This window comes from Haemaphysalis longicornis, unplaced genomic scaffold, assembly GCF_048455015.1.
Source record: "Haemaphysalis longicornis isolate Haplotype H1 unplaced genomic scaffold, Haemaphysalis longicornis Haplotype H1 scaffold_7, whole genome shotgun sequence".
NCBI lineage: Eukaryota > Metazoa > Arthropoda > Arachnida > Ixodida > Ixodidae > Haemaphysalis > Haemaphysalis longicornis.
In genome coordinates this window covers 158,680,597-158,812,460 of record NW_027526422.1, presented here as the reverse complement: position 1 = coordinate 158,812,460, position 131,864 = coordinate 158,680,597, and the positions used below count along the sequence as shown (strand labels likewise).

The 131,864-nt window shown below is 46.4% G+C and overlaps 2 protein-coding genes across 2 annotated transcripts; both read left to right on the top strand.

The window, feature by feature from the left end:
• The first annotated feature begins 13,107 nt into the window (after positions 1–13,107).
• Positions 13,108–95,582, top strand: LOC144145389 (sodium-coupled monocarboxylate transporter 1-like). Its single transcript, XM_077676976.1, has 15 exons — positions 13,108–13,441; positions 19,620–19,685; positions 19,745–19,796; positions 25,276–25,343; positions 27,977–28,134; positions 37,217–37,357; positions 41,039–41,168; positions 49,875–49,963; positions 65,863–65,972; positions 66,050–66,117; positions 69,354–69,440; positions 79,091–79,263; positions 81,919–82,022; positions 91,073–91,173; positions 94,628–95,582. The coding sequence occupies exons 1-15, from the start codon at positions 13,109–13,111 to the stop codon at positions 94,715–94,717; spliced, it is 1,770 nt and encodes a 589-aa protein (XP_077533102.1). The 5' UTR covers position 13,108; the 3' UTR covers positions 94,718–95,582.
• Positions 95,583–111,263: 15,681 nt separating this feature from the next.
• Positions 111,264–118,748, top strand: LOC144146625 (sodium/iodide cotransporter-like). The gene is made up of 3 exons (XM_077678562.1): positions 111,264–111,596; positions 114,946–115,017; positions 118,680–118,748. Exons 1-3 carry the CDS (start codon positions 111,264–111,266, stop codon positions 118,746–118,748), a joined length of 474 nt encoding a protein of 157 aa, XP_077534688.1.
• The last annotated feature ends 13,116 nt before the right edge of the window (positions 118,749–131,864 follow it).

The window sequence follows — 131,864 nt, the reverse complement described above, 5'->3', positions numbered from 1 at the left end:
TAGCCTTGTAAACTGTAGAAAGTGTGCGGGGTTCTGGCAGAGGATTGGCCAACATCCCCAGACATTTTTGCTAACGTCACTTGGGTCGCCATGCAGTGAAGTACGTCGGTACTCCATTGGAATTTTACAGAGACAGTAAGCCCTATAGGCGAGCGCAAAGCTCACGAGCTACGTGAAAAAGAGAATAAATTGAGATGCAATGGTCTGTCTATTTTTGCTTGGGCCACAGTATGCACAGTTTTTCTGGCTACCAAATTGTGGTTCGTTATGCAAACGCTGCATTGTTCCGGGGTGAATACAGAACGACTTCACCGCGGGATCGCTGTATGTGTATGGGTTCCACTGGGGAGAGGACCAGTAGAATGGATTTCTTTTGACGAATCCCCGATGGCGGTTTAGCGCTGACACAACTGTTTGTAGGAAAACTAGTTAATCGGTTTTCTGTTTTGCTTGGCGTTCAAGGCCGCCGTCTGCGAACAGCAGTTCAATGGCGGCTAATGCGGGCTTTGCCCGAATTTGTAGTTTCTACGAGCAGTACGACGGCGGCCGTCATCCCGTTCTTTTTTCTGATTTGCGATGCACTATTTGGGCAATGTTACGGGGGAAAATTATACACGGAAGCATGCGATGTACTCTTCCCTGTACGAGCGTACAGAGTTTTATACTGTTCCAGAAACTATACTGCACAAGATTTTCTAAAAAAAGGTCAACCGAATGCAAGTATCACCAGGACAGAAGTCTTTCTTCTTTAAACTACATACGGGCACGCCTTCCGTTGCGACACGGGTGAAGGATACGGGGCTTTCTATGTCATGAGGAACTGACTGTTTTATTTGCTAACAATTGGAAACTGCGGAGCATGTCTTTCTCCGATGTTTGGTAGCCATGTTTCTATGGGATGCTCTCCAAAGGACACTTCGAAAGGACTCTCCACTGAATACCATGGCATACTCCTTTTGTGTAAAGAGAGAGAGGATGGCGCGCCGTATGATCTCGTCACGTTGTTCGGAATGCACCGTACTTGGTGGTCGCGCGTGGCATGGCTTAATTGTCACGTAGATGCGCGGCCGACGCCGCCATATTTCCGCGGAAGTGTGCCCAGTTTATGGAAGTACAGAGCACAAAGTCTTCTGTTCCTGCGTGGCTGCCCAGGGTTGAACTCCTCGCCACGCTTAGGGAAGTTTAGAAGACAACACCAGCCCACCATGGCTTGGCGGCAATATCGTTGATTGCGTGTTTTGCCTGTGTGCATTTGTGTTGTGCTATACTGTCGAAGACAGGAAATAAAGAAAACAAGTGGATTGCTTCTTCGTCATAACCGAGACACATTCACGGTGAGTGATAGAGTTGGCTAAAATTCAAAATGATGCCGCCATAGCGTGAGGGGTATGAAATTGAACGACCCCATGATGGAAATCACGCTTGACAAATAAAAAACTTCTCGGTTATAATTGTGACCAAAACATAGTGAGTCATAGATTGAGTTGAAATTCAAGATGATGCCACTACGGTGGGGCGGTGTCAAATGGAAGTTCTCGGTGATGGAATCACATGTGGAAAAAAAGTAAAAAATTGCGTCCTGGTTATAACGGTGACACAGTCAGGGTGAGTCACAGATTGGTTTAACATTCATAGTGATAGCGCTTGGCTGCGTGGGTATCAAATTGAAGAACTCTAAGAGGGGAGTCACGTTTGTCAAATTAAGAATTGGTCACTCCATATTCACCATATGAACTCCCTAGGATCGTCTTTAGATCCACGGACACGCTCGCCCGCGAGATTCGCGCAAGGAAAAAGGTTCGCGGAAAAAAAGGAAAGATTCGCGGAAAGATAAAGGCTGTGTCGGTTCACCATCGATTGCATTAACAACAGAAAGGACATTACTTGACAGTGCGTAGGTACCGCATGCGCAATGACGAACATTGTATTTATTTTAATTGAGAATGTTTACCCCCTCCTGTCACGTCATCTGAAGGTTTGCTTATAATCTGTCATTGTTCTGACTAAAAAATCAGATGGTAGTGAGCGCTTCACTCGTTTGTGCAATCCTTAGTTCTTCGTTCTTCGTCCAGCTTAGCGCCAGCAATGTTTCGATTCAAAAACCAACTAGCCCCATTCCAAGCTTTGGATATCCATATGCACCCGAAGTATAATAATGAACGGTGAAAGCATCAGACCCGCCTTCTGATTCGAAAATACGGCAACGACTCAACTGCCCTCCACACCTACGTTTCTCCCCACACCCGACAACAAGCTCGCGCTGTGCCTTATTGCTCTCCGACGCCAGCACCCTCGTTGCTTCCACCCTGCAAACAGCGTCAACGAGCACGGCAGAAGAAGCTTTTGTAGCACTCGACATCGCTCACGCTGCGACTCCAACTATGACGGTGCTCACGGACTCTCAATCCGCCTGCCACCGCTACGCTCAAGGCAGAGTTTCCGCCCTGCACTGCACATCATATCCCAACATCTCACCCTTCCATTTAGCCTCGTCGTGTGAACACCCAGCCCCACATCCGTACCTGGGAACGAAGTGGCTCAGTTGGTGGGGGGGCAGTTGAGTGTGAGAGTTTGGATGCAATGGAGGGTGGTATAGAGACCTGTAAGGTTTCCTCGGTGTGTGTCGCTGCCTCAAAAAACCCAGAGCGTTATGTTGTCTGCATAGAGAGTGCTGCGGAGGTGTAGCGCTCCTCCCGAATCCTCCGTCGCCCCCGCTCCTTCACCGGGCACCACAATCTAGCCTCCCTCAATATCAACCCCATTCAAACGCCCTCCCTCCCTGCCTATACCCCCCATACGACGACTACTCCCCATCAAACCCCTTCCTCCCAATATAGACCCTCTCCACCATACAGGCCGCTGCATGGCACGCCCCAAGCGCCACGCCATCTCCCACCCACCCTCCCCGCTACCATCTATGTAGACGCGGCTCAATACCCGAAAAATCAGGCTTACTCCACTTCTACGTACAGCCCTCCCTACCCCACAACCATGTCTGTCATTACCCCTCTCCTACGATGACAGAGGAAGGTTTCCGGGGGGTTTTTTACAAGTCAGAACATATTAGTACGCAATTATATCGTTGCCGAAAATACCGCAGTTAGATTCCTCTCGTGGGTACCTACAAGTGCCTCTTTGGCACCTTAATGAATAGTACAGTACATCTTGATTTAGATAATAATTATAAAATTAGAAATTAAATATTATTACCAAAAAAGTACTGGCCGCCACTGCAATGTACTAAAAACATTATCGGCTAGGTTTTGTTCAAGTAACGCCACTGCTCCTTTTTCAAACATTTTGTGCATCATAGCTCGGACACCCTGCGTATTACCGTATGGGGAACAAAATTCCCAGTTGGCAATTACGAATCGTTCTGTGTTTTTGAATTGTGTGTCACTTCCTTTTCTCCGCAAACTCACATAATTAGCAATCACACCATTTAGCACTTCACGTGCGGATGTGTTCGGCACAGCTCCTAATGTCGGTTGCGCCAATAAATAACTTTCTGTAATATGAGGGGCGCCTACATTACTCACAGAGCATCCCCTATAAGGCGCAGATTGTGTCGTTGATTTTATATTAGGAACTTAACGTTAATCTGCCCTGTATTTCTACTTTCCAGCAGCACCACGTGAAGTATTGAAATGTCTCAGCGCATAGAATATGCACAAGCTGCGGCATAAAAAAGGCGTTAAGAGGAAGAAGCGCGCATATGGGGGTTGAGTATACTCCACGCCTTTCTCTATCACCTGATGTATCGTGTGAATATGGTCCATTCTTGAATAGCCTGTTCGAAACGCAGCGTGTTCATTAGGTTGAATAAATCTAAGGTGGCAGAAATTCTGTTAGCGATTACTTTGGTGAGTACCTTTTCAACCACTCACAATCAGCTGATCGGCCTGTAATTCTTCGTGTCCGAAATGTCCCCTTACTTATGGATTAGGAGGATGTTCGCGTTCTTTCAAGAATCCGGTACAATCGCGGTTATTACGCATCGGGTATACAGGCTTCCCAAGTTTTCTAGTACAATTTGCCCGCCTTCAAAAGGACTGCTGTTATCTGATCAAAGCTAGGTGCTCTGCCACCTTGGATTTCTTTCAAAGCCTTATTTACTTCTTCTGCTGTCATTGGTGGGATGTCTATCTCCTGTGAAGTACTTTCTTGTTCGGTATTATCTTCGGATGTCTCGGCTACTGTACAGATCTCTGTACAACTCGTCGGCTACTGTAACTATTTTGTACCTATATGTGATGACATTCCCTTGCTTGTCTTTGACTGCGTACATCTGATTTTCCCCGTGCCTAGATGCCTATTCACTGCATTCAGGCCGCCTCCGTTATTTACAGCATACTCGATACACTCCGTATTATACTTTCGTATGTCAGCTGTCTTGCGCGTATTGACTAACTTCGAAAGCTCCGTTAGTTCTATTCTGTTAGCTGGAGTGGAGACTGTCATGCTTTGCCGTTTCCTAATTAAATCTTTCGTCTCCTGGGACTTCCACTGCACACTCCTTGATAATGCGTGTAAGATTGCCGCTGGCTTTCTGCGTCGTATACTATGCTTTATCGGTTATAACTGAAGATCGTTCTGCAGCGCGATCCTGAATTCCTCAAGTTTCTGTTTACTGAGAGCTCATTGATCGGATTCTTTCATACTAGTATTTTACGGTCCCTCCTCAAATGTACCCTAATTCAACATCTTACCTTACGGTGGTCACTACACCTCATCACCCTTCTGAGCACTTCCACATCCTGCACGACACCAGGGTTATCGCATAATATTAGGTCAATTTTATTTTTATGCTCACCATTCGGATTCATTCACGTCCACTTCCGGTACTCCAGCTTGCAGAATAAGATATTCATGATGCGTAGATTATTCCGTTCGGCGAACTCGACTAGTAAGACCCCTCTGTTATTTTTACTACCCAGACCATAGTTCCCAAATGCCTTGCCTCCAGCGTGCTTCTTGCCTGCTTTGGCATTTAGGTCTCCCATAACTACAGCAAACTGTGTTGCAAGGCAAAGCTTTCTACCTCTACCAGCGAACGGTTCTTTCACGGCGTGCGGGACAATAAACTCCTAACGGGGCGGAGGGGGCAGTGGCGAAGGGGGGGAGGGGGTAAAGGTTGGAGCAGAGCGTTTTACTCACAGAGCACACTGTAGATGGCGCGATGAATTTACACAGCGTTCCCCGCACGGAGCTACCTGCTCACCGTCGGGCGCGTCGGCAGTACGGCTTTGTTGTCTGTTTTATCTATGGTTGTTTGAGCCTGTTTTGGCGCAGCTTCGCGTCCTTTGCATGCTTCTTTCGCACGGCTGGATTAACTCGTTCGACAGCCCCTCAATGGTAACACGGACCAGACAGAATTCAGTGGCCGTACGGCAAACATAAGTTAAGGATTGGTTCGGAGGGCGGGAAAACAAAATGTAGAGGTCACACACAGACTTCTGGCAGCTAGAAAATTGCTACCTTTTGCGCACTACTTGCCACAAATGGGACTCATTTACTAAATTAATGAATACCAGTTCGGTTGTGTTTTTAGAGGTATTACAAAAGGAGGAAGGAGCAACTGGTTCTGATAAAGTGCGATTATAAACGTTAACTCACCTTTCTTGCTATTCTCAAACGTAATAAAATAACTACTTTTATTAGGCATAAATGGGCATCACTATGCTCACATGCCGAATTGTTTCGGTGTCTACGCTTCTGTCGCGTGGTGGTGTGGCCCCGAGCTAGCCCATCAGGATGGTTAGCTTCCGCTGTCTCACCTTTCGAAAAACACTACTCTCCGTTTTATTTCTGCCGAAGCATTGCCGGGCTACCGCGGCGGCGTCCACCGCTCTAGCCCGGCCGTGGCCGACGCTCTCGCGGTCGTGAATCCGCCTCCGCAAATTCCCGGTAACGGCCGGCAGAATCTCTTGTTTCCCTCTTTGTAGAGCCACGTGTGTGAATTCAAGTGATGTCGCACGCATAGGCAATTGTTGTGGCTTGAACGCCCAGGACAAACGCGAAGCCAACGTGATCGTAGTCTTGGACAGTAAAACGAGGCAGCAAATCGAGGAGGGCGGACAGGCAATGAAGTCGCACCGAAAGAAAGATTTCGAAACGCGCCAACACTCCGGGAGTTGTGTCGAGCGCATGCACCCACGAGATCGCAAGCGTGGAAGCTCTCACAAAAACTTGACTCTTCCCCAGCGAACACGACAAGAACGCACGCCGAGCAGCGTAGCGCGAACTATGAGACGACGGAAAACACCCGTGTTAGAGCCTAGTGGCGACGCAAGCGGCTGAAGGGGGTTGCATGAAACCCTTCGCTGGAGAAACCCAGCGGGGTGCGCCAGCCGAGAGCAACTGCAGGTTGTCTCCTGTTGTCCAGAGTACCCGATCAGCTGTTGAGCAAAAACAGCAGGTTTAATATCGAAGCACTGCCGAAAAATAAATCCGGCCACATCGTAGCAAACGACGTTAACAGGGAAGTACCGCCACCTCGGAGAGCAAAGAAGTACCTTCACGAGATGACGCACTAGCTGAGACTTCCGAGCGAGAGCCGTACCAATCCACTGATCGCTGATCGCGATCATGTGTCGGCCTCGGTTTTGGCGATATCGGCAGAATACACACGGGAGGCCTTGGAGACTGCTTCTAACCGAAGCACGCACAGTGCACGAGATAAAGAGGCTTCGGGGGAGAGGGCGAACAGTGAGGCTAGCCAGACGAAGCCCCACAAGCCACCTGAAACAGAAGGTGTTCCTTCGGGTGCGAGCTCTCACTCGGGCAATGTGGTGGCAGAGCCTGCAAGCGGGAGACGATCGACGAACTAGCAACAAAGACCTAGAGACGGGCGGACCGAAAGCTCTAGCGGTAGCTTAGTCGACCCGCCAACGGCCGAAGCGGGTTAGGTTGTCCACATCGGCGGGGAAGCCCAGCTGGCCGCGCCGTGCAAGGCGAACTCGACATTATCCTCAGACCTTGATAGCTGGCATGGAATCAAAGTAGAGCACATTTCCAACTTTCACACGCATTCCAACCAAGTGAAGTGAATGCGCTCAATGCGACGGGGAAAGTTGAGAGCCCTTTGCTTTTAGCGAAATCGCGATTAAGAGGCATGCGTGCCTACTGCTATAGTCGTTTTGAAGTCAGCTCCACACGATATTATGGGCGTAAGCCCTCCGAAGCTTGTTTATGACCGGGGAAAAGGAACGCGTTTGCAATGACGAAACGAGCCTGGGGCAACGAGCTTGTTCTACGCTGCGTTCGTTTCCCCTTTCGGAACAGTCCGTCCGGTCATGTCGAGCTTCGGTCTCAAAAACGCACCCAATTGCTTCTCAAAACTAATAGATCACGTGTTTCGTGGCTTCCCTGAGTGTGCGCTCCCTTACCTCGACTATGTTGCCATCTTTTCTAACACATGGGACGAGCATGTAGAGCCCCTAGACTCGTGCTGAGTATGCTCAAAGAAGCAGGCGTAACAGTAAAACCGTTAAAGTGTCACATAGGATGCGCCGATGATGGGGTAACTAATGCAGGTGGTGGTAGCGCGGCCGACGAAGACCGTCAGAATTTACAGTAACCGCAGTCGTGAACTCTCGCTGACCAACCACTAAGTCCGAGATAAGGGCTTTTTGGTGGGTGACTGGATAATACCAGACTTATGTGAAGGATTACCCCACACATGCTAGTCTTTTTAACTGACGCCCTTAGAAAGACGGAGCTAGTAAAGGTAGAATGGGACACACAGGAGAAGGGCGCGTTTCAATAGCTTAAACGAGTCTTGAACGAGCAGCCAGTTCTAATTGGCCCGGAGGTTGCTAAGGGTTGGGTGATTTAGTGCGATGCGAGCGATCCTGGCATGGGAGCTGTGCTGTCCCAAGAAAATGCTAAAGACCGGAAACGACCCGTTTTGTACGTAAGCCGCAAGCTAACATTCAGAGAAGATCCGTACTGTACTATTATGAGCAATATGATAGGGAACACGGGAACGCATAGAAAACACCCTCAGACCCAGATATGCGTGATACGCAGCGGCCGCCGTCGGAAACAAAGTGGAAAAGGGGACGCTGTTCTAAAAACTGTTCCCATTCCCGCTGTGTGTCTTATCGACTGTCGGACGATACCATATTATCGGCGAAATGACGTAGGCTGCTGCTTTGTAGAAATCCCAGCGTGGTGGGAGTGTCAACAGTTAGTGGAAGAGCGCCCTCCTTTCCCCCTCTGTTTTTCACAGCGCCATCCGCGTATCGCTCCGAGCCTGTTTCGAGACTGTTTGCCACGCGTTCCTGTGTTCCCTTTCATATTGCTCATAATAGTACATGCGGAAAGGAACGCGGCTGCGGCGTATAGGCAGTGCAGACGTTGGCCCTTGTATGTAGCCGGTTCCCAGTTTGTTGTAGAAAGTGGTCATTGCGCGTTAACCTGGCTAAATAACATGTCGCACAAAAGCTGTCGCTGCTAAGGTAGAGTATTAAACTCCAGCAGCACAATGTTACCGTCCGCTATACAAAAGGAAAGTTGAACGCTAACACACACGCACTTAGCCGTGCGTATTAAGTAATGCCGCCTTCGTCCTCCCCAGGACTTCCCTTTCGTCTCTTCGTGAATAGCTCTTAGGTATCAGGTATATGGGAGCAAAATTATTGCCCTCATTTGATGCCTCACTTGATTATTTCCACACTGCGTGATTGGATAAGTAATCAACCTTAGTTATGATCATTTCATGTCGTGTATTATCTTTGACACATAGTTTGAGTTGTTATTTTGGGAGTCTTGCGTCCTGCATGGGCCTGTTGGTGTGGAGGGTCCAAAGTCGGGATAGACATTTAGCTAGAAGAGTTTATTATGTTTTGGAGTCTGGTGTTCTGACTTAGGACAGAGGATGCTTGCTTGCGCTGGGTGTAACCTGTTGTCGGTCCGTTCTTTCCAAGCTGCAAAACGATAAGCGACTGGTTTCTGAGAAACTACACCGGAAGTGCCGGCGAAGCTGGTCGAGACACCGGGGAAGCAAGGCGATGTACCTGTGATCCGGACCTGGCAGGTGGTACCTGTTCGTGAAAGGAGTGTTGAGCCGCCCTTTTTCTGGAGCACTACCGGTGAATATGGATGAGCCTGGCGAACGAGCGCGCCCGGCATCCTAGCCACGAAGAAGCAGCTCGTCTTCCTTGCGCATTGTCTGGCGGCGGGGGTGCTGTTGTGCGAGATGGCCCAGACAGAATTTGCTGCGTCTGGCGACGCACGACGATGGGGCCTATTCGCGCCTCTGTCAAACCCCACGCGGCAGACATGCCCCAAATTAAAGGCACCGCAGAGTCGCCTCGCCTTTCCCCTTCGCAACGGCTGGGCCGAATCATGCCTCGGACGAACGGTCCGCGGTAGGCGCGCAGCAACACACCTGGAGACGGCGCCGCTGAGTCGTTTCTTCTTTCACCGTCGGGGCGGCTCGGCTGACGCAACCGCTTCGCCTCCATCCGTCGGATTTCAAACTTCGGCCCGCGAGAGTCCTGATTGGAGTGATTCAAACCGCTCGCGGCTGCAACGGACCGCCGAGAATATAAAACTGCCCGGAAGCATCTGCGAGCGCGGCACTTTTCGGAGTCCCCGAGTTGAGACTTTCTGTCGCATTTGTGCAAGCCATGTAACGCTTTTGTTACCAGGCCTCAGGCCGGCTTCAAACTGTTTGACCAACCCATTTTGCGCCTCAGCCAACCGAACTGCGTTGCTTCAACTCTTCCTCGGCTCGAGAAGTTCATCGTTCTGCGCCGCGTCTATAGCGTATGGAGCAAAGTAATGTCGCGACAGTGGTGACTGAGCTCTTAACGCCACTCGCAACAGCCACCGCGGCGAGTCGCAAAACAAAAGTACACCCAAACTCTATAACGGGGACACCTTAATGGTCGACCGGGCTGAAATCGCACATTAAATCAGTGCTTCTCCTTAGTGTTTATTCGTGATGACGGTATCAGCCCACAATTGTTGGCTTTAAACACATGAAGCCGATCAATGAGTGCAGAATTTCTAAGGAAGCTGTGATAGCCCTTTTGTTTTATCGTGAAGCAAAAAAATTACCCGGAGCTGATTGAATTACAAATGCATTTTTTTCCGATACGCCTATCGGTGTTTAATATATTAACCTTACTATTCGAGAAATCCATATCTTGCGTGGAAATCTCAGCCGAATGGGAGTACGCAAAAATCACCCCCGTACCCAAAAACGAAGAACCAGTCTCCCCACGTCATACAGACAAATATATCATTCTTTGCGCATGCGCAAAACCCCCAGAACGAAAAATTTCAAGCGTGTCTCCACCGTCCTAAAAGAGACGCAGTAATGTACGCAAGACAGTATGGCTTCCGGCGAGGCTTTTCGACCGTAACCCAACTCGTGGACACAGTTCAGGACAGAGCAACAGCTCCAGATAGGCAAGGCGAAATTTTTTTTTAATTTATATATTTCGACAAACCGTTCGACCACGTCTTCTATTCCAAATGACTAAAGTCAAACCGATTTTGAAGAACGACAGCTTAATTACATAAATTAAAGCATACTTGTCAGTACGGAAACAATATGTTCAAATCACCGATGCAGCATCGACACCCGCAAACATAGACTCAGGCATTCCGCCAGAATCAGTATTAGGGCCGCTCCTCTTTCTGGTCGTTAAAAGTCATATCGTTGGTGGCATACGCGTCAAGACAAAGCTTCTTGCAGATTACTGCATTTCGTATAACGAAAAATACAACCCAAACGATCACGCGGATCTCACCATCTCGCTATCTATACTACAAACTGGGTGCGGGAAATGGCAGATGACTATTAACCTACAAAAAAGACGTTTGCAATAACGATTACCCGCAAAAATAATCGCTTAGCCTACGTTCATACTACCGACGCAAAAGCGATCTCGTGATCTATGGACGTAAAAAAACTGCGTGTCACGCAGTTGGGTTGGCTGAGACGTGAAATGGGTTGGTCAAACAGTCTCAACCCGGCCTCAGGCCGGCATCAGACTGTTGCCGAAACTGTCGCAATAACTTTAAAGAGTAAAGTCAATTCACGTCTCAGCCAACCGACCTCTGTGACACGCTGCTGTTTTAAGTCCATAGATCACGATCGGTAGTCTGAACACAGTCTTAACCTTCGCTTGTTTAGCCTTCGCTTGCGCCGGAATCTTTTCGCCTCCATCAGAAAAGCTTCTGCCGCTTTCGGCAATTGAATCCCTGCCCTTGGGCTCAGCAGCACAAGCATACACAAATTAAGAACTGTATAACTATTATCACGAGAGACGGCAGCGTTACTCAATATCATTACACTGCCGCACTTGTAACTCGTGGCAACGAAGGCATGTTTTCGCTCATAGTCACAACGGCACACGGGGTCAGAAAATTATTTGTGGCGAATGATGATCTCATTCATCTGGAATAGACAAGGTCAGAAGCGAGTCATGGGGTACTTAATACTCTGATTGACTCATTTAAACTGATGTATTTACTTCTGCTTTAATATAAAATCTTATTTCCGCAAATAGAGTGTATATTCACGCCAGACCAAATTCACTTAGGACCATACCTGCACACATGCCGGCTGAGCTCTCCCAGTCTCACAAGGACTTACCGCCGCACAGCCTCAAGCGGTCTCATGTAGTCTCACATATACTCAGACTCACTCGGGCCGAAACTCACTCGTAATCATGTAGGCACAACCTTATTCGGACTCAGGGGTACTAAACCTCGATCTGGATCACTTGGGCTGAAGCCCACTCGCAATCAGGCGTACTCAAACTCAGTCGGGCAGTTACTTATTCTGGATCACTCGGTCTCAAACTCAACCGGAATCACTTGCACTCAAACTCACACGGAATCACTCGCGCTCAAACTGATTCGGACTCAAACTCATGATGCTCCACTAGTCTCACGCTCACTCAAACTGAAACCTACGCGTCAGTTAGAGCCCAAATGAGTCTAAGCGATGATGAGTGAGTACTGATGAGTGAGTACTGAGTGAGTATTGAGTGAGTACTGAAGTACGGATTACTGAGTCTGCCGACCACTGGCTGCCTCGCTCTCCGAATTGCATGCAGAATACTACCACGTCCTGGTGATCTTGGCCATGCAGTTTTAACATGCAACACTGTATCGGTTGGGACTATTGAAGCATTCGTGAGCATTGGTGCAGACATCAGAATAACTGTGCAGATTGGTGTACTGGATCACGCAGTGTGAAAACACTCATACAAAATCCTTTTATGACAAGGAGACCAAAAAACTCGTTCCCGAATGCATGCGCAGTGTACTCTGCGCGTGTTTATTGAGAGGCTTCGTCACCACAACCGATGTTTCGTGATTACCACGCAGCCAGTGGCAATCAGGCTCCGACCTTTGTGGGAGCAATCAGACGAGTAACACTAGTGCTTTGTATTTATCTATACAGAACCATCACGACATCAGGACTAGCTATCGTTTACAAGCCTCATGATTTGTTGTGGGGACTTTCAGTTGCGGGAGTGTAAAAATACTTCTCCGAATTGAGGCGGGGGGTCACTTAAATTGTGTATACTTTACGATGGGCAAGTTTTTTTTCAACATGAAATACAAACAGACGTCCCACCACAGGCACAAGCCCTGGCAGTAATGAAGGAACAACCAGAGGTAACGGCGTAAACTCCCCACAGATGTTCTTCTCACACAACAGAAGAAAAATAAATCCTGAACGTCGCACATCTGAGCCACAACATGCTAGCCGGGCTTTTGTCACACGGAGCTATTTGCTTGACGTGCGCGTTCATTTTGCGACAACGAACTCTCCGTTTTGTGCTGCGCGGAACAGCTGACGAGGCGAAACGAGCAGGAAACGAAGGTTTTTTTTGTCTTTTTCCGCAACAAGTTATGAAGCAGCAGCTTTTAAATTTCAACATGTGCGCTTTTCGAATGAAAAGCAATTAGTTCCTTTGTTCATCATTTAGCCTTTTGAGATACGTCACAGGCCAACCAGTGTGTCGTCCTTTTATCGGTAGAAGTTGAGCGGAGTGTAATGCAGCGTCCAATCTGTCAGTGAGAAGCACTACAGATAATTGGTAACCACCGCTGCAAAGCGGGGAAAGGCTCAAAAATGACTCAAGTCACAGAGTATGCCGCTTTCTTGCTGTTCACTGGGGCCAGCCTTATCATTGGCTTGTACTTCTCCGTGATAAGAAAGACTCAGCCCCTTTCCGTCATAGATGAAATCTTTCTAGGCAGTAAGTCCCTCAAGACACTTCCCCTCGGACTGTCCATCCTAGCCAGCGTAGCATCGGCGACAGGCGTGATCGGGTATCCTGCGCACCTTTACGCGTACGGGTTTCACACGGGCTGGATTGTTGTATCGAACCTACTGTACATTCCAATAGCCGTCGTCCTTGTGGTTCCAGTTCTATACAAGCTCAAGATCACGTCCATTTTTCAAGTAAGACAACTTTTGCTTTGCTAACAGTTTTTATTCAGTGATTGTGCGCCCTAAACTCTTTTCTACGGATTGTATTGGTGAGCGGAGCTGCTTTAAACACCTGCTCTATGGCGGTATTTTACACAATAGAGTACCGCATACATTCAAAGATGATGATACAAAACTATCAGCAAAACGTGGCGGGAGTGGTTTGTTACCAGCCTGAAGAAATACTTCCGTATTGCCGACTTTTTTTATCTTGGTCGATGATTATATCCACACACCTTTCTCCCGCACGGGGCGCGTGGCATTTTAAGTGCATAGCACTTTAGAGGCTCGCCTTGTCGTCGTTGCTCGTTCGCTGTCACAACGTCTAGCGGCTAAAGGACCCAAGTCACAACGTGTCAGACCCAAGTGGAGCCCCACGCCTTACGGCGTAACGGACCCAGAGGCTGCGAAAAACAAGCGCTTTATATAGTCATAACCGTTCGAAACTCTTGAACCGCTGGCGCTTGCCATGCATTTCCCGTTGTTTAGCATAAAGAAAACTCCAGGTACATTTGAGACAAAATCTGTGTATATAACTGGCGGCCCCCGCGTATTTTTGGTTGGCAACGTCCGTGGGGGTTATTTTTACAATAAAGCGAAAAAAGTGGCCGACAAAAAAAGACGCGTTCCAGAGTTCGCAGTAAGGCGCCGGCACGTGCGGGGTAACAGCAAACCCCATAAAGAACAGAACTTGCCGCTCGCGGTGTATCAAACAAGGGGTGCGCTAGTACTTCGAAGACGAAAAATTTGTACTGCATTGGACAAATCTCAGCTCAATTTATCAAGAGATGAGTGATACAGGGAGGCGAAGAGCATGATTAGTGGTAGCAATGAGCGAATAGCGGCTCCATAGCCCTTTATGGCGAATCACTGCTCTGCCCTTTCCACAGCTTTCACGCTGAGTGGAGCCGCTCTAATTATTTTTTTTGCACATATGCAAACGTGTTATATCGGCGTAAAATTTACCTGCCTGAAATGATGTCTTAATGCGCATCAGTTGCTTATTCACCAGTATCTGATGTTGCTTGCGCTGTAGTTTTAAATTTATTTTAGTCAACATTTGAAGACCAACGAATGCACGCTAAGTTTGGAGTCCTTTACGCGCTTGCTCTGCTTCACCAACCCGGCTTCAATCATTACTATCTGCTTATCATTGCCATTATCATTGGATCATTGGCCTGATTACATGTGTTGGTTCCTCTGTTCCGCGTCAAGTTGGAAGACATGCGTTTACACTTTGCGCCCTTTCATTCGCCTCATGCCATCAGACCTCGGAATAAAATTATACTTTTGCGTGGGGTTCTAAATCCTACCTAATACGATAATATGATTCTGATACATAAAACTGCCGTAAGAACACCCGCGGCCCACAATTACTCCGGAGCTTTCCAAGATGGCCTCTGACCGAATGCGTCCGTAGTGTCGGCCTGTGTTTAAAGCACCCGCTTTAGCACCGCAGCTGGCTTAGCAACCTTACACGAAGAGGTCGTCGTCCGTAAAAATCACCCGCATCTGTTCGGTGGCATGGCGTTTGACATTAGAAAGTAAATTTTTATTTCGTAATTGCGCCCCTCCCGCTTCAAATTGAAACAAATCCGGGTAGTATGAACAACGCCTCTGGTCGTCTGTTGTAACGGTAATGCATCACATAAGAGTTGAACTTTGACGTCATACCAAGTGCCAAAACGAATTCTAAATCCAAACCCAGCTAATGGGTTCGTATTCTTTCCCGCTTGTTTAGAGACTGAATTTCAATAAACCTTGGCGTTGGGAACGTTGCCATAGAGACATTATGAAACGTAGAGCGTTAAACATTACAGGATGACCACATCACAAAAGGACACACGAAACGGTTGATGCGCTACTAGCGACTGTAAAACGTTTCATGAGAAAGAAAACGTATAAGCAACCCAGCCACCACTTATCACATCCCAGTACGCGTGCGTCTCTTATCAAATCCTACATTAGCTTTAGGTACTCTGTCTCTCTTGCCAGCAATGAAACAAACACAGTACTAACGCACTCACCCTCGAGGAACAAAACCATACAGATGGCTTCACAGATTTCCCTTGTCACTCTGTCGAGCGACACCTTCGTTGTCCGGAAATTTGAAGTGCATTTTGCACTACAGGCTGTATCAGCAAATATTGCGCAGCACTGCGCCAAGTGCATTTGCTATGCAATATTGCCCGATACAGCCGCCTGCTGACGGAGCGCACGGTTCTCCTTCAGCCGCTCACTCAGACATCGTCCTGATTGCCCTATGTATGGCCTTTAGCGAGTAAGCGGAACCTTGTACACAATGCCAACATAGTACTTCACAAACTTGCGCATGTGTGCAACACCAAAACGCTCCCAGACCACAATCAATATTGCCGCGAACCATACATTGGGTTTGTTTATTTGTGTTTTGCTTTTACCGCCCGGCTGCGCCGGTCTGTGTTATCTCTGCGCCAAGGGAAGCGCGTGTTTCATTCTTTCTTTCTGTGCCGCATGTGTTATCTGTTGTGATAGGGAGAGCATTCCGATCTAACGTGAACAGCCCAGAATAATCTTCTTGGATCTACTATGTTCTCGATGCGAATCGACGTTTCGAGAACCACGCGCGCCAAAAGATAAAAAGCCTGCAGTGCGGATGCCGGGGCATTCGATTCGACGACACTCGCCTGTGCAAGTCACTTTGTTGACCGCTGCTTCGCCGCCTCTGTATTCTTTTGAGTTGTTAGGGGAGCACAAGTTCGCTACAATAAACGTGTTTCTCATTCAACACAACTGCATCGTCCTTGTCTTCGTGACATCTGGTGGAGGTGCAGGGTACGCACCCTTCATGCCCACTACAACCTCGAAAAGCCGCCAAGCCAGTCCAACAAGAGCCAGCCCCCGCCTGCAAGATTTACCGCCCGAGTTCGGTTTGATGCCAGAAGGGCCCAAGAAAAGGAACGCTGCAACCAACACCATGGTGCAAGAAACAACGTCGCCAATCGTCCTGCAGCAGCCCCGGGAACCGCCTTCGTTCCGAGGAGCCCCCGCAGAAGACCCAGAAGAATGGTTGGAGAAACTGGAGCGCGTCCGGAAATTCAACAGGTGGGACGACGCAGAAACGTTCCGGCGCGTTTTCTTTTACTTGGAAGATTCGGCTCGCACTTGGTTCGAGAACCACGAGAGCTCCTTGACAAACTGGGCACAGTTCAAAAGCGAGTTTACTAAGACCTTCACTACTGTCGTGCGGAAAGAAAGAGCCGCCCTTTTGTTGGAAACGCGCACGCAACACCCCAACGAAGGTGTCGTGATCTCCGTTGAGGAGATGAAGCAGCTATTTCGCCGCGCGGACCCCGAAATGACGGAAGAAAAGAAGTTGCGCTTCTTAATGCGCGGAGTGAAGGAGGAACTGTTTGCTGGACTTGTCTGAAATCCGCCCGAAACCGTCGCCGAATTCGTGACCGAAGCCAGCACCATTGAGAAAGCCCTCGAAATGCGGGCTAAGCAGTATGACCGCAACTTTGTTGGCGCGGCCAATTCGAACGACTTTGGCAGCACACGGATCCCGGCCGACAGCCTACGCGAGATTATCCGCGCAATAGTGAGAGAGGAGCTGCGGAAACTTCTCCCAACGCCGCCGCAGCCCCAAGTCGCTTCCCTCACCGACGTGATTAGAGAAGAAGTGCAACAAGCGTTGGGAACTTCTACGCCATCCGAGGTACCCCGAGAGCCACAAGCTATGACATACTCCGCGGCTTTTCGTCGACCCCGCCCTGCTCCAACACGCCGTCAAGAGGCCCCGCCGTACCACCGCCCACTGTCACCCGCCCGACCCCCGGTAGCCCGAAACCAGACGCCGAGGAAGACGGACGTATGGCAAACTCCCGATAACCGTCCTTTGTGCTACCACTGCGGAGAGGCCGACCACATTTACCGTCGCTGCCCGTACAAGAGACTCGGACTGCGTGGTTTCTCCGTCGACGCACCTCGCCCTCTCCCTGGCCAACGACCACGTGAGATCGACGAGTATCTATCTGAAACCAGCCGTGGCCCAGCGCGTTTCAACCGTTCGCCGTCACCCTACCCCTACCAATCGCCGAACCACCGTAGCAACGCTGAGTTCGCCCGTGGAAGGTCCCCCAGCCCACGCGGGGGAAACTAAAGGCGGCAACTTCTGGAGGTGAAGTTGCTCTACGGCGAAAAACTAGAAACCCTCCAACAACGCAAGGACGCGCTGAAGACAGTGATTCACGACATGCCCTCATCCCGACGACCCGAAATATTCGGCGCCGAAACGTGCGTCTCACTATACTTTTCTTTGCCCCAAAATTATCGTTAGTCATAGACATGCCTGAATAGGCGCCGGCAGCGCTCATGCTGAAACTGTTCGCATCTGAGAAAGCTTTTTGGAGGTCTTTTCTTTTATCTCTGATTAAACTTATGATCACCATAACTTCTTGTTTTTAATTCTGCTTTTCGTTTTACCGTTGAACAGAAATTTTACGACGCAGCAGTCCCATCTACCTAAAACGGAGCGGTTGTAGCACCCGCCAATGTTCAGAACTGGTCGCTTTCCGACGTGCGAAACGCGCACTTCTCCCCGCCACTCCAATCGGGCCTTCAACATCACGAAGTAGCACAGATTTAACACTGACGCAAGAAGGCAAGAAGAAGGAGCCAGGCGGGTCCGTGTCAAGTTAAAAAGTGTACAATGATCAGTGTCAGCTAGTTCAACTGAAGATGTTTTTAGGCTGACTAGGCTGGCATATCCCATAAGCAGTATTGTTTTTCCAGCGGTATGGAGGTCATATTAACTCTGACATATGAGTGTGCCTACATGTGCCACACACAAAAACACCGAGAAGTGCATTTGTTGAAGATTTCTCATGAGAAGTTGGCTTCTAGTTTAAAGACGTAAATCGCACCGGACCGGCGCAACATGAGCAGAACAGCTTTCCTAAGAGGATGCCCCGGAGTGCGACTGCGGCGTAGAACTGCGGGAAGGTGTCTGGTACGCAAACGCAGAGAACGAGCAGGAGGAGGCGAAGGAGGCTGTGGCATGCCTGGACGGGAGCGGGGTGCGCCCTCGGCAGTAAAGCATCGACCCTTGCTGAGTGTAGGTGGTGTGTAGCCGAACAAAATAAATCTCGTTTTGCTTTGTCCCCGACATTATCGAACAATTCCTTTATTTTACAGCATTAAAGCATGAATCCGGGAAATGCAAGTCCGCTAGCTTGAGTAGTGCTCTTGCTAAGCATTTCGACAATACGTTAATATGGCGTGGCTTTATTCATTGTTAATTTCAAGAAAACATGGTCGCCTCAATATTACATTGCCATTTCTTAGTTGTACCGGCCATGTCTCGCTCTACATTCCCGGCAGAAGTGTGCTACAGACCCCCCTCCAACCCAGTAAAGCCCCGGAATACAGCTACAGGGACATTTTTAGTGCTCTGTAGCTACAAAGCTTAAACGATAGTGCTTCATTTTTTTAAGCATGTGGCAGAATACAACTTCGGCTTCAATTTGCCGGATTAAAAAAACAAATAAAAGGCGGCCTTTTTTCTGGCTTTCAAATTAGGCCAAAATACACGACTGACCTACAACTGGGCGAATATTTCGTGTTGAACCATTTTTTCTACAAGAAATAAATTATCACGAAGAATGAGACAGGAGGGATAAAAATTGAACTCCTTAGCTGCCTAGCTACAGGGAGACAGGGCCAGACATTTTGGGAAATTTCAAGACTGTGTCAAGTTAGTAATTGTATTTCAAAATGAAAACTATTTATGTGAACTGATTTGGCAGAATGCAAAGTTTTGACCCCAAACAACCTCCGGCAATAGCTGCACTAGTTTGCGCTTTACAGGAGTAAATGTTTAGAATTTTGCGCGAACTGTCCAACGCGCTTACCACCCAAGCCGGTTTTATAATTTAATTTGGGCAGGCAAAATTTTTCAAGACAGTAATTCGTCTTATATGGCACCGCTGTGAATGGCGTGAGTTATCCAACGTGCCCACCACCCGAGCCGGGTGTGGAGTTGATTTTGGCAGGCAAAATTTGTCAAGACAGTCATTTGTCTTTTAAAGCACCACTGTGGTTTCCTTGAATTTCCAAATGTTGGATCCTGAGTGGTTTATTTTTTCTCACAATGCACCATGATTTTTTGCAGTACGTGCGGATGCGCTACAACACGGCCACCTCTTTACTGGCAGCAGTCACGTACATCTTACTGTCCGTAGGTACAACAGGCGAGTGCAAAACCTCCTCTGTCAATCATAGAAATTTCTCTTTCAGCAAATGACCGGGGCAGTTGCAATCTACGCCTCCTCTGTGGCTATGTCTACAAGTAAGTTCCTAATTGTTCCCTCTGAGTGCTATAGCGCTTAATCTTGCTACAAAAAATGACGGGCCGTCTTGTTTCGCAATGAACATGTGTGCACTCCCGCTATACCGCAGCTACGCAATGCAACCGATTGTAAAAATATCAGACTGCCCAGTTATATTGCAATTGCCCTTGAAATTACAACACTTGAAACAATATTTTTACATTTACGGGAATATTACTTGGGAGACCAAGGAGAATTACGGGGCTTAAACTAGCCATGCTACTTTTCTATGGTATATCACCATAATTTAAGAGGTCTTGTAATCTCTGATTGATGTTGTAATTGAACGAGATGTTGTAATTGAAAGAACAGGGTGTCACAGCCGTGCGCCGCATCACGGTGTGCAAAGATAATAAGGTCATATCCGCTAAACGTATTATACTAACATTCAACCGCTCGTCACTCCAAGATCATGTAAATGCAGGCTTCGTCCGTTGTTCCAAACGCTCTTACATACCGATCCCGCGACGCTGCTTCAAGTGCCAGCGGTTAAAGTGCAGTACTTGCCGTCGCCAAACAACCTGTGTGAACTGTGCTGCACAGGACTACACCACACACAACTACAATGCTTACGTTTTCTAATGCGCTAACGGCCGGGGCCCACATGCGGCCTACTCCACTACCTGTGAAAGGTTCAAGTGGAAAAAAATCCATAAAATCAAGTTCACATAAAACATAAACTTCCACAGGCGCGGAAGAGTTTCGCCTGTTTCCCCCTGGGGAGGTACGCCGACGCAGCTGTCCCGGGGGCGGAGCGGCGCCTGGTATCGCGAAGGACTGAGTACCTCGAGTCGGAATTGGCCCTGCCGCACCTCCTCCGCGCCCCATGGTTGCCTCAGTCACCCCACCCTGTCACCACACCACTTCCCAAGCCCATAGAGGCTGTGGTGGTAACCGTTAACAGCGGGACCGAGGCCGCTCCAACCCACCTTTCTCGAGCCTCGAGTACACTGGAGGCTACCGAGGACATGGGCACCGGGCCCCTGCATCGGCGCCCATCTTCGTCGTACCATCCGTGCCACCTGTGGTGCGCCCAACACCAGTGGCCGTGTTGGCTCAAACAAAGGGCACCTGAACGGGTGCCAAGTCTAGGGGGTCCATTTCGTCGGGCACCCCCATGACATCTGACGACGAGATGGACGACGGGCCTTTCGTGCCTGCAACGCAGCGCAAGGAACAGCCTCCGAGGTCCAAACCAAAAGAAAGGCCCAAAAAGGCTCCTCCGGGAGTACAAGCCCCCAAAGGCAAAACACACGCACACGCATGCACGCATGCACGCACACACACACACACACACACACACACACACACAAACACACACACACACACACACACACACACGCACACACACACACACACACATACACACACACACACACGTACACGCACACACACACACTCGCACACGCACACAGACAAACTTCAGTACTTCTTAACTATTTATGAGAAGAGAAAATGTGCGATGAAAGGGCAGAGGCCTTAAAGATCTTGATGTCTACGAGTTATTTCATCCCAATCAGCCAAGTATGATGTGCCCGAAGGAAACACATCACAATTCCGTACACCCAAATTTCTTGGTGTTCAGCAGGGACATGGATGGGTGCACACTTACATCGGGCGGCGTGGCTATAATCGCCTAGAAATCCTTAGTATCTCGCCCTATCAACTTGAACACTGCCCTTGAGGCTGCAGGAATTCGCACAATAATATGTAATAGGTTGGTTACGGCATGCTCCATTTAGATTCCTCCTGGTTTTGCACTTTTCATCTCTGATTTTGAGGCGCTGGTTGATCAGCTACCCGAAACATACATCCTCACAGACGACCTGAATGCGCACAATTCTTTTTGGCGCTTTGCTCGCACGGATACCCGAGGTCACCTCATTGAGAAATTCTTAACATCATCTGGAGCATACCTTTTCAACACGAAATAGCCTACATGCAATAACACAGGACACAACACACTCATATTTTGACTTGGCTATTGATTCTGCAGTTCACTTTTCTTGTTTTAAGTGGGGCGTGGGATACAGACCCATATGGTAGTGACCACTTCCCCATTACACAAACATATATACGTAAATGCCCAAGCAGTTCATTTTCCCGTATAAGTTGAATGAACAAAGAGCAATCTGGAATACCTTTAAAGAAATACCCAAACTACAATACACATTCATAAAACATCTACATGTGGAAGAGGCTACCTACCTACTCACGACGCACATCCTCAACACCGCCAAAAGTTCATTTCCCACGTACATGGTGCCCCGCGCAACCAAAGGACGCCGCAGTGGAATGAGGACTATATGCAGGTGCGAGAGGTCCAGAAGAAGGCGTGGGGTGCCCTCCTTCGGTAGTACACGTCGGATAACCTTTTTATTGTTAAAAAAGGTAAAGGCATATGAAAAATATGTGCGCCGTCAGGCAAAACGATATAGTTGGCGCTCGTATATAACATAAGTAAACGCATACACAAACACCCGCAAGGTATCCACAGGAATACGTAAACCTAAAGGTCAACTAGCACACAGCGTGCGTCTGGTTAGCACAACAGGGGACACCCTCGAAGGCCAGGCTGACCCACTTGCACGATACTTCCAACATGTCGACTTCAACAATCTACACGAACACTTTCATGAAACACCAAGAATCGGTCAAAAAGAAGTAAGGCTCTACGTCATATAGACAGGTCAACAACTTACAAATCGCGGTTTTCACTTCACGAGCTGAGGGCTGCTCTCGGCATGTGTAAATCCTCAGCTTCAGGCCGAGACAACATGGCGTATACACTAATACAGCACCTACCCGCAGACACTATTTTAACACTCCGCCACCTATATAACAAGATATGGCTTTTGGGACAAATTCCAGAGTTTTTGAAAGAGGCTATAGTCGTCTCTTTCCTGAAAGAGGGGAAGCACGCTTCCGCTCCCGCTAGCTACCGACACATGTCCCTGACCAACTGCCTGTTCAAGCTACTCAAGATGATAAACCACAGGCTAATGTAGTTTCCAGAGTACAATGGGATTTTCGAGAGCTGGCAGGCAAGCTTCCGTTCAGGCCACTCTACGAACGACTATCTTGTGGCCCTTTATTCACATATCACGGATACCTTCGTGCATGTCTGACGGTGTTTCTCGACATCGGAATGGTCTATGACACCGCTTTTCGTCACGGGATCCTCAGTGACCTCAATTCATTTGTTGTTTCGGGAAACATGTTCAACACCCTCGCTAGTTACTTGTCGGAGAGAAACTTTCGCGTAAGAATTGGTTGTGCACTCTCAAAGGTTCATGAGCAAGAAAATAACGTGCCGCAAGGTGAAGTGTTAAGCTGCACTCTATTCGTAGATACGGTGACCTCTTTTGGAAAGGCTTTGCGGCCTACAATTTCTTACTCTATGTATATAGACAACGTCCAGGTATTTTTTTCATCATGTAATATATCAATCTATAAACGTCAACTTCAGCTTGGCGTCAAGAAACTTTCCGGCTGCGCAGACAACAATGGTTTTAAACTCAATCCAAAAAAGAGCTCCTGCGTGGGGTTCTCCAGGAAGCGTGGGACAAATCCGCATCAGATATTACCCTTAATGGCGTTTCAATTCCTGTGAACAACGAGCACAAAATCCTAGGTGTGTTGTTTGATCACGACCTCTCATTCTTTGCTCAAATCAAGCAACTTAAGCATAAAAGTCTGGAAAAATGAATATCTTTAGGCCATCTCACACCAATAGTATGGTGCCGACGAAACACTCCTGCTGCGTCTTCATACAGCCTTGGTTGGGTCTCGGCTAGACTACGGCAGTATCGTGTATGGTTCAGCGACTAAAACAGCATTAGGAATTCTCGACCCAGTGCTACGATTGGGGTTCAACCTTGCGTCGGGTGCTTTCCGCACTACCCAAGCACGAAGTCATATACTGAATGTGACCAGTGGTGCCTTGAGGACCAATGAACGTGCATAAATTTTCTTTATGCTTTTAGGATTGTATCACTGATAGCGGTCTTTTTATACCGGTTTTAAAGGTATATCCACACCTCCGCTGTTTGTAAATCGCCTGTCTTTTCCTCAACCCTGTTCGCGTTAACTGAGAGAAGAAGCTTTGGATCTTAATGCGTCATTTTACGCTGTCTACAGATCATCTTTTTCAGATAGTCTACTGCATGGGAAAAGTTTCCTCTTTGTTTTTGTCTATCTTTTACAAAATTCAAAAAATTGGGTACCAAGAACTCCAATATTGCAGCTGTCTCTGTCTCCGCAATATGAATACCCGTGTGCAGAATTTTACATTCATGCTTTGAAAACCTCTACTATGGTGTCTTGCGCTGTTAATGATTCGAACTTTAATGCTTCCAGAACTATGAGCGTAAACACTAGCATTTTCTCAGCAGAAGCATACGAACTTTTGCTCATTGTACAACACATTTTGAAAAACCAGATTACGAAGGCCATCATCTACACAGATTTGTTAAATTTTGGTGGTGCGCTGTCATCTCACAAGCCCAGCAAAAACCACATAGTTAATCTGGAGTTTAACACTATCATGTTTGTGTGCGCCCAAAAACTTGAAATGGTCCTCTGCTGGGTCCCGAACACGCTGGGGTCACTGTAAATAAGGTGGCAGATGAAGGGGCCACTGCTGCGGCCCTCAGAAACACGGTAAACGTATCAGCATTACCCTCCACCAACCTCAAACCACTCATAAGACAACACCTTAGTAACACATGGCAAACACACTTGAGTAAACAGACAGACAACAACTTGCACGCAATAAACTTACACTTGGGACCATATACCACTGGCACACGACACAGATACACAGAACTCACCTTGCTAGGCTACGGATAGGGCACACACATTTAACGCACTCGTATCTGCTCGCGAGCTCTTCAAGACCCCTGCGTAGCGGGTGCGGAGAGGCCAGTAGCTCACATCTTAATTACATGCTAGGCCCTCCACCCCACACGACACCAGCATTTTCCTGAACTATACTGACAACACATGCCGCTACACCCATCATACGTTTTGGACGCAGCCCAGTGGTTTCTTTAAAGCGAGCTTTTAAGTTTTTACCAACATCAAATTTTTACAGCTCCTTACTTAACATGAATAATTGTCCTCTCCCTATACACCAGCCAGCCTCATTGTATTGTGTTTCATTTAGGTTGCACCTTTTAGAATTTATATTGACACATTTCATTAAATAACTGTATTTGGCGCTGTGTGCCACAGTTGGCCTTGCGCCATTAAACATCAACCATCATCATATCTTCCAAAAGAATGCAGAGTGACAAACGCTTTGTGTTCTTATTATTATCGTTGAAAAAGCTAAATTGCGTAATTTGGAGAGGTATCGAGCCACACTTTCAATGATTTTATAATAAAATTCTTTTAAAAGCCAGCATTTTCTACTGGTTTAAACTTGCCTATTTTCAGTATTCCATGCCCCAGCAATATGGTGCTCCGCTGTAGTCGGACTGGCCGCCACAGTGTACACAGCTCTGGTGAGTATACGAAAGAGGTTCCCTGAAATTATTTGCCCGCAGGTGCAATAATGATGAAGCCGTTCCTTTCTTATAGAAGCATCCATTATATTCTGATTATCAATGACGTTGCTACCTTGAAAAATCAGAAGGTACACTAATGGTAGGGCTTCCTTGATTGACGAACTGGTGAAACAAAAAACAAAGCTGAAAGACAAACTGCACACAGACTTTGTAGCCATTGTTCAGTATGACCCAAACCGATGCTGATGCTTTCCTAGCTGCGGATCTATTACTTGGTTATAGGTGAGGTATGAAACAACCCGTTTAAACAATGTCTCAAAAATGTAGTGCAAGTGAAAAAACTTACTGGGCTAGGATAAAGGCCGCAGCGATCGTCAGCACCTTCAATTAGAAGCACGTTGTGGTATGAAAAAAATAAACAAAAACATACTTTTTCTGTCCTTTCTGTTTTTCATTAGCTTCTTGGACAATTTTTGTGCTCTTCTTTCACTCCCTGTGTTTTTTTCTCTTTCTTTCTCTTTCCCTCTTTATTTCTCTCTCTCTCACTTGCTTTTCTGTTCTTCTGCTTACTAGAATCAAGCCCAATTACCAAACCCGGATCTATACAATTCCTGTCACTGAACTCTCCCAAACAAATTTTAGGTTCTATGTACGTGTCGTCAATTTCTCTGCATATGCACCCAAAGTAAAATTCTCTGGTCAACCAACTTATCCAACAGCGAGCTGCTCCATTCGCACACTTGCATTCTTGATTTTAAGCATCCCCACCAAGGCCGTCGGATACAACACCTCGGCAAAATGTGGCTTTTAACACGAAAGTGTTTCATTCCCGCGTACACCCAAATCTCAATGACGCCATATCCATTACTTAAGTGACGTCACCAGAAAAAGTGTGCTTGACGCTGCGTAGCCGGATTTGAGCCCATGCCCTCTCGAGCTCTCTCGCCGCAGCGGGCGGTACGTGGCGCTCTACCGACTGCGCTACGAGGAGAGACGTGAACAGCTCTACAAACCCGCCTTACGCCCTCCCCTATGACTCAATCAGATTGGGCTGCCGTTTAGGAAAGACGAAGCGACGTAGCACATCATGACGCTAATGAATGCCGACAGTTGGCGTCTCGATGTGTACGTGTAGGGGGACGCGCGTGCGGGGGACGCGCGTGAATGTGAATTGAGCCCCCCCGCTGTGGCGTTGTTCGCATGGACGTTGTTTCAAGCTGGAGTTTCTGTGTTTGTCAGTTTTGGTTTTGTTGTCCCGGAATAAACGTATTCTTTTCGTTTCTTGCGTGTCAGCGCCACTTCGTGTGGCGGAGCTTGGTTCGCGAACCCTTCGCACGTGAAGGAGGTTCCTTTAACATTCAGCTACCCCTGTGAAGGCACCTTTCAGTTTCGCGCTTTAACGATTCATATAAAAGAGAGATCAACCACATTTTTTTTCACTTTGCGGATGCTATGGTTTTAATTCATTCTTCGAATACGGTGAGGGTTTGTGAAATTAGACGAAATGCGTTTTACCCAAATGAAAAAGTTACAGATACACCGCTGGAAAATAGGGAGCTTGCGAATAAAATGCTCCGCCCAACGATATATACACCTTCCCAACCGCACAATGGTGCGTGGTAGATCAGCGACTAGACTGTATGGCTAGGCGGTATGACAGACGTGATTTGGCTGACCAATGAGAGTTGCTTATAGAACCTATCTAATCACTTCTACTGCTCTGCGAACGTTGAAATTCTCCCATCTCAGCTGAAGGATGGATTATAGTGATGTGAGTTACTATTGTAGCTCGGTGGAAAGTAAAATGAGATCCGGTCACCACCATGTCTCTGTGAACCGTTCACGGTGACTCCAAAAAATTTTCTACCGCACTCTGGGTGGCTCCGAGCAAATATTACTTGTTCTTTTATTACAGGTCGAATGCAATGCAACACCGTGGGGACTCGAGTGCGTCCATTTCAGTATTTGTTTTCTTGCTTTCTTTTCATTTGTTCCTATGCAGCTTCTCTCCGTATGCCTTGTTCTTCAATAATTGTATACGTATCTTGAATATCTACGCGTTTTTGGGTTTCCTAAATTCTAAAATGGTCCACAGGAACGACGCTAAGCCAAACAAAAGACACCTCTCTGCCACCCACCTTCACCTGTTTTGTCTTGCCCTTCCGGCAGCCCACAACAAGAGTACCATTATACAGCCACGGAGCGCCCTTTGCAAGTTGCGGTCCCGCCTTCATTCGAGTCTCGTTGTCGTCTTTGGTCAATCGCCACGCTATCCACAACACCCTTTGCCCACATCTCAAAGCCCACTCACATTTTCTCCAAGCAGAGCGTAGTGAATCTGGGAAGGGCAAAGGAACAGATTCAGTTAAAGTGTCAAGGTAGCGTTGCAGATGATCGCCTAGAAAAACACAAAATTCCTTTGGAATCATTGTCATTCGATGCAATTTACGCACAAAAAAAAACACAGTAAAGTCTCTAGTGCCCCGTGCTTAAAGTATCTGAAACGGGACTCACGAATTGCCCTTAATGTCATGATGTCGAATAACATACGCCCATTAACGGGTGCCTCACGATAACTATGCAAGATGTAAAAGACGCGTATCAGTGACTAGCGACATATGTCTACGCAGGGTGGTCTTCGTGGGGTCGTGTGGGCTGACTGCCTGCAAGGATTGCTCACTCTTACCGTGCCCATGCTTGTCATGGTAAAGGTGGCCTCCGACGCCAGCCATGGACACGTCCAGACACGGCGACTAGGTGACTACGACCCCAGCAAGTACTTCTTCGAGTAAGCTTTACCAAGATCTTTTTTGCATATTCGCATGACTTGTAATTAGACCTAGTTTCTTCGTGTCCTACAAAGCCATAATAACTGGTTAAAATTGTCTTGACGCTTAGTTTTAAACGCGGTCGACATTCTTCGACACAAGGGCAGTTGGCACTCCTGATGATCTTCGAAGCGGCCTGAGACCTTATTATAACGGGCAAAATAGATGCGGCGAGTAAGCTAAATGTTCCCGTTCATAGTCATCCTTTTGTAATACAGCAAGCGAAGCACAGAACGAAAATTACTTGGGGAGAGCGCCTGGCCTTCTATAATGGAAAGGGGGACTAGCCTTTCGCTAGCCTTCCCACTAGGTTTGCGGCCTACAGGTAATTTTGCTCTCACCAGCAAGCTGCGTCGACACCGAGTACATTTATGGGTAATTACAATACCCAATTGCACTTGCGAGGCGATACATCAGGCTCCCGTACATTATAACACACCAACGGTTGTAGGCTTCTTGTGCCACTGTGGGGCTAGTGGGGTAACCGCAGGCACCCCCACAGCGAGGAATATTATTAGCGAACTTTACAGTGGTGATTGTCGCAATTGCAGTACCTCATTCTAGCAACGACAAATTCAATAACCCGTTACCACAAAATTGCCACAATCCACAGCGGAACAATGTCTATTTCCTTTAGGGCTTCAGGACACCCTGGGCACTCCGTTTTCACATAGTTGTGATACTACAACAATGTCCAAACTTTACACCAGTCCGTACAAAGCATGCATGTCTCTATAGTCCTACAAGACCGTAAGTATATTGTCACCCTTGTGGACCAACAGCAACCTGTCCGCTTCATCACCAAGCACTATGCCTCGTATGACATCCCAAAAATCGAAAATCTGGTGCTTGAGAGCCTGTGCTTAATCAAGTAATTGCACCCAAATCTGGAAGGATCCTCACCCAGGGGACGCACGGAAATATTCATCACGCTTTATGACTACAATTGTCAAGCGGCCCATACTCTCAGATGCCGCTAAGCTTACCGAAATGTGTAAAGGCGAAAAACCTTGGGTGAAGGTATTCTGTGCTTTTAAAAACTATGACCCACCTAAGAAGAGCTCGCTGAGACTTAAGAACGCTCGTAAATCTCTTCGAGTTATTCAGTTTGTCACAGCGCGTCTGAAGGAGATTGAGTGTACTGAAGTATTATAAAAGGATTGAAGACCTTGCGCATTCTCTGAAAATGCATGGTTTTAACCGACAGTTGTGAATAGTGCTCAGTGATGAGAAATAAAGGGCCCCCTGAAGTGTAAAATAAAGGTCGCAAACCTTGACCGTGTTGCGCTGAATATTGCTGTCTTGTTCAATGAACAAAGTGAACAGGACAAAATGAATGAATTGACGTAAGTATATCTTGGTGGGGAGTGCAAAAATGTAGTTTAATACTCCATCAGTAAATAAATCCAATAAGTTTAAACTGGTGGTCTAAGTTCATTGCTTAAATCCGCTTTAACGCAAATGGAATCAGTATTTCATTAGTCCGGAACAAAAAAATTGGCACTATTGGGCATTCCACTGAAAAAAGGCGTGTTGAGACAGATGATGCCTCGCCACCCTCGTGCCCATCATCATTATCAATAAACATTTTTCATTAAAAGCCCGCATCAGACCGGGTCTTGGCGGCTCTTCTCTTTATCCACAATTTTGGTGCAAGAAACCTGGGACTAAAGGTCCTCCAGATGTGAGCCACGCCGGGCGTATTTATCTTATCCCAAATCCCCTTACCTCCTCTGGGGAGCAAGAATAACATAACGTAACAAAAATGTATCGAAGAAAGTGGACACGTCGATCAGCATGGGGAATAAAGGAAGGTGGGGAGGGAATTTAAAGGTTACATTCGGTGGTCGGCGCCTCAGGAGCGCGCGAACTCCCACAGAGAAAGCAGCGTCTGCCCTGTGGTGGCTGGTTGCAGCGGCGTTTTCCAGTCCACAAGCCGCTGGACGCCAGGGGGGACACACTTTAAACGGAGCGTTGGGAGGCCGGGACACTCCCAAAACTTGTGGTATACCGTGGGCGACGCTCCTGTGGAACAGGAGATGCAGGCAACTGCAGCCACAAGTAGCTGATCCTGGGTGGCATGCTGGTGACGTTGTGTCACATAGGCACGCCATTTGGCCAACACATCATCTGTTAGCGCGGCAGCAGCCCGTGCCTTGTGCAGAAGCACTTGTCCGCCACGGGACATACGAGGCGAGTGCTGTACCTCTGAGCCATCGCTGCGGTTAAAGTTCCTGCGTTCTTGCAGCCGCCCCTTTCCATAGGGGCGATTTCCCGTGCAAGCCGGGTTAACTTACCAAGCATCGCACCAAACTTTTTAGGCAGAGAGCACCGGGAAAATACGGCAATCCCAAACGTAAATAATAATCCCGTAACCCAAAAATACGAAGGCCACTAGAAACGAAAATTTAATTCTGAAGGTATACCAGCTGTAAAGGACAACAGTCTTCATTTTTGCGTCACCAATACCCTGTGCAATACTATGGACAATAACTGCCCGAAAGAAGTAGGACTGATTCTCAGTACAGCGAGAACCGCACTACCAGAAACCACAGTTGACGACTCCGACTGCCATGAACTGACATCACAAATAACTACCCTCTTGACATGTCCTGTGGAAACAACATTACCGAGGACGAAAACAAGCATGAAGTAGAAAGCAGCAGGCTATTTCATGAGCGAGAGGAAAGAACCACCATGTTTCTGTTTCGTCCATTTTTATTTCGGTTCCCTGGTAAAGGGCATCACTTACAATCTCTTAAATGGCCCGAAAAAAGCGCAAAAGAAGCTGCCATACCCGAAGAGAATAAAGAGACTATTTCAACGTACAACACGACTCAATCAAGAACCAAGCGGCACCAGAGGATGCGGGTTGTCAGGATGAATAGAAAACATCCAGTGGTCGACATCACAAGCACAGACGAGAGATCACAACGAAGCAGAAGAAAAGGAGACAGTGCCTTTGATTCCCAAAAAATCTACCGATTGCCAGATCAAACGAAGATAGCGAACGTCTGTGTGGGACAAAAAGGCCGGCTCGCGAAAAAGTGTTTCAAACCCAGAAGCAGTGCTGAAATCATCAGGTCAAGGATTCCCGTCTACGCAAAAGGTTCCGCGGCTGCTCAGCCAGGCAACAGTTCCACCCTTCAACGCCGTAAAAAGCACCGTTATCATCGGCGAAGCAGAAGCGGCGATGTTCCCGACGCTGCTCGGCTCTACTGACATTACCCCGCACGGGGCACCTTGAGTATTCATGGTGGCGGTGTTGGCGACACCGCGGACCCCGAGCCCCCAACATAAACTGTAACCTACCGTGGTGATGTGTTTAAAGGTGAAGGGTAGAAGCCTCAAACGGTGGCCGTCGGAGCCCAGGTCAAGCTCCGGCGGATGGGCTCCCTGTCTGTTTACCAGGCAGGGAGCTCCGGGACCTCTCAGGCTATCAGGGTAAGGTTTGAGAAGAAAGTACCCCCGTCCCCTGCTTTTTTTCTATGCTGTATGGAAAATTAAAACCCCCCTCCAAACGTGATCGGTCCCTGAAAAGGGGCCGCACCGAAGTATCTTTTCCTCCCCTTCCAAGCATGAGCTTCCCAAAGCCAGACAAATACTCTCGTTTCCTTGTTATCGAATCTCTTGACACAGCCCGCCCTCTTGCTTCACAATCAGTATTTTTGATTACAAAATACCTTGATGGAATAATTGGGAAAACCTATAATGCCAAAAAACAACGCACAGGTGAAGTCCTTGTTGAAGTAAAAAACCAGCAGCAGGCAATCACACTTCTTGGTCAGACGAAAATGGTCGATCTGGATATCAAGGTCACACCCCACCGCAGCCTGAATTGCTCGCAGGGTGTGATCTCTGAGGCAGATCTTCTTAACCAGACAGATGCCGACATTCTTGAAGTTTTAAAGGATCAGGGTGTCACAGCCGTGCGCCGCATCACGATGCGTAGAGATGATAAGATAATCCCCACGAAACATATTATCCTGACCTTCAACTGCTGCTCACTTCCTGACCATATCAACGCAGGGTTCATCCGATGCTCCATTCGTCCGTACATTCCGAACCCGCGCCGCTGCTTTAAGTGCCAGCGGTTCGGGCACGGAACCAACTCCTGCCGTGGCCGTCGACCTGCGCAAAGTGCGCTCAGCATGATCATTCATCTGACAATTGTCCATCATCAACCCTCACTTGCGCCAACTGCCAGGGACCCAACGCAGCCTACTCTCGAAAATGCGAGAAGAAATGTGAAGGTTACTGAGAACATCACCTTCCCATGGTATTTAGAAAGGACAGGGTTGGCTGCACACACTCTTCAGGAGGTGTGGCAATTGTCGCCCGGAAATCCTTAGCCTGCCACCCTGTCACTCTGAACACTGTCCTCGAGGCTGTAGCAATCCGCACAATTATATTTGATAGGTTGGTAACGGTATGCTCCATTTACATTCCTCCTGATCATGCACTTTCGAGCTCTGATTTCGAGGCGCTGGTCGACCAGCTGCCCGAACCATACATCCAAACAGGCGACCTTAATGCGCACAACTCTCTTTGGGGCTCCTCTAGAATGGATGCCCGAGGTTGCCTGATAGAGAAATTCCTTACATCTTCAGGAGCATGCCTTTTCAACAAGAAACAGCCTACATACCATAACTTAGGACACAATACATACTCGCATTTTGACTTGGCTATTGGTTCTGCAATTCTCTTTCCATGTCTTGAGTGGGCCGTGGGCACGAACCCATATGGTAGTGACCACTTCCCCATTTTCCTAACTTACATAGGTAAAGGCCCATGCAGTCCATCTTCCCATCACAGGTTTAATGAATCAAAAGCAAACTGGAGTACATTCACAGAAACATCTAAACAACACCACACAACCATAAACCACCTACACGTGGAGGAAGCAGCCCAACTCGTCATGGCACACATACTCGACGCCGCCGAAAAGTCCATGCCCCAGGCCTCCAGTGCGTCCCGCAACCAAAGGAGGCCCCGGTGGAACGAGGACTGTAGGCGGGCGCGAGAGGCCCAGAACAAGGCGTGGGGTGTCCTTCGCCGGTACCCCACGTCAGATAACCTAATTTCTTTTAAACGGGCAAAGGCTTTTGGGAAGCGAGTGCGTCGTGAGGCAAAAAGTGAGAGTTGGCGCACCTTCCTCACTTCCATCAACTCATACACTGACACACACAAAGTCTGGACACGAATACGAAACCTAAAAGGACAACAGACACACAGCCTGCCCCTGGTTAGTACAACAGTGGACGCACTGGAAGACCAGGCCAACACGCTTGCACAACACTTCGAACACGTGTCCAGTTCAGCACACTACACAAACACTTTCATGAAACACAAAACATCTGCGGAGAAGTCACTGCGTGATAGCAACAAGTCGCACACTCCTTACAATTCTCCTTTTTCAATTTATGAGCTGAAGGCTGCTTTGACCACATGTAAACCTTCAGCTCCAGGGGCAGATAAGATTACTTACACAATGATACAATTCTTACACTCAGACACACTTGAAACACTCCTACACCTATACAAGAAAATATGGCTTTCGGGGCACTTTCCACGCTCTTGGAAAGAGGCCAGTGTAGTCGCTTTTCTAAGGGAAGGGAAGGACTCTTCCTCTCCCGCCAGTTATCGTCCCATTGCCCTGACAAGCTGCCTGTGTAAGCTCTTTGAGAAGATGATAAGCAGGAGACTCGTGTACTTCTTAGAGTACCATGGTCTTCTCGAGAGCTGCCAGACAGGCTTCAGGGCGGGGCGATCTACTAACGATCAACTCGTTTCGTTAGAGTCATATATAAAAGATGCCTTCCTCCACAAGCAGTACTGTATAACAGTATTCTTTGATCTTGAAAAGGCGTACGACACTGCTTGGCGGTACGGCATCCTCAGCGATTTGAAGTCCTTTGGTATATCGGGTAACATGTGGAACACGCTTGCCAGTTACCTCTCTGAAAAAACGTTTCGCGTGCGAGTTGGAACTGCACTCTCTAGAGTTCATGTGCAGGAAAACGGTGTTCCGCAAGGTGGAGTTTTGAGTTGCACTTTGTTTATCTTAAACATGAACTCTCTTCGGAAGGCACTGCCACCAACCATTTCCTGCTCAATCTATGTAGACGACGTGCAATTATCCTTTGAGTCTTGTAACCTGACTATCTGCGAGCGCCAAGTCAAGCTTGGTGTTAACAAGCTAGCTGGCTGGGCAGATAGCAACGGTTTTAACTTTAATTCAGTGAAGTGTACTTGTGTTTTGCTTTCGAAAAGGCGTGGCATTCGGCCGGATCCAGACATCAAACTCAATGGTGTCTCAATTCCAGTCAGAAATGAACACAAGTTTTTAGGTGTAGTCTTTGACGAAAAGCTCTCGTTCATATAAAACAACAAACATATAAAACAACACATATAAAACAACAAACATAAATGCTTAAAGGCTATGAATATACTGAAGGTTCTCTCCCACTCTTCATATGGGGGTCACAAACAACTTCTTTTACGTGTTTTTAGTAGCCTGATAGGTTCACGATTAGACTATGGAAGTGTTGTTTATGGGTCAGCAAGTAAGACATCCCTCAAAATGCTGGACCCAGTGCTTCATCTGGGGCTCCGGCTGGCATGTGGCGCTTTCCGGACTAGCCCGGTCGAAAGCCTCTATGTGGAGTCTAATAAGTGGAACCTACAACGTCAGCGAGCATACACAGATCTCCTTTTTGCTTTTAAAATTTCATCTATGCCACACCATCCTTTTAAATCAGCTTTTTATGATACGTCTATGACTGCACTAATCCTAAACCGACCATCGTTCTCTGCGCCCTTCTCTTACAGAGTTAGAGGAAGCGTCAGAGCTTTCTGGGTCCTTTTTAGACACCATACAAAAATCTCAAACAGATTTTATAGCACCATGGCATCTTCGCCCTGTTTAATGCGACATATCTTTCACACATGTAGATACAACCCGAGCTCCCACATGTGCAATTCTGCAGCACTTTTTGTATTTGCAGCAGAAGTATCAATTTTCTGAATTTTATACGGACGCCTCTAAAACTGCCACCTCTGTGTCCTGCGCGGCTCATGGGCCCGGCCTTAATGTCACTAGAACTCTTAATAGTAATACCAGTATCTTTACGGCAGAGGCTTATGGTGTACTTCTTGTTGTTAATCATATCCTTCAAAGTCACTTCCCACAATCCATTATATATACAGACTCCCTCAGTGTCGTGCGGGCGTTGTCGTCAACAATATCTTCAAAAAATGACGTTGTAAATCTAATAGTCAAGGGTATTATGTCTGTGTATGTCCACAAATTTGAACTAGTCCTTTGCTGGGTCCCTGGCCACTGTGGTATAGCCGGGAACGAAGCAGCGGATCGAATGGCTGCTGCTGCTACACTCTTGAATACAGTAGACATAACCACATTACCCTACACCGACGTGAAACCGCACATCAGACAACTTCGCAAAACATGGCAAACACACTGGAGCGAACAAACAGACAACAAGTTACACGTAATAAAACCACACTTGGGACCATACACCACCGACACACGCAATAGATACACTGAAGTCGCCTTGGCTAGATTACGTATAGGGCACAATCATGCAACACACTCGCACCTTCTCACTGGATCTCCAAGACCTCTGTGCAGCAGGTGCGGAGAGGCCCTATCCGTGAGGCACATCCTCATACAATGTAAGGCACTCGACACTACACGACGCAAACACTTCCCTCAACTACACACACGACATATTCCACCACACCCATCATACTTCTTAGGAGATGATGCCATGTTTTCTGTTAAGCGCACCTTTGAGTTCCTATCAGAAGTTCACTTTTTACAACTCATCTCATACCACCCATAGCTTTACCCCTGGTCCTATACCCCAGCCACCTTATTTATCTTTTAACCACTCTTGTTCTTCACTCTGGCCCTTTACACCAGCCGTGCTCATAGTTTTTAACTGATTTTATTTTGTGTTCTCTCCTCATCAAATCACTTTGTGTTTGGCGCCCATGTCGGCCTTGCGCCAAAAAAAAAATCAAACCATCATCTACTGACATTAATCACGTTGCTTATCAGCTGGAATGCTTCCCCGCTATGCACTCTAAACATACCATGAAACATGCAGCCATTTTCGCGCGGGAGGGGATGTTGAAAAAGATGGCGCCTCACCTCCCTCGTGCCTATCATCATTATCATTCAGCATGTTCCTTTAAAATCACGCATCTTAATGGGTCTTGCCGGTTCGTTCCTTTTTCTACAAGGCGTTCACAGATGTCAACGTGGTGTTATGGAACTTTAAAAAAGACAAAAAACCCGCCAACAGTACCTGCCTTGGCTTTCTCCCGTATCTGCCGGAACTTTGGTTGACTGATTGACGAATTTCCATCAATCAGAAGCAGAAATGGCGTATCTGATGCGATGAGAAAATCAGGCAGTGCCGCTTTTTGCGGGCGATAAATAGCTTTAGCAGTGCTTCCCAGCCCAAAGGAAAGACTGAAAGCGTTTATAGGAAGTGTTGTAAGTTCCTTCAACTGTTCCGCCCATTTGACGGGGGGGGGAGAGGGGGTTATCAGACACGTCGAACAGACGGTAGACCACTATCTTGGCTCACGAGTACAGTCACCGATCTCGTAGAGAGGGCCACACGCTTGTCTATAACACAGGTATCATGCTTATAGCTTTATCTTGCCTCGGCCGAAAAGCATTTGAAGAAAAATATTGTGTCATTCTGACGTATTAACCATGTATTTTGATCTCCACGTTTTTTGTGAAACGTGTGATTCCGAAGGTAACTAGTTGAAGTTGAACTGAGTGTTGTAGAAAAGGGTGTTGCGCACTGTACGTTGTAAAGTCAATGGCTTTCTACGATTGTGCTTTCTTGGCGTAAAAAGCCCATAAAGTTGCAGAAAATACCGGAATTCGGAATTAGCCGCAAAATGTCTTATAGAGTTAAACGCCCTACTTTTAATGTGAACTTAAAGGGGAATGGTAGTGTCTAGTACGACAGTCTTTGCGAAAGCTAATTGTGTTTCCAGCGTCACTGTGGATCTCACGACGGACGAAACCGTTTGGGCGGTTTTGGTGGCATCAGCCCCTATGTTCATCAATCGGGTCTGCTTAGACCAAATGACTGTCCAGAGATACCTCGCTTCCAAAACATTAAAAGAAGCTAAACGGTGAGTGATTTTTCGAAAACATGAGACCTTCGCAGTGACGGCGCTTACACGTGTGTGTACACATTCTATATTACTTTCAAAATAAACCGAAGTCGCAAAGGCGGCACAAATTTGCTGAGTAAGAACTAGGACTCTCAAAAACCAACGAGAGGTTTGTTTACAAATTCGTTAGGCAAAAACTGGTAGCAAGCTTTCTGTGACGACACCTCTCGCTCCTTATGCGCGCTTTGTGTGAGCGTGTGCCTGCGTTGCGTGCTTTTCTTCTTCTCGCCTTGAGTTTAATTTTTTCGACTGTTTTTTAAAAAGTAATTTACGTTTTCAATGTTGAGAGAAATGACAAAGCGTGGCAACTTTGCTTTTCCTTATTTTGTTATCCTGAACAGTAACCACTTTTTGTACACAAGCTCGGTTAAAAATTTATTCACTGATACATTTTCTGTTCCTAAATACTTCATTATTTGCGAGCGCCATCCCAACGCTTCAACAGCTTGTGTAATCAGACGTTCGCGTAGACTCGCGCTACTGCCAATGAGCAAACAGATAATAGTGCTTGTCCGTAGCGAGTGCTCCCGCCCCCAAACGTTTTCTCGCTGACCCCTTTTGCCTATGTTATATTGGCAGCAAGATGATGGTGAAGGGTAAGCAACCATATGGGAAATGGGCCAAAACGTTTGCGCGTGATTGATGCCGCACTTACTTTTACCGTGACAAGCACTATTATCATCACCTACCCACCTTAGCATCTACCTACCTTCACAAGCTCTATTATTCGACCAGATTTAGGGGAAATCCCCAAGGTGGAGTAAGTTTCTGTAAAGGAAAGTTTGACATCCACCGAAATGCAGCCATACAGCTACACAGGAAAGCTGTACAGCTTTCTCAGAAACTTCGCAGTTGAAGGAAAATTCGTCCTGGTCCAGGATTCGAACCCGGGACCACTGCTTAACCGGAGCAGTCGCTCTACCAACTGAGCTAACCAGGAGGCTAGTCGTTAGTAGCGCGAAAGCGAATTGATCAACAACTCGAAGTGAAGCTGTATGGCTGCATTTAGGTGGATGTCAAACTTTCCTTTACAGAAACTTACTCCACCTTGGGGATTTCCCCTAAATCTGGTCGATTAACACCTGTCCTTCACTTCGAGTTGTTGATCAATTCGCTTTCGCGCTACTAACGACTAGCCTCCTGGTTAGCTCAGTTGGTAGAGCGACTGTTCCGGTTAAGCAGTGGTCCTGGGTTCGAATCCTGGAACAGGACGAATTTTTCTTCAACTGCGAAGTTTCTGAGAAAGCTGTACAGCTTTCCTGTGTAGCTGTATGGCTGCATTTAGGTGGATGTCAAACTTTCCTTTACAGAAAGCTCTATTATTATCTGAAAATTTGATTTTCTAGTGAGGCCCGTTCCTTGTGCATAGGAATAAGTGAAAATCGCCACGGAGGCGTGACGGGGATATTCAGCAGAAAATAGGTGAGGACCATCCAATAACACTCTTGGGAAAGATGATTATGTTTCTGAACACATCATCGTTTGCAATTCAACGATGTTCGAGCTTTCTGAAAGGAAAGGTACATACAGGATCTACTTAACGCTGTATTGACAGGATAAGCAGAAACGAAGTAAATGGGCTTCGAAAAAACACACCAGGCAGAGCAGCCAAATTGCCAATCACTGGTCACGATGATGCCGGGTACTCTACAATTTTACATCAGGAGGGCTTTGTGCAAAGAATGTAATGTGAATGAGCAAAAAACTTGTGCACGCACTGTCGTTTCTGTATACCGGTGGACAACATTAGCTTTTGAGAAGTGGTTTCGGCATAGGTTATAGTATTATATTCTAGTATTTATGCTGGATGAGATGTAGTGGTCAAATCATTTTTGAACCAAGTGCGTTATGGCTAATCGTGAGGCCTTTTAGCCCCAGTGACCGCATATAATTCAAAACGAGAATTGGGACGATATCAAAAATAAAGCTTCAATAAACACCAGGAAGGGCAAAAAAATGGAATATCTAACCACAAAATGTCGAGAGTTTCCAAAATATCGCAGGTGAAATGTGCGTGAGGACAAAGGTAAAGATCATATAAATGCACTGAATTGTGAGCTATATCGAAAATTTCGAAAAACCTGGAAAAGAATTATGCGTTGGAAATATTTAAAAACTTTTAAACAATTCTCATCTGAAGGCTGAAACTGAGTTATACCAGGTCGGCTGAGTCATAAAACATAAATTAGGCAAGGAAAATGCATCCCTATCAGGACGCATTAACACATTCAAGTAACGTATCGAAGGAAGGAAAGAAGAGCCCTAAAATATTTCTTCCGCGGCACTTAGAAGCAAAAATCCACGTGATATTTCATATGTTTAAGACGTAAAAACACGAGGAAGCAAACAATAAAAGATACCTCGACAAATCCAATGCCGGGAGAACCATGTCATGAGGGCCATGATTCACTATGTTCTTATTGACCTATACTACTTCGAGGTTAGTGACAACTAATGAAACTAATGGGATGAACAAAGGCACTTCTTTTAGATACCAACACTACAGGTCCGGAACCTACTCGACAAGATATCGATTAATCGTGGATACAGCAACACGGCCTCTAACCAGCGATAGGAGGCCGCGTTTTCAGCCCTTTCACTGGACATTTTCGATGGGCTGTAGTGTTTATTGTTAACGTATGTTATAAAACCGAGGCTACTGCGAAAACGTCCTCCATGGGCCGTAAATCGGCGTGAGCGAAACATTACGTCGTATGTTCAGTAGAAAGATATTCTAGGGACCATATCTGTAGTGCGATCTTGCGGCACCCATTAAAACCACCGGAATCGTAAGGCTTTCCCCAACTGACGGCATGCGAACAGCAGTTGCCGCTACGATGGCGTGAGCGCAAGGGTATCGTGCGCCATACGCGAGGTCGCTCTTGGTACACGTGGGGTGAATGGCCGGCCAGATATCTGCGTTGGGCGCGCTACACAGTCATCCTCACCGCCGAGCACGATAACGCCACCGCATTCCACGCTAAAAAGCGAAGCTTAAGGCTCCACCATTTTTTGTATTCTGGGTCACAGCTAAAAGACGGAAGCACAGGGGGTTCAGGGATATGGACGAATATACGCATTCTTGACTAATCCTTGGCATTTGTGAATTTCCCCTAAATCTGGTCAATTTTCATGTGTTGCTGTGCCTAAATTCTTCCCTCCCCCCACCAACCCCGCATCCTTTAGCAACTTCACCTCCGGTTGGACGCTGCGCTTCTTAACTGTTACTCTTGGAGCCGCATGTGAAGTTTCAGGTCAAAGTATACAACAGTTTTCAAAATATTTATGCTAGCATTGTAATTTTTTTACCTTAGTGTTTTCCCATTTTCGCCTACAAGAACATTACTTAGGTCTTGGCCAGCAACACTAAGGTCCATCTCAATATCCTTTGATTAACAAAAAATAAAAATTTGTTGCATGCTCCTGGTGCATATACCATAATCCAGGCATTGCATTTCCGCACCGCGTTAATGGAATAATGGTTCCTGGTTTTCCAAATCACGTTGAAGCAGATTTGCTTGCAAGCGATACTGTAACGGCGTATGTCAAAACGTAATTAATATGCTGGATCATGTGCTCCAAAACAGCCTAATTTTGTTGAGCCATCTCAATAATCTTAAATACTGTTTACATGTGCAGGACAGTCATGATTGGCACAGTCATGACGTGCATCTTCTACGCACTTGCAACCGGCGAAGCCGTGGCTCTGAGCTCCCGTTACAGCGGCTGTGATCCACTGATGTTGGGGAAAATCCAGAGGCTTGATCAGGTACCCGTATCTTGGAAGTTTGGGCAGGCACGAAAATGTGCAGGAGTAGTGGAAAAGCTTGCCGAATTTCAGAGAATTCTCTACTAATGTACAGCATTCCTGCGCCGTTTCTATACATTGTGAGTTATTTACAACCAGAGTTGGCTTTGAGCAAAAAAATAGGCTGGGTTATTTTATTTCTTTCAGTCTTTCTTTTGCATCCTCTCTCAGATTGTATAAATTTACATCAATATAACAACTAGGTTAATTTAATTTTTATCGTTAATTTGATATTTTTTTCCGCAGAAGCACAGCAGAGTAGCGAGTTGGCCCGTACTGGTTATTTTTGCCATTTGAATTGCTAGCATTCATTTATAGAAATTTTAGATTAGTCTTCGTTATGTGGAGGAAACGTATAAGACGCTCGCTTTGGTCAGTTCATTTTTGTAAAATTTTACCGTATTTTTTATTTTCTGATTTTTTTTTCAATCTCCTCTTCCACGACTACTTTTCGGTTACGCCATTATAACGAGTGAATGTGTTACCTCTGCCAAATGTGCATTGTTCTGCAAATGCATGACGTTACGCGGCTTGCTCATTTTTACTACGTTTAATTTCTATGGTCATAGAATTTTTTTTCGGGTGTTTAGTTTAGTCCTAGCTTTTCGAAGATGTGTAAGGCTCATATTTTTATTTCCTGTGTTCCTGTTTCTGAAATAAGTAGTTTTTTTTTGTTTTTGTCTTTTATGTTTAGTTAGTTCTCTTCAGTCAATTATATCCTTTACGCTACTAAAACGATTAAATGTGTCTCTTTGTACGATTAAATATATGCCCCATGAATTATGCATTTTCGCAGAAACGCAGGACGTTACTCGGTTTCCTCATTTTAGCTATTTTCATTCATATTTCCAAATTTCTTTCACGAGCACTTTTAATTTAGGTACAAGATGGACATTTTTTATTTCATCAGTCCATTCTTGTAATCTTTTGTTTTCTTTTATTTTTATTTTTTGTTTTTAAAAATATTCTGTTCTACCAATTATCCCTATTTACAGCTTGAACGAGTCCATGTGTTACTTCCGCCAGTAATTTGTTTTAGTGCAAATTCCCGGCTATTGGGGTGCTCGGAAAAGATTTTTACGCATTAAAATTCATGGCCACGTGAAAATGTTTACCACGCAGAAAATTTACTCATGGCGTATTTGTCGCGGCAGGTAAGACTAAATATAAAAGAAATAGAGAAGAACAAAACCACGAGAAACACCCGAGTGAGCCGATAGAATGTAAAGCGCGTATTCAGAGTGATGATTCAAAGTGGTTTGTCTCCATTCAAAACCATGTAGATAGAGTATATAATACGGCTCAGTGAAGACATGGCCTCATTTGTCTCAAAACAAAGCTTGCGGGAAAAAGATTGCTAACAGTATTTTATGGGGCTGCCACAGAACTACATAAGCAGACTGAAGGTGAGGAAGTTAAGTTCCTGTTTATTGTGGGCTGGGGATTTGGGCCAACATCGACACCTAAGTAAAGGTACGCCACAATGAGAATTTTAAAGTTTGCCCGTATAGTAATACGATTGAAAACATTTGGTTCAAACATACACAAATATCTTTAATGCCTAAACTTGGCGGTCTTGTCAAAAATATCTTGCGTTGCTCACGATCTCTCTACGCACCTTAATATTATCAATTTTGGGGTCTGGTTAATTTCATTTGTTTCTGGCTGTTTTAGTTTTTGCTTTACTAGTTTAATGAGAAAAAGAACGATTGCCACGTATTGCTGCCAGTAGACAAATTCGACATTTATTGCTGTTTCGGTCGGTCATAAGGTCCAGTTTTTGTTTTTCTTTTTTCTTTTTTACCATGATTTACTTTTACATTATTATTACTTATAAAACCCTCGACTTCTCTGATAACGCTCTTTCTAGAACACCAGGAGATACACGCTCGCATTGTAAGTACTACAGAAACGATGCTAACGCAGTAAAAAGAATATATGTATCATTTGTTTTCCTCGTCGAACACTTTCGACATCACTGAATGCACCCATCTATCAAAACACAGAAGAGTAAAGGTTCTGCCCTGTTACCCAGTCATGCAGCCCTTTATTGAGATGCAGTTTGCCTGTGCTATGCCCTGCCTTTCCTTTACCTGCAAGCACAAATACTGCGGCTATGATCCGCGTCATTCTGCCTAAAATATTAAGGCTTTATTTGCAACTGCCTATACACAACAAAACATAAGCTAGAACACCTTCTGCGTTTATAGGCAAAGTTGTGCAGAGAAAAAATGGCGGCGTATCCACTTGCTTAGTTGAAAATGTCCTCGACACACTTGTCCCCTGCCGCATAAGAATCTCTTCTGTCCGCCTCCCACTTCAAACGGTTTTCCCCTGCGCGATCACTCTTCCCATCACTCTTCTCAGACGGAGATTAGCTGTATTCACTTTTATACTCCCGCGTTGGCCCTGCTAGCGTGGCCTTGGTTGGCACCCTTATTTTTAGTCCTTGCTTGGCGAAGCCTTAACTGGATCTCTTTCTTCGGTGTTTGCTTTTATATATACCTTTTATATATCCCGTTTTTGTTTGTAAGCCATCAAACAAAACAGTACAAAGGGTATTCGACACTACAAGAACGCTGGTATCCCGGGCAATTATGTACTTATATTTTGCTTCAAATAGGTATCAGTTTTATTTTGCGGTGAATATTCATAACGTGTATGAATGATTCCGCATTTTTAGTGTTTGGAAAAATCTTGTTTTTGTATACCTCGTGCTCATTTGTTCTTTAAACTGTTTTGGCTGAGCGATTTAATCGAATGGCAGATAGACCGATAGGCAGACAGACAAACTCTTTTGAGTCTCGGTCGCGCGGGAAATTCTCCTGCCTTTAAGAAATTGTCTTGCTTGCCCTTGGAGCGCGGTTCTATGATAGACGGACCGCAATGAACCCCCGATCTAGACAAAATGCATGACAAAAAATGCCACTGCGATGAATGATGCAGTGAATGTGTCGTTCCAGTGTTGGCTCTGTTGCAGCATGTCAGCCTCACCAACCCTCAGTAACCGTGACTGAAATAAAAGTTATCTCTCTCTCTCTCTCTCTCTCTCTCTCTCTCTCTCTCTCTCTCTCTCTCTCTCTCTCTCTCTCTCTCTCTCTCTCTCTCTCTCTCTCCCTTCATAGTGGTTAATGAAGGTTTCGCTTTGGGATGCACTCGACCTTTTGCCGGAATGCACGGCCGTCTGTGTCTGGACGCCCTTCGGCACGCGCGCACTTTTTTCCCTTTTGATATCCCGTCATCTTTATCCGTTAGGGCCTGTTAGGTACCCCGGAGTAACACTCCAGAACGAACGAGGGCTGCACATTTATAGACACAACAGCATTCACATATGCCCATCAGTTTTTTTGGGGGGTTAATTTCGCCTTCTACTCCTTCTTTCCCTACATTACTCTAGCTACGTTCACAAAACTGCTGCACATTCTCGTTTGCTGCGCTTATTAATGCACACATTAACTTATTCCGACATTGTTCCCTCCTTCTGTTGTCTTTTCTTTCCTTAAAATATATTCTTTTTAGAAGGTTAAAGCCTTATGCGTCTCTTTGGATGCATCCGACACTGTAATGTGAACGCTACAGAAAATGCCAATGCCACCGTTGCTTTGATAAAGCTTGGCTACCAAACACTGAAACTAATATCTATAACGCGGTTAAACGATAATCAGAGAATGCAGAAATGGAAATTCTAGACGCCTGAACAGGTAGAAGCAGATGTAAGACATCAGGAAAGAAACGCCAGCATAACCGAAACAACGACTCAAGTGAAAAATCTCCCATTTGCTGGTTGGCTGCCATTTCATTCGCAGAATCGCAGGATTCGTCGACGATCTTCGCCTGCAACGCCGTCTGATAACTGCCGCTTCATAGTGCCTTACTACACTTAATAAAACGTCGAAGGAATTTTTCATCACTTCTAGCTCTGCTTTGTGTACGGGTCCATTTTGCTAGGGCAAACTAAGCTGGCTGACATTCATGGGCCTGAATAAAACCTAGTCCGACGTTTACTTTTTACGTGTGAGTGGGCCAAGCACTTCCCGTGGGCAATATACGACCTGAAATGTAAAAGAACTCGTATGTATGTTTTATTTTGGCATTTAGAACGCTTTTCATTCATATTACAAATAAACACCAGAAACGATACGATTGGAGTAAAGGGCAAATATTTATTTATTTTTATTTATTTATTTATTCATACTGTTAGCCCAGGGGCCGGTACAGGGTGGATGTTCAACAGAGAACATGGAGGCAGTAACTGCCGCCTCAGACACGAGTGCAACGCAGAATGTGTGCGACACAGTATGCGGAACAGTATGCGGCACAAGTATAGTATTCAGCTGCATTGTGCACAGGTTCAAAATGCAGAGGTACAAAGTACAAGGGTACACAACAATAACCAACTCTGACACAAGCGCAATTCAGCCAAACTGGGTACGACACATATCTTCCGTATGGGCGCGGACCGCACTATAGGGCCAAATTATCAAGAGACAGCACTATCGGCTTCTATGTAGTGTAACAATAATTTTTCAAAGTGTGCTAAGGAGTCTGATTTAGTAATTTCTGGCGGCAAATTGTTCCAGTCTTCAATTGTATTGGGAAGGAAAGAGTGTTTAAATGTATTTGAACGAGTCATTATATAGGCATTAATTGGTTAGGGTGACTACTTCTAAGTGTACAAGACAGTCGAGGTTTCAAATATTGCTCTGTGTTAAAGTTGAAGTAGTTACAGTGCATTAAGTAAAGAAACTTTAATCTCGCTACTCGGCGCCGTGTTGCGAGAGGTGGCAGGTTTAGTTTATTTAGCATGGCAGTAACAGAATCTGTTGACCTGTAGTAGGATAAAATAAACCTTGCGGCTCTCCTTTGAATTTTTTTAATTTTTTCACTTTGGTATTTCTTCGAAGGGTCCCATACGATGCAGGCGTATTCTAATAGTGGACGGACAGTGGTTGTGTAGGCAGTCAATTTGGCTTTCGTAGTTGCTAGTTTGAGGTTCCTTCTCAAGAACCACAATTTCTGTTCAGCTGCACAACATAATTTATTTATATGCGTTTCCCAATTTAAATCTTCAGAGATAGTGACCCCCAGATACTTGAAATGAGTGACACGTTTTAAATCCTTTCCAAGGAGCTCGTAATTGAAAGAGAGGACATTTTTAGTTTTTTTTGTTATTCTGGCGAATACTGTTTTGTCATAATTAATTTTCATATCCCATTTCGTGCACCATTCATGGATTGTTTTCAATGCTGAATTCAAAGTTGCTTGATCACTGTGACTGGATATTTTAGAATAAATTAAGCAATCGTCCGCAAACAGACGAACTGTGAGCTTTTTGTCAATACTATCTGCAAGATCATTAATATAGCACAAAAATAAAACCGGGCCCAGGACACTCCCCTGTGGTACCCCGGACTTGACCTCTAAATGAGTTGATTTCACTCCCTTAATCTCGACATATTGCGATCTGCTCATGAGATATGATTTAATCCAGTTAACAAGGTTCTTATTAACTCCAAAGTGAGCAAGTTTAATTACAAGTTTAGCGTGCGGTACGAGATCAAATGCCTTCGATAAATCCAAACAAACTGCGTCTATTTGGCCTGAATCGTTTAATGCGCTAGCGAAATCATGAATCGTCTGGAAAAGCTGCGTTACTGTTGACAGTTTGCGTCTGAAGCCATGCTGGTTAGGAAAAATTAACTTAGAACTTTCGAGGTAGGTAAAAAGACTTCTTGATAGTATATGTTCCAATATTTTACAACAGGTGCAGGTATTTGAAATAGGTCTGTAGTTTTCAATATCATATTTGTTCCCACTTTTGTATACAGGTGTAACTCTTGCAGTTAGCCAGTCATCAGGCAGTTGGCTTTGATTTAATGACACGGTGAAAATTATCACTAAGTACTTAGCCACCCACTCTGCATACCGCTTCAAAAATTCGTTCGGAATACCATCTGGTCCAGGTGACTTCTTTACATCGAGGTCCAATAACAGCGAAAATATTCCTTGTTCTGATAAGACAATGTCCGGCATGTCAGGCGGTTCGTAAGAGCTGGGTGTGGGAGAAGCGTGTACGGAGGATTTTTCGGAACGAGTAAACACAGAGTGGAAGTATTCGTTAAATCTTCGAGTTATTTCCAATTTGTCAGTTGTAATATGTCCATCGACTGAAATATATTGGACCGTTCTTTGCGACGGAGAAAGGTGACGCCAAAATCGTTGTGGGCAGTTAATCATAAACTGGGTCAGAGTTTCTGAGTAATATTTTTCCTTAGCGGCTGACAATTTATGCTTGAGGGTACGTGAAAGATCCCTAAGATCAGACCTATTGCTCGCCTTGTTTTTCCTCATGCGTTTTATTTTACGTCTTAAATGAATAATGTCTCTAATAATCCAGGGATTGTATTTCCTAATCGGTTTTACTCGTTCAGGAACAAAGTGATGCAAGCAATGGTTTATATTATCTTTGAATTGGTTCCATAACACATTAACATCAGACGCCTCTTGGAAGGAGTACAGTAACAATTCTAAATAATCAAGAATACTAACATCGTCAGCACTGGAAAAATTTTTGCAAGTTACAGTTGGTGTATTACCGTGTTTGGTTGACAACAAATTTTTTATAGAAACCAAAACCAGCTCATGATCGGAAATACCTTCTTTAATTGAGATATCGTATTTGGACAGCCGGCTATCTAAAAATACAAGATCAAGGGTGGATTCTGAAGCAGGCCCTACCCTAGTTACACCATGAATACACTCGTAAGGTCATAAGTAAATGCTATGTCAAACAAACTTTCGCAGTGTTTGAACTGTGCCGAGCTTATTTCAAGTTTATCCCATCGTATCCCGGGAAGGTTGAAATCACCTGCGATGATTAACCGAGTTTTATCAGAGGTATTTGCGTACAAAAAATCTTGGATCCATTTTAAAAACGAAAGAGGAGCATTCGGTGGGCGGTAGACAGCCCCGATAACGCAAGGCATGCCGCTCAGTTCTGTTTTACACCAGACACTTTCCCAATCAGGACTATTAGGCATTGGTACAAGCCTTAGTTTTTCTTTAAAAATGATTGCGACGCCACCGCCCCGTGTATCGCGGTCTTTACGTACCATGTTATATGCTGGGGGAATGATTTCGCAGTCTTTAATTTCTGGTCGCAACCAGGTTTTCGTTACGATGACTATATCTGGGTTGTATTCAAAAAGAAGGCGCTCGAGGTCCTCGGTTTTGTTTGCTAGGCTGCGCGCATTGATGTTGACTAATACCAGGTGCCCTGCTACGTTGTTACAACGTCAATCTGAATCATCTTTTTGCGAATTTTTCTTGTCTAACTTTACCCTACAATCCTTTGCGTCATCCCACACGAATGTTTCTTTTTCAATCGTAATTTTGTCTCGCACTAGCTTTACTGTCAGGCCCCTTGCCATTTCCTCTTTAGCACTTTCCCACAATTTGCGTTGTTTTTGTAGCGTGTTCTGCGACAGATCGTTTGCGATGGAAATATCGCTGCCCTTTAGTTTAGCACAGTTCTTAAAAATCATAGCCTTTTCATTATAGTCAAAGAATCTCATAATTATTGGTCGCGTCTTACCATTACGTTTTTTCTCCAGCCTGTGTATTCTTTCAATTGTTGAAACTGAGACACCAAGGCGCTGTTCGAATACACCGGTCAGGACTTTTTCTCTTAGCTCGTCGTCAGCTTCGTCCGCGCTCTCCGGAATTCCAAAAACTAAAAGATTGTTTCGACGACTCCGGTCTTCAAAGTCGACTAGCTTGTCCTGCTGACACTCGATAACAGTTCGCATGTTGTCTATGTCGTCTTTCAGCTGGGCAATTTTCGCCTCATTTATCTCGACTCTTTTGAGTGCACTTTCCATCTCCGAAATTTTGCGGTTCATGGCGTCGAGTTGAGCTGAGAATGCCGTTTGCGTTGTTTTAATTACTTGTATGTCTCCAGCTATGGTTTTCTGTCCTTTCAAGAGTTCTTCAAGCATCTCATGCACAGTATCAGGCCCAGGATTGAGCTCTACATCACCAGCTAATAGTAACAACATCGAAAGACACTGCATAGCATTTGCGGCAAGCACTTCGGGGCACGGCACAACAATAATAAATCTGTTGTCGCTTCTGTAACATTTCACAAATTTACTGACCTGGAATAACAGAATAACAGGTTCAGTTGTCTTCATCGGGAAAGCTTCGCCGTGCCCACATGATGGCTCGCCGATCACTGGCCTTATGTAGTCCGTGCAGCGGGTTGTCGATGCGGTCAACGTCCCGTGCGCATGTGCCAGTCCTTCCTTACGACTTATTACGACTTATTACGTATTATGACTTATTACTTAATATTACTAATTATTACGACTTATTACTTATTACTACTTATTAGACTCCTTACGAAGTATTCAAATATCACCTATGCTACACGGCAGTTTCAAAGGCCTTCCAAATTCCGGTGAACCAATTGTCTATCGAGAGCCCCATTGTAAATACACAGGGCGCGCCAATGTGGGAGCCTTCAATTGTCACATTAACGTTGTCGTGTAGCACAGACTTACGTCTAAATCAGTGCAGTTATTTATTTGCAAAATAAAAGCACAGTCTCCCGCCTATCTCTTTGCACAATCTACTACCTTGATGTTTTTGCATGCATCTACGGTGCAGCTGCTGCCTTTTTACGTGCTTGAAGACTTCCGCATCTTTCCTGGCCTCTGTGGCATCTTCCTCGCTGGTGTCGTGAGCGCATCCGTAAGGTAACGTATCCGCCAAGAAGTGATCTGCTTTTCTGGTTGTTGTAAGTGCTCCCATGCCTTTTTTTATTCGTAATGCGAGCAACGCCGCCAAATTGTACCTTTTGCCAAGTTGCCATCAATTTTTGTTTAAATATGACAGAACTCTGATACATAATAAGTTTCTTCGACTTCGATCCAATTCCTCAAAGTGTGGCATTGAGCATGTATGAATGCAGTATTATCTCTGCGAGCTTAACGAGGCAGGATATTGCTCTTCATGCAAAAACGACCATCACTGCCTGCCATTTTTAACAGCATAGCTGTTAAAAGTTGAGCTTGGTTTGTTGGTGTAAGCGAAAACAACTCCCCCCGCTCGAGCCGCCCGGCACGACCTCCACGCAATGGCTATAGCAAAAAAAAATTCCCTCGCACTTCCCCGTGGGGGAGAGTGTGTAAGTGCGAATGCACGGTTGCTACGCCAGCGAGAGCTCTCCCGCCCGAAGTGGAGAGGAGGCGTCCAACACCCGCAGTCACTGAGCGGAGATGCGAGGAGGAGAGTAGCGCTCGCCGTTACGGCGAGGGCTACACGAGCGCCCTCACGCGTCGGAATGCGGAGCGCCCGCTACGCGAGCGAGAGCTCTCCCGCCCGAAGTGGAGAGGAGGCGCCCAACGCCCGCAGTCACTTAGCGGAGAGAGGAGGAGGAGAGTAGCGCGCGCCCATCTCCCCCCGTTGCTAGGGAAGACAAGGAGCGCGCGCACCCGCAGCTGTTGCTATGCGGACGACGGCGGCGGACGATTCAGGCTCGCTTAAGAAGTGCATTCGCACTTAAAAAATACCGAGCGACATGGTGCGCCCGCCTCGTGACTGGCGTCAGGCGTCGTCCAGGCCTGCGCGTGGGCTTACGCCATGCTAGAGCTTCCGCATTCCTTGTCGTCGCCTTCGGCGCGGGAGACTTGTGGCGCGCTGGTCGCTGCAGTGTACCCTCCCCCCCTCTAGAGGAGGACACCATTGTATTGCACAGGTGGCGTTTTTGGTAGGTTGAGCTCGGGATTTCCGGGAAGCGGTCGTTAAACACGGGGAATACTGGTTGGGTCGGAGGCAAGTGACGCAAGCGGGCTAGACTCGTTCGGCGGCGATGAGTCTTGACGGTCATTATTGTCGAGGGTAGCAATCTTGGATTGCCCCTCACCGTACGGCAAACGTGCATAGACTTCCTCTTTCGGATCCCTCTCATCTGGGGTCCGGCTCCAGTTTGGGGAGATGCTAGGTCAACCCCAGCTCTGCTTTTTATCCAAATTTGCACCAGTACTGCAATCTGCGCCAATTCATTTTCCGAGTGAAGCCTTAAGTTTGTTGTACCAGATATCAATGCTGAGTCACCGATTCCGGTGCGAGCACCATGGGTGCCCCCGGGGTCTGATAACGCTTTGTCTGATAACGCTCTGATAACCGGGGTCTGATAACGCTGGGGTCTGATAACGGGGTCTGATGTCTTTTAACGCTGAGCTTTTGGCGTGTGACTGATGATGTCCGTAGGCGAAAATGCACTGCAGGAAAGCTAACTTTCTCTGACTTTAGGGACGCAGACGACATTGTTCTTTTAGCTGATAACCAAACCGATATGCAGCGGCTAATAAATATTTGCGGCCAGGAAGCCACTGATTTCGGGTTAAATTTTAGTGCAGAAAAATCAGGAATAATGGTTTTCAATGACGCTACCACCGACGTAGTGTGTATCCAGCAAGGCGAATTACCTAGAGTGAAGGAATATAAATATTTGGGAGTGTGGATAAACGAAGGGGATAACTACTTAAGTACTCATGAGGAGCAACTTAAGGTTAAGGGAAAGCGAAACGCAGCTCTAATGAAGCATAGAGCTTTGTGGGGGTATAACAAATATGAAGTAGTAAGAGGAATGTGAAAAGGAGTAATGGTTCCGGGTATCACGTTTGCGAATGCTGTACTCTGCTTAAAATCAGACGTTCTATCAAGCCTTGAAGTAAACCAGAGAACGGTAGGACGTTTGGCCTTAGGCGCGCATGGAAAAACAACTAACGAAGCAGTTCAGGGAGATATGGGCTGGGCGTCGTTTGAAGTTAGAGAAGCTCAGAGTAAAATATGATTTGAGATGAGGTTGAGGGCAATAGATCAGCGACGGTGGGCGGCTAAGGTTTTTAGGTACCTATACTTTAAAAGCGTGGACACGCAGTGGTTAAGAAAGTCTAGAAGGCTAACGATGAAATACGGAAAGAACAGTGGGGAATCCAAAACAGCCAAGGTAACAAAAAAAGAGGCAAGTAAGATTGAAACGAATAAATGGAGGGAAAAAATGGAATCTAAAACGTCGTTAGAGATGTACAGGGCTGAGAAGATGAACATCAGAAAGGAAAATTTCTATGATAATTCCCAGGGCAGTGCTTTGCTTTTTGAGGCTAGAGCAGGTTGCCTGCGAACTAAGAGTTTTGTGAGGAAGTATTCACAAAATGATGGGGTATGTGTGGTCTGCGGAAAAGAAACAGAAACTATGCGGCACATAGTGTTGGAATGTGAGGGTATCCATCCAAATCTACATAAAGGGAACATTGGGCTTCCAGAAGCCCTAGGATTTAAGGGTATCAAAGAGGAAGCTATCTTCAAGGCTGTCGAGGGGACGAAAAGAAGATTAGAATGCTGGTGGACGAAAAGCAGAGAGGGGAATATTGCCTAGGACAGTTACCACCTGTAACAGGGAAAAGAAAGTATTTCGGGCCTAATAAGCTTTAGGGCCTGCCCTAAGCAGCGCTAGTATTAAACCAAGGGTGTAAAACATGGTTATATTAGTCCTTTTTGGTAAGATGACATGTCATCACCCCGCATCAAAGAGGAAACCAATAGGAATCATCATCATCATCAGGGACGATCGTAGGTGAAGTGTAGAAAGATTAAGCAATTCTCTGCGAAGCTTGGCGACAGCTCTCTTACGCCCCCTCCGCTCAAGCTTGATGTGTAACCGAGGGGGTAGAGGATGCGGGCGTGTGACAGCACAAGTTACTAGGCCTGATGTTATACGTGTCCTAAGCGGAACGTGGACAGCAGTGTTCCACAGCTAGACGTACGATCAGAATGAAGTTACTCCGTGTGCCCTCAGGCTATTATCGCAGAACTTAAGCTCTAACGTCACATTTTCACGTTAAACACTTTGAAGCGGCACCCACTTGGCGAACTACTTATTGTAGGCCAACCAGCTTATAGCCATTCCCATTCACGCCGTAGACCCTAAACGTTAGGCCTACGGAGAGCATACCCGGGTGTTGCTGCAATTATTCTAGAAAACTGGTGCATACCTCGCGGTGTTGGATTTTGCCAACCAAAGAATCTGTTACAACAAAGCTTCCATGCAACCATCGCCGTCGTTAGATAGAGGGTAGCAAGACGTTTTTAAAAGAGCTGCCAATAGTTTTTTTCTAGATTCGAACCTAACTTCCTCCTGCTATCGTTTCTGATTGTCATAAGCTCTCAAATACACTAAACACGAAGTTGGAGGGTCGGGTGAGCCTTTGCTTTCTGGCACTTAGCAGTGCCTATATTATGTTCGCACCTGACCTGCGGACTTGTTGACACTACGCGTCCACAACACTTCTCTTGTAAGAATGCATTGCCGGCATTTCATACAACCGTCATGAGTACATCAGTGCTGAGGAGACGGAAGAGCTTCTCACCGACTCGGTTTCAGTCATTTTTGTAACTATTCAGATTCATGGATCTATACACCCGTTTTCCACCACCCTTGCCACTTGTTGGCTTGTGGGAAACACAGGATTATTCATGAATTGATGGGGCTTTTTCGCCTCGTAAAGAGAATTTCAGGAAGAGCAAAAGAGCTTTAAAACCTTTCACTGCATTGTCTGGGCGGTTCGAGGCGCCTAAAAAGTCTTTCATGCTGACATGTCTCGCCCGTAGTGAACTTCGCGCCTTTATTTGCGCCGAGAAAAAGCGTAGACAAACGCCAAACACGTCTTCAGTGCCCTCTCAAACACGTCAAAGGTAACATAGATGTGATGGCACCAGCCCAGTTTTGTAAAAGAAATTTTCGGTATAGGCTACATTGACGTGCACGCCATGTATAACACACTCATTTCACTGCGATGAACCGTATGGTGTACGAAATTTACATTGCGGGTTGAGACCGTTTCCGCCACTGCTGCAATTGCATGGGCCATACGAGAGTGGTTCCTAATCCATTGGCGTACTCCTTGGATAAAGTCCGTTGGGATGTTGATCTCGTAGAACGCCCTCGTGCGCGAGCCTGCCCCAAACCGCAATGCACGCGATTCCACAGTGTCCGGGCAACCACTGCAACAAAATAGTGGGCCGTTTAGGCAGTGCGTCTGTGTATATTATTTTCATTTCATGAATCAGTCAGTCTTGATCACTTTGTCTCTTTATATTCTTATAGAATACAGCAGGAGTCCAGAAAAACGACCCAGGGTTGTGGAGGCCAGTCCTTCATAATCTACAGCGCAGCTCTCACTGCTGCCAGCTCGCTTTTTGATACCCGTGCTTTTTTAGCCCAGTTTCTGTAGCGCGTACACCTAAGGCAGAAAATCCAGACGTAATTGACCGATCAACGTATACGTGAGCATACCAACCATAGCGGGGAGAAATACGGTGAAGGGTGTAATAAGGCCGGTGGAGATATGGCTGAATTTTTGCCGATGCCAGGCACTGTTGTTATTGCCAAAGTAGAAAACTGCAAAAGCGGTCATCAGGTATCATGGAACATTGATAGTACGGCTGCAGAAATTCCTGCACATGACTATTGGCGCCAAAGGCCAAAGGATGGGCAAACAAACCTTTAACGTACCGGAGGCAAACGTGGGAATTTTCTTCTCTTAATAGTACAGTGGCCGAGAGGCGTCTCCCTTGACTATGCATCCCAGTTGTCGAAGTACACTTAGGGAGTCCCAGGCTAATACCCAGATGTTCCGCCTGTAGTGCCTGTCGTTCACTTTTGTTTCTCTCGGACAGTGCACGGTCGCCAGGAAGGCTGTAACGAAGCAGACCAAATAACTGCGCCTTGCAGATGCGTAGCAGCGAAGCATCCGGGCAGCCAAAAACTCTGTCTGCAGGAATTAGGAGGATGTGCACAAAATACTGCAGTTTTTCTTTCAGGCACCGAATATGATGGCACCCAACATGAACCTCTAAAAATATAGCCCAAGAATCTATAAAATATGCCTATGGGATAGTGCAGGCTGCTTTTATCAGGGTATAACACATGTGTCGCTATGTGTAAATGCCGCCATAAAAACTTTTCCATGCGACAAAACCATACCAGTATTTGAAGCGTCGTACCAATTTTTGGATCGCCAGTTGCAGCTTTGCTATTATGATACGGCGGTTGCTCTCAGAGCACCGAATACAGATATTGACAGCATACAGCGAGATATTTACGCCAGAATATAATACTTTTAGTAGACAAACAAGACATGTTAGGGAGAGTGGGGTAAGGACACCGCCCGGCGGATCTCTTCGTCGTATAGCGTGGCGAGTAGTCTTTCCGCTAAAATGTTTACATATACCGTTCTGTTTTCGAGATAGTCACTTAGCCACGCAAACAGCTGTCCCCTATACCTACGGCCGCCATTTTTCGGCAAATAGTATCATGATCCTCCTGGTCATGGCTAGCAGGCGAAACGATCTTTGGGGGGTGCTGTATCGGCGCTGCTGTCTCGGCGCTCCTGGAGCGGCAGACGGCGCGTTCGCAAAGCTCAACATGAACTTTAAAAGTAGGTCAACAGAAGTTCTGACTAGATTTTTGCCTTCACTGTCGTAAAACGTTCAAAGCATCCGCCGTAATATTTTGCTAAATGTGACGTTTTCAACCAACACGTTATACGGAGCTATTAGCAACGTGCAGAAAGAAATCTTCGGACAGGCTTTTCCTGCATAATCATCCGGTGATGATTTCTCGTTTCAACTGATCCTCGTGTCGGGCTACAATCCTAGCCTTATCGAAATGTGGTCTGCACTCACAATCTCTGCAGTCTCTGCAGTGTAGGCCCAGATGTCCTTTAATCGTCTTATCTACATTATTACTATGTTCTCTAAGCCGAACGTTTAAGCAACGACCGGACTTTCCGATGTACTGCCTGCCACACGGTAGATGAATGGCATAAACTGTGCCTTCTGAGCAATTCACGAACCGGTCGCATGCTGCGTTGCGCACTTGCGTTTTTTTTCTTTGTCATTGACTCTGTTTATTAGTTTCGATAATTTGTTGGGAGAAGAGAAGACAACGTTAAAGTTGACGCGCTTTCCTATTTTCTTGAGATCGTGCGAAGTACCGTGTAGGTACGGCACGACGGCGCACTTCAACTTTTCTCTTTCTTTCTCCCTGGGTTCCACGTCTGGTTTGTTCCTCAGCTGTTTAAGCATCTTATCGGCGACCGACACCAGAGGAAATGGAGGGTACTCGGCAGACTTTAGACATATTGTTTGTTTTTTGAAACTATCTCCCTTAGCGAAAAGTAATACGTTTGAAATACGTACGAGTATGCTTGAAGTGCACTTCAAATATGATTTGTATTTGTAAATGTATTTTAAGTGCATTAAAAATTGCATTTTCTCAATTTTTAGTAAATATTGAAAATACATTACTAAAAATACGGGAAAAATACAGTGCTTTTAAGTACCCTCCAAATAGATTAAAAATGCACTGAACCTCACGAATGTGCGCTTAAGGCATTCAGAATATATTGAAAATGTATTTCTTCCCGCCAAACGATCATGGTGTAAATGCACTGTAAATATTATAAAAATACGCTTACCTAACTACATTTAGAGCAGCACTCTGAGTATACTTTAAAAGTGTGCTGAAGCATGGAAATATACTCCTAATATATTCGAAATACATTTCAAATGCCTTTTACGTTTGTCGAACGAACATGGTAGAAATACACTCTCAATGCATGAAAAATACTTATAGAAAATACATTTTAAATGTATTCATAAAGCTTTACGAAATACGTGTCGAGTACACTACAGGCGCTGCTTCAGTTGCTGAATTGTAAGATTCACGTAAAGCATATCTGAAGTGCCAGATAAAACACATCTCAAATGAATAAACGTACTGAGAATTTCTCCTTGATGTTTACGTATAATAAAAGAAACTGAGGGAGATACTTTCACATACTCCGCTGTCTAAAGCAGACATAACTCTGCGTATTAGAGAGAAACTCAGCGTACCAATATGTAAGCGGCGGTGTTCCAACGCAATCGGCAAAGAAAAAACATCGAATTCAACGAGTATATATATGTACGAAAACACTTGCACTTTGCCAGCGTTGTTACGACGGTATCGCTGTGGAGGCTTCGAAAATTTTCTTTTTCTGAAAAATATTCGCCTTAGATGGACAACCCTGGCTATGCTTGCGAGGGCGAGCAGCTCGGCGCCTCTCACTGCCGCTCACTACCTCCTCCTCTGTGCCAGGCACCTGCGGCGCGAGTTGAGCGGCGTACCCCTCCTTCACGTTTTGTCTGCCTTCGCTGCGTTTCTTTTGCCAGTCCTGTTTCGGACTCCTCAACGCGCGGTCGTCGGGTGGACGCAGTCTCTGCTTGGACGGCGCGTTGCAGCGGCGTTGGCCGTCTAGCCAAGGTAAGCACGATATACCGGCTATTTGCGCGTACTGCGTCGCACTACATTTAATGGACGTATGTTTGCCTTGCAATCGAAGAGTGCTAATGCCCTTTATAAAATCCGCACGTGGTTATTAAGCTTACGTCCAGCTGCGAGCAAGATTTCCTACCGTAACTACGCCGTGCAAGGGAATGTACTCACAAATCAGCGACATCAAGAAGACGTAAAAAAATGAATTTTAGTGCTTTCCTTTTTGCGCCTAATTTTTAGCTCGGGCCTTGCTGTGTGGACGGGGGACTGTTGCTACGAGTTTCCATGTAGATCGAGTAGTCATTGAGGACTAACACTTGCATTAAACACATAAAAGCCAGGAACGTTTTTAGCACAGCCTGGTCACAGAAAGTCAGCCGTCCATGCTTACGCGCTTGAGAAATTTGCGAAGTGTTTCCAGGGACGCAGCTTTCTTTTGTTTTCTGTTCGCAGCAGCCGCTCACAGCTGCGCATGTTCACAGCAGCCGCCGTACGGGGAAGGAACCCAGTTTGTGGCATACATGTATCCGACTAATGCGCGTGGCCGGGCCATACGGCGAGAATCCGAGCAGCCTTCGCGATTTTTGTCTGTCGCATGTCGCCATTCTGTCAACTAAAGCCATGAAAGAGTTTATGCCGTCTGTTTCGAAGTGACCAAAAGTGTTAAAAGCGACCCACGTAATCTTTGGTGCATGTGGCAGTAGCGAAGGTGCTTCATGGCCAGGGACTACAAATTATTTGCCCATCTAAGACAAACTGTATGAGAGTAGCCGCTAAGTTACAATCAGTTTCTGTTCCTACCGCCACCCAGAACCAAGAACCAGCAAAGGAAGGAAGGAGAAGGAAGGCAGGTGGGGAGGGGGACTTGGAGGGAGGCAACCAGTTCCCCGCGCGAGACCCCTCGGTTCCTGGAACGGGTCCCCCGGGCGGGTTCGTCTGTTTTTGTTCCTTGGATTGCTCCCCCAAAACTTCGCGAAACTTCAGGACGTTGGCCCCTTCCTCTTTTGTGTTTCCTTGCAACTTTTTCCCTCCTTGCTGTATTCATTTCGTAGCGCATTCACGAACACGTGTGCGCGTTCCGAGAGGCCCTTCGGCCGCTCGTGGTCGAGTGACAGACACGCGGAACCCGACGCGCTAATGCTGAACCACGCCACCTGAGAATTTCAGAAATGTGCCCAAAGGCACCGAAAACAGCATGGGCAGCTTGGCGGTTGTGTGTGTTTAGAAGCCGCAATTTCCCATTTGCGTTTAAAGGGTGTACTTAAACGAGTTTTTTTTAGGTGTCACGAGTATTTATGAAGAAACTATTTTTACTTGATGGTCCCTGAAGCTAACAGGTGTTTATGTTTTTTTTGTATGTTAAAGACGCGAGCATTCACAATTATTTTCCGCGTTGCTCCCTAATTAAATGATGACGTTTTCTGTGTACAGCAAAAAGTATAAAATTACCTGCCGGTGATGTGCGGCGGAGAGCAAAAAAATTACATGTGTGTGCAAGCAGAAATACACGCTTTCTGGCATTGCTTGTTTTAATCGCTTCGGTTAGGTGCCTACGATATAAGAGCTTGTTATTTAAAAGACAGCGTGAAATTTTTCTTGTCTTTCGAAATAACCTTACTTTGCCGTTCCTCTGAAAGCATAGCTGAATGCACACGCCAATCTAATGACATTTATGTAAGCTTTCTACTGCAATCCTGCCCATGCATTTTTAAATTGTTTCGCTGCGCACTATTTTTTTAGAACGTTATCTCCGAAGAAGGTGACGCCGAAATATGGAACACGTAACAATAATTGTAGTTCGTAAGATTACTGCCTATCTTATTTTATTAGCCTCCTGTGAGGTCACAGACCAGTTTTGTCCAAGTTTGTTGGAAAACTAGAATTGCCACCGTTTCAAGTTAATTCAAGCGCCTAAGAAAGAAAAGTAGCATAACTCTAAGAACTCCGTTGCATGTTTGGTAACGTTGTTGTCTTAGCTCTGTCTTTTTTTTTTCCTAATTTTTGCTAATTTTTATCCCTAGACAATTTCCAAACATAAGCCTCCCGCCCCTTCTCCCCCGCAACTATTCTTTCTTAAAAATGGTATTGAAGATCCGATGCCGCATGGCAATATAAACTATGTTTACCATTACATAAATTGTCTTACGTCCTTCACAGGGGCATTGTTTTCACGCTGGGTTTTTTTTTTCTCTCTGAAGGGGAAACTAAAAAATCCTTGCTCGCGCGGGACGTTGGCACGGCTAGAGAAAAGGCCTGACTGATTTGACATTTATTTGCCTCTAAAAAAGTGTTTCACTAATATTTTCCCATTTTCTTTTCCCTGCAGGTGCTGGTGAAATTTCCCGCGTGGAGAATTCGAAGTACGAGGACTCTGGTGCACAACGCTTCATCTGCGCTGGCTGCCGAGGTGGCTGAAGGGCATTCATTCCTGCTAATTAGTAATGGCGAAATTGGCCACTCGACTGAGGTGTACAATAAACAACTTTCAAGCTGCCAATTTGTGCGCAGACATGCTGTTCTTCTCAGTCATTTGCTGGCCCGCATTCCGAGCATGGCCGGGTTACATTTTCACAATGGGGCATATTTTTAGCCTAGTGCGTATTAAACTTTTTGAAACCACAATATGATAGTTTCTAGTTGAACGTTAACAATTCCACCTAAGACACATTGCCATGGTATCTCTCAATGTATTTAGGTTTTATTTAGTATACACTAGTAACACATTTTGAGTATATTTGAAGCAGTATTTTCTGTGAATTTAAAACGCATTACTAATACATTTTGCACGTATTTAAAATTACATTTTCTGAGCATTTTTAATGCATTTAAAATGCGTTAAATATATATTTTTCATGCACTGCCTAAGTATTTCTGAGTTACATTTTAAATACATTGTAAATGTATTCGAAATGCAGTTGGAATGCGGACAAAATAATGCACAATAAATACAAAGTTAATATATGTATTAAATGCATTAAAAATACGGCATCTTTTCGCTGAGGGCTTCCATGACGTGGGACCAAGGTTTCATCAGCGCATTGGTAAAACAATGCCTAGTGATCCCACGTTTAGTCAGCTTTGAGTGCGCCGACTGAAAAGGCAGAACCGGTTTCTGGCTACGCGAATTGTGTTCCCAACAGACGTGATTGGGACCGAACGAGAGCCTGAGGTCGACGAATTTTATGGACCGATCAATTGCAATTTCATATGTCAGAACAAGAGGGGCGACCACTGTCGAAAAATGTGACAGAACACTGGTTACGGTGCACGTGAAAGCACTACGCCCACAGTCTAGGACAGGCTCCTACCTCCTCGCTTAGAGCGGTCGGCCGTCGTTAAGGTGTGCCGATATGTCGACGACTTTCTTGTGCTCCTAGACTTTTGGCGTAGTGTTTTCACGTCCACCGTAACCAGTGTTCTGTCACATTTTCGACAGTGCCTCGCCCCTCTTGCTCTGACACATGAAACTCCAAGTAAGTGGCCCACAGAATTCCGCGACCTCAGGGTCTCGTTCCGTCCCAATCACGTCTGTTGGGAGTATGATCCGCGTAGCCAGAAACCGATTCCGCCATTTCAGTGGGCGCACTCAAAGCTGACTAAACGTGGGATCACTAGGCATTGTTTTGCCAATGCGCTGATGAAAACCTTCTCCCACGTCGTGGAAGATAGTTTCAAAAAACAGACAATATGTTTAAAGTCTGCCGAGTACCCTCCATTTCCTCTGGTGTCGGTCGCCGATAAGATGCTTAAACAGCTGAGGAACAAGCCAAACGTGGAACCCAGGTAAAAAGAAGGAGAAAAGTTGAAGTGCGCCGTCGGGCCGTACCTACATGGTATTTCGCACAATCTCAAGAAAATAGGAAAGCGCGCAACTTTAACGCTGTCTTCTCTGCTCCCAATCAATTGTCGAAACTAATGAACAGAGTCAATGGAAAAGAAAAAAGAAACGCAAGTGCGCAACGCAGCATCGCGACCGGTTCGTGAATTGCTCCAGAAGGCACAGTTTTTTCCATTCCTCTACCGTGTGGCAGGCAGTAGTCGGACAGTCAGGTCATTGCTTAAACGATCGGCTTAGAGAACATAGGAATAATCTAGATAAGATGATTAAAGGACATCCGGGCATACACTGCAGCGACTGCCGAGATTGTGAGTGTAGGCCACTTTTCGATAAGACTAGGATTGTAGCCCGACACGAGGATTAGTTGACATGAGAAATCATCGAGGCCTACCAGATAGTTTCCTCAAAATACAACTGCGTTAGCACCGCTTCTTTAGCATTGACAAAGAAAGAAGTGCAATTCTTATTCAATCATTAGATGTTAGCGTGAAAAAAATTCCTTTGTAAAGCGATCGTTTGAAATGTCGTCCTTCACTTTTTTGTTTTTTTGTACTTGCTTGTGCTCCTCCCTCTTTCCTCCTTTCTTTAATTAACTGTGCATCTTCCCGTATAAAATCGGACATCACAGTGAAAATGAAACGACTTGATAGTAGCGCCGTTTCCCGTTCACTTCGTTCGTCCTTGTTAATTTCGCGCTTATTTACACACATGACTATATGTAATTTGATGTTCGTCGATATCAGCCTGATGGCCTCATCTCCAACCTTCCAAAATCTCTTGTGATCTAACTAGAAATAGATAAAAAATTCAGCTCTATGCGGGCACCACAATAGAGCTTGTTCGAGACACTGCTGTATTTTCCTGGGCCAGCCAATCACCACAGCTGCACAACTGATACCGCTATAGGTGGTATTTATGGAAACGTTAAGCTGTAAATCACTTAGCTTGGCAACACTGGAAACGGCTACGGACATGACCACTACTCCACGGGCGTGACGCGGCTTGTGCCAGTGGGCCCGCACGCCGAAAAAAACCAGCGTCCGTCGTCTGCTGCGTTTCAACCCGATTCTCAATGGTGGTGTCAACAGATATGATGTTATTTGCACTCAGATGGGACTCGAGGTATTATATTGCGTTCGATGGGGTAGAGGCTGGAACGACCAATACAAATCATGTGCTTAGCACGGACAAGTTCTGCCATCCCGCGGAGCCCGACGTACCCAGTGACAGCGCGCTCACATGGTTGCCTACATGCGTGCCTGGCCAGTGAATACAAGCTATTCGTGACGCCGTACTGCGAATCGTGTGCCGCAGCCCAATTAGGCTCATGCCACTTGTTACATTGTCAAACTGCATTTGAGGAAATTCATGTGGAGCAAATACGTTTGTTCTGCACAAGTTTGGGCGTTGTTTTTGGATTTCCTATTTTAATCTCAGTGAGGCAACGAACGCCGACGAATGAAAAAGAGATGTACAGTAACGGACAAATGACATGAGAGCACCAAAATATAAAACCAAACCTGCGAATCAAAGGAATATTAATACTGGAGATAAAATAATGGTTCGCAAGTGGTATATTTGGAATGACACATTTCTAACATGTGTTACTGTCGTAAGGCCACGCGCCAATTTTACTATCACGGAAAGAAATAGCCCTGTTTGTGTGTTCTGGTTCTAATGTTCATCTTCCCGTTACATTTGTTCATGACTGTACCTTTGCATTTCGTGTTTAAGGAACGGAAAAGAAACCGTGAGCCTTTTATGACGTAAGGAGGCAGCAATATTTATTGTATTTCAGAAAAACTTTGCTTACGACATTGGCTCTACACGACTGTATCGAGGGCACCTTGAAAGTGATACAGCGTTTAAGTAGTTATTTACTAAAGCTTGTCGAGATACTTTCATCTTTAATTAACCATGCATTTTCGGACACACATTGTGCTCTACTCATCGTCAGGTTGTCCTGATAGCCCAAGTGAAGTCCTTTCTAGTATTGGGGGATTCGACACGGTTTAGAATTTCATCCAAAATTGGTCTATGTCATACACAAGTCAGTTCATCTGCACAGCATCATCAATGGGGTGATCATACTGCCCGAGTATGCACTACTTTTTGAGATCGATTCTCATTAACGCTTGTGCCGGGATCCTTGGCACGTAGTACAAATTGGGAGACTAATGATAATTTGGTGTTAAAAATGCAAGTTCCGTAAGGAGTTCCTACTTTTGGTTGGGCTTGAAGAAAACACAAAACCTGAAATCTACAGACGATTTAACACTTTTGCGTTGAAGAGCAAGCTTTTCTCCGAAATTGCTTTGCGGAATTCTGGCGTTGCATTCCGAGCACCCGCCACAGAACATTCTTTTTTACTTTCACTTTTTTACTTAGTCGAAACTCCCATTCATATCTATTGCCTGACATTCAGGACTGCACCCAGAGCGAGTGCCTCTGTGCATCCGGCAATGAGAATTGTCGGCAAACATTTTTTGGGGGCAACTGCCCGCAGTTAAATTCCCCGAATATTCCCCTTAAAGGTTAAGGACCAAACAACGCAGAAAAACACTATACTGGATAAAAACTCTCATTATCGGGCAGCAGATGCACACCCCATCGGCATTGTCCGCACACTGCCACGCACTGAGGCTAAGATGGCATTATGATAATGGTGTGCCCGTCCCTAGGGTAGCATTATATTGAAAGGGCGGTTATGGTAACACATACTAAAAGAGAAACGCTTCGTGCAGACGACTTAAGAGTGGTTCGGTGCATCAAACAGGCAGTAGTCCCTCATGCCGGGGTCTTCAAGGGACTGGTAAATATTGCAGTGAAATCAAACGAACACGCCAAACCACTTGTCATACAGACGGCAAGGTTAATGAATATAGGACGGCCATAAATTCTCAGCATCTGTCTTGGTGAATCAAGGCTCTGACCTTTTCTTCAACTAATGAAGCGAGTTCGCCGGACTAATTTGGTGTAAGACAGTGTTGACTGCGGCAATTCCTACAAGGGTGCCCGTATTCAATCAGCTAAGCTGGTTCAATGACAGAGGTCATTAAAAATGCACCACTGAGTCACTCGTGAAGAGTACCCTTATATACCTGCTCCTCGATATTCGATACTGAAAAAGCATGGTAGCTTGGTATACAATCATCGCAGCAACAGCGCACGAAAGGAAACACAGGCACAAGAGACAAGTAAAGGAGCGGCAGTGTGTTTAAATCGTGTTGATATGCAGATAAGCTTATATAGAAGGAAATTATTATAAAAACTTGAGTTGCTTCTCCTGCATGGTGCCAGCGATGTCTGGCTGATAACGTCGTTGTTCCCTTCCTGGCAACATCCATAAATAGGAGAGCTCACTGATTCACGGTCGTCCCCGCTACATCGCGCACACCCAATCAATGTCCCTCTAAAGTTTCCATCCGATTCCTAGTATGCCCCTTTCCAGCCAGCCAGCTCCGAAAGTGAGCCTTACGATGCCTTTAAATATTCCCAATGTTGCCAATAGGCCTTCAAAAGCATTGTCTGGGGAGAGGGGATCGGCGCAACGCCAATCGCGTTGGAGTAATTTTTTTATATGTCTCGCGGTTCTATGCAAATTTATTTTGTGTTTCGCGAGCTCCATCTAAACCTACTCAAAGTGGTCCTGGATGCTTGAAAAGCTCCTAAACCGCTCCGAAAGCACCCATCGGGCCTCGGGGGACCAGTAAAAAATGCCCTTCGGAAAATTCCTGCGCGGGGTTTGCTAACAGCTCTGAAGGTACATTTTATTCGCACGCGCACAGGCACCTTAGACAGTGGGGGTCATTTATGTCGCATTCATAGCTCAGTTTCTAGAGCATAGACAAACGATCACAAGTCTGTGCGTTGACACCACACGGAGCTAAATCTTTTTTACATTTTCTTTCTAAATATTTTCAAGTTCCTTTGCTCCCACCAGGAAAAGCCAACCATTTCTGAGAGTATTTTCCCGTTGGTTAATGGCCTGCCCTATGTACTGACATGTGTTGTCAGCAATTCTTGCATTTTTTTATTGGACCCCTTACTTACTAGGCTGTGGGTCCAAACAGTTTTTGCGTATGTTTTGTAGCGCCACAAAGAACAATATATTGAATTGAATTGAATTGAATCAATGACCCTCTTAATCCTAATAATAAGTTATACCTACATATGTATGTATGTATGTATGTATGTAAGTATGTATATTTATAATATATGCATGTGTGTGTGTGCGGCCGTGGGTGTATGCGTGTGGTTGTGTGCCTGTGCTCCCGTCGTAGAGCATTTCCGCTTTTCCCATTGCGTAGGCCCAGCAACGCTGTGTGCAGTTTGCATTAATTAATTTTCTTTGAGATAAAACTGCAAAGTACCGTTTTGTAGTTTCATTTTGCTAGTTTTACAAGGTCTTTTTCCGTCGTGTATTTTGGCAGTACGGTGTCTTCGATGGTGAATTCACAGGCGGCCGTGCTATACATGGATGTGGTGACTCCCTTCGTCAAAGTGTCCAGCACACGAGTCACTTTTACGATAAGAATGCTGGGTAATAACTTTCTGCTCATCCTGTTTTGAAACTATTAAAGGAATGGCTATTAAAACCTCAACTCCTCCACCGAACAGCATTCGCAGCTGGCCTCATTATGACTGGATTCAGCTTGTCTGTCCCATACTTGGGTTCCGCCCTGCCGGTAAGTGATGCTCCGAGTGGAATCATGCATAAACGCCCTTTAATATAAGATATAGTCTGATCCAGATGTTCTCGAACCTTGAAATAGCAAAGCTACAGTCGGAGATATATTGTTCACAAGCCGATATTTTGGCGCAGTTTTAAGCCACAATCTGCCTCATTTCGTATTGGCATGAACGTATTGCTGAGCCACGTGGTATGTATAATTGTAGGTACCGCCTTCAAGTTGTGCTAACTATATTTCAATACACCTTGTGTTTTAACAGTCGCATTTTATGTAGGAAGATATAACTGAAGAGCAATTTATTTAAAAAGAGTGTAACAGTGCACTAAAACAACCCCACAAAGAAGAAAGACAGCACAGCGTTCTGTCACTTTCCTTCTCCTACCCTTCCCTAAAAAAATTACCAATAGACAAAACCAATAGCGTATTGGGTTATTGACACCAGTAGCTTGTTATGTATCAGTCTACAGGTGTATACGTATAGTGGCCTAGTCCTACGGGTGTATTGGTACCTATTGGTATATTGGCATAGTCCTATAGGTGTAGTGACACATATAGGTGTATTGGAAAGTTATCCTTGGCCTATAGGCGTATTAGTATCATGGGCCCAGTGGAGCACCAATTTCAATATGGCGAAATGGATGCTAAGGCCTTTAGTTCATTGAATTCATTTTACGCTTGCTACCTTCAAAATATTAAAGCCGTTCCACTCAATGTGAAAACTGTATGAAGTGCACAGCAGTGATTCGCCATAATGGGTTGTACCGCCGTTATCTGCTTACTGCTACGACCCCATGCAATTCAAATTTCCCGCCTTCGCAGTGTTCGCGCACACCCTGACTGAAACTGCGCAAGCGGGAATTCTGTTCTTTTGGTGCTTTTCTCCCCGCACGTGCCGGTTTGCACTGCCACATTATGCGTTTACTATCGTAAAAACCAACCCAACGGGCGTCCTTAATTAAAAAAACCATGTGCGCTGCCGGTTAATTACGGATATTTTTTTCTCAAATGTGCATATAGTTTACTTTGCGATAAACAACGGGAAGATGTATGACAAGCGCCAGCGTTTCACGATTTTCGAACGCTTATGACTATATAAACCGCTTGGCTACCCTACTTTTTGGTAGTACCTGTAAACAAAGAGCACCGGACAATGTATTTGACAAATAGATATTCCTTATTGGTCTATTAGGTTAATGACCACAATAGCTATTGGTCTGTAAAGAAATCGAAGCAATAGTCATTGGCGTTCTGGACCAATACATGTCACTCTATCAGACCAATAGATGGTCTGTTGGTTTATAGATAATCAAATAAAACCAATATAGCCTCACGTATAATGCCAATACCTTATTTGTATTCAACCAAAACAATTTTCTATAGGAAGTTATACTAGTGTTGTCTTGGTGTGCTGTAAAAAAGTTTATTAACACGCTTACCGAGAAATCCTTGGGAAGAGCTATGCTCAGAGCACTGATGTAATTTTCTGTTGCAATTTTTTATCAGACACGGGCCTCGCTGCGCAGTGACGTGCTTTGAGGATTTGTGTCTGCATCTTGTACACATAGCTGCAAAGAAGCAGGAACTGATATTACAGATTCTGAAAATGCTGGTCATCATTCGTCAGTCATTCTAAAGCAGTATCAACACAAAAAGCCAAAGAGCTTGAGAACGAATAGCTAAGCTCACGGAGGCATGTGAATGATGGTAGATAAACGTAGTTTGCCTATTGATGCTGAACGGAAAATAGCCAACAATTGCAAGCACACCAGCTGTCCTTATATCAAGATAGAAATGTTTTTTTTTTACATCGCAAGGGAATCATCTGCGCACATTAGTAAAGAAAAAGCTTCGACTGTGCCATTGATTTGAAAATGAGATTCACCACACGATCAGACGAGGGGTACCTCGCGCAGATCAGCAATGATTCTGAAATAGCCGGTTACAGTGAAACTGATTCCCCAACAACCTAATTATGTCACTAATATTGTCAGAATGCTCTCGGCATTAACCTTCAAATAGGAATAAACTCATGAGGGCAAAACACCTTAAATTTTATTTTGCTATACGTCCATGCATAATTTGTTTCCTGGTTTTTAAGGGTCGTCAAACTTCCTAGAAATGTATACTTACATTTGAGCAACCGCTTTTTGCTGCACCTAACCTACTCAAACAGCGATGCTTGCAATTACGGTCTTCAGTTCACATATTACCGTGTCAAGAGACACGTGAGCCGCACATTTATCAGGCCCTAAATAAATGCGTAGTAAATATGCAACACATTGGCATGCAGGCCGTTTCTACCGACCTAGTCGTTCGCCGGCTCAATAAAACGACCCCGCAATGAAAATACTGGCAGTGTACATACAGGACAGACCTAAATTTGAAGGACTAAATATTGGCTAAACTCCTCCCCTTGAGCCCAAATCGGTTCCATTACGCAGAACGGAATGCTACCTTGTTCGAACTGTGCTTCAAACCTCTTCCCAAAAAGAAAACACTTCATATGCCTTTGCGAACGGTCAGGTACCCTCGCTTAGAATGTCCCTTAGAAAGTTTGACAGCAAGCACAACTTCCAAAGGAGCAAAACCTCCAACACGCCAAGCCCATATGCAGTAGAAAAATCACGTGCCACAAGTAATGCGCTCAAGAGTTCCTGTCCATAACACTCTTTACCTGGAAACTAATCATCCACTCACGAACCCTGTTTATTCACTTCCTTCCTTCCTATAGCGAATAAGAGAAAGCCCAAATGTAATTTGTAGTTCTATTTTTAGTTTTTGTGCCTGTTGCAGTCGCGTTGAAATCGTAACTGTACAGTCATGAACAAATGAAATGTGATCACGGCACAATAAACCCAAACTCAAAAATAGTGCGATTTCTTTTCATTCATGTCAACTGACGTGTGGCCTAATTTCGTTAACAAACATGCCAAATATACTAATAGCACGCCATTATTGGACATCCACGAACAGAATTTTCAATTTGGTGTGTTCGCGTTTGTATTTTTAGTTTTCCGCTTTTTTTTGTCTGTGACTATACATATGCTGCCAAAGATGAATTTTTATTCAAGATGACAGAACACTTTGGGCAGAGGCCACTTTCTTAAAACTTTTTAGAAGGCATCGTTTGCTACATGTTGTGTTCAAAGTGTATCCCGTCTCCCCATTTCCGTGCCTTCGCAAATCGACAAGCGCTGAATATGTTTTGCTCTTTCGCAATGTCCCCGCAGATGTTCATACTCGCCAACGCGGCTATCACCGGACCCTTTGTAGGACTCCTTCTTCTCGGTTTAACAGCGCCGTTCGCAAACTCCAAGGTACGTTGCGCTTGTCTCAGGAGGAATACAGGTTGACACCAGTGTCCGCAGGCACGTTTGAGCACACACCTGTTTATATAGAGAGCAACTTCTCCCAGCTGCCTAAACTGCTTTTTTATCTACAGAACCCTCTAAGAATAGCCCTTAAAGAAAGGAAACGAGAAAATTGTTATTTGAGAGCTTAAACGCTTATGTGAAAGCATAAAAATCGCCACTTGTTTGTGTACCAAGAAGCAAGGATATAAATTTAGAGGTCGTGTGCAGAGCTTGCAGGGGAAGCAAGTTTATTGTAGAGTGGAAATCTTTAGGGTACTCAGTAAGTAAGAATGCCGTGAAGATGGTGCTAAGTAAACTACCCCAAATATTTTATTTAATGCAATTAATATCCCGCGCGGTAAATCAATGGTTATTGCGTTGTGCTGCTAAGCCCAAGGACGCAGGTTCCCTACCATCAACATACTGTTCATGTTGCTTCTATGGAGATATCCGATTGCTTTTAAACATCCATTTCTTGCTCCTCAAAGTTGTTGCTCTCCTCAGGTAATTTGTCCAGTTTGCTTTCTGGAATTTTTTCTTGTTTTATAAAATATCATGAAATCTTCTCCCAGTACATTGTATCTTGAGAAGACTGCTATTGTTTGAGTAAGATATTCGAAACATTTCTTTTGTTGGATGTTCTTCCTTTTATCTAAGGAGTTGTTTATTTTATTGGTCACGTACGCGTTGTTTTTCTCGGTAGAACATAGCATTGTCCAAAATAACGTCAATGTTTCGATTCATTCTTTTATTTTTAAGCAAAATATTGACAGGCAGGGTTTGCACGTGAGGGCTGGTTTAGAAACTGTTATACGTTATGGGGTAATTTTCTGCATAGCTCGCACACTCACCGATTTCCGCGTGGGGAATAGCAATGGCTAGGGTAAATGAAGAGGCCATCTGTATTTACTGTGCCACGCTATCACAATTTTAAATGGCGTCTAACCTCTACCTTCTGCATGGCAAAAGTGTTTGATGCACAAATACAGTACAGCCTCGTTGTGGAAATTGCATCAGGACAGTGGTGAAAATTTCAGGCGAATTACTTCGTTTCCCCCTTACAAACAGTTATCTTTCGTTCGTTTCCTTCGACTTCGAAATATAAACCTAAGCAATAGATTTTATGCCAGCAATAAAATGTCGGATTCGAAAAACTAAGACAACATTTTCATAAAAAAGGAGCGAAGACACCATACATTTATCGCAGGTGCTCGAGACGGAAATAATGATCTTGTTTCTGAACCGCTACGTTTATTTGCCCCCCGATTTTCTAGCGGTAGGTATCTTACGAGATAATACGTTTAAAACGTAAACCTTCACAGTTTCTGTTCGATTACTTCCCCAATGCCAGTCGATCGCTTCGTAGCTACCTTGTTTGCTGGTTGTTTTTGTCACGTGCTTATCAGCACGCTTTATACATTCGCTGTTTTCCTGCCCGAACAGCCGCCTGATTGCTGCTTCTTTGGCGCTGGCGTTCGTCCTCGTCTATTTCAATGGGCTAAGTTATCCGCCAGAAGATAATTGAGAGTTTTAAAGATCATTGTGGAAAGTTAACTGATGCAGAGACTATTTTAGAAGCGTATTTTTGCGAACCACCCTAGACTATTTGCTCTCTTTTTGGGGTCACTTGCTGGCCTAAACCACATGGGGGTGGTTGACGCGGCAAAGCTACACATGCGCTTGCAGGCGTGCCGTAGTGGAGGGCTTCAGGCTAGTTTTGGCCACCTGTGTATCTAACGCGCAACGAAATATCCACGCAAGGGTGCTTTCGCTTTTGGACTTCATCTGAAAATCAGCCATCGCAGCCGGGATTTAACCAGTGTCTTCGGCATCAGCACCAACACGCCTTAAACGCTCAGCCACCACGGAGGATCACTGGTTATCCCAATTTTCTTTACACCGAAGTAGTCTACGGCTAGGATCAACCAGTTAATCGCTGTTGACTAACCCAGCGTATGGAAAATGCGTCAGAAATACACAAAGGTCCCGGGGCCCCCATATGATATGGTAGCTCATATTCCTCCTGCATATTGCATATCTCTCCAGCCAAGCACTTAGGTTCAGAGGTGAAGCGGACTGTAAGGATATCTGTGCGACCTTGAGGTATGTAAGCTGGCTTTCCGACATCGTGTACATCACATTGAAGCATTTCCACCTGCGAGTGACTATGCTTGCAGATACAGTTTGTGCTGCTCTCCACCGCTGTCATGCATTCTCCTCGCCACTAGCGTCGTCTCTCTCCTCTCTGACAATTCGCAATGTCACGCGCTCTCCTGCGGTGGCCTGTGCGATGCAAAAGAGCCCACCTTGTGATTGGTGAATCCGCGCTGTAAAAAACGTGATTGTCTCAACCCACAAATTGTGTGTGTTCTAAGCCTATGACATAGATGTCGCGCAAGTGTCCTTATAATCCTACATAACAAATCCCCCAGTATAGGTGGACACCAGCATAGCAAATCCCCCCAAACGCCCTCTTCGCTGGATTTCCCTCTTCCCAGGGTCCAAGACCTCTGTTCTTTAGAGCTGATTTCCTTGTTCTGAAGTTAATCTAGTGTTGTTGTTTTTTTCTGTTTAAGCGGATGTTTCACTTCGATTTCTGTAATCCTGACAATACTATCCCTTACTTCATGGTCACATACGGCAGATATTGATATGGTTCGTGTCAGGGATGCAGCGTTGAGCCAGAATGAGCGTCGGTTTACATTATGCAATGAATAGTAACTAGGGCTTCACCTTCGCACATAACCATCAACAAATTCCGCGTCAACTACCCAGAGGAGAATTAGGAACGTGCAGTGTGTATAAGCGTACAGGTCGCCTATAATCAAAGACGTCATACGTAACCATTCCTATCTAGCCTATAGCAGGCCAGTGGAGTACGGAAATTATTAACGTATTGTTTCAGTGGTAACCTAGCGATAAGAAAAAAACTTCGCCACCATTTAATTTCGCGAAGAGTAGTTGAAAATTGGTTAAAAGCTTTTTAGGAGCACCCGGAGACATTATTCTGTAGAAAGCCGTGTACATTTATAGCTAGCCCAGGATAATAAATCATTTATAGCTAGCCCAGGATATTAAATCAAAGAATAGCTGCAATTTCAAATATTACACTTCAATTGTTCGCGGCATTGCAGACTCGCATGATCTTGGAGGTCAGTGAATCTCTGCTTCTGCCGTTACCATTTGAACACCTATCGGGCAAAGGCAATTGACACATGAACCTTGCATGCAGATGTAAAAATTATTAACCTCCCGGCGTTAGAAATGACTATAGTCACAGTTTTTAACTAAATTTGAAACATGCCTAGCTTAAACACATTTTGATAATGAAATACTGTATTTGAGTAAACATCAACGTTATTTGAACACGCTCATACAAAGCATTGAGGCTCAGCAGGCTCCCGCATACATGCTGCAGCTCCTCACACAATACGTGCTCTATTTACCAGAAACGAGGCAAACGAGATTTCGGGGTACGTAATCTTAACGCGGAAAACTGATTATATTCTCGGCTACTCTCAGCATAATTCAGATGGACCGTTAACTTTTTTCCCTTCTTTTTTCGGGAGCTTCTGGGCAGTGCAGTCACCCAATCAGGGAGACGCTAATCTTCATATTGCCGCGAACCATACATTGGTTTTGTTTATTTGTGTTTTGCTTTTACCGCCCGGCTGCGCCGGTCTGTGTTATCTCTGCACCAAGGGAAGCGCGTGTTCCATTTTTTCTTTCGGTGCCGCATGTGTTATCTGTTGTGATAGGGAGAGCATTCCGATCTAACGTGAACAGCCCAGAATAATCTTCTTGGATCTACTACGTTCGCGCTGCGAATCGACGTTTCGAGAACCACGCGCGCCAAAAGATAAAAAGCCTGCAGTGCGGACGCCGGGGCATTCGATTCGACGACACTCGCCTGTGCAAGTCACTTTGTTGACCGCTGCTTCGCCGCCTCTGTATTCTTTTGAGTTGTTAGGGGAGCACAAGTTCGCTCCAATAAACGTATTTCTCATTCAAGACAACTGCTTCGTCCTTGTCTTCGTGACATCTGGTGGAGGTGCTGGGTACGCACCCTTCATGCCCACTACAACCTCGAAAAGCCGCCAAGCCAATCCAACAAGAGCCAGCCCCCGCCTGCAAGATTTACCGCCCGAGTTCGGTTTGATGCCAGAAGGGCCCAGGAAAAGGAACGCTGCAACCAACACCATGGTGCAAGAAACAACGTCGCCAATCGTCCTGCAGCAGCCCCGGGAACCGCCATCGTTCCGAGGAGCCCCCGCAGAAGACCCAGAAGAATGGTTGGAGAAACTGGAGCGCGTCCGGAAATTCAACAGGTGGGACGACGCAGAAACGTTCCGGCACGTTTTCTTTTACTTGGAAGATTCGGCTCGCACTTGGTTCGAGAACCACGAGAGCTCCTTGACAAACTGGGCTCAGTTCAAAAGCGAGTTTACTAAGACCTTCACTACCGTCGTGCGGAAAGAAAGAGCCGCCCTTTTGTTGGAAACGCGCACGCAACACCCCAACGAAGGTGTCGTGATCTTCGTTGAGGAGATGAAGCAGCTATTTCGCCGGGCGGACCCCGAAATGACGGAAGAAAAGAAGTTGCGCTTCTTAATGCGCGGAGTGAAGGAGGAACTGTTTGCTGGACTTGTCCGAAATCCGCCCAAAACCGTCGCCGAATTCGTGACCGAAGCCAGCACCATTGAGAAAGCCCTCGAAATGCGTGCTAAGCAGTATGACCACAACTTTGTTGGCGCGGCCAATGCGAACGACTTTGGCAGCACGCGGATCCCGGCCGACAGCCTACGCGAGACTATCCGCGCAATAGTGAGAGAGGAGCTGCGGAAACTTCTTCCAACGCCGCCGCAGCCCCAAGTCGCTTCCCTCACCGACGTGATTAGAGAAGAAGTGCAACCAGCGTTGGGAACTTCTACGCCATCCGAGGTACCCCGAGAGCCACAAGCTATGACATACTCCGCGGCTGTTCGTCGACCCCGCCCTGCTCCAACACGCCGTCAAGAGGCCCCGCCGTACCGCCGCCCACTGTCACCCGCCCGACCCCCGGTAGCCCGAAACCAGACGCCGAGGAAGACGGACGTATGGCGAACTCCCGATAACCATCCTCTGTGCTACCACTGCGGAGAGGCCGACCACATTTACCGTCGCTGCCCATACAAAAGACTCGGACTGCGTGGTTTCTCCGTCGACGCACCTCGCCCTCTCCCTGGCCAACGACCAAGTGAGATCAACGAGTATCTATCTGAAAACAGCCGTGGCCCAGCGCGTTTCAACCGTTCGCCGTCGCCCTACCCCTACCAATTGCCGAACCGCCGTAGCAACGCTGACTTCGCCCGTGGAAGGTCCCCCAGCCCACGCGTGGGAAACTAAAGGCGGCAACTTCTGGAGGTGAAGTTGCTCTACGGCGAAAAACTAGAAACCCTCCAACGACGCAAGGACGCGCTGAAGACAGTGATTCACGACATGCCCTCATCCCGACGACCCGACCTAACCCTGACGAGACTCCCGAACACGACGACAGCTACACGGCGCGACGCGTACCCGACCTGACCGAGACGTCCGTTGAGAAGACGACGACAACGACGATGCACAGTGCCCGACCATCAACACGTACAAGCAGAGATACGACGCCCCGACGAACCCGGAACTCGAGGACGACTGCATCTGACGTTAAGGTGTCCATCGACGGCTTTGACGTAGTCGCCCTCGTAGACACGGGAGCTGACTATTCGGTAATGAGCGGACCATTTGCGTCTAAACTGAAGAAAGTTATGACCAGATGGGACGGTCCGCACATACGCACAGCAGGAGGCCACCTCATGACGCCAAGTGGAACGTGCACATCGCGCGTCACCATAGACGGCACAACGTACCCTGCGGCGTTCGTTGTTCTGCCTAACTGCTCCCGCGACGTGATTCTCGGAATGGACTTTTTGACGGACAACGGCGCAATAATTGATCGGCAGACCAAGTCGATAACATTTTCCTCCAATCACTCCACGACGCCGCAGCCGAACCCCGATCACCGTGCTGCTGTCAGGATCGCCGACGATCACATCACCCTGCCACCCCGCGCAAGCTTGATGATCGCAGTCTACTGTGAGGATGCTGCTTCTGACATCGACGCTATCGTAGAGAGTGATCGAAGGTTGCTTCTCGACCGTGGTGTCTCCGTCGCAAGAGGCATTGCGCACTTTAAGCAACGCCAATCTCACGTTTTGGTCACTAATTTCACCGAAGAGTACCAGCATTTAAACAAGGGAGCTGCAATTGCGTTCCTCGAAGAAACGCAAGAAGCAAGTGATGTGATCGCAGTCGCCGACTTTGAACGCACACCCGTAGAAACATTCAAGCTCCCGCAGCCATTCGACGTGAATCCGGCGCTACCGCAAGAACAACGGAAAAAAGTCTTGGCTTTGCTGCGTCGCTATAGCGAATGTTTTTCGTCGAGCGCAAAACTACGTCAGACCCCTCTAGCGAAGCACCGAATAATAACCGAAGATGGAGCCCGACCTACCCGACAGTCACCGTACCGCGTCTCTTCACACGAACGGGAAGCCATCCGGACTCAAGTCGACGACATGCTGAGCGATGACATTATACAGCCATCGAAAAGCCCCTGGGCTGCGCCCGTCGTACTCGTAAAGAAAAAAGACGGCACATTAAGGTTTTGCGTTGACTACCGGCGACTGAACAAAATCACGAAAAAGGACGTGTACCCCCTCCCCCGAATCGACGACGCCCTCGACCACCTCTGCCACGCGAAGTACTTCTCATCGCTGGACCTGAAGACCGGCTACTGGCAAATTGAAGTGGACGAGAGAGACCGAGAGAAGACTGCATTTATAACCCCAGACGGCCTATACGAGTTCAAGGTGATGCCGTTTGGGCTGCGCACAGCACCAGCGACGTTTCAAAGAGTCATGGACACTGTGCTAGCTGGCCTTAAGTGGCACACCTGCCTCGTATACCTCGACGACGTAGTGGTATTCGCCCGGACTTTCGAAGAACACCTTGCAAGGTTGGAGTCTGTACTCGAGGCCATTCGTACGTCGGGGTTGATGCTGAAGCCTGAAAAGTGCCGTTTCGCATACGGGGAACTCAAGTTCTTGGGCCACGTCGTCAACGCCGCGGGAGTCCTACCTGACCCGGCAAAACCTTCAGCCATTGCGAACTTCCCAAGGCCGAAAGACAAGAAGGGCGTGCGGAGCTTTTCGGGCTGTGCGCATACTACCGGCGCTTCGTCGCAAACTTCGCACGCATTGCAGAGCCACTCACGCGCTTGACGAAAGATAGCACCCCTTTCAGCTGGGAAAACGACCACGAAAAAGCATTCGGAGAGCTGCAAAAACGCCTGCAAAGCCCGCCCGTGCTCGCTCATTTCTACGGAAATGCCGAAACGGAAATGCATACGGACGCCAGTGATGTAGGCTTGGGTGCCGTCCTTGTCCAAAAGCAAAGCGGCTGCGAAAGGGTAATCGCCTATGCTAGCCGTGGTCTGTCGAAGGAGGAGAAAAATTATTCTGCCTCTGAGAAAGAGTGCCTGGCTATTATATGGGCGATTTCAAAATTTCGCCCATACGTGTATGGAAGGCCATTCAAGGTTGTAACAGACCACCATGCGCTGTGTTGGCTCGCCAATTTGAAGGACTCCTCTGGCCGTCTTTGGCGGTGGAGCTTGCGCCTGCAGGAGTTCGACGTTACAGTCGTTTATAAATCCGGCAGGAAACACTCCGACGCCGACTGCCTGTCCCGCGCCCCCGTCGACCCACCACCACAAGACTCTGATGAAGACAGCGCGTTCTTCGGGATCGTGACAGAGAGCGACCTAGCCGCCCAGCAGCGTGCCGACCCCGACTTACGCGTCATAATCGAGTACCTCGAGGGATGCAACGTTGCCGTCCCTAGGACCTTCAAACGCAGCTTACCAGCATTCAGCCTGTGAAGAAGAAGAATTTCAGCCCCGGAACAAGAGCGAATTACCTTCTCGTCATCCCCGCGGACCTTCGTGACGAAATTTTGGAAGCGTGCCACGACGACCCGTCTTCCGGACATCTGGGCACAGCCCGCACTATTGGAAAAATCAAGGCGAGGTACTACTGGCCCGGCCTTACCTCTGACGTCACCCACTACGTCCGGAGCTGCCGTGACTGCCAGCGACGAAAAACGCCGCCGACAAGACCCGCCGGACTTTTGCAACCGATCACCGTCCCATCGAGACCATTTCAACAGATTGGAATGGACCTTTTAGGCCCGTTCCCTACGTCACGATCACAGAACAAGTGGATTGTCGTAGCGACAGACTACATGACGCGCTACGCAGAGACCTCCGCTCTTCCGAGGGGGACTGCACAAGAAGTGGCGAAGTTCTTTATAAGCCAAGTTGTACTGCGACATGGAGCCCCGGAAGTCCTAATCACAGACCGCGGAACGGCATTTACTGCGGAGCTGATGCAAGGAGTATTACGCTACAGCAACACGGATCACCGAAGAACGACGGCGTACCACCCCCAAACGAACGGACTAACAGAACGTCTGAACAAGACAATCGCAGATATGCTGTCAATGTACGTTGACGTTTAACATAAGACTTGGGACGAAGTGCTCCCGTATGTCACGTTTGCGTACAACACGGCTATCCAGGAGACGACACAGCTGACGCCGTTCGAGCTTGTCTACGATAGAAGGCCGACTACGATGCTCGACGCCATGCTTCCGCACGTAGAAGACGACGACCTCAACGCCGACGTCCACGGATATCTTCAATGTGCGCAGGAGGCCCGCCAGCTCGCTCGAGTTCGTATAACAGACCAGCAGCTGGTGGATGCGGGCCGCTACAACCTCCGACGCCGAGACGCCGAGTACCAACCAGGGGATCGTATGTGGGTTTGGACTCCCATCCGACGACGCGGACTCAGTGAGAAGCTCCTGCGACGGTATTTCAGACCCTACCAGATTCTACGACGTGTTGGCCAACTTACCTATGAAGTGATCCCCGATGGTGACTCCAGCACATCACGACGACGCACGCGGCCTGAAGTCGTCCACGTGGTTCGCTTAAAACCTTTCTATGGACGATGACGAACTTTTATTTTCATTTGTTCGGACTGTCGCTTATGTTAGCATCGGGTCGATACACTCTTAGAGGGGGGGGGGGGGGAAGGCCGCGAACCATACATTGGTTTTGTTTATTTGTGTTTTGCTTTTACCGCCCGGCTGCGCCGGTCTGTGTTATCTCTGCACCAAGGGAAGCGCGTGTGCCATTCTTTCTTTCTGTGCCGCATGTGTTATCTGTTGTGATAGGGAGAGCATTCCGATCTAACGTGAACAGCCCAGAATAATCTTCTTGGATCTACTATGTTCGCGATGCGAATCGACGTTTCGAGAACCACGCGCGCCAAAAGATAAAAAGCCTGCAGTGCGGACGCCGGGGCATTCGATTCGACGACACTCGCCTGTGCAAGTCACTTTGTTGACCGCTGCTTCGCCGCCTCTGTATTCTTTTGAGTTGTTAGGGGAGCACAAGTTCGCTCCAATAAACGTATTTCTCATTCAAGACAACTGCTTCGTCCTTGTCTTCGTGACAATATCTTTCGCAGGGTGCCGGCACCGCAACTCTCGTGATGGTGGCCTACCAGCTTGCGCACATGCTTTGCAGACTGCAGAATGGCATGCGTGAACAAAGAATGCCCGTGAGCATTGAATACTGTCCAGACAACACCACTTCGACTCTTAATGTGCATAATGTCACCTTGGCCACATCAGACGCAACGTAAGTTCAGCTTCAGCAAAAGCCATTGGTATAACGAAGCAACAAACATGGGGTATTTCCAGACAGAACAGCAAAACGAAATTACAGGAACTTTAATTTCTGAAATAATTCACTGTGTATCTTTCACGCAATAGTAAAGAATACGCGAGCACGTCTTACCACTTGTTATGAGTTTAAAACCTGAACTCAAGTATTTCTTGTTCAACACTCTAAAACGGACATAACACCAAATGGACATCACGGCATTGTGGGCGCCGCCTTTGAGCCTAAGGAAATTCTCCTACGTCGCTTTTCAGCGGGGCTATACGTGCGTGACCATCTGGCCGCTTGGAAGTTGAACTGATGCTTGAAAGCCACCCATCGGGTGTACACGGAGCTCTGCCGCGAAGTGGTCGATTGGGCTTGGTGGCCGTGCATCGGCGCCCCATACGGGGTGTAGCTTCAACGGCCACAATGGGGCAGTAGAGGGGGCTTCTCTGCATGAGATCGGATTCCTCGACCTCCATTCTCTGGGTGGTGCGTGGAAATGTGTCCCGAAACTCTAGCTCCCTAAAGGAGCTATATAGATGAACTCTAGAGACAAAGCTGCAATGAGTGCGCCGGCATTGAGTGCGTCTGTGCGGTGCGGAAGCCACGTTTGCTCGGCAGTAAATGTTTCGCCCCTTGGTAACGCTAGCGCTAACTCGCGTTCCCTCGCAACAGCGCCGCTCCAGCTTGTCAGGCTCCTAACAAAAACAGGCACAATTCGTGTAAGGCTAGGCAGGGCACAGGCTTCTCTCCGAGACAGCTACGCATCCCATGGTTCGGGTGGTAAATACCCGCGCTCGCCGCCTCCTGACGCATGCAGCAGATAGAGACGCCACGCCGCCATCTACCCGTCTTTGAAGCCAAAGTATACCCGCATTCGGCCATGCCTCGTAGAGGCCGATGGAATATAAGACAGCCGTATACTCGCCTTCGTAGTGCAAGAAAATTTAAGTGTCTTTCTCTACTCCACGAACCAACGCCTTCTTTTTTCCTCAATGGGTCAATAGTTGCTCGCGCTCTACAACCAACGCACCTTGCCAGGTATATAGTTTGTGTTGCTTTTAGGGTCCTCTTGTTATAACCCTTATTGTTGTTAAACCTCATGCACTCGCGATGCCATCCTTACATATTGAAATGGTGTGTCAAAAATTACACAGTTTCTCTGAGCCAGCCACAAAATAGGGAAAATTCGAATGCGTAACTGCTCATACAGTGTTTTCGATGCACCCCCATGGGCAAGTGCTACTGCTTGTGAAGGTAACACTTTGCTAGGCTTCAAACACTCAGCAAGGTTTCGAGTACCCGCACAGCTTTGTTCCCATCGGCCCTTTTATTGATTGATTGATTGATTGATTGATTGATTGATTGATTGATTGATTGATTGATTGATTGATTGATTGATTGATTGATTGATTGATTGATTGATTGATTGATTGATTGATTGATTGATTGATTGAAAAAATGATATCATTTGGCATTTGTGAGGCACTTTTCAATTCACCTCTGTTTTTGTGTGCCTCTGCGATAAGCGTGATTCTAGTAGGAGAGGAAATTACCGCAAGTGCGGCTAAGATATAGGTGCGTGGGCGTCATCATCCCCGTGTATTTCTTAAGGCTTTCCTTCTTTCAGTTGCTAAAAAGCCTCGCTTGGCCATTCGCTTTCCATAGGCCTATATTAAACTTCGTTCTCAAAGCCCTTCTCAAAGTTTAACTAGCTATCACTCAACGGCACAGTCACTTTACGTGAAGCGGGGGGGGCGCACGGTTTGACAATCGAAAACTCAAGTAGTAACGTTTGGCTTAACGTCAGTGGGCGCGTATCGCCATTTCTTTCTTCTCAGTGTACCGCAACCAGTGCGACTGGCAACTTCGCGCCAGTAAAGCCTTTGCCGTTTCATCTTACATCGGCTAAATCTGTAGAGGCAGCGTGAACAGGCTTTCCATTAAAAGAAACTTTAGAAAATCTTGGACGAAAACAGTTCACCCGAAACATGACCACAATGGTTATAAAGATGCCAAAAAAGCGTAGAGTGATGATCAGAACATCAATTTCTCGCTGTCCTTTAACGACATTTTCGAAGAGCGCAAATTTCATAAACTAAAAATATATCACCAGAGGGGTAGCAGCTGAACAATTTAAAGCTTACCCACTAACCCCACTCCACACGTAGGTTATTCGGTAATGTCCCCCTTAATTGGCTTCGCGTTTAACAATACCCAAATCTAAAGCCTATCTTGTGCATTGCTAGGAAACTGAATTACGTTGACTTACATATTGGGACAAATGTGCACTGGTCATCAACAACACGAGACAGAGGCTGGAAGGTCCCCGCTCCTCAAAGTTTTCTGCTTCAGTGTTGGGCGATTTGCAGTTTGGGCAGAGTGAAACCCTCTTAGAACAACTGAAAGCGATGATGCCAAACTCAACCAGCGTCAGCCTGATGTCTTTCCACAGGTGCTCCCATTCACACTTACATGTAATTTATCAGCGAAAATACAAGAGCATTAGCTGTCTCACTGCAAGGTATGTGCTGCTTCAAGGTTCAGAATGCCTTTTTTCTAGGAGAAACCTTTTCTGCTTGCGCTTTTCCTTGGACACTGTCGTACATTTTAATGGTTTTTTCGCAGGTTGAACCATATATTTCCACTGTTCCGTTTCTCTACGTATTGGAGCAGTTTCATCAGTGCAATTGCTACGTACCTTGGAGGACTTCTGCTCAGCATTATAACAGGTACCCCTAACTTCCAAAGCACACCTATGCACACACGAAGGATATGCGGATATATTTGCACTAACAATCAGTTAATATTTCCGGCAACTTAAACCCCAGTTCACAGGAACAGTGCATTACCATTCTAAGTGCATTGACTCAACTCATATTTTATGTAGCAAAAATATAATTTATTTACAAAATATTACCATATTCGTAGTAGACGGTTAATTCCATGGGTTCGCTTCTACCGCCAAAAAATTAGTAGTGGCTTAGCTCGGCTATGCCATGATATACGTAGCCTCAGCTAAGGTTTAGCTGGTTATTCTTAGCCTTCCTGGTTGTCTAGGATTAGCTTGATTATCATGCTTACTGCTGCTTCAATGACACAGACACGGTACACGCATTATGTGACACATGTTTATCTATCAAGCCGCTTCGGCGCAGTGTCACCAATCACCCCAGAGCAAAGCTGGTTCTACAGGCGCACACCGGTCTTGCTGCTACGCACGAGCCATCGGTTCCACACCCGGCCGCGTATTCCCAAACCATATCCCGTTGAGGCCCATGCTGACCACACCTTTTTTAGCAGGGGCGCAGCCAAAGAGGTTAAAAAAATTTCAATTTTTTAACCTCCTTGAACGCAGCACCGTGACGTCTCTACCTATATGTGCGCGACTTCATGCGAGGTGGATTTTTTTCTTTTTTCCCCCTCAACTCCTTTCGACTGCTTGGCAGGCGGCCGATGGTTTCGCTCCGTGGGCGGGGCTGGCCTGCGGCGCTGGGGAAGCCGACGCACATGTGGTAGAAGCTAACCTTTTGTACCTGAGCCCTGATCTATCTGTGCTCTTCTTGCGCACCTGCAAGTTTACGCTGACCTCCGATCGTGTTCCTAGATAAGCGCTGGACTCGGTGCTCGAAGTGCGCGCGCGCGGATGGACGCTTTCACGCGCATGTGGCAATTATACACGGTCCGGAACGCAAACACCCTCATTGAAAGCTCATTCTACAGCACACAGAAGGGTATACAATTCAGTTGGGTGCTCTTTCACTATATACACACCTCAAAACACGATTCGGTGCTACAGGTAAGGCTTACAAGAAAGGCAGCCAATTACCCATGACTACATTCACAAACTGTCCTACTCTTGCGAAATATTACAGCTGCATGAGCTGCTACATTTTGGCACTTTCATAAGCACTATTACATTGAATTTCGTTAACATTAACTTCATTGCATTATTCTTTATCAGGAACAGTGCCACTAAGGAAAACATTGACATTTTGTTAACAGCAATGGAAGGTGTGAATCGTTCTTGCAAGGGTGATACATTGATAAGAAAGACACGAGCTCAAACGTACACGTTTTACACTCGGTCATGAATTCTGCATAATTTGCACTGCTGGTCATAATTTAGGGAAACAATATCGAAAATATGTACCAACCAAGGGCTAAGTATTAGTTGGATTGTGCAGCAACTGAAGTACTCGAGGAGTTTGATATATCTTTCTGTACAGGGCTATTGACCACAGTCTCTTCACTGAAGCCATCAGGCCGAGTTTGATATCAGTAATCATGCGTGCTAACACTCACGCTGTTGCCAATGTCGATTAGTTATTTTCAACAATTTGTGCTTCATGCACACAGATATTTTGCTGCTTAAGATACGTTATTTACAAATATGCAGCTCCAGCAGGATCCGAATGGCGCTGATGCCCCCCCTGTAATCGGGAAGGCACACCAAATCGTTACCACCTAATTTAGCTCTGTCCATTATTCGACCGTAATCGCCACCAGCTTTTAACTCTAGGTCCTGACCCTGCGACTGAACAGGAACATGTTAGTCGGATCCGTGACTATCCCACCGCACAAGAAGCAAGTACCGAGTACGCCCTTGAAAACAGACTACAAATTGGTGTAGCAGCCTGGCCGACTTCCCCGTTCGGTATACAATGTGACCTGTATGCAGCGTGCACTGTTTTCAGGGTGAATCGGATTGTCCACAGTGCGAACTGTACATTTAAGTGTGAACTGTGCGTTTTGCTGCCACTGACTGGACCCCAAGACGGCAACTGTGTTCATTGTGCGAGTTGCGACCTTACCCTTTTCTCCTCATCCTTGCTCCCCGAGGGCCCCATGGCCTCTCATTTAATGCAGTGTTGCACTGACTCAGATACGTATATTCTTTTCGCTGGGACTAATGAGTAGTTGCCCGTGAGCTTGAAGTCACGGTAGTCGCAGCAGAGATAAAACTAAGTAAAAAAGTTATCTCCTTGGCGCACTATTTTGCGATGGTGATCTCGGAGTCCAAATAGCGGCAAAAAATTGTCACTGTTAGAGATTCACTCATGGGTATAGATGAGCAGTTTGTGTCTGTTTCCTGCGACGCATTTTTAGCTACCACATATATATATTTCTGTAATGTCTGGCCTTTTCATTCGCCAACATTGTGTCACAGCTCATGCCTCAACTCTAAGCCGCACACACGCAAAAAAGTATACAAATGTATAAACAAGAAATAGCAGGAATAAAAATATAAATGGTACAACACAAGTTGCCCACGGAGCGAAACCATCGGCCGCCCGCGAAGCAGCCGAAACGAGGGGAGGGGGAAAAAAGAAAAAATCCACCTCGCATGTAGTCGCGCACATATAGGTAGAGACGTCACGGTGCTGCGTCCAAGGATGTTAAAAAATTGCAATTTTTTAACCTCTTTGGCTGCGCCCCTGCTTAGGGGGGGTGTTCGGCCTGGGCCCCTACGGGATATGGTTTGGGAATACGCCACCCGGCCACACCTCGAATGACCATAAAGTTGACCGGGCCACCACGTGCGGAACGGAGGTCAATGAAGACGTTGGGCGCGTAGGGTGTGTGAGAGACGCAGGGCAGCGAGCAACGTTTGTGCGCCGTGTGACGTCACTGCTCGCGCATGCGCAGCACGGCTCTCCAGTCGCCACGCGAAACCGCTCAACCACGGCCAGTGTAGCTCACGCTAGCTACAAAAATACATCCTTTTTTAGATCTGTATTGCATAATTTCACCTGTAACACAAGACCACTTTTGCCATTTCATGCTAGACATGCCGCTCCTACGTAATCAGTTTGGTGCGCCGGTGTTCTTTGAAAGGAATTATTGAGCGGAATTTGAGTAATATAAGGGTTTGATACCTTTGGGACACGAATGTCGGTTTAAAACTTTACTTTCTATGGAGGCAATGCTCGTGAATTCGCGCATCCGATGTTTCCAGCACATCTCATTTGTCTGGTTTGTATTGGGAGGCTTCTGCCAACCATTTTTGCATAAAAAGATTGTGCAGAAATGCACTCTATCCTATTGTGCGCACACCATTTTCTAAGTTACACATTTTTTCACGGTGGTGTTATCCCGCAACCGTAGAATGCTTACCCAAAGCCAAGCCAATTGTGTACGTTGCGAAGCAACTTTCCTACAAGACTATGTTGCAAGTTGTCCCACGTTCAGCATCCTCAGTTAACTGTTGCGGTAGCCCTGTAAAAACGCTAGTTCTGAGAGCTCCCAGTCTGTATATCACCTGAGACTGAAAAAGACTGCTCAAAAATTTTCCCGGGCATATACGTCACCAACGCTGCTAAGAATCCTCAAGCTAAACGCACCAGAGGACTCGGAGTGGCTGATATAAACCTTACCCCACACATGCTCGAAGGGTAACGAGAACGCACAAGCAACGGATATGGAATTCAGACACCGGGACAGTGTGCGTATGGCTTTTCATCACGAGGCACGGTCTTTCAGACGCAAACTTACAACATTCCATAACAGGCAGCACCACCGCCTCTTACGTCCACTGTTCCCTCCTGCTCATCCAGCTCTTACGGTAGATAAAGTCCGCATTGGGGTGCTCCTGCGCGCACACGTTTGCTAGGCAGAACCTGCCACCAACGCGATCATTTTTTATAATCTGTTTATCAACGCTTGTTTCTTGCCCAATATAGACGTAAACGCCTACAGTTTCCAAGATTTAGTCACGTACCTTCAAGTCGTGTTGCCTGGCGTAATAAGCAGGAGCATTGGAACAGAGGAGCAGTCCTACTCGCGCTTTAGTGAACCTACCCAAATAACACCCTTCTACATGCAAGGTACCCTACACTATACCCCGTCACTTGCAAATCCTGTCCCCAACCAAGCACCCTGTACCACATGATATCGGAGTGCCAGCGATCCCCAACCCTCACGCCTAATCCCGATTGATTGATTGAGTGTGGGGTTTAACGCGCCGACGGAACGCAGGCGATGAGGCACGCCGTAGTGGAGGGCTCCGGATAAATTTTTAAAACCTGTGGATCTTTAACGCGCGCCGAAATCTCGTACACACGGGCATTTTTGCTTTTCGCCTCCATCACAAACGTGGCCGCCGCGGTTGGTGATCGAACCCGCGTCCTCGTACGCAGCAGCGCAACGCCTTAGCCACTTAGCCACCGCGGCGTGTACCCCTAATCCCAACCCTACCTATAAGCAGTGCGTGGAGCTGCTGACCCGCTCCGACCTCTCAGACCAGCGACGATGGCACAAGTAAGCAGTGAGCCTCCCACCGGGCGGGTGCCCTAACATCAGCACCTCGACCCAAATGAAGTTTATTCATCATCAGCATATTTATCAGCAAGCCCCCTCTAGGCGAATCATGCCTCACTGCATCACTAATTCACTCCATAAGGAAATGCCGCCAAAACTCTCTCCATCTGATCTCCAGCAACCAGCTGCGAAATGAGGCGTTGGGTAGCTCTGAATGAAGTATGAAAGAAGCCAGGGTAAAAACAACCACCGAAGTCGCCATGAGCCGTAGGCCACCGGTGGCCACTGGCGCGCTTGTCTAACCGCTTGCTTGAATAAAGTTTTTAAAACGAAGCTTTCTGTTCCTCCCGATTCACGTTAAAGTCCGAGTAAAGTGTACTAAATTGAAGTCCGAGTAAAGGGTACATCAATCATACTTTCACATACAATCAAACATAAATCATGTCTTTGCCCAGCTAGTGGACCTCTCGTATTGCACGAGATAATTTCTGGTGGTACACACCTTTAGCAATGAGGATGATGAAATACAACCTCTAAGTAAGCTTGGACTGTGCCTTCGGACGTTGGTGGTGGGTCGTTGGATGTTGGCTTTGGAGTTCGGCAGTTTGGGTTTTAGACTTTCTAGAGTGGATTGTAGCGCTTGACTTCAACTCAGGTTACATGAGAAAAATCTGGGCGATTTAACCATCTTTCTCTTAAGAAAGGGGCTTTTGTTCTATGCTTTCTCTAAACATTTAGGTGTAGGACAATGTCATCGTCGCCTTCCAATGTAAGTGTGTTTGCCCGCCGTATGTCTTCCAAGAAATGCGCATGTTAGATAAATACGTAACTGAATATGCCAATACATACCGAAATACGCACCCAACGTTTTCATTCACTCTCCATAAAGCGCAGAGATATTATTAATGCATTAAGTCCATCTTAACCAAAGCTATAGGCGTCGCATGGGCAGAACAAAAAGGACAGGATGTATTAATAGACAGAGCCTACATTAAATCTATAGCGAAAAACGTTTGCACCGTCAAAATTTCGCTCTTCCGTTTCTCAAAACACCAGTCTGTTTACCTCCACAAGCATTGCGAAAGCTCTGCTTTCCTTACCCGCATGCAAAGCAGAACGTGGCGATTCTCCAAAATGCCATTGTACAATCGATAAACCCAGGTTGCATGAAGACTTTGATATAGCTGCTAGCTCAGGAAAGTTTTCATTCCTTTTATGTAACTTCTGGCATGGAAACAAGATATCGTTCATCGTTATCCTGCACATTAAAGGCCAACTGCACGCAAAATTTCGACCTCTTAAAAACCATACTTTCGTATAGTCTGTTTAAAAAGAAAGCAACACGCAAAATACAACAGCTAAAATACGCGCGTGGACGCCGCAAGCGGGCTGCAAAAATTGGTGATTTTAAAACCGAAACCGAGGAGAACACGGCCATTGCAGTGACTTGCAGCCGTCCAGCGAGCGGCCGAACGGTCACCAGCTCGGGAGAAAGTCTGCGCGCAAGCTCTATGCGCGCATGAGGCAGCCAATGGGTGAAGTGTGCGCATCAGAGCTCGACCGGTTCTCTAGCTGCGTGGCTGGCCAGAGGAAGAAGCCTCCGTCGGCTGGAACATCACAGGCGCGCCATGGCTGTTTACGCGATCTGCCGGCAGACAATCGGGCTAGACAGAAAATTGGGCTAGTTGGTAGCTTTTTATTTTGGGGCCCAAAACTCCAACACAGGTACAAAACAGAGAAGAAACATGGTGCTATGTCTTCTGTCTTTATTCGTGCCTGTTACGACAGCGGTTTCAATGGTTAACTTTCCTTCCCATCTTTGCGCACAGCTAACGACGCAATATTTATAATCAGATGGTGGGCAGGCGATTATAGCGCTCCTTTGTAGAGTAGGCAACTGAGGATCCTTTGTACGCCTGACTGCTCTACAACTATTTCAAATTTCAGCTCTTATGAGTCGGTTGGGGTCTTCGTAATACACAAAGATGGTAAAGGTCGTAGGTCACGGTTAAGCGCCTATTTCATTATCGTTTATGTGGTGGGTCTCCCATTCCTCTTGAATTGCTCACGATGGTTTTACCCTTCTTAGAAGAGAGTGTCGTCGGATAGAGTACACTTGGCAATGCTTCAATTAAACAAGACTTCCCAATTCACGTCTGTCTGTGGCGCAGATTTGTACCTCAACGATGCCAGTGTGTGAAATGTTATGACAATACGTATGAACTTGCAATGTCTGATGGGCAACTGACGCTCATTTTTTGTCAGATGTCAGTTTCGGCATCCCGGGGGCGCAACCACTCTGAAGCATTCTAAACTGTTTCGCTCGCCAAAATATATGAAATTGTGAACCACAAAGTTAGAGGAGAGCCTTGAAAGAAAGTTGCGGGTATCACGGTCCAGCCTCTTTCACAATACGCATCGTCAAAATGTGCACACCCCGATATTTTCAGCAGCACTTGCTACGCATTTCTTTCCACCTGAACAGGGTCACATCGGCAAAAACACTGTAGCTGCGAACTTTTGGATGCTCTCATGCTATAAAATGATGGTGGCGACTGAGAGCCCTGAGAATATGTCCCAACAGCGCTGGACTGTTCTTGCCATATGCAAATTGAAATTTCCATTCGGATCTCATACTTATCCCGATTATGGCTACCATGCTGAAGCCAAATTTTTTGTGCCAGAAGCATACAAATGTGATGCTGCGTGTATATTCTAAACAGCTATTGGGGCTCATTTGAACAGTTCTGCATTAGCGGTAGATTAATCCAGAGCACGGACGCTTTGCTGCAGCTTCTGCAGACATGTTTTCCGTATGAACGAGCTACCCCACTCGTACCCAGCCATCCCCATCTCGCGTTATGGGCTTATTTTCAACCACATTTTGTGGATTTTCCACATCGACCTTAGTACAGCTAAACGTCTTTGCCGAAAAGCGCAAATTTTAAAGGTGCCTCTTCTAATATATGCGTACCTTTAAGGGCAGCGTGGTTCACAGCAGTCAGTGTCGTCGACGGCTTTGCGAAAGCAAAATATCCCAGAGCGCATCCTTCAAGTGTCGAGCCGGTGTGTCGACTGCTCGATACTGACGATATCATATGTCGATTTATCTTTGAAACATGCGTACAAGAGAGTTTTGCGTTAGGATCCTTTGCTAATTTGTATGAGCTGAAGATTAAACACAAGCCTCAATGGCTTCAGACGAGAAGTCATAGCCACACAGCCAATTATTTAAGGGCAGGCAGGTACACCCGCGTGTGGATTTCCAAGTTTTGTGCCTGGTTGTTATGTCGGGGGAGGGAAAAAAAGTAGCCTGAATTGTACCCTGCGTTTCATTTACCAACAACTATGCAAACATTTATTGCGGAAAGCTGATCCAACTATCGTCCAACAATCATCCGAAGGGTCTTTGGCAGTAGCAATGGTTGGTAATTTGTCCCATTTTGTTAAACTTTTCATTTCCAGAAGTGAATTGCGGTGCATTCGCGATTTTAGATTGTTTTCTTCCTTCGTGCTACCTGACGTAGCGAGAAAAATAGTATGACACCTCCCACAATTGCGGCGGTAAACCGACATTATACCATGTTTCATCGGAATGAACGGATACAAGGTCAGCCAGTGCAGCACCACCGTAGGAACAAGAGCATTGGGAGGCAGCTCTTGCCAGCCCCACCTGGAGCTTCAGAATAAACTAGTTAACCAGGCTCGAGAAGTGGTAAAATCCAATGAAGCCTTAAAATAAGGAGCCAAATCATAGCTCTACCAGGGATACATATTTGCTTTTGTTTTTTTTTTTCTCAATAGAGCTGATGATGGTGGTTCGATCCTACGTGCAAGGGTTCATCCGAACCGGTTAGACGGGATGTCGTTGCTTCTAATATAAACGCACCGCCTTACCTTACTTATATTAGATGTCCTTAACGATGGCGGGCAACTTCAAACGATGTTTTATTACAAACACGGGCGCCCACCCCCCATGCGGCCTTTGCTGTGCCTATTTGCGTTGGCCACATTGATTGCTTATACTACGAATCTGTTGTGTGCCTACGACGCATACCTACATTATCTTCGTAATGATATGCACCTTCTGATGTAATATGGGCCTCATAGGACAAGTAGCCCGTGTGAAAGACAACAGTCGTGGAGACGGCACAAAAAAGCCGCCCATAAGAAGACCATCTCCATGATACATTTTAGGCTCAGAACTTCAGGCACGATGGCACTTGTAGTTTCCGCGGACTGGGCTATCCATGTCATCGAGTAATTTTAATACGTTATTTGATTGCATATCTGGCATTATGCAGGAAACCCACATGGAAATACCTACTATTTTGGGTTTTTTTCAACCATTTTTTCGGCCAAACACATCGTGGGAAGGCTTGAAGCTTCATTCCTTTTTGATTATTAGCATGTAAAAAGTGGACCGTGCTAAGCTGGTTCTGAAAACAAGCTACAAAACAAAAATAGCTACTCTATCCTTTTGGTTTTATTGCGGAAAACTGATGGTTAATGAATCTCACAGGAAGAAACCAACCCGCTCCTGATGCTGCCAGCAACCTTACAAGCGCACTCTTTTTACCTCTGTGGCGACGACTGGGTCTGATGCCTTGTAAAGAACAAACAGTAAGCGTACCAATCCGTTTATTGCATAATGGAAATACAAGTTACGCAGGTTTTTTTACAGTATTCACCGCATCAGTGCACAAAAAACCGCGCGCGCGGCTTGCATTTATGTCTAGGTAAACTTATGTTTCAAACGAATTCCAACATTTTGATTGGTTGTTTGGTAAAAATTTTATTGTTGTAAAAACATCATAGTGTTCATGTTCTGTGCACGGCCTAAAATGCACAATCTAAAAGGCAAAAAACCGTTAATAACAGAGGGCTAGTTGTCCTTGCCATCTGTGAAACGCATTTTCACAAAGTCGCAAAATTTTGGCAAAATTGTACAACTATTTGGCGAAAATCTGTCGGGTTTTCACAGCGAGATCTTGTGCTGTGGGTGTTTTTCAGTAAAATCACCTTTTCTTCTACCAATTCGAAGAGCCGGTATCTACTTTTATTGCCCTAATTAAGGCAAGAATTTGTGGATGTAGGCTGTCCCAAATGCAAAAATACTTCCCGTGGAGCCAGACGCATTTAATGACAAAAACGCACATACGTTGTTCAGCCATAACTATGTTTACTTCCTTCCGTGAAATGTTGTATCTTTTTGGCCCTGTTCGATCTTACTGAGACCTGTGATATTGTGTACCGGCTACCAGTATGATTCTGCACAAGGCATACAGAATGAATAACCTAAATAAATAAATACATAAAAAAATAAAAACCATTTCGCCATTCAGTTAGTATGTGTTTCTGTACCTGCGTGTGAGTGTGTTGTCCTGTTTTTATGCACTGACGATTACAGTTCAGAAGCATTTTTAAGTCGTTCGCTGAGGCTGCTAGTAGATGTTTACATGTACTTACCTCAAAGAATACCTCATGGACAACCAGCAGCTTGAGTCTGCTAGTACAAATCTACGACGCTTGTGTTTCTCGTCGTTACCTTCCTTAGCTAATACGCAAAACACCCGCTCGCCTGGTTCCCCAAGCCTGGTGTTTTGACAGTAAGCATATCCTTACAAGGAAGCGGGTGTATTTAGGAGGTTTCTATAACGGGATCCAAGGTACCGCTCAAGACGAACGAGGACGGGAGAGCAAAAGCCCGAGATAATATAAGAACATAATGATAATAATCGCAGCGAATTATGCTCAACTGTCCATCTCTGGGGAGTGTTTTCTCGCATGGGACATCTGCAAATCCCGTTAACGTAACACCCCGCTGCAAAATCTCCGTCCTGGCGCTACGAGGCAGTGAGTAAAAACGCGTTGTATTGCTTGAAGCGGGACGCATGCACAGCGCTAACGGCCGGCGTCGCCGCCGAAGGTGAAGAGACGACAAGGGTAATATCATACGTGACATCTGTCATTTTACGTAGGATACGGTACGGGCCAAAGTAAGGGAACATAAGTTTTTCTTAAAGTCTCGTGTGGCGCCACGGTGTCCATTCAAACTAAGGATAATCGAGATAAGTTTTGGGAGGGTTGCGATGCAATTAGGCGGCGTGGGTGATCGTCCTTGCAAAATTAGCCCTGGCGATGGCATTGTGGGCGTACTCCGTCGACAAAGCAGCAGAAGATGCTAGTAAGTTGTCCACAGGAAAAGCAGGCTCACGGCAAGAAAGTGGGTATAATGGGGAAACAGTGGTGTCGTGGCGGGGCCAATTAGAGGCAAATTCTTCTTTGCTCCTCCCACTTGCTTCCGGTCGAAGACAAATGTGTCTAGCAAATCGAAACTGACAGGAAAATTGGGTCAGGTGGAATCTCAGTTCGCTGAACCCGACCGGCGGGGGGCGTGGACGATGTTTTCCGCCGTTTGTACAGGTCGTATGCAGTTACGCAGGGTCGAACGGATTGTTATAGGTCGGAAGACTAGAAGAAACGGCGCTCGTGTTGTCATCGTCTTGTGTACCGCCTGTATGCGCTTTACACACGAATCAGATCCAACTAGCTCAGCTTTCCGTTCTACTAAAGACACGGCGCCGTGCGCGGTTGTACGTGAACGGGACGCCAAGAAGACCAGCCGTTGGTACGTAAGGAAGCTGGTGAAGGATTGTCGTACGTAGGTGTTCGGATATGACGATGAGCAGACTCGCACCATCGGGACTGAAGTTGCAGCAATAGAGAACGTCATTGCATCGTGTAGGCACGTAATGAAGAGCCAAGTGTTGTGGAGTAGAGACAACCCTCTGAGGAAGCAAAGTGAAGTGTCGTGGCGTCATCGTCAGCAATAGTACGGAGCTCAGAAATGGGAACGACTCAGGTATCCCAACTCTTCCGGTCATGGTTGGTAGGGTCGACAGGATTGCGGGACAAGATGTCGGCGTCATGGTGTAGGCGGCCGGATTAGTACGTCACGTAAAACTGTAACCTTGACGGCGCAAAGCCCATCGACCAAGCCGCCCTATAGGATCTTTCAAAGATGAAAGCCAACCCAGAGCATGGTGGTCAGTGACAACGCTGAAGTGTTGACCTTGGAGCTAGGGGCAGAATTTAGCTACAGCTCGAACAAGTACAAGACACTTCCGTTCTGTGATTGAGCGATTTCTTTGGCTCGTGACAAGAGCCGGCTCGCATATGCGATGACGCGGCGGCGGTGGCCGGCTTGGTGTTGTGCCAGAACTGCCCCTGCGCCGTGGCCGATAATGTCAGGGCGTACTTCGGTTAGAGCCAACGAACCAAAATGACCGAGATTGAATGGCTTCGTAAGAATGGCGATTTAAATAGAGAACGCCTCGTCTTGTGTACGGCTCAATTTGAAAGCGACATACTTTTTAAGAAGGTCTGTCAAGGCTTGGGTGATGTCTGCGAAATTCTCCATGACGGGACGAAAGTGAGAGCGAAGACCGACGAATCTCCGGACATCTTTAGGTGATTTTCGTTTTGAAAAATTCTGCAGGGTTCGAAGCTTGTCAGGATCAGGCTGAACAGCCATCGCATCGACAAGGTGTCTGAGGATCTTGGTTCATCGACAGTCAGATTGCGAGAAGCCGGCTGACCTAGTAGATGACGTTCCCGGCGCTAACCTTCAACGCGCGTTGTAAAATACTTTTATTGTTCTTGCTAACTGCACCTTGTAGTTACTTGGTTATACCTTTCGTGCGGGTAGAATTTTCCAAAGATGTTTTCGTTTCGTGTGACTTCGATTTAACACAACGTTACACAATCACAGAAAAGCTCACTCACCACATTGTATATTGTCCGAAGCTTTCCGAGCGCTTTTTTCCTTTCGCGGACATCCCAGACCTCGCACATTGATGCCAACATAACACTCACAATAGTTATCTTGCTACAAATATTTCAGGAGGAACACGCGTTCAAAACAATCTTCTCGTGCTCTTTGGTCCCACCATTTAAAAGCAAAATCACGTTCCGAGCGTGTAGCACTGTGATTCAATTATCTACATCCGCTGTTTATCCACGTTGCCGTGTTGCCTTACTAGTCCTCTATGCCTCTTTTCTTTTTTTTCCGCAGGGCGTTACTGAAGGCACTACAAAGAAAGACCTCTCGCCACACTGCGACCCTTGCGAGCGAGTGATGCTAACACAAGAGACTACACTGTAAAGCTTCTCGATAAAATGCTCAAAAACCCGACCTCAAATATTATGGCATCCAGTTCTTCTTACTTTCATAGATACACTAAAGAAGGTGGTGGCAAGACTGTCCCTTCTTCATCAGGCTGCATTTTCATATTTATTAAAGGGACTCTGTAACACTTCTAATAAAACACTTCTACTAGCGCAAAATATAGTCAGGGGTCCATAGGCCATGTTTCGACCACTCTGAGTGCGTTTACGCGATTTATTTAGTAGAAAAATCAATTCGGAAAGCTGTTCTCCTCTCTGGATCCTCGCCCATTTTTTGTGGTGTTTTGTGACATCAGGAGGACATGACTTGGCTTGACTGCGCTACTGCACGGCTCGCCAACCTTCCGGCAGAGTCAGTCATCCCAGCGTTTAGTCCACCCGTCGCCGACGAGTCTTCGCAATTTGTTCGCTCAGTTGAAACTAAGCGACGACACGTTTGTGAATGGAAGAATGTGCCTTTTTTTAGTTTTTTAGTTTGTACACTGTATCTAGCTCCAAGTCCAGGCCGCTCCACGCAAGCGCTGCACAAACGCATATGCGACGCTTGGCTGACTGGTTCGCTATTAGGAAAATCTAAGGGCACTTGAAGGGATAAGAAGGGTCAGCGAATTCAATATTGGTACTAAGGAAATAAAATTAACTGGAACGTTCACTGCACAGTGCAAACCTACGGAGCAGGAAGCAGTTTTTTGCTCTAGGGAACAAGCACAGCGGTCAGCAGCAGGATCACACATCTGCGAACGCTTTTCCGTGTAAGAAATGCGATTGCTAGACGTGAGATGTGGAAATTTGGGGGACGCTTGCTGCACGAGCAATGTACAACCAATAGTCACCTGAACTACTTGAAATGCTAAACTAAATAAAAGTGTACACTGGTTATACGTTATATACCTTTTATTTCCGGTACAGCCAGCGCTGGCCCGTGGCCGAGTGGTCTGGGGCGCTAGGTATGCTACTTTGCAAGTCTGAAGTTCAACGGCCCGAGGGTGCGAGTGGTCTGGGGTACTAGTTATGCTACTCCGCAAGTCTGAAGTTTGAATCCCCGAGGGTATATTGCTTTTTTTCTTGTAAGTTCATTGTTTCGTTTTCGGCCGATGTTTTTTATACTTAACGCTATACTTAAAGCTATAGTTAACGCTAATACAACAGAATCGTTCATTCAGCTTGCAAACATCCTTTTTTTGACCAATAATTTTTTTGCCGCAATGAAGGCAGCTGCTTCCTGCATCCATTTTTCATTTTATGTGTAGTACGTAATTTCTTTATGTATTTTATGGCTGTATGTACATGTTTATTACTGTTATATTACTCTTGTGTACTGTGTTACATTGATGTGTGTGCATATTTTATTACTGCTGTATTACTGTCGTGTTCCGAATGGCGAAGCGCATTTTTTTTTAATCAAATATATGTTAGTGGTAGTTGCAATTAATGTATATGTACTATGTATGTACCCACTCCTGCTTGGGCCCTAATAGGGCCTGCAGTATTTGTAAATAAATAGAATAAAATTACTGAGGTCACCATTTTTGGGCCATAACGTTAATTCCTTCACGAGCCAGTTCGCAGAGCGCGCGCAGACTGACACTGACCCGCTTGCGAGTTCTCATTGGCGTGCTGTTGCCATAAGCACCTACTGCTTGCGGGAAGTGGGCACAGGCCAGAATCACCAGACCCTTGGCCTGGTGCGAACACGGTTTTTACGATACAGGCATGAGTGAGGCAAGCTCCAAATATAGGGAAGAGCGCATGGCACTTGAGCGTCTGCGGTGACGCGGAGGGCGTTCATCCACTGCGTAGGCCTCGGCTAGTTATTGCTACGATTCCAAGCCGTCCTGGAAGGCTTACCTTAGAAATTTTGCAGCCGACAACCTGGCAGAAGTGCACTACGGCGATTATTGAGACATTCGAGAATGGCCGTCCAACGATAACGTCGGATGTCAAGCGTGTTGTTTTACACAAGCGAAACCGAAACTTGTTTCAATGCTAATCCTGGACATCGTCCAATCACGGTGCACCTCCTCCCGTCGTCACAGCCTTTAGTTGGTGCGGCCGCCGCAGACCGCGCATGGTAGTTCTTGTTCTCTCGGGCTTTATCGAATGATTACCGACTTAACAACCAGATAAACGATGAAAATTGTGTTAATTTCAGCCAGTCTACGCAGTGAAAGCAAAAACGGGATTCGTTCTAGTCACTTCAGTGTGCCTCTAAAGATGATATGTTCTTCTAAGTAGCTAATCCCCTGTGAGTGGATGGTATGTTCAAGAATTTTACAAATAGTGGTTGTTATTGATATAGGTCTGTAGTTAAGCGGTGATGAGGAATTGCCGGATTTTAAGAAGGGTGTTACGTTTGCTATTCTCTATTCCTCAGGTGTTGTACCAGATGAAAGGGAGTGTGAAAAAATAGCTCACAATATGCGACAGATGCCATCAGAAGCATTCTTGAGTATTGTATTATTGAAACCGAGGTAATTTGGAGAAGGGTTCTTTTAGATTCTTTTGTAAAGATAGAATACCGACTTCCATAATAATAGTCTATGGCATGTTTGTGACACCAGCGTGGCTTACGTTAGCACAACTGGTAGTGTTTTCATGTAAATACGGAACAAAAGCTATCGGTAAAGACCTCTGCCTAACCACCCTCTGAAATCACGTCACCATTGACAGTTGAAACCGTAGTAACGGGATGTAATCGGCGGACTGCTTTACCCATGCAGGGTAAATCATGACTGAAAAAACGATGGCGTGTGGTTTTAAGAAGCGCTTGATATTGCTGGTCACAGATTTTGTGCCGGTGCCATGAAGTTGATCCTTTGTTCTTGCCTGCTTGCCTGTAGAGACATTTCTTTTTGTTATTAAGGCGACGAAGTTGACCGTTAAAGCAAGGAGCAGTGTTAGTACATGATATTGTTATCACTGGTATATATTTGGCGATGAGTTGAGAAAACGTATTTTAAGGGCGACGCCCTTTTGGACCACGCAATGTATGAGGCGATGCCTGGCGTTTTTCGTGTGCAAGAGGCTTTACGTGCGCACAGCATTGTACGCCATCTATCGACAGCGGCGCACACTGTAGTACCATCCACGTGCCATCTGGGGAGAGCGCCGGTAACTGCAGTAGCAAAATCGTGAATTTGAAAGGTGTCAAAACGCAAAAATAAAGCGAAAACCGTAAACTATCTAACGATAATTCGCGGAAAATGATGCCGTGATTGATGCCGTAGGTGCGAAGTACTGGGACGCGAATTGTCATTCGTGTGGCGCTTGTCATTTACAGTGCATTTACTGCAACTCAAAATCATTTAAAACTCAGAGCGCATCAGCACGCAGGGACGATGACCCTCATCACACAGGCAAAAAACACAACTTGCGTCCCAGTGCTTCGCACCCTCAGCATCGTTCACGGCGTGGAGATCTGTGATTTTTTGAAAAGAATCAAGTTTGCCTCGACGGAACGTGACAAATATTTACGTGGAAATCCTTCTGCAAAATGAATAACTGTTGGTACAATAGAACAGCTCTGTTGTAACACCTTATCTGTTGTCTTGTTATTTTTTTCTTATGGGGTGAATACTTAAGATTTCCCGTGATGATGCAATAATCTGAGAACCCATCGAGTTTGATGATGTCAGAAGAAATATCGTAATTACTTTTCAGGATTAGATTAAGACTGCTGGCTGAGGTGGCGGATTTTCTTGTGGGCTCGGTAATTAGCTGAACCAGCAAGAAATCAAGGCAACACTTAAGGAACGCATCAGTTTCAGTATCGCTGGTGATTAAAGATAACGTAGACCAATTATTGACCTCAAAATAAAGTAACTAAACAGTATAAGCTCCGAATTATGAAAACGCGTACAAATTTTTCCCAAAACTTCAGGAAATTCGTTCGCGAACAACGTATCCATGTCGGAGGGGGGGACGATAAACACCAATAATGACATTAGTTATGCTGTACCACAATGACACCCATACAGACTAAAGACATTAATTGATTGGTATTAATACAGCGATTATACTTTTTTTACACAAGAGGCACACCACCGCCTCTAGGGTGTACACGGTCAAAGCGAAAAAAGCTAAACTCAGAGTTACACACAAGAATCATATCATCAGGAATAACTTCACTGAGCCAAGTTTCAGTTAGGGCGATTGCGGATGACTAACAATAATCGATAAGTGATGAAAGCGCCACGTGTTTTGACATTACACTCCTAATATTGCAAAAAAAACTTGACATAATGGTGGTGCTGTGTTGCGCACTGGAAGTCGAGGGCAGATTAGTAGCTTGGTGCGAACGAAAACGTCACTTGCTTGAGCTTGCCGAAGGTCTTGTGCTTTATTGAACGAAATGGGTCTGCTGCGAAACATGCGCTGCGGAATCACCATTTCAATCCCAAGTGTACGTATCAGTGTTAATAAGTAGCTCATCGACGGATAGACGGACATGTTCACCGTCTTTATTATACTTCTTGGAAATTGCAGCAATTTTTCTGCATTTATCGCGAACAGCCTGAGAATATAGTGTTTAACATAATACTAAAGTAGTTTTTTTTTTTTCATCCGCGGCTCTTCTCTGTTTCTACTTCTTTCTCGTGAAACAATTTAGCTATATTTGGCCCGGCTTGTCAGGGGAAAAGCGCCCTATCCGGTGATCTCTCACTACAGTCGATACAGTTAGTTCCAGCTTGTTCGTGCAAAACTCCTTAACACCCATTCCTCACACCCATCCCATGATTCAGATCTGTTAGTATCGTCAACGCCAAAGAAAAGGACGCTCCACCTGTGGGACCTGTTTTCTAAATCATAAATTCTCTCTTGAACTTTAGAAAAGACATCGCTTCTAGTCACGGCAGTTTCCGATAGCGTCGTCGATTTCATTTTTGACTCCAGTTCTTCTACACGCATTGTTAGGGACAGTGAATTGTTCTGCAGTGTTATGTGAATGTGTAGAATTTTGTTAATTCCTTCCAGAAGGCTAGAGTTACTGGCCTCTAGTCTCTGCACAGAAGAAAATACAGACTGTAGCTGTAGCTGTAAAGTCTGTAGAAAATACAGACTGTAGAGAAACAGGGAGCCCCATAGGCGATAGCCAGCTCACAAGCTGCGTGAAAAAGCGAATAAATGGAGAGGCAGTGGTTTTTCTATGTTTACTAGGGCTAATGTACGCATCATTTTTCTGTCTAGCCAATTGTAGTTCATTATGCAAGCGCTGCATTGTTCCCGGGTGAATATACAATAACTTCACCGCAGGTTCGCTGCATTTTTATGCGTTTCCACATAGCAGAGGATCAGTAGAATTAATTTGTTCAGGTGAACCCGCGATGGCGGTTTAGGGCTGACGCGCGTGTTTGTAAGGCAACTCGTTAATATTATTCTGTTTTTGCGGGTCGTTCAAGACATATTTCTGCGCACAGTAGTTCAAGTGGCGCAAATGCGGGCTTTCCCGAATTTGTAGTTTCTACGAGCATTAAGACAGGGGGCATTTATGGATATTTTAAAAGTATTAGTATGTCATTCCGTTTTTGGTTTGCTCAATTTCCGATGCAATATTTGGTAAGGTTACGCGGAAAAAATTATATAAGGTTGTATGTGGTATGGTCTTCCCGGTACCAACGCACAGAATTTGATACTGTGTAGACCCAGGACAAGATATAAAAACGGTGAAGCGAATAGAAATATCATCAGGTGCGAAGTCTTTCTTTTTTAAATTACATAAGGGCACGCTTTCAGTTGCAACATGGATGAAGGGAAGGCGCTTTTTATGCAACGGGGAACTGAGCGTTCTATTCAAAAACAACGGGAAACTGTGGAGAATGTCTTTCTGCATTGTTGGGCAGCTGTGTTTTTATGGTATGTTCTCCAAAGGGCACTTCGAATGGACTCTCCACTAAACCCCCACGGCATACGTTTTTTGTGTATAGACGGAGACGATGGGGCGCCGTATAATCTCGTTATGTTGTTGGGCCTGCACAGTACTTGGCGGTCGCGCGTGGCATGGCTGAATTTGATGTAGACACGCCGCGGACGCGACAATATTAGTGGGAAAATATTTTTTATGTTTATGGAAGTACAGAGCACAAAGTCGTCGGTTGCTGAGCGGCTGCCAAGGGTTAAACCCCTAGCCATGCTTCAGGAATTTTAAAAGATAACGCGAACCCACCTCGGTATGGCGGCATTATTGTTGATTGCGTGTTTTTCTTCTGTACATTTCTGCTGTGTTGTACTGTCTAAGTCTGGAAATAAGCAAAAAAAGTGGATTGCTTCCTTGTTATAATCGAGACACAGTCATGGTGGGTGATAAAAGGGGTTAAAATTCCACATGATATCGCTGTAGCGTGTAGGGTATCAAATTGAACATCGCGATGATGGAAATCACTCGCGAAAATTAAAGAACTTCTTGGTTACAATCGTGACACAGACAATGATGAGTCACAGATTGGGTTTAAATTCGAGATGATGCCGCTACGATGTGGTGGGTGTCAAATAGAAGTTATCGATGATGAAAACACATGAAAAAAATTGAGTTCTGGTTATAATGGTGGCACAGTCATAATGAGTTAGATTGGGTTAGCATTCACAGTGACGGCGCTTGGTTGTGTTGATATCAAAGTGAAGGCCTTCATGAGGGCATTCACTTATGTCAAAAAACATTCTTAGTCCGTATGCACCATACATAAAATAATGGACTATTAGAGCATCAGACTCGCCTCCTGATTAGAAAATACGGCAACGATTCAACTGCCATCTACACCGACGGCGCTCCCTACACCCGACAAAAGGTCCAGGTAGCTGCCGCAGTGCACTCCGACGCCACCACACTCGTTGCTTCCAGCCTGCAAACAACATCGACGAACACGGCAGAAGAAGCTGTTATAGCGATCGACATCGCTCACGCTACTACTCCAACTATCACGGTGCTCACGGACTCTCAAGCCGCATGCCGCCGCTACGCTCAAGGCAGGCGTTCCGCCCCAGCCTTCCCTTTGCCCTGTTCGTGTGGAAACCGAGACACAGATCCTTCCCTGCAACGAAGTGGCTCACGCCACGGCCCGGCACCTCCTTGCCTGGGCACACCTAGATGAGCCAAGCTGCACCAAGCTCGACCACGGTCCACCTGCTCTGACCCCATTCCCATAAACCTACACCGCCATCCTGTACAACTACAAGGCCTCCCAACGCCCATTTTACCATCCTCACCCTCGTAGAGTGCTGACAGTAGTTTCTGATAAGGAGAAATTATTTATTTGTAATTATTTATCTAAACTCTACACGTAGTGTCCTAATTCTTGAAGTGTCACATACGCACGTGGAGTTCCCCCCGAAAGGAATCTAACTGCGGTATTTTTAGCGACGAACTGATTGCTCATTCCGTACTTGTTTATTCTGACTGATAAAGAAACCTACGAAATATAAAAAATACCACGTGACGGTGCTCCCTCCCGCATCATAAAGAAGTGCCCTCAAACAGTCCGCATCTGAGTTATCCAGAATAAAATAAAGAAAAGAAAGAACGAACAAATCGCGACCGAGTTAGTGCCTGATCTTCCTCCACGCCCCACAAATCTGGCTGTTGCTGCTTCTTCGATGCACGCCACCATCAAGGTGACGCGTTGTGCTTTCAGACATGTGACAAGCAAAGCATTTGCTTTCAATCACCTCATTTCAGGGAGCTGGTCTATGATGCGGGAAACAAGAGTGTCACGTAATGCTTTTCATACTTCGCGGGTTTTCTTTATCAGTCAGAACATACGGGTAGGCAATTATTTTGTCGTCTAAAATACTGCACTTAGATTCCTCGCGTGAACACCTACAAGCGTCTCTTTGACAATTTAGGGATTAGTACAGTGCGTCCTCATTCAGATAATTAATTATGCAATCAATAAATTACCTTTCCTTTACAGCAGCTGCCATTGCCGAACTTCCAACGACGGAGCCATGCTACGAGAGTGCCATACAGCTTCTTAAGCGGAGGTTCGGGGACAAGAGCCGGATCATACAGAGCCATTTCCGAATGCTCCGCGAGCTGCAGCACGTGACATCTCCATCGCATACGAAAGAGCTGCGCCTGCTTTACGACTGCGTCCAGCTGAATGTCCGCTGCCTCAACGTTCTGGACGTCCCAACGAGCAGCTTCTCGGCGATGTTATACCACATTCTGCTCGAGGATTTGCTAGAAGAGATAATTGAGCCGTTTCACCAAAATGTCTGCCTCCAGGAGACATCAACGGCCACGGCATCGTCTTCTGGTGAAGCAAACGTAACAACATGCCACCAACTGGACCAGCTATTGTGGTACATGCGGATTGAGGTGCAGGCGAAAGATGAAGATGTTCTCCTGCGAAAACTTCCAGAGATTCAAGCGACCCTCTCCAATGTAACGGCCAGTCAACGTCGGTTCTCCTCCCATGCTTCGATGCCTTAAAGTAACGAGTTCTTTTTCTGCAAATGCGCAAAGCGCATTACCGAGGCATGCCACGCTTCTCCGGGCATTCCTACAAGAAAGAAGCCGCTAGCAAAGCTATGTGATGCTATAGATGCACGATGGTTGGCCATCGTTGAAAGGAGCGCCGGCGAAATATATGGTGCAGGATTTGCAAGGGGATACATGCGGCTGCCATGTGCGACCCACACTATACATGCAGAGTGAAATGAGGACGAGAAGCACACTGACCCCGCCTCCAATTTTCCGGTGCAGACGCAGGCCACCAAATCGGCATCTAGCTGCCACCTAGACGAAGGAGTACACCCCCAGATCTTCCGGTCGTGGGTCATCGGTCCCACCGACGCACGCTTCATACGAGGCATTTTGGACGGCGACAGCCAGCCCACTTTCTTCAAAGAAAACCTCGCTTTGAAGTTAAAATTAAAAGCCGGGGAAGAGAGAAGCCTCGCCATCAATATATTTTGACAATTCCTTATGAATCACGGAAGTGCAAAATAGTTGAGCTGCGACTTCGTAGCCAGTTCGACGATGCGTATTAAGTGATCCAGGCACTCACCATACCCACGCTTTGCCGAAACGTCGCGGATGCGGACATCAACGGCGCTTTCGCTGCACTGCTGAGAAAGTTAGATCATCGGCTGGCAGACGAAAGAACGGTTCCAGAGGTATGTGAGGAGCCAGGCATCAGCCTTCTATTAGGCTCCAACCAACTGTCGAGAAAAACGACTGGGGACACGATTCGGTACAACGAGGTTAACGGTTTAGTGGCTCTAAACCCTACGCTTAGACGGACGCTCTAAGGTCCAGCCCAGAAACGCACAACGTCACCTCGCCCCCAGCATGCAAAGTGCGACGTTCTTCAGGCACAAGTACTTCAGGCGCAAGAAAAGCAAGGGGGCAAATCACCTTATCAGGACCAGATAACAGCAGACCTTTTCAAGGTTGGCGGGAAAATTGTATTAGAAAAACTTGCACACCCGTATACCAATGTGCAATGACCGCGAGTATACCGAAATCTTGAAAGAACGCGAACATTACCCTTATCCATAAGAATGGTGACATGAAGGACTAGAAAACAGGCCGATCATCTTACTGTCAGTCGTCTACAAAGTACTTACCAAGGTAATCGCTAACCGAATTTCTGCCACCTTAGATTTCAGTCAACATCAAGACTAAGCAGGGATCCGTAAAGGCTATTTAACAGTGGACCATATTCAAAGAATCAATCAGATGATAGAGAAGTGTGCTGAGCAGACTGATCCCCTATATATAGCCTTCATAGATTATGAGAAAGCATTTGACTCGGTCGAAACCTCAGCAGTCATTCAGGCATTACGGAACAAGGGGGTAGATGAGCATTATGTAAGAATACTAGAGGATATCTACAATGGGTCCACAGCTACCATGATCCTCCATGAGGAGATCAGTAAAATACCTATAAATAAGGGCGTCAGACAAGGAGACACAATCTCTTCAATGTTATTCACAGCATGTTTAGAGGAAGTATTCAGAACATTGGGTTCGGAAAAGGTGGGAGTAAGGGTTAATGGAGAATACCTCAGTAACCTCAAATTTGCTGATGCGTTGCCTTGCTGGGTAACTCGGGGGACGAATTGCAAAGCATGCTTCCCGCACTGGACAAACAGACTAGAACCATGGGCCTGAAAATTATTATGCAGAAAACTAAAGTAATGATCCATAACCTCGGGACAGCACAGCAGTTTGGGATAGGGGGCGTGGTAGTGGAAGTGGTAAGCGAATATATCTACTTAGGGCAAGTTGTGACCCCGGATTCCAACCATGAGGCAGATATAATTAGAAGGATCAGAATGGGGTGGAGTGCTTACGGCAGACCTTCTCAGATAATGAATAGCAGCCTACCATTGTCCCTGAAGAAGAAAGTGTATGACAGCTGCATATTACCGCTACTCACCTACGGGGCAGAAACTTGAAGGCTCACTAAAAGGGTTCAGCTTAAATTCATGAAGACACAGCGGGCAATGGAACACAAAATGATGAGTCTAACATCAATGGACCGGCAGAGATCGGAGTGGGTCAGGAAACAAACGCGTGCTAGGGATATATTAGTAGAACTTCAGAAGAAATTGGTGTGGGCAGGGCATGTAATACCAACGCCAGATAACCCTTGGTCATTAAGGGTAACAGAATGCATCACTAGAGAAAGCAAGTGCGGCAGGGGGCGGCGGAAAGTTAGATGGGCGGATGAGATCAAGACGTTTGCGGAAATAAATTGGTCGCAGTTAGCATAGGACTGGCATATTTGTACATCTACGGCAGAGGCATTTGCCCTGCAGTGGGCGTAGATCGCTGGATGATGATGATTTTGATAACAATGATGATGATTATCAGGATGCATTCTTGTATTTGTCCCGACATGTTCCCCTCGTCTAGAGCTTTATTTGATACCCCACACATCCTAGCAGCATCATTTTGAAGTTTTACCCAGTCTGTGCCGCGCCCTGACTACCTCGTGACTATAACCAGGAAGAAGTTTTTACTCCACTTGTTTCCCCTGATGTATACCTTTAGTTTAATACCCCACACGCCTTAGCAGCAATATCATAAATTTTAACGTTATCTATGACTGAGCATACCCATCTCATGACTACTACCCGGTAGCATTTTTGTATTTGTCCCACGTGATTCCCCTCATCAAGACGTTTATTGGGAGCGAAGCACCTCAGGGAATGGGCCGGTCGGCGTCACGTGTAGTCACGGCACTAAAATACACCGGAACACTCGTTTTCCAATGCCTCGCTATAGAACGTAACGCGTACTAAAAGCATCTACCGGGACGCTCGTTTTCCAACACCTCGCGCTAGAACGTTTCATCGTAGTGAGCAAAACGCGTACTAATAGAACACCCATGGACACTCGTTGTCCAAGGCCTCGCGCCGAAATGTTTCATCTTTTTTTATTTTTCCTCCTACTGTTAAAATTTTCTGCTTGTCCTCCTTCAATGTGCAGAAACGCGTACCAAAAAAACACAGATACACACTTGTTTTCCAGCGCCTCACACTAAAACGTTTTATCTCAGTGGACAAAAACGCGTACTAACAGAACACACGCGGACACATTTTTCAACGCCTCGCACTAGAACGTTTCGTTGCTTTCTGGGCGCTTTGGATGCTCAACCGCCGACAGTGAACATCCAGGCTGCCCACAAAGTTCCCTATGAGCATGGGCACCGAATCCGCACGTCCATTCTACAGCACTACGTGGCCCGGTGAATTGAAGACTGTAATCAGGACCTGGACCTAGGTTCTGGGGCAATAAAGTTTGTTCTCTCTCTCACCCTCCTTAGGCGAAAACGCGTACTAACAGAACGCACATGGATTCTCGTTATCCAACGCCTCGGGCTAGACTGTTTCATCTCCATGAGTAAAAATACGTACTAAACAAACACACCGTGACACTCGTTTTACAACGCTACGCGCTGGAACGTTTCACCTCCATGTGCAAAAATGCGTAATAAAAAACACACATGGACATTCGTTTTCGAACACCTCACGCTGGAACGTTTCACCTCCATAGGCAAAAACTCGTACGTAAAGGACACGCCGGAGCACTCGTTTTTCCAAGCCTCGCGCTAGAACGTTTCATCTCCATGGGCAAAAACACGTTCTAAAGAACACACCCAGACACTCGTTTTTCAACCCCTAGTGCTAGAATTTTTGATCTCCATGGGGAAAAACGCGTACTAAAAGAACACACATGGACACTTGTTTTCTAACGCCTGCCGTGAGAACGTTTCACCTCCGTTGGAAAAACGGTACTAAAGGAACACACAGGGACACTCGTTTTCCAAAGCCTGGCCCTAGCTTAGAAGACGCGAAGACGCGAGATTTCAACACGCGAGACTTTTACAGCGAGGCTGTATACCTCTACCTCCTAACGGTTTCACCTCCGTGGGCAATAACACTAAGGCACCAAGGCCTAAGACACCGAGTACTCAGCATCAAAACCGCATTACACACTTTATTATAACTTCGAAACTGCATCATACATCGAAACAGCATCATCGAAACAGCATCATACACTTTTACATTGCATGCTTCACCCCTCATTAGGTTTCATGTTAGTGGGGATAGCCCCGTTTTATTATACGCTATATTCTGTAGTAAGAATTTTGATCTTAACCGAATCTATCAACAACGATTACCATTATCATCTCGTCATTACCACCATAATGTGTTTTTGCCCAACGTCATTTATCTCATCTAGACCCTACAGGACTTAGCAGCAGCAGTTTGAATTTTAATTCCATCTATGACTCACTGGGACCTTGACTATCTGGTTACTACCAGCAGGAAGAACTTTCTAATCATCCCACGTTATTGCCCTCATCTGGGCCATTATTTTGACACCCCTTGACTACACATCATATCGTCCTACAGCCCTTGCAAGCTGCATTAGAAATTAATGGAAAGGATGATTTGGGTCGTTTGGAGTGGTACCTCGAGCACCATAAAATTTACCCACATGCTATGGTTGGATTCCGATGCGGGCGTTCATCCATCGGCAACGTAATTTGCCTTATGATATCGGTTCAGCACGACAAATCACTCAAACGTTTGTCAGACGCATCGTTTCTCGATATAAAAGGAGCGGCGTACGATAACGTAATACATGATGACATTCTCGACGGCCTACACGATGCGGCAGTCAGTGGAGGTACATTATGTGGATACAAAGTGTTGTATCCAGCTGATATTTTTTGGTTGAGGCTTCGGATAGTCCAACATCACAGCACTTTTTTTTCTCTAGCGTACCGCAAAGAAGCGTAATTAGCCCTACAATATTTAACTTCACGTTGATAAGACTTATTGACGCAATACCAACCAACGTCCACCTGTCCTCTATGCTGATGACATTTGCATTTGGGCATCAGGAGATTGACGTCCTCAGATTCGGGCCCGACTTCAGAAAGCTGCAACACACATATTTTTTCTTGCATCAACAAGGCCTGCAATTATCTCCAGAGAAATTCGCAGTGTTTGCTTTTACCCACAAAACATGTCGCCGTATAAGATTTTTTGAAATGGACACCCTATTCTCTACGCCAAAATTCACCGGTTTCTGGGAGTTATAGGGTTCTGTCATCGACTCCTCGAATTTTATTCTGAAGAAAAGACTCATTGCAGTGCTCCAGCTATCGAAGTTTCTGGCCGGGAAGACGTGGGGTGTCTGCGTGCACTCGATGTTACGCCTATACAATGCCCTGTTTCTTGGTATTTTACGCCACAACCTGCCTGTATTAGCCAACACGTGTAAAAATAACCTACAGGCAATTAAGGCCATACAAGCCCAGGGTCTTCGGACATGTCTCGGTCTCCCGCGTTGCGCCTCAACCGTGGCCACAATTTGCATCGCAAGGAATAACCCGATCACAACCCACATCACAGTGTAGGGGCGGCGTCAAAACAGCTCACGACGAAAGTGCCCACGACACAAGAGCACCGACATAACAGCACGTCGTAAAAAGGGCACGTGACAGCACAGAACGTGACGGAAGCCCACGGCGTCAAAAGCGCACACCAAAGAAGAGCACATCAAAAAAACAGCACAGCGTCAAAATAGCACAGCGACAGAACGCCACGATTTTTGCAACACCTAAATGGAAAAATATTCAGATTTTAACGTGTATGCAAACATCATGCAGGGCGCAAAATTCTCTTTATGAGTTTCTCTTCACGTTCCGTTACTCTTTCTCGGAAAAACTGTTCTCGATTTATTTATTACTTCATATAGGATGATTGAAATGAAAGCGACAAAGGTCAGGGCCGACATCTGGTGAAACAATTCGGACACCGAGAGAAAACGCACTTGTATAGAACCACAAAATTCAAAAAGAAGAGGTGGAAGGTTGGCTCGCATGAAACTCAAAAGGGCTTTTGTTTCCATTTATATATCATCGTTTATAGAAACAATCACTTACACTAATCGTTCTTGAAGTAGCCCTAAAATATTTGAGGTTAACACCAGTGTATAATAATAGTAATAATAATGTTATTCAATCAATCACTCAATCAACGTTATTTTTTATGCTGGTACACCATATACAAAACATAAAAAAACACAAAAATTAAGACGACACAACAAATAAAAATTATATATATGACCGAAACCATAATGTAAAAATAGTTGCAGAGCCCTTAGAAAGCAAATAAAAAAAATGAAGCCTCATGGTGCAAGCCGTGTCACTCGGCCAGTGCAACGTTCAAGGCATGTGAAAACTAGGGCATATACAAGCAAATACTCAACGAACATGACAGAGATAGAGTATCCTTATAAAACGAAGGTTCGAAGGCATGTTTTCGCTCATAGTCATAACGGCACACCGGGTCAGAAAATCATTTGTGTGGCAAATAGTGGCCTCATTCACCTGAAATAGATAAGATTAGAAGCTATAGCTATGGGGTATACACTACTCGGATTGACTCATTTAAACTTATGTATTTACTTCGGCTTTGCTGTGAAATCTTATGTCCACAACCATGGCCTTTGTTCACACCGAAGCAACATCACTGTGGATGATACCTACACTAATGCGGGCTCAGCTCTCCAAGTCTCACACGGACTTAGTAGCGCACAGTCTCAAGTGGTCGCATGCAGTACCACATGTACTGAGACTCACTCGAGCTCAAAGTCTCAAGCGGTCGCATGCAGTACGACATGTACTGAGATTCACTCGAGCCCAAAGTCCCTCTAGTTACTTGGGCTCAAACTTAATCGGGCGCAGGCGTACTTCCCTCAATCTGCATCGCTTGCGCTCAGGGCCACTAGGGCTCAGGCATACTCAAACTGAATCGGGCTCAGACTCATTGGGGATCACTCGGTCTCAAACTCAACCGGAATCTTTCGGGATCACTTCTGCTCGAACTCATTTTGCATCACTCGGGCTCAAACTCACCTGGGCTCAGACGTACTCAAACTCTCTCGGGCTCAAACTCATGATGCCACACTCGTCTTACGCTCACTCAAACTCAAACTCACACGTGTGTTTGAGCCCAAATGAGCCCGAAGGAGAGGACTCATGACTGAGTCAGCACCCCTCTGAGTGCCTCACTCTCCGAATTGCGTGCAAATTACTGGCCACGTCTCGGTGAAATAGGCCATGCAGTTATAGGAAGCAACACTCCATAAGTTGGGACCACTGAAGCATTGGTAGACTCTGGCGCAAGCATCAGAGTAATTACGCAGACTGGTGTATTTGACTACGCGAAGAGAAAACCCCCATTATGACAATTTAAAAACTCCTTTCCGACTGCATGCGGGTTTGTATTAATCAGGTTCAGCCCTCTTTGGGATAGCTCAGAAGAGTAACACTAGCGCTTTGTCTTTATCTGTACTATACCATCACGACATCAGGACTATCTCAGACGGGAGTGTTTCCTCATCATCTCTGTACATAGGCCTGATCATTGTATGTGAGGAGTTTTAGTTTCATGAGCATTACAAGAATTCCAGGTATTAAAGCGGGGTGTCACTGGTGCGTGGTACACTGCACGATGGGCAAGTTGTCTTCAATCTGAAATCCAACCACATGCCCCAGCACAGGCAAAAGTCGTGGCAGGAGTCACAGGACAGCCAGAGGTAACGGCGTTAGCTCCCCGCAGATGTTCTCTTCACACAACAGAAAAAAAAATAACTCCTGAAAGCTGCGTGTCTGTTCCACAACGCTCTAGCCGGGCTTTTATCATACGGAGTTATTTGCTTGACGTGGGCGCACATTATGCGACAACGAACTCTCTGCTTTGTGCTGCATGGAACAACTGACGGGCGAAACAAGCAGGAAACAAAGGCTTTTTTTTTGTCTTTTTCCGCTACAAGTTATGAAGCAGCAGCTTTGAAATTTCGACATGTGCGCTTTTCGACAGACAAGCAATTTTTATTTTTTTTTCGAGATCTAGCTATCTGAAATACGTCGCGTGCCAACCCATTTCATTGTTTTATCGCTAGAAGTTGAGTGTAGTGTAATGCAGCGTGCACTCTAGTCAGTGACAAAGACTACAGGGAATACGTCACCCTCTTCAAAGCGGGGAAAGGCTCAAAAATGGCTCTAGTCGCCGACTATGCCGCTTTCTTGCTGTTCACTGGGGCCAGCCTTTTCATTGGCTTGTACTTCTCAGTGATAAGAAAGGCTCAGCCCCTGTCCGTCACGGATGAAATCTTCCTAGGTAGTAAGTCCCTCAAGACGCTTCCCCTTGGAATGTCCATCCTAGCCAGCGTAGCGTCGGCGACAGGCGTGATCGGGTACCCAGCACACCTGTACGCCTACGGCTTTCACACGGGCTGGATTGTTGTATCGAACCTACTGTACATTCCAATAGCCGTCGTCCTTGTGGTTCCAGTTCTGTACAAGCTCAAGATCACGTCTATTTTTCAAGTAAGACCACCTTTCCTTCTCTCACAGTTTTTCTTCAGTGACTGTGCCCCCTAATCTCTTTTCTACGAATTCTATTGGTCAGCGGAGCAGATTAAAACACCAGCCCTATGGCGGTATTTTACCCAATAGAGTACTGCAAACATTCAAAGAGGTTGATATGAAACTGTTACTGCAAAAAGTGGCGGAAGTGGTTTGTTACCTGCCTTACCATGCACTTCCGTTTTGCCGACTTTTAGATGCAGAGCATCTGATTCACTCGCCTTGTCCCTCCGGCGTCGTCGTCGTCGTCGGCGGCGGCGGCGGCGGCGTTGTCCGCCCCTCCCCCCTTCTCCTCGCCGCGCCAGCTGCGCTCTCCGCCGCTCACCCCCTCTCCTCTCCGATAGCGACACTCTCTCGCGAGGGGCATTGGATTGGATTCAATTGGATTGGCTTGGCTTGGCTTGGATTGGATTGGATTGGATTTGGATTGAATTGGATTAAAGTGGATTGTGCTGGATTGTGTTGCGTCATAGCCGCGGCAGACGCGCTGGGGCCGGCGCATGTGCACTAGTCTCTCTCTTCCGCGGTTTCCTCTCCGTCGGGCGCTAAGGCGTGGGATTCCTGCGCAGGGGTTCCCGCGAGGGGAGGTGGGAGTTTTTTTTTTTTTTTACCTTGGTCAATGATTATATTGACACCTTTCTCGCGCAGGGTGAGCGTGGCATTTTAAGTGCAGTGCACTTTGGTGGCTCGCTTTGTCGTCGTAGCTCATCGTGGTCCCAACGTATAGTGACTGCCGGAATCACGCGGCCCAGCGAGACAACGGACCCAAGTAGATCCCCGCGGCGTACAGCTTATCGGGCCCAGAGGCTCCGAAAAGCAAGCGGTTTATCCAGTCAGCCGTTCGAAACTCTTGAACCGCTGGCGGTTGTCATGCATCTCTCGTTGTTTAGAACAAAGAAAACTGCAGGTGCATATGAAGCAAAACCTGTGTATATGAATGGCAGCCCCGCGTCCTTTTAGTTAGGAACGCCCGAGGGGATGGTTTTGACAATAGTAAGCGAAAAAAGTGGCGGCCTAAAAAGACGCGTTCCAAACAACGCAGTAAGGCGCTGGCTCGTGCGATATGAAAGAAAGCCCAAAAAGAACAGGAACTGCCACTCGCGCTGCTCCAAATGAGCGCGCCATCGCTTCGAAGGCGGAAAGTTTGGATTGCACTGGACAAACCTCCGGTCAATTCATCAAGAGAGGAGTGAGAGAGGGAGGCGAAGAGCATGATTGGTGGTAACAGTGAGTGGATAGCGGCACCACATCCCATTATGGCGACTCACTGCTCTGCCCTTCCGATAGCTTTCACGTTGAAATAAACGGCTGTAATTACTTCTTGCACACGTCGAAACACGTGTCGAATCGGCGTAAATCCTACCTGCCTGAAATGATGTCATAATGCGCATCACTTGCTTTTTCATGGGTATCTAATTTTGCTTGGTTTTAGTTCTAAATTTATTTAGCCACCAATTCAAGACCAATGAATTCATACGGAGTTTGGCGTCTTCTATGCACTTGTCTGCTTCACAAACCCGGCGACAATCACCAATATCTGCTGATCATCGCCATTTTATCATTAGATGATTGGCGTCAATACATGTGTTGTTTCTCTGTTCCCCGTCATGTTGGAAGAAATGCGCTTACGCTACGCGCCATGTCATTCACCTTGTTCCATCGGACCTCGGATATATTATATTTTTCCGTGGCGTTCCATTTCCTACCTAATGCCATAATATCGCTCTGATACAGGATAGTGCAGTAATTACACTGATGAACCCCCCCATTCTTCCGGTTCTTTCCAAGATAAGCTGTGACCAAGCATGTCCATAAAGTCGACCTCTGTTTGAAGCGCCCGTTTTTGCAGTCTCGCAGGTTTAGCGGCGTGAAAAAAATCGCGCGTCGTACGTTTAAATGAACGCCAGCTGTTCAGTGGCAGACCGTTTGACGTTGGAAAGTAACAAGTTTTTTTCGTAATAGCGCCCTTCCCGCGGCAAATTGAAACATATCCGGATTCTATAAATCACAGCGGTGGTAGTCTGTTGTAACGCAAACGCATCATATAAGAGTGAAACTTTGACCTCATACCAAGTGAAAACAAAGAACGTGAAAGCAAAAACGAGGTTGTGAGATCGCAATCTTTCCCGCTTTTTAGGATATTCAAGTTCCTTTGGCCGAAATAGATCCGTCGAACATTAAGATTGCCGCCCGATTTTGCGGACGCCCCAATGGTATGAGAAGTGCCTTTAAATCTACCGTGTCGTTCAATTCATCACAGAAAATGTTTTCCGTAGTTGCCACCTTCTGTTTAAACTCTTAAAAAATAAATTATATTTCTCTTTAGCCCTGCGCTCTTTTTCTCGTTGCTGGACTAATGCGCCACATTGACCTTATCTCGCTTCTCGGGGTTTGAAAACATTTCTTGATTTCACACAGTTGAAACACGTATCCTATAGTATTGGCTTCGAATTACATTGAGGCTTCGATGTCAGCGTAAAGTTATAAATCCCTTTCCTCTCAGTAATTGCAGCTTTAGTAATGCAGAGCTGTCCTCTCCACTAGACCACTAGCTCTTGGAAGGGTCGAAGGGTTCGGATGCACTGCTTTCTAATAAGCGGCGCGGGTATCATTCTCGGCGTAGGAATTCTCGGATCCTGGCTTGGAGGGCTGCCTGGTTCCATATAAAGTAACTTGACCGAATAAGTAACGCTATACTAAAGACCTGCGACGATACATAAAAGCTCCTGGGACACAAATAACACCTCCTAGGGAGAGAAGGCTCTGTCCACCCTTGTGTAGTGCACAGCCGAAGATTTATTATCAGCCGAAAGCAGATCTCAGGGCCCTCAGCCTCGAGCAGTTGTAGAATACCTGAATGTTATGAAGGAATGGGCAGGATCGCGTGGAGATCAATCAGCCGTGCCACTGCTTCTACACAAACACACGCATTCTATTCAACAGACAATCCAAACGGGCAGGTATAGAAAGGTATAGAAACTATTTACAACGCTCAGAGAGAACTAGCTAGGCATTGGCCTACTTCAGTCCGCTGGAGCTGGCACGGTGCAGTAGCGTCAAGGAGCGACGGGGCGGTGGCTTGGGCCTGTCGATGCGAGGTGGCAGTCTGTCCGCGAGGCTGCTGAGCTCCGCGCGCCGAGGAGCTCCAAACCCGTGTTGTGGTCCCACGGCGAAGAACGTGGCGGTGCCGATGACTAGCGGCAGGAGGCGATAGCTTAGCCCCGCAACGAGGCCTCGCTGCCCGCGCTCCGCGTCACCGGCACACCGCTCACTCGTGAACCTGGCACCGGCTTCTCCCGGCGGTGTCCAGGGCTGTCGTCGGGCCTACGCCGCGACGGATAACATGGAAGGCAGCGTCGGTGACGGACCTCGCCCCTACACCGTGAGTGTGCCGTCCTGCTGTCGTCTTCGCCGCTTCGGAACTCCTTCTTCTGTCTCTTCGTCTTCCAAGCGGCCTTTTTTCTGCTGGCCCCTTCTGTTCGGCAAGCGCCACACCTATACTGGACAACATGCCGATGCTGCAAGCGCTAACGCATAGGGGTCTAAGAATTCCTTGTTTCCAGCGGGCTGCCACTAAAACTTCAACCTTACCGCTCTTAATACTAGGACCCTATTGAATGAGGGTAGCTTAGCTGCACTACTAAAGGAGCTTCAAGGCGCTGAACAGACTATCATAATTATGGGTGAGGGTAGCAGAATAGGTGAGAGCTTTAAAGTGTTCCCTACCAAGCATATTCCACACTGCCGAAGTCATGAATAAAGGAAGCAACTCGGGTAGGTTAGCCTGGCCACAAAGACATGACAAAGAATTTGAATTGTACCTTCTTAGCGATACGTTTGCGGCCATTGGGATCAATATTATTAGGATCCCCAACTTAAGTTATTGCAAACAATGCCGCCTCCATCTGGCTTTCAACATGAGGTTGTTGCAAGTCTGTACAGGCATGCCACTGTAATACCTAAGGTAAGCAGCCACAGCATACTTTTCCGCAAAAGTTTAAAAGAAGAATAAATTCGAGCATGCAGGACCACCTTAGGGATGGTTAGCCAGACAAGCAGAAGTGATGTACTTGTTGGATTGGAGGAGAGAAACAACCTGCTGTTTATGAATGCACTCTTTTCCGCCCCAATGAACGGGAAATCCACGACAAAATAATAAGTTGGTGATAATGCAAAGGAACCGTATTTTAGCATTACTCTTAACGCAAACAAGTAATGTGCGCGATGCTGAGGTCTTACTGAAGGTCATGGGTAGAGACCAGAACATTATGTAAAATTCCCATTTTTTCTTGAGTCCTTACGAAGCTAGTTACCATAAAAGCATGAAATAATGAAATGGAAACATTTGAAGGAATCATTTAGTGTTCCTATAAGCGCCTGTTTTGAGGTTAGTGTCTACATGGGCCCTCTAGCGCATAAAATGCACTCTTTTTGTTATATGAGTGGCTTTGGGAATTTTCACGTTCGTCTGCTAAGTATTTTTTCGCTGCAAGATGCCGCCACCCGGCGTTTGTTTCGCGCGGTTAGCGAACCGACTACGCACGCAGTTCGAAAACGCCGAGACGCACAAAACCAATGTTCGAGCCGCCGCCACCTCGAGCTGAAGTTGTCCCACGCAACTACATAGATAGCCCTAGAACCGTACGCGGCGACCCCGCATCCAATGTCGCCGCTGGGTGGGCGTGACATGACTACTGCCCGCACGGGCTCTTTCGTTCAATGTTGTTATGCGTGTTATTCATCGGTGTTGGGAAGAGCTGAGAAGTCCGTTCACTTCTGTCAACGAATCATAAGATTCAGTCAAGAAATCGCTCTTCCATGCGTGTTTATTTCTGGAAGGATCATTTACCGATTGCGCCTCTTCCAACAGAGCCCATTCTTACACCTGGGGGAACTAGACAAAGGACTGAAAACTACTACAAAAACCGATTCGGTGGTATCAACAAGTTTACAACTTACAATAGCACAACAGCCCAGGCTACTCTACACCACGGCACATTTAAACGTGACCTGGCACATTCATGGGCTTATTTCATTATCCCAGTAAAAATTATCCAGCAACTTCAAGCTTCGGCGTAACCCTTACTCGGAAGGCCGAGCTTTCTCCGAAGTCCAGGCCAGGTCTTCAGATTCAGGTCCGGTCTGTGTCATGTTCTGACACAGTCATTCCAGGCCTCCAATTTGTCTTGGACTGTTGCAACCGTGTCATCCCAGCGCTGACACCAGTTGTTGAGATCGGGAGGGCCGAGCCGAGCCGATCTCTGTCGCCTCCGGCATACGTGTGATAGCGTGGTGAAGTGAGCGGTCAGCCGCTGTTGCAGCCGTGAAGAAGTCCAGAAGCCGTAGGCTAACGTAACTGTTTACTTCATAGCGAGAGGTGAGCCGTAGCCAAAGAACAATGCCCCGACGGGCGAGGTAACAGTACAGGACTCGAGCAGAGTGACTGCGTGGATTCGCGGCTCAAGCAGGAAGGGGTTATAGCGCTTGCGGGGCCTCTGTTTATACCCAAGAGCGCAACGGTCAAAACGCCAAGAGGCAACACCCCACGAACGTCACAGACACACAAAACACTCCTTCCAGAGTTCGTGAGCAGTCGATAGCATCGGCGCACGTTGAGTCCGAGAGAGGGGAAGGAGGAGGACTCCGCTGCGATCGCGGGGCCTGTGTGTCTTTGAAGAGCGTTGAGACGAGCCTCGCCGGCAGCCGCTGAAGTTTTCAAACGGAGACCCAGGCTTGTCCGGGCATGCAAACACGAGTCACTGACAGGGGGGGGGGGGCTGCCTGAAAGGCGCACGCAGTGGCTTCACGACACAGCCGAGGAGTGATCCGGGAAAGTACGGCGGCGGGTTGATTCGTAACAGCTTCTTCGCCGGGGGTACGAGATCCTGATGGATAAGGGTCTTCAACCGTCGTCCAGAGGGATGCTTTCGAAATGAAGTGCTCGGCAGACACTCGGCTGCAGGCCCGGGCTGTACGATACCGTGCTGGAGCTTCACCGGGCCGGTCACTGGACGAGTAGTGACTCCCCAAGAACGCCTCTGGCTTGGTCAGGCAAGCAACAGAACAACCCAGGAAGACACAACCGCCTCGCCGGCAAGTGCGAAGACAAGTCCGCACTGAAGATCTACCTGGCTTCTAGTTGCGAAAAAAAAATACGCGAATAACTAACTACTCTAGTTATATTTTATGCACAAACTTGTAAGGTGACAATCCGCGTGATTGGAAATGTCCCACACAAAGAGAAATGTAATCGTAAAGGACGAAACCTGATTCAGGAAAAACAATGAAATTGAGAAGGTCAGGCGTCTACAGGCCACTTCTCGCACAGAGAGCTGTGATTTGAGCTGTCGTCATTGCCCTGAGCTTTCCCCAATTTGTACCGCACTTTAGGTGCAGCCGTTCTCTGAAAGCGACTGCTGCGACGGCATGAAAGGACACCGGCCGTTGTTTTCGACAAAGGCCGAGCGCGTGGACAAGCGAGCGGGATTTTCCACCGTTCATACGTTAGGCGCGCACTCCTTCTTTGACGCAGCGTTTCCTTGGTGCAAAGCGAGCTCACGGCTTTACCTCTTTGGCGTACTCGCACTGAAACACGCGCCGCAAGTACGCGCAGAAGTTTTTCGTCTCTCCTCGTTGCTCGCCTTTTTCCCGAACGCGTTCGGCAAGTGAACATCGGAACACGTTTTCGAAGTTTTCGTTCTCCCCTCTAGGCTGGTCGGTTCCCGACTTCGGCTCAGCCGCAGGTGACACCGGATTCTCAACTAGCTCAGCCGATGTTGGCCTGTCATCGCGAGCATCAGCTGGGAGTGACAAGGGCACGAGGAGCTCTTTAGACACCTTGTAGTGCTTGTAGTTTCCAACATTCACTACCCCGTCGTCCCTCGCGCATTCGGCGGCAGCCTCAGCACGCGAAGACCCAAGCGTGTTTCCGTTCTCTTTCCTCACTGCCAGAACTACACTACAACAAGGCTGCCCTGTCTCAAAAGACGGCTCAGTTGCCCACGTCACCGGAATCTCAACGAGCTCCGCTGACCGTTGCTTCAGGTCGGTGACCTGAGCTGGTGGCAGGACGGAATCGGCTTGCTCAGTGGCAAGATCATTACTCCCAACTGAAGCGTGCAAACCGCTCGCTGCCTCGACTGCAGGCTTTGCCACACCGTCGGTCTCTTCTGAACTGCCATCCGAAGAAACAACCCGCGTTTCAGCGGACTCGTTTTGCCTTTCGGTAGCCTCGCGGTTTACGCACTCCACCGAAACCTCGCTATCTCGCAAAATGTTCATGTTCAGACCGGTAGCCGTTCCCAAGGCCTCTTGCGAATTTGAATCATCTAAACACCTTGCCGAGATCTCCGAAACCAACACAGAAACGTTTCCGCTCTCAGTGGACTTACGTTGCCCTCACCATGCAAACGAGGTCTTTTTCGAGCGACAATTCTAACTCAGACTCCACTTCTTCCTGCTTGAGTTGAATCTCATGCTCTATTTTCTTGTTCTCCCGTTCGAGTCTCTCTCCCTCGACCTCCTTTCTTTCCCGTTCGAGGCGCTCGAGCTCGAGGTCGTACCTTCACATCTTTCCCTCGTGCTGTCATTTTCTTTCCTCACGTTCCTGCTCTTGTTTCTGCCTCTCGAGCTCCTCACGCTGGCGCTCAGCCTCTGCCTCTGCGGCCTGACGTTTCGCGGTCTCTCTGCCATTGATCAGCTCAATGCATTCCGACAGCTCCTCATCGTCAGCCCCAACATCGAATATAGCCTGTATCAGCTCTGGCTTTCTCAGCGCGTCCGTAACATCCAAGCGCAGCTCTTTTGCAAGCTCCAACAACTGCGGTTTTTTCAACGCCTTCAAATTCATGGCCTCTCTAGAGTACTGCTTTCTGACTGATCCAAAAATGTTCTGCGCGAATACCCCACGCGACAAAAACCCACGCCCTACCAGCTATCCTCAGAAGCCTGGTAAAACTCAGTGAAGAAAACTCCCGCACTCACCCTTGATCGCCGTGAATTCTGCCAAGTCCGAAGTCGCCTTGACGTCCGTGGTGTTGGATCTCGCACCGCTGGCTCCAGGTGTTACGAAGTTGCCATCCGACCGCTGCCAACCAGTTGTTGCGACCGAGTGGGGGCACCCGATCCGAGCTCTGTCGCATCCGGCATGCGTGTGGTAGCGTGGTGTGACGAGCGGCCAGCCGCTGTTGCAGCCGTGAGGAAGTCCAGAAGCCGTAGGCTAACGTACCTGTTTACTTCATAGCGAGAGGTGAGCCGTAGCCAAAGAACAATGCCCCGACGGGCGAGGTAACAGTACAGGACTCGAGCAGAGTGAATGCATGGATTCGCTGCTCAAACCGGAATGGGCTATAGTGCTTGCGGGGCCTCTTTTTATAACCAAAAGCACAACGGTCAAAGCGCCAACAAGCGGCAACACTCCACGAACGTCACAGGCACACACAATGCTCCTTCCAGAGTTCGTGAGCAGTTGATAGCATCGGCGCACGTTGAGTCCGAGAGAGGGGAGAGAGGAGGACTCCGCTGCCATCGCGGGGCCTGTGTGTCCTAGAAGAGCGTTCAGACGAGCCTCGCCGGCAGCCGCCGAAGTTTTGAACGGGTGACCCAGGCTTGTCCCGGCATGAAAACATGAGTCACTGACACAAGGGGGGAGGGGGGGGGGGCTGCCTGAAAGGCGCACGCAGTGGCTTCGCCGCCCAGCCGAGAAGTGATGCGGGAAAGTACAGCGGAGGACCGATTCGTAGCAGGACGAACGATTTCGGATTCTCTGTTCTAAAGGAACGGACGAAGGTTTTGAGCAGCCAATATTTTGACCTTGCCGATGAAATTCGATCGTCGAGCGTTCCGAAGCACACGCATGCTACGCCCGCCAATTTCTGTCTACGTCGTGTGCTTTTTTTTTTTTTGTATACATACCATATCGACTGAAAGAATGCACATCTTCAAGGCATGAAACATTAATAACGCATGGGTTTCTAATGGATTTTATACCCTTTCTCCTATTGTGGAATAAACCTACAGTTCATGTAGACGTATGGAACTGGCGATACACGTTTGCCTTATTTCCAAGAAGAGAAATATCTGTCCCCGCAGAATGCAATTTGCCCGCTGCTTTAACTGCAAATCCAAAATATGTCGGGAAACACTCTGCTGAAGTAAATATAAAGTGAGTCTATAAATAATAAACGATTGTTTTTAGCCCCTATAAATGCCAAAGGAACATTTTTCTTGCCTATCATGGACACCTAAAACCCTTCATTTTCCGTGGCTGAAGTTCCAGTTTTTAGTAATGATCATTGATCGCGCGCTCGTGACAACGAAAATTAGTGATTATCGAGAAGGGAAACAACAAAACCACAAAAAGTTACCCACCCCTTAAAATGTAAGCAACTGGGCGCACGACCTTCGAATATTGCTTCAGGGCCCATTTGTCGTCGCCATTAAATTTGAGGCATTTTTATTGGAAGTTATAAAAACCACATACTCAGCCGTAGCCGTACAAGCCGAGTACGTGGACAAGAAATGGTAAACTTTATCAGGAAATGAAAGAGCTAAAACTCAGGTATACGAAAGAGCCCCGAATGGGGGAGTGCATTTAACTGGCTGAAGCATCAAAATTGATTACCGCAAACACAAACAGTGGCGCTCGTGCTTACAGCGTGGAAAGAATTGCAGTCACCTTACCAACCTTAGAATTTTAAAAGATGCAAATGCGAAAGCAGGCAAGTCAAGTTGCACGAGTAGGGTGTTTGCACTGATAAAGCAAGGTATAAACATATACCACATTGGTTAGGTAGTTAAAGCAGCGGAAAGGTGCTATGCCCATTTATAACATATAACTCAGCAACAGTACTGGACGCAATATCTTCACTCGCGATGCTCCAACAGTAACAAAATACGGATGGACAAGCAGCTTTAGGGACAAAAAAGTGGCTAAGCCGCAGATGACGAAGCAATAGCCTCGTGGTAACGTTTTATTGTTGTAAGGTTTTGATAGGGAAGCTAACAAAATAAATTTTCAATATTCGTGGGGCTTTCTGATGTGTCTTTTTTAATTACCAATATTGTTAACATTACCACGGAATGAAATCAAATAAACGCTCTACAATGAAGGTGCCAGAAAGATAAGAAGTTGGCGACCTCGCTGACTCTTCTTCTGCCTTCAAAGGGCCTAGAATTTCCTACTAGCGTACCGGTCAGCGAAGCGTCGCAGGTGCGATTGTGCAGCGCTTTTGTGGAGCGACCTGGACTTGAAGCTTGATACAGTGTACAAACTAAAAAACTAAGGAAAGGCACATTCTTCCATTCACAAACGTGTCGTGGCTTAGTTTCAACTGAGCGAACGAATTGAGTCTACCCGTCGGCAGCCGGCGGACTAAACACTGGGCCGACTGACTCTGTAGGAAGGTCGGCGAGCCGTGCAGTAGCGCAGTCAAGCCAAGTCATTTCCTCCTGACGTCACAAGAAAACACCACAAAAAATGGGCGAGGATGCAGCGAGGAGGATAGCATTTAAGAATTGATTTTTCTACCAAATAAATTCCCGTAAACGTACTCAAAGTGGTCGAAACATGGCCTATAGGCTCCGGACTACAAATTGCGCTGGCAATCCCGCAATATTCACCAATCACTTCAGTGTCCCTTTGAAGATTCCCGTTGTCGCGGAAGTTAGCTAGATTCGTTTTGCTTGCCTGTGCCTCAAATGCGTCCTCCTCCTGGTCCCGACGGAAAAGAAAAACGTTTATAGCTTTAAAATCATCGCTGCTACGAGGTCCAAATATTGTACAAATGTGGTCTACAACGTTATGAAAGAGTAGTGTGACAGGATAACATCTTACAAAGCAAATGTTCTGGCAAAACTGTGAATATTCGCGCACCTCTGTCCATACGCGTCTGAACTGAATGGAAGGTTCTCGAACGTACCTTGAAATACCGCATACTAAACACGCTCAGAAGAAGAAGAAACCAGACCAATTCGTGTCAAGTAAGGACATGTTCAAGAACTACCAACTAGTGCGACTGACGATCTTCAAAAGCTGACTTTGGTAACGCATATCCTAGACTCCGTACCCTCTTCTCAGAGGTCTGGAGGTCACCTTAACATTACAATGTTGGTGAGCCTGCACAGGTCACACACAAAAACATCGAGAAGTTCATTAGGTGATGCATCCAGGCAATGCGAATGTGCTAGCTTCAGCGATCGACTTGCTAAGCACTTCGACAACATGGTAATATGTTGTGTACTTATTCTCGGTTAATTTCAAGAAACAATGATCACCTCAATTTTACTTTCTGATTTTTTAGTTGTGCCGGCCATTTATCGCCTTATGTTGCCGGCAGAAGTGTGCTACAGACCTACCTAGTATATGCCCCCGCAATACAGCTACAACGTCATATTTAGTGCCCGGTAGCTACAAAACTACAAAAATAGTGCGACACGTTTTTCAAGCCTGTGATTGAGAACAACGTTGGCTTCAATTTGTTCAAGTTCGACAAAAATCAAGGATGGCTTTTTTTATCTTGGGTATCAAATTAGACCAAAATGCACGACTGACCTTCAATCGAGTGCATTTTTTTCATATTGAACCATTTTTTCTTCATGAACTAAAATTAGCGGGAAGAATGGAACGGGATGAAGGAATAATACTAAACGTTGAAGTCTATAGCTTCTGCAGATGCAGAGAAACACGGCCCGACATTTCGGAAATTTTCAAAACTGTGTAAAGTTTGTATTTCTTAGTAAAAATAATTTTATTTGAAAAAAAAAAGTATGTGAGCTCATTGAACAGTATGAAAAGGCTTTACGGAAAACAATCTGCGGCAAAGCTGCAATAGTTGTGTTTTAGTGCAGTAAATGTTCCAAATTTCGTGCGACCCGTCCAACCAGCCGCCAGCCGACCTGGCTTTAGAGTTTATTTATGTAGGCAAAATTTATCAAAATTGCCATGCATCATAGATAGCACCGCTGTGAATGAACTGAATTTTCAAATCTTGAATCCTAACTGGTTTTCCTTTCTCGCAATGCCCCGTGATTTTTCGCAGTACGTGCGAATGCGGTACAACACGGCCACCTCTACACTGGCGGCAGTCACTTGCATCCTATTGTCAGTAGGTACAACAGGCGAGTGCGAAACCTCCGCTGTCGATCACAGAACGTTCTCTTCCAGCAAATGACGGGGGCCGTTGCAATCTACGCCTCCTCTGTGGCTATGTCTACAAGTAAGTTCCTAATTGTTTCCTCTGAACGCTATAACGCCTAATATATTGCTACAAATATTAACATGCTGTGTAGTTTCACAAGGAAGGTGTGGGCATTTACAGTATACTGCAACTGCGCAATGCAACCTTCTGTAAGAACATCATACTGCCGTAATACATAATAGTTCAGCATGAATCTAGAGAGCTTTAAGCAATATTTTTACATTTACAACATTTATAATTGAAAGACGAAAGACGCTAACGTGGCTTGAACTAGCCTTCTTACCGTTGTACGTTTTAAGCACAAAAATTTAACAGATGTTGCGAGCTCCGATTCTCAAAAGAAAAATGAGCCATATTGCTTATTAATCAATATTTCGACCCCCCGAGATTTTGCAACCTCACAGTCATTTCAAAGTATTCTTGACAACGCTTCAAACTGATGTTTACGGAGAAGTTTACAGACCATTCTCTTGCAGATGTACGGATCTACAAGTTCTGCCGTTGTCGAAAGCCCTTCACGTTAACGACACTGTAGCCTACGGTAAAATCCGCGCAGGAATGCAGTGGTTTGCGAAAAGATCATGAAAAATAGCATAATGGCCAGCCATTACAAAGGCAGTAACGAACAGCCGGGAAGCTCTGCCGAAAAGGTGACCGTATGTCACGCATTTTTATTAACGCGATTATTGTGTATTGTGCTTTGTATTTCTTTTGAAGAACAAATGGTGATTTTGAGAGCCTGATAATGAACACTTGGATCTTCTCAGAATGACTGTAACAGCATGCGGGAACAGAAAGTTATGTACAGGAAGTAGAAACAACAATGTAAACGATCACTGGCAATAATCCGGTTGCCGTAAACGACCGAGAACCAAATTTGGGAACGATCTGTAACATGAGAGCAATGCTAGAGGTCAAAATGTTTAAAGTATACAAAAACTGTAAAAATCACAAGGGAAGCGAAAAGCTGCACTAAAATTTCGCGAATCGACAACCAAAGCGAAACCATTATTACGCCACTTGCCTTCATTCTTCGCTGACACCGAGATTTGCAATGAGTAGCAAAATTGGATTACTCTAAATATCTTAAGTTAGCATTGGGCAATGCTGGGCACAGTTGCGTGGCTTTCCGTTTTGTTTCGTTACTAATTTTTTTTATTCCTTACTAAGGAGTTATATTTGCTTTGCTATAAAGATTAAATATGTTACCGTCACACATTATGCTTTTTTGTGCAAACGCAACGTGTCACGACGTTTGTGCTGGTTAACGTCCCTATTCGTCCTATCTTGAGCACCATGTATAAGAGAGACATTTTTTTTTATTTCGTTCTCTCATTTTTAGTTCATTTATTAAGCTTTCTTTGTTCTTTTTTGTACAGTTAAACGTGCTGCCTCCTATGATCTGTATATTTCTGTTGCGCATAATTGGTGCTCTCGAGGGCTGGCCAAAGTGTGCTTCCACGTCACTGTTTGGGCTGCTGGATTACTAAACCCGCGCCGCAAGAAAAGACAGGGCATCAGTCTTATGGCTGATCCAGATGAAAAGCCACTGTTTTCTCTAATTCAGCAAGAAAGGGGTGCGATCGTGTTTTTACACAAACCAATAATTTTCTGTGCTTGATACATCTCAACAGCATTGTGCGGCAATGCCATGCATTTTATGTTTCCCGTAAAATATTTGCATATCTTCCTAAGGAACGCCCAGTAACAAACGCTTTCCATTCCTGTCAATATCATTGACAACAATTGATCGCCATCCCGGCTTGTGAATGGGGATGTCCAGCACAGGTGTTGTAAACCACCACAAATGGTGATAGAGGAGGGTATGAAATGTGTCTCGTCGTCTCGGAGGGCTTGAAGGTTGTGCTGGGCTAGTGTCACTAGATGAGGCTACAGGGTATCGGCACTATGCTGTCCTATTTTTCCGTGCCGCCGCCATGATCATTGGTCAGCTCGCATTTTGTGACATTTGTTTACACTGCGAAGGTTCATGGGCAACGCCATTTTGTTGTTTATGCGTTTTAGTCGGTTACCTCTGATAGGATTAGCTTCTCCTCCCTACTCTGCGGCTGCGCGCGACTGACACCGTTCCGAACGCGACCAAAGATAGCGCGTGTAACAGCATTTCAGCAGCGCAAGTGTGTCCAAAGAGGCCGTTTTGATGCATGTTCGGTAGCGTTGTTAACAAACAACCCTGTCAAAGTTAACGGCGAGGCCGTAGATGCGGCATTGTCGCAACACTGATGTACGAGAAAATGGCCGCCGTTGCTGACTTACGTGCTCCAGTGGCGGTACTCTAATACCTTATCTACTGACACTACGCTCGGCTTCTCTGGCGGCAAACGCTGGGTCCTGCCTAGCGTGCGGCATGCGCTCGGCGTCTTGGGCAAGAACTCCTCTATTTAGGGACACTAGTCCTGCCTAGCCTTCGAAGATTATCTGCAAACATATTCTTTGCCAGGAACACATGAGGGGGGTGCCATTGTTCAAAGGCGCCTTATCATCCATATTGCGGTTTCGATGCTTGTTTTGCGATTTCTTTAAAGAAATTCCGAGCTGTATGATGTAAGCCTGATTAGCCTGACGCATGCGCCCGGTGTCTTAGGCCTTAGTGCCTTGCGTTTTTTCAAACGCAGATTGGTTTTGCCAACGGCGATGAAACCGTGGGGGGGTAGAGGTGTTTTGATTTGCTTCAAAAGCTAAATTGCTTAAGTGATACAGGTAACGCTTCACACTTCGAATCATTTTAGAACAAAACATGTGTTCCAAACAAGCATTTTTTTATTGTTTTCAACTTGCCTCTTTTCAGTACTTGATGCCCCAGCAACATGGTGCTCCGCCGCAATCGGGATGGCCGCCACAGTATACACAGCATTGGTGAGCATTCAAAACAAATTCCGTAAAATTATTTTCGTGCAGGTGTTATAATGAAAGTCGTTCCTTTCTTATACAAGCATCGGTTATATTCTACCTCAAAGTGCCATTACTACATTGAACAATCAGAAGATATATATATATGGTAAGACTCCCTCGAGTGGCCAACTGCTGAAACTAAAAATGGTGAAGTATTTGTAGTAAGGTCCTTTATTTGAAAGGCCAGTTGGCCAGGGAGGAATGGCAGGGGGGAGGGAATAAACGTTTTTTGAATCTTCAAGGGCCATGTATGCAGCTTCCAGAGGAGGATATGATGGTCTAGTTTAAGGCACCAGCCTGGGTGTAGACCCCAGATTACACTACTCGTTCCAGATCGCCCTCAAGAGAAAAAGTGCCTAACCCGCCGAAAAATTGGGGATCATGGTATGGGGGTTCATCTGGTGAAGACCCATGGGGGAGTGCAGTTTCGAGAATATAGCGGCGGTCTGCGAATGCAGCGCAGTTCCAGATTAAATAATGTAGGACTGCGATAGAGGTCACATAACAGCGCGGTCAACGTGGAGGTTGTGACTTCCTGGGGTGAATCCATTTCAATACGAGGGGGTGGGGGGACAGCAGCATTAGCAAGAGCAGTGATTGAAATTTCGACTGGGCGTGCTTCAGAAGGAACGCGGTTGAGATAGCCAAGCGGGATGCTGGACGCTAGGCTGCATCGGCGCGCGTGGCGACCGTGTTCAAGTTGCAGGCGTAAGCAGGTGAGAGACAGCAGCCGGGGAGTCGGTCATTTAGCTGAGGGGTTACGAGGAGGCTCTCCCAAGCCACGGATTGTGCTGTCTGGTTACCATGTCGCTGCGTCGTCTGTCTCGGTATCCATGCCACGCTAGTTTTAGTGCCGTACTGAGCGAGTATGTTGACCATAGCTTGAATTCGGTGGACAGTACGATGGTCAAAAAACGCCTTGTTGAACTCCTCAATTGCAGTTTTGCAGTCGGTGAGGATACGAATGCGGGAAGGTAGGGGAGAATAAACGTTGTAGGCAAGACGGTCTTGTTTATGGAGTATGCCACGCAGCTCGGCTTCATTGGAAGATCGGGAGAGTGCGTGCTTTGTAACTGAGCCGTGAAATTCCGGTCGCACTGGACAGTGCTACGCGACGCCCATTCGCTTCGGGTCCAAGCTGGCGTCGGTAAAGACGTCACGTTCATCTGGGGGTTTCGTGTCTAGGATGTGAAGAAGGGCCTTTTGGCGTGGACATTTTCCGGCTCTGGGAATGCTGGGTAGCTGAAGGACGAAAAGAACACTCACAGACCTCGCAGTCATTGCGCGGTGACACACATAACGATGCTGATGGTTTCCCAGCTGCTTAGGTATTACTTGAATAAAGGCAAGGTGTAAAACAATTCGTTTCAACAAGGTTTCAAAAATTTGCTGCAAGTGAAAGAACTTACAGTAGTAGGATTAAGGAAGTGGCAATCTTCGGCAGCTTGAACCAGAAGCACATTTTGGTAAGGAGTAAAAAGAAAACATTAATTCGTTTCGAGTTTTCTTTTTGTGTTTCCTTAGCTTTTCGGACACTTGTTCTTCCTCTCCTCTCACTGCCTTTCTCTCTCTCTCTCTCTCTCTCTCTCTCTCTCTCTCTCTCTCTCTCTCTCTCTCTCTCTCTCTTGTTTGCTCGCTTTTCTATTCTTCTGCGTACTAGAACCACGCATGTTTACTCAGCCCGGACTTTTAATATTCCTGTCTCTACTGCAACCTCCGAAATTTTTTTTTAATTTATGAACTAGTTGAAAATCACTGTGCATATGTCCTTACACCAAACTTCTCTGACCATCCAGCTCATTCAACAGCCAGCTGCTCCATTCACCAATTACATTCTTTATTTTACATGACATCCCCACCAAAGCCATTGGATACAATACCTTAGCAAAATGTGGCTCATTCAGTTGGCGGATGCAACGATTTTGACCTATCCTTTGTATGAGGTGTGGTTTTGTTAAATTAGAACAAATGCCTTTTAGACAAATGCAAGACTGTCAGATAAACTACTAGGAAATGGGGAGCGGCCTGAATGGAATCCTCCACCTAACGATGTACACTTTGATAACCGGAGAAGAGCGCGGGGTAAAGCAACGATTGACTTAAGTGTAAGGCAACGCGGTATGACACACGTGATTTGGCTGCCCAATGAGTGTTGCTTACAGAACGTATCTAACCAGTTCTGCTGCTCCGCGAACCTTGGACTTCTCCTATCTCAGCTGAATCATTCATTTTAGGATGTGAGTTACACAGGTAGCTTGGCGGAGGAGGAAAGGAGCTGTCTTCGCCGCCAACCTCGCCGTGAGGTGTGTTCTATGAGTTCCTGAAATTTTATGCCGCACTCTGGGCTTCTGCCAGCAAACATTACCTGTTCTTTTAATAAAGGTCGAATGCAATGCAATACCGTAGGGACACGAAGGCACCCGTTCCGGTATTTCTGTTCTTCCTTTCGTTATTCATTTGTTCCCCCACCACTTCTCCCCCTCTGCCTCATTCTTCGATAATTATATACGCTGGCTTTAAATATACGTGGTTTTGGGTTACGTACACCCGACAATGGTTCACCGGAATGATGCTAAGCCAAACGAAAGTTCCTCCTCAGCCAACCCTACTTCCTTGGGCCTAGTTACGCTTGCCCGGTGGCCTACTTCATGACACAGCCATGAAGAGCCCTTTGCAAGTTGTGCGCCCCCTTCAGTCCAGCCACGTTATTGTCTTCGGTCAATCACCACGTTATCCACCCCGCTATTTCCCCACATACGAAAACAGACACACATTCTCAAGCAGAGTGCAGTGAAGCTGAGAAGGACACGGAGGAGCTAAGGTTAAAGCATTAGGATAGTGTTGCAGATGATAGTCTAGAGAAAACCCAAAATGCAACTGGAATCATTTTCGTGCTATGCAATTTACGCACAACGAAAATGCAGTCAAGCTTCTATTGCCTCGTGTATAGACTGGCTATAACGCGGCTCACGAATTACCGCTGATGTCGTGGTGTCGAATAACATAAGCCCGATAACGGCCGCCTCACGATAACTGTGCAAGATGTAAGAGACACGTATTAGCGGCTAGGGGCATATGTCTATGCAGGGTGGTCTTCGTGGGGTCGTGTGGGCTGACTGCCTGCAAGGATTGCTCACGCTTACTGTGCCCATGCTTGTCATGGTAAAGGTAGCCTCCGACGCCAGCCGTGGACACGTCCAGACACGGCCATTGGGTGAATACGAGCCCAGCAAGTACTTTCTCAAGTAAGCTTCACGGCGATCATTTTTTGGTCTTCGCATAATTCTTGAATTAGGCAGTTTTTCTTCATTTACGACAAGGCCACAATAACCGTTTAAAATTTTCTTGACGCCTTCTCTTAAAGGGACGCTCAAGTGTTTTGTAAACATTGTGGGATTACGAGGGCAAATTGCAGTCTGGAGTCTGTAGGCCATGTTTCGACCCCTGTCGCTGCGTTTACGCGACTTTATTCACTAGGAAAATCAATTCGGAAATGCTGTCGTCCTCTCTGCATCCTCGCCCATTTTCTGTGGCGTTTCGTATGACGTTACAAAAAGATTGGCTTGACTGCGCCACTGCACAGCTCGCCGACCCTCTGACAGAGTCAGTAGGCCCAGCGTTTATTCCGCCGGCAACCAACGGGTCGTCGCAATTTGTTCGATCAGTTGAGACTAAGCCACGACACGTTTGTGAATGGAAGAATGTGCCCTTAGTTTGCTAGTTTATACACCGTATCAAGCTCTACGTCGAGGTCGCTCAACAGAAGTGCCACACAAGCGCACATGCGACGCTTCGCCGACCGGTGCGCAAGTAGGAAAATGTAATGCCAATTGAAGGCGGAAGAACAGTCAGTAAAGTTAATATAGGATCTAAAGAATTAAAATCAACCGCAACTTGTATCGGACAGAGTAAAATCAAGTGTTGGTAAGCATATTTTTGGGGTTGGGTGAACAGTCACAGTGGCCAGCAAAACGACCACACATCTGCGAACGCTTTTCTGTCTAAGGAATGCAGTCGGTAGACATGAGATATTGTGGGAGTTTGGCTTCTTACTGCACGAGCGCTATACAAGAAATAGTCATCTAAGCTGCCTGAAATGCTAACACTAAATAAACATGCAAGCTGGCAAAGCATTATATACTTTATATTTCCGACACTGGCAGCGCTGTCTCGTGTTTAGTGTTTGCACTCTACTTGGAGCCTTTACGCCGCAGTCTGCTACAATACAGTAGCATTCGGGGTTTTTATATGCTCGGAACCAAACTCTGACTACTAGCGTATACTGACGATTTCGCCTTTTTCTGTAGCGATAAACCAGGTATTGATAAAGTTATTTCTGTGACAAATTCGGGTTAGTCTCTGGTGCTACAGTCAACCTTTTCAAGAGCTGTGGACGACTACAACACCCACAGAGTATGTCGGCATTTAATGGTTCTGTGCACCACCTAAATATCGTGGCGTTCCGCTGAACTCCTACCGACAAAGCTCCCGCTATTGGCGGTGACGAAGTGAGCCCTTTTTATTTGTTCGCAGGCTTTCGTTTCGCATAACCTGTCGATTTTTGGAAGGGCCAAGGCATGTAACATTTCTTGGCATCTAAATTGGTCTATGCAATGCAAATTCTTTTTTGCGCTCGGAGACACAGTGTTCCACCAGGTTTCCAAAACATTTCTGTGGTCGTCTACCTCGGAGCCAACGAGGCGTGACAACCTTTTCAGACTGGTTTGCGCTGGCGGGCTGGGCTTAACCCATGTATTTGTGCGGCAAGTAGTTGCACAGTTCTGCTTTCTTCGGGACTCCACCCACCCTGCATTTCGCGCTTTTTTACAAGTTAACCTCGCCGAAGATTTACCTAATCGTATTGTGTTATTATTCTCGACCAGACCATGTTTTTAGACATTTCTGTATGAAGTTCACAAGTCAATACGGTGTTTGTTGGTTCGTTTTTCTTCAGATTATATGTTGACTGTGGCTCGTGAAACTCTAAAGGGCACAATTTTCATGCTTTTCCGACAACCACTGTATAGAACTGTTTATTTTAACTTCACTGGACAAGATGTGCTCTTACGTGTCCGTAAAATGCCGTTTTCTCCCTCAACAAAAACGTTCTTCAAACTGC

Coding starts and splice junctions, on each gene's coding strand:
- LOC144145389 (XM_077676976.1), top strand. CDS start 13,109: ATGACTCAAGTCACAGAGTATGCCGCTTTCTTGCTGTTCACTGGGGCC. Junction 37,358..41,038: donor ACATTAAAAGAAGCTAAACG/GTGAGTGATTTT, acceptor TTACATGTGCAG/GACAGTCATGATTGGCACAG. Junction 65,973..66,049: donor TTTTACGATAAGAATGCTGG/GTAATAACTTTC, acceptor TCCACCGAACAG/CATTCGCAGCTGGCCTCATT.
- LOC144146625 (XM_077678562.1), top strand. CDS start 111,264: ATGGCTCTAGTCGCCGACTATGCCGCTTTCTTGCTGTTCACTGGGGCC. Junction 111,597..114,945: donor AGATCACGTCTATTTTTCAA/GTAAGACCACCT, acceptor GGCGGTGTCCAG/GGCTGTCGTCGGGCCTACGC. Junction 115,018..118,679: donor ACGGACCTCGCCCCTACACC/GTGAGTGTGCCG, acceptor CCGTTGCTTCAG/GTCGGTGACCTGAGCTGGTG.